General features: G+C 37.1%; 2 protein-coding genes across 2 annotated transcripts; both read left to right on the plus strand.

The window, feature by feature from the left end:
- The first annotated feature begins 753 nt into the window (after positions 1 to 753).
- On the plus strand, positions 754 to 72037 carry LOC121375399 (transcriptional regulator ATRX-like). The gene is made up of 32 exons (XM_041502829.1): positions 754 to 834; positions 10684 to 10742; positions 15544 to 15572; positions 16995 to 17152; positions 17908 to 17979; positions 23124 to 23242; positions 23727 to 23910; positions 24650 to 26173; positions 26938 to 27231; positions 28360 to 28472; positions 29896 to 30016; positions 30656 to 30914; positions 32814 to 33075; positions 34478 to 34624; positions 35535 to 35688; positions 35941 to 36050; positions 36495 to 36635; positions 37102 to 37279; positions 38890 to 39027; positions 41212 to 41387; positions 42278 to 42517; positions 49425 to 49639; positions 53734 to 53807; positions 57062 to 57236; positions 57749 to 58004; positions 59149 to 59267; positions 67379 to 67556; positions 67879 to 68064; positions 68856 to 69021; positions 69952 to 70049; positions 70682 to 70774; positions 71326 to 72037. The coding sequence occupies exons 2-32, from the start codon at positions 10737 to 10739 to the stop codon at positions 71716 to 71718; spliced, it is 6378 nt and encodes a 2125-aa protein (XP_041358763.1). The 5' UTR covers positions 754 to 834; positions 10684 to 10736; the 3' UTR covers positions 71719 to 72037.
- A 9282-nt stretch (positions 72038 to 81319) lies between these two features.
- On the plus strand, positions 81320 to 85083 carry LOC121374516 (bone morphogenetic protein 1-like). The gene is made up of 3 exons (XM_041501618.1): positions 81320 to 81534; positions 84449 to 84610; positions 84881 to 85083. The coding sequence occupies exons 1-3, from the start codon at positions 81390 to 81392 to the stop codon at positions 85081 to 85083; spliced, it is 510 nt and encodes a 169-aa protein (XP_041357552.1). The 5' UTR covers positions 81320 to 81389.
- The last annotated feature ends 40583 nt before the right edge of the window (positions 85084 to 125666 follow it).

The following is a 125666-nucleotide window of genomic DNA, read 5'->3' on the forward strand; positions in this document are numbered from 1 at the left end:
TAGAACGGTAGTCGGTTGGACATCTTTGAGAAGTAGTCTACCGCATCGGGTAAATACAAACAAAGTTGTCGGCAGTATAATTTAAGCGCGAAGAAGTGGTCAGAACGACTGGAAACTGTTAAACCATCTTTGAGTATTATATATATAAACTCCCCCGCTTCCTACCCAAGTGTCTAAAATCAAAATTGTTCAAGCAGGCGCGTGTTCAGGGGAGGGTTTTGGAGGGCCAAACCCTTCCCTGCTTAAGCAGAATTTCATATTTTTTTTTCAATACATTTTCCAGGGGAGCATGTCTCAACCCTCTATTAACTTTGCTTAGCAGTGGCGGATCCAAAAAATCCATTTGGGGGAAGCGGCATGCGTAAAGCTAGACCTTTTTATTAGTTGTTCCTCGGATTCTTCAACGTGAAAAATTAAATATATATATATATATAATTGTCGCAAAATTATCTGGGGCTGGAGTCCCCTTAGATCCGCCGTTGCATAGTCTTGGCCCTGCTAAGTAAAATTCCTGCACACGCGCCTGGAACGTCATTAGTAACAACACTTCATTCGGACCACTACCACTGCAATTAGTGGCGCCAAATGCAAAATGTCATTATGCCCAAATGTCAAAATATAAAAATAATTTTTTGGAAGTAAATTTTTATGTTATGTAAATCATATGCAAATTAGTTTATGTGCATACATTATGCAAATTATATGCATAATTTATGTTAATGAAGTAGTGACGTCAGTCACGTGATCATTGTTCCTTCTCGCCGCCATTTTCTAGAGAAGCATCAGAAGGTAACTCTCGGAAAATCATCTTTCTAGTCCAGATTCGATTTTAAGGTAACTGTCATTGCATATTTTAGGATATTACGATTTTAATGTCAATGGTTTCTCGTAAGCCGATACCGTTCGCATACAAATCACTGATCGTCAATATTCGGCATTTAATTAAGATTCTTTTTTCGCGGAAAATGTGAAGAAAAAAAAAATTGCCTTTTGACATAAATTACATTCATGAAAATCATTGTTATATTTGAATTACTAAATATACTTAAACTAAAAGAACGATCACGCACAATTTTACTATTGTTTATGTTTGTATATAGATAATCTGATTATCAAAATCTTTAAGAAGAATTACAAGAGCTGTCAGTGTTAGGGCTTTGCATATGCAGTTTTTTGTCACATTACATGATTACTGATTACACACTTCTGCCATGTAGCCTTATATTAATTTTGTGTTCATTTTAATTTCATACTATACTGTGCACTTTGTACCATAGTGATCGTAAACAAGGTTAATGATAGATATTTGATGATTTGTAGCACCTTTGTTTTGTCTGCACTTGTAGCCCCAGAACTCTGACCATAAAAGAGCAAGACCGATATTTGAAAAGTGATCAGCCTTTCATTACAGTCAGAGATTAATGTATATCAAAATGTCCAATCTGTACCTACCAAACAGTAGTCGAAGATTCCTGACTGTTCTGGTTAAATATGTAGAAGCTGACAGGTTTCTTCCTCTAGTCACTAGTGTGTGTATCAGGGGCGTCAGGAGTTCTACGGCCACTTTTTTGGCCAGGAACTTGTTTTTTTCTCTTCCTATGGTGCTCGCATAGTAATATTAGTATAGATAGATGTATATCAAAATGTGCAATCTGTACCTACAAACAGTAGTCAAAAGATTCCTGACTGAACTACCTTTCGATAATGTTCTGGTTAAATATGTAGAAGCTGACAGGTTTCTTCCTCTAGTCACTAGTGTGTGTATCAGGGGCGTCAGGAGTTCTACGGCCACTTTTTTGGCCAGGAATGTTTTTTTTTTCTCTTCCTATGGTGCTCGCATAGTAATATTAATATAGATAGATACCAATTGCTTCCGATGCTCTTGTGTATTCATGTATAATGTATGAAATATTTGTTATCGGGGAACTCGTAAATGATTAATGTAAAAGTATTTAATATCAAACAGCAGGTCACGAACTTAACAGCAGCAATTGCCATCTGTGATATATAAAGTGCCGTCGGCTGGGGGTGCCATCGATGACACTTTTGTGGCACAGGATACAAATTACTGCCATTGGTAAAGCTACTTACTGATGGCAAAATGTATAAACATGTATGGACATTGTCTGAATGTATGTCTGACGGGTGTTTGGGTCCTGGTTGGAGTTAATGGGTGTTTATTTAGTACCACTTGATGGAACTAGTCGTACCCTGTGTTGTATATTATATGTTCTCACTCAGGGGTGCAGAAGGTACTCGCCAATTGTGAGTAAAACTACCAGTCTGATGGGTGATCCGTCCTTTTTTGACCGACTGACTGTAAATTTCATTTATTAGTATTTTAATTTTTTTTCATTAAATCTGCGACTCCGCATCAGTCATAGCAGAATTCCAAACAGTTCAGAATGATGACAAAATAGTTCCAATGCCACAATAATACGTGTACTGCATTGCCAACTTCGGAGTTCCACCAAACTGCACAGACGTCACATTCCGGAAACAGGTTATAGCAAAAATGGATAACGGTCCTAAATGAAAACAGAACCAAAATCTATGACTATATGACTTGTACAGAACCAAATATAAAAAAAAAATTATGGCTAAAACAGTATTAAAAGTTGTAAAAGATGATACCTACAATAAGACAACAGCTACATTAATTAAGTATTACTTTGTAACACCGTTTTCCCTAATACATAGAAATGACGTTATAGCTATAAAAAAAAAAGTAAAAAAAAAAAAGTACCATTTTCGTCAATACACTTAGGTGCCATTGTAGACAAATCGGTTCCGTTTTAGGCAACAAAAATGGTTCCGTTAAGTCTTTACCAGAATATTTAAAAACTTGTTGATTTCGTTCGTTTGCCACATGATGTTGATCACTTGCCAAGTGTCTTTAATAATGTTTTGACATTATATATATACATTGTGTATATATTGTTAAAAATAACCGGTGTTGTGGTTAGGCCATCGGTCTACAGGCTGGTAGGTACTAGGTTCGGATCCCAGTCGAGGCATGGGATTTTTAATCCAGATACCGACTCCAAACCCTGAGTGAGTGCTCCACAAGGCTCAGTGGGTAGGTGTAAACCACTTGCACCGACCAGTGATCCATAACTGGTTCAACAAAGGCAATGGTTTGTGCTATCCTGCCTGTGGGAAGCACAAATAAAAGATCCCTTGCTGCCTGTCGTAAAAGAATAGCCTATGTGGCGACAGCGGGTTTCCTCTATAAAAAAAAACAGTGTCAGGATGACCATATCAGCGCTCAATTTTTACGGTCGTCCGGTCTGTGACGACCTAATATTCAGTCGGGCAACTTAATTCTATGATACTAGTTGCCCGTCGGACGACTGACTTGTTTAAACACCAAAAGGAGTTGTGTCGCATAATAATGTGCAGTTTCCTTGCCCACAATCGCTTTTAAACTGTCGTTATCTAAAGTACAGGGGATGATTTTCCACGATCATGAAAAACACGCATATAGTGTTTTTGTATGCCAACTTTCGTATGCCTAAACACTACCAGAACCGTTCCTTCTCGGAAGTTACGCTGTAAGCTTGTAACAAAAGCATGTTGACTGTTTACCTGTGTCACTTTACACAGTAAAATTTGATTTGAAATATAAAAATAAACATGAACTAATACAATTTAAGAATGTTGATTATATACCGTATATCGCTGTGTATTAGCCGACTTTTTGATACAAAAATTATCAAATCAAAGGCTGGGGTCGGCTTATCTAAGGAGTCAGCATTTTATTGGAAATGTAAAGTTAGAATAGTGACGTCGCGGCTCGACTCGATCTATTGTCATTATTGTGCTCTGCATTTCCGCTTTCATAATTCTAAACAATTATTGTTTTTTTTTTTGTTTGTTTGTTTTTTGTTGTTTGTTTGTTTTTTGTTGTTCTTTTAAAGGCCTTCATTTAAAAGTTATAAAACAATGTCGAAACTGTAAACGATCGACAGAACAGTGCTTAGTGTCGGTTCACTACTGCTGGCCTATATCCAGCTTGACCCGACCACGTTTGAATATGTAATTTGTGCACACGGCACGCTAGTTAGGATACAGAGAAACATACATGTGTAATCGAGTGGGTACTAGTAATTCTTACTTGTGCACTTTTTTTTTTTTGGTTCACGTTTTGTAATCATACTGGACCAAATAAAATGTTATGTATTTATTTATTTATATATTTTTGGCAACTAATGTAAGATTACAAACAATGCATTACCAAGTTCTTGTTAATATTTTCATGAAAATAGCGGGGTTTGTCAAATGTGTGTTTTGTTTATGAATCTTAACCATAATCCATTAAATGAAATGAGACAGAAAGCCACACAATCAACAATTATGTATTGTTTGAATTTAAGGGAGAATGGATCTCTTTATTATTATTAAATACAAACAATAATTAACAGTAATTAAGTTTGTAACTTTGTTTTAACTGCGGCTTATGTACGGACGAAGGTCGAAACGTTGTCTAGAACCAAGTGGTGTGGTTTATACACCAATGCCAGAAAATATGGTACATCACTTTTTTAGTCTTTATTAGTGGCAAGAAAACATTACTTAACTTCTTCTTCTTTTAAGTTTGTGTCAACAAAAAAGTTTACAGGTATTTAAAAAATAGCAATAGCCAACAAGCTCAGAGCTGGAACAATAAAACACAAATGGATATAGTTTATAATAATAAAACATGACACTAATTAACACACAAAAAGGAAAAAACAACACAGAATTTTCAAAAATCTGAAACGGAAAATCATCCCCTCTACTAAAGCATCAGTCGAAATCACGTGGGTTTGTTTGCCACTCGGAACTCCTCGGCTGATTCTGTGAGACATCAGGAAAAATCGTAATTAGCTGAAGTATTCCAAATAGTAAACATTCCAGTGCATTCGATTGGAATATAGAGTACATTCGATTAGAAAATAGCTGATGTGTCGCCAAATCACAACAATCTTAAGCAATTAGGCCCTATGTGTATAACTACAAACATTTAAAAACGTTATTAAAAAGTACAGTACATATTATATTTTACATTGACAACATATTAATTCCTAACCTGTTGGTTACTGTTTTATTGGAATATAAATATAACTCTAGTTTCAAAACACGGATGAAAACAGGGCAATCAAATTTTTGGATGGTCAACCTCAATGTGAACCCATACTTGCCCGCCGGGCAAGCAACCAAAATCCTTAAAATTGAGCACTGCATATGTTTGACGTCCAATAGCTGATGATAAGATAAAAAATCAATGTGCTCTAGTGGCGTCATTAAATAAAACAAACTTTACTTTTACTTTATATTGTTAAACAATAATATATTGTTGTATAGGCTGGCGGACTATTAGAAAATCTGGCGGGCTAGTCAATTGTACCGTATATCTTCGCCTGTAAGTCAATCTCGGCTATAAGTCGAGTCCCTAATTTCAAGCCCTGAAAACATATTTTTTTATTGACCCGTTTATAAGTCGACCCATGAAAAACTACTTATAAATATTGAAATATTTCTTATTTTCAGCACATGAGAACAAGAATATTTGAACAAAAGAAAATTATTTTACAAACTTCGGTTTTCACGTTTTGTACATCGCAATATAATCAGACTATTCCAATCAAACTATCATTATTACATAGCATCAAAACGAAATATTCCCTTAGTAGAGAGTGAAAGCTGTTTGACTGTTACTGTATAGTACTGTACAGATGGTTTTGTGCACAGACAACAACTTTATTTATAAACACTGACAACAGATCACTACGATAAAACTGAAAGTATCACGTTTTGCCGCCATATTAATACATGTAAGGAGGATAACTCTGGAAAGTACACTGGTTTTTGTACAAATGATGTGTGTCCCTATTGCTCTAGATAGTGAACTGCAGAGATCAGTCTATTTTAAGGGAAAGCTCAGTAATATTCATGAAGTTAATCACCGCCAAAACATTGTTTGAACAACCATTAATGCCAGTGACCAGATTTCAAAATAAACTCGGGCAACAGGTAGTTAGTATTGTTTACATTTTTACTATTAGTGATGACTGTTAATTTAACTAAGTGGACTGTTGTCTTGGCATGTGAGTGAGATCGTACGCCTTTTCGCATAACCAAAACCGTTCTAATGCCCAAAAAAAATAGGTTATAAAAAATAAATGTGTCAAATTAACATATTTGAGTATAAATACATGGCATACTTCAACAATAAAACTTGTAAAATAATCCACAAAACAGTAATATTTTTTGTTGAATTTTTTTTACCCTCTTATAAGTCGACCCCCCAAGTTATAAAATAATTTTTGGGTGAAAAAAATTCGACTTATAGGCAAAGATATACGGTAGTTGGTTCTGGTCCGGCGGGCTAGTGAACTATTTTCCATTTCTGCACCCCTGCATTTTACATTATTAACAATATTATAATATACTGCGTCTTCACTTCAGGCACAGTATATAGATATAGTGACAAAACATTATTAATAACACTTATTGCATTTTTTAAAATTGTCCTTAAGAATGTTTATTCTCATTTGGCGAACGGGCAAGTTCTTTCTGCTCACCCTGGATCAAAAATACCTGTAGCCAAAATATTAGCCAAATGGAATTTTTATTAGCCATATTGAAAATGCTTTAGCCAAAATTGTTTTACCTAGTACTGTATAGAGTATTTATTTATGAATATGAAAATGCATCTTTTTCAGCTAATTGTGTACAAACTGAAATAAATCTGAATAACAAAACCGTATTACCTGATGAAAATCAAAGACAGCAATGGGGGTAGGGGCAGTTAATATATTACTTTGATTTTTCAGCTGGGGGGGGGGGTTCACCAAGGCCTATGACATTAAATTAACAATCATACAGAAATATGTGAGTGGGAAAATGTTTATGGAGGGTGTTGTTTTTTCTGTCTTCCTTTTTTTTCCCCAAATAAAAAACTCATTATTTCTTGAAATAGCTATCTTTGTTAGGTTGAATTGCTTTTTTATTTTTTTAGTGACCCATCAATTCCCCACCCCTTACAATTTCATAATTTACACAATGTTGTTGCTGTTGATTTCAGCGTCATGTTAAATGTTTGTGATTTCTGCTTGTAAAATACCTAGGCTAAGAATGCTGACGTATTTCATTTATTAAAAAAATAATAACACACACACACACAAAAGAAAAAAGTTACTGTCTTTTTAAAATCCAGCTAACTTATTAAATTTCACCTCAGTCTTACAAATCTATATCTAACAAATATGATTATTGTAAACTAATTTTATTCAGTGTACGTTTAACTGCAATTTGTATAAATACCGCATGTTCATTTCCCGCGATCTGCATGCGTGTTCTCTACCATGGGTACGAAATTAACAAAGACAAAGAAATAACCGAAACTGCAGTTAGGTATTCATTGCTGCGACCAACTATTGTTTTTCTACAAATTTACATCCAAGATTTACTTACGTGTAATCGTATTGTTTAATGTCCGCAACAATGTCTCTTGACACGTGGGTGTCAGCTGACGTATTTGTTCCGAGAGCTTTCCTCAGTTCAGCCAACGAACGTTCTTCCTAACGTTCGCGAACTATTTGATTGGTGTCTGTCGTGTCCATTTGGTTTAACGTGAAGCGCACAAACCAGTCTAGCGAACGTTTTCTTTTCGCTCCGTCTGGCTGAACTCAATCCTTTGGATAGCCTTCATGTCTTTCGGCCCTGAACTGGCATGTGTATTCAAATTGACACGCATTGTCGGTCTGTTTTTATTACTTTGGTTCAAAGACTTTACAAAGTTGAAATAACACGTTACAGACTTTGATTTTATACACGTTGAATGCATGCCGTTAAAATTAGACCCACGCTGTATTCTGGATGACATCGTTTCTTGTTACTGGTCGCGAGATCACTATTAGGCCTATGCTAATTGAATATTTGGTATTATTATTATGTTTGAGTGTCGGATAGATTATGTAACAGTTTGTTGACATCAGAAGACAGAAAATGGCTTAGCCAAAATTTTAGCCACTTGCAAATTTTATTAGCCATTTTTTGTAAAAATTAGCCAATGTCTAATTAGGCTACCGATAGCGTGAGCCCTGCCTGCATACCAGTATCCATTTGTATATTTAATACACACAATAAGTTATATTTTAGTTTAGCAATGAATTAAAAAAAATTTAATTTTTTCGACAATATCTGTCTGAAAAACCACTTATTTGGTGCCAAATTTGTCATATGATCAGAATGGTCATTCTGTCTTTTGTGTCCACTAACTCGTGTCTGATATTTTATCCTCAATTGCTGATTTAATTTGTCGTAACTGATAATTTTACTTACTGTTATTTGTTTCTTCAGCAATTCTTTATTAATTATTAGAAATGTTAAAAAAAATGGGATGTGGGGGGTATCACCGTTTATAAAAACAATGGAAGTGGTAGTGTTCATTATTAAAATCATTTATCTTGGGTGCCAAATAATATATACACCACCTTTACAAAAGCGAAACGACTTTTTATCAGCTGGCAACATCAATGCGATCGATTCATTGGATGAAGATGGAAAGAACAGAAAAATGTTATCCCACAGTAGAGGATAACTTAAAAAAAAGCTTTATTATTTTTTAGATATCTTAAAATCTTTATTAAAATAATAATATTAAAACTTTGATCTGTTTTACAATGTTTAACAAAACGGACACTCCGTTTTAACTAACATTGCATAAAAGATAAGACAGCTTGTATATCACACCAACTTTTCAGTACCAGATACTAAGGGGCAAAATAAGGGATAGGGTTTTCCAGAAAGTTGGCCAACACACAACGATATATGGTAACCAAACGTTTCTCTCTCCTCTCTCCCCCCCCCCCCCCCCTTTTTTTTTTGCTTTTCAGTGTTTTTTATTTTTATTTTTTATATATATGGTGAGGTGTGGGGTTGCGCGACCTCCCTCTTTTAATTTTCACTCAACGAGAACACTGTATACAATTTAATATCATCCATGGGACAATTTTCCTATCATATTCACCAAAATCTTGGGCAACTTCGTCTCAGAAACACCAGGTTCCATTAAATGTTAGCTTACGCTAGTAGTCCATGATTCCATTTATAATAAATTCTTGTTTATTATGTTTATTGACATAAATTGAAGAAATATGACTACATTTACATACAGAAAAATAACCTTTTAGTCAAGTTTATTTGCTGCAAAAGTCGTTTAAAAAAGAAATAAATAAATATTGCTGTCGGGCACACTCAGAGTTGCCATCTGTGAGCCTTTTCACCAACGGCAATTTTTTAATTTTTTTACAGTAAGTTTGAGTCCTGCATAGGATTGTTGTTCGATTAGAGTGGTAAAGGATTGTTGTTGCATTAGAGTGAAAATTGTTTGGTAATATGGATTGCTTAGTTTACAGTTTTAGTTTTAGTATACAGTTTGCTCTGGTCATAATGAGAGCGTCGTAACTTTCCAAATGTCCATCTTGCTCTAGTACTCGAGCTGTATCTTTCAGTAACCATGAACCGGCTTATTAACACAGTCCTTGGTTTTTGCAAATTATGTATGTATATCAATAAATAAATAAATAAATATATTATTTCACCACAAAAGTTGGCATTTTATTTGACAACTCGGAAAATTGTCAATTCCGTTTAAGATTTGCGATTCTGTGGTCGCGAAAAATGGGTAACCCTTATGATAACTTAAGAATTGTAATAAGCGTTGGGTGCCAAATTAGCGTAGGCGGTTACATTTTTAAAAGATGTAATTAAACGTAGGGTGCTGAATAAGCGTAGACACTAAAAAAAAATTCACAAATTAAAACAGACTATAAATACATTAAATTAATTTTACTATATCTTCCCACAGAGAAAACCTTTTTTCATACTATGGAATGTGCTATAAGTTATTTATTTCTGAGCAGACTGTTTTCACAACTGCACACAAAAAATAGTATTGTTTTGTTATTTTCAAAACATTTACTTTTTTTTTTTACGTCAAACTAAACTGAAATTATTAACTCAAAAAAACATCTTCATAGAGGGATGGGACGGACTAAAAGTCGGTTTTGTTTATTTCTTAAAATTGCCGATATCGGATCCACTTGACTCGTAGAATTCAAGAGTTATTTATCGTCATTTCTATGAGTATTAGAACATACAGTTTAACAAAATAATTTGCACGAAAAGCTAAAGAACAAAACAAGAATACAAGTTGTAAATTAGTGGTAATCTGTCAGGCCGGTGGTTCGTCGGAAGATGTTCCAGGTTCAAACTAATAAGGCATTATTTGTTGTGTTGCACACATATTAGTCCCAGTCGTCATTACTACACTATTCATCATCAAAAGAAGAATCACATAATCAATGAGCTTGGCAGTCGCTGTCGGTCCCACTTTCGCTTGAAGTCATCTCGTGGTAGGTTTCTGTGAAGCGCGTTCCCTCACGGCTATTTACAAGCAAATGTTTTGACCGAGTATTTTACTCGGTCGTTTCCGGCAGTGTTCTACGGGAGTGATGTTTTAATACTTTTATGTGGCATTTTCGTAATTATTGATTTACATATCGGTGTAAAATATTATTGCGATGAATTAAGAAAGCATTTAATTGTGGAATTTGAAATTTTAGTGTATGGTCTGGCACAGCACTTTAAGTTACAAATGTATGAATCCTGTTAGCATTATTCTTTTATTTCCAGGTTATGTGCTGATAAACGTCATGTACCAAGCGTCTATTGGCTAAATCTACAAGATGGAGGTATGTTGTTTTACATTCTGTGGATATAGCTTAACGTAGGAAGCATTAGTGCATCATTTAATTTTTACAATGCACCGTGTTAATGCCAACTCATCTGAACAGTTAAAAATTAGGGTTTAACCCTACTGTGTTTCCCGATTTACTATCAATACTAAAAAAAGATATTAGTAGTTGTACTGTTGCAAATGAGTGGGGTGTTTTTTTTACCAAAATTAAAAAATGTGGCTTTAAAGGGAGAGTATACTCGAAGATGAGCCCTGTGTTGGTAATATTATTACCCGGACCACCAACACATACTGACACTTTAACAAATGAAAAACATATAATTTTAGAGTTCATAAAGAAAACCGTGACTATTCCTGCTAAATGGGGGTGGCCATTTTTCTTTTGTTTTGTTTTCGAGGCATCCTGTACTCTAGCTTGGGGCGAAGTGACGTTGGCTCCGACCAACTCCTGTATCCACAGTGTAAACAAAAGCAGTAATTATGATAAGGTGCTTTTCTTTGATCAACCTGACTTGTAAAACAACATAAATGACATGATAATATAATAAACTACTGTAAATCATGAAATTAATATGAGCAAGAAATTAATGCGAAAAATGTGATTAATGCATTGGCGCAATAATTACTTGACACATTTTATTTTTGTCTAAATAAAGGTAATCATGAATATAGTGCGAGTATTTTAAAAAAATAAAATAAAACATACAATTTTTAGGTAAATTGTTCATTTCGAATCTTACTGGAACTTCAACAGAGCATGCGCGTTAGCAATGGCATCTGTAAGCCTGGCTATTTTCTCCCACTTAGAATTATGTCCATTTTCACTAAGTTTGTCAAACACACTTGAGAATCCATCTGGCGTGCAGTGGTTTCATAAGAAGAGAAAGCCGTAAATCAACCTTACTCTCAAGGTTTGAACTACTAGACGTGACCTTTTTTCCCTTTGATGTGTTGATTGCCGTCAAGTACTGCTATTTCATGACACGGACAGTACTTTCTCCTATTTTTTGTTTTAGCTTCTTGCTGAATTTTGCTGCTACCCTTGTGTTGCCATGTCCTGCAACATATTTCCCAATCTTCACTCTCATTTCTGGTTCGTAGTGACAGTGCATTTTTGTAACGATGGTGTCAATTTCTTTAGAGACGGTGTTGACAATTTCTATGTTATCTTTGCTTCTTGTTTTGTTAATGCCTTTTGGGGATCTTGCTGAATTTCATTAGGCTTCGTAACATTTACAAACTTCCACATCGATATGCATTAAACCAGCACATGATTGTAGCCTACTGTTTTATCTTCTGCTCATCTCTGGTGGGTTAATTAGAAGCAATCACAACTCGAAAGCGTGAGCAATAGTCTTTACATACCGTTGTAGTTATAAGTACACTACTTAGCACTTCCTGGTCAGGCGACTGCATGAGTAGTTCCAGCTGGCATGGCTGCTATGAAAACACATGAATGGTGAACTAAAATAATAGGATTACTACAAACCAGAGGTTTTTTTTATTAAATTGAAGTTGGTATTTATGTTTTTGTTTGTTTGTTTTTAATACCTTTGCCCAACGCATTAATACAAGAATGCATTTATATGCACCCATGAACACGTTTATTGTGAGCAAGAACATACCACTCGACCACTACACGGTCTCATGGTAAATATTCTTTCGCACAATAAACTCGTGCAATAAATAGGAAGCAAAAAAACCGTATGTGAAGTTCTATATATTTATTTACTTTTTGTCACCTGTGTGGTTACGTTGAAATGTATGCATTAATTCTGAAGCATGTATTGTAATGAAAACAAGTACAACCCTTGCTAAATCAATTTATTAAAATATGACATACACGGCGAAGAAAATAGTACGTTTAATAAGGGACTTTAAAATAACGAAGTGGAAATTAGAACATGATGAAACACTGAGTTGCAGCATCGATTGGATCGATCGAGGATTCGCAGAACTTAGTTTTTTTTCGTTCAGACCCAGAAGCTCGAAGCTTCCGGAAAATCCCTGTTTCGTTCAGACTATTGTTTGGCGCCAACAAGTATTCCCCTGTGACAGTACCGATGGGGTAGTATGCAGAAATGTAAATGGCAGCTTTCAAGTTAGTCCCAGCATACCAAATATTAATAATAATTTAGTATTTATGATAAGAATTTGGAGAAAAGCTACGAAAATCGTCCATGTTAGATTCTCATTTGATTACTGTTGCTGGTTAACCTTTTTATTTGTATCTGAACCAATGGAGAAAATCGTTCGTGCAAACACTAAAACCACATTTTATGCCCTGAATATCGTGACACATTTATTTCATGATTTACAGTATTTAATTAAATATATTTCAGATTGCATTAACGAAACAAAATGGAGTTATAGTATTTTTCTCGGTTAAGTGAATCAAAGGGAAAATGTACACTATTAGGCCTATTGGTATGCTACGTTGGAGCAAAAACAACAATCCATGATACCCAAGTGATAATTTTCTTTTCTTTGGGACTACGTAATTGGTCAGACCGGCCTCGGTGGCGTCGTGGCAGGCCATCGGTCTACAGGCTGGTAGGTACTGGGTTCGGATCCCAGTCGAGGCATGGGATTTTTAATCGAGATACCGACTCCAAACCCTGAGTGAGTGCTCCGCAAGGCTCAATGGGTAGGTGTAAACCACTTGCACCGACCAGTGATCCATAACTGGTTCAACAAAGGCCATGGTTTGTGCTATCCTGCCTGTGGGAAGCGCAAATAAAAGATCCCTTGCTGCCTGTCGTAAAAAGAGTAGCCTATGTGGCGACAGCGGGTTTCCTCTAAAAACAGTGTCAGAATGACCATATGTTTGACGTCCAATAGCCGATGATAAGATAAAAAATCAATGTGCTCTAGCGGCGTCGTTAAATAAAACAAACTTTTACGTAATTGGTCAATTCTGTGATTTTAAATGGGAAAATCTACTTAATCAATAGTTTTACAGAACTTTGTACAGTAATAAACCCATGTCCATTACCATTTTAGGGGCGATAGGTTTATTACACAATACCGGTATGTATTTTTGTGTCAAGACTATGTATCATTTCAGTACAGTACATAGGTTAATGCATGAACAAAACATGGTACAACTATTTCGACTTGTTGTGTAGCCCGTCATATATATATTATAGCTGCCATATTTAACTGTTTTATTAATTAAATATAATTATATACCTATTGATATTGAGCAATAATGTGCATTATATGTCATTACATACCAGCCCAAAGCCCTTGTGTGAGCATTCCTTTAAAAACATCTTCTTTTTTTAAAGAATAAAATAAAGAAAATTATTTAACAGATGCAGTATAAATCGTCTAAGGATCTTTATCATGACATGTGTCTCTTTATTCATAATGTGAAACTGACAGAATAGCTAAATATCTAATCATCTTTTTTCCAAAAAATCCCATGGATATGTCTATCCGTATTAGGCCAAACAAAAAAAAAAGGTATTTTTCCGATTGCATCCCCCCAAAAATTAGGGTAGGTAGGTAGGTGTTTTTTTTTTTTAATTGAATACTATCATAATAATAATAATAATAATAATAATTATTATTATTATTATCATTATTGTTGTTGTCATTGTTGTTGTAGTAGTATTGGTATGCACTGTTTGTGTATTTCCTTAAATTAATGAGACATTTGTATAAATTTCATTGTTCTTTATTTAAATACTTTATGCAAACATTTGAGATGCATTAATAATAAGATCTGTTGATTTAAGTGAAGACGAGAATTAAGCTGAATTGATACGATTATATTTAATCGAAATAACCTGTACCAAGGCTATGTTCGTATATTCGGTTACTTCCGTGACCGACCAAGCTGTTCGGTGGTAGCTAATCAGGGGAAGGAACTAAAGCTTTTCCATAGTTTTTTGGAAGGGAATTACATGTGCAAAATGTATCGTATAATAGTACGTAAACAATGTGCAAGGAAGGAAATACTCTTTGTTTGGTGATGTTGTCCTCTTTTATTTTTACTTCTTTTTTTTTCTTTTCTTTTTTTTATATTATTTTTTTCTTTTCTTTTTTTTATATTATTTTTTTCTTTTCTTTTTTTCATTTTAAGAGAGAAAAAAATTTAGGGTCGGGGGGGTGGGGGTGTAAAACTAGGGACGGTCGGTCGACCGGAAATACACCTATTTTTTTGTTTGGCCGTAGTCCATAATATAGTACTTCTTCCTGGAAAAGACCGGCGTCGTGGCAGGCCATCGGTCTACAGGCTGGTAGGTACTGGGTTCGGATCCCAGTCGAGGCATGGGATTTTTAATCCAGATACCGACTCCAAACCCTGAGTGAATGCTCCGCAAGGCTCAGTGGGTAGGTGTAAACCACTTGCACCGACCAGTGATCCATAACTGGTTCAACGAAGGCCATGGTTTGTGCTATCCTGCCTGTGGGAAGCGCAAATAAAAGATCCCTTGCTGCCTGTCGTAAAAAGAGTAGCCTATGTGGCGACAGCGGGTTTCCTCTAAAAACAGTGTCAGAATGACCATATGTCCAATAGCCGATGATAAGATAAAAAATCAATGTGCTCTAGCGGCGTTGTTAAATAAAACAAACTTTACTTTTCTTCCTGGAAAAAAATTAATTGTTCAAAAGGTTGTGGGGAAAGTCGAAGAAAGTCATGGAATTTGCTTGGTAAATTTGTATATATGTGTCTGAAACCTCTGTGGTATAGATGCACGTTAATAGTTCTGAGTCCTGACTTGGAGTTACAGAACCTTTTGTGCTCACATGTATTGTGGTACATTGTGCATCTTAATTATTTACAGGGCAAGAGCAGAAGTGGTTCAGCAAGAAGGTACAATTTTAAAAACTGTTTTTATTATTATTAAAATGTTTTGTGACATTATCATGGGGCATAATATTTCACTTGAACTTTCATTCTGTTTGCATGTCAGTTATGAAACTTTAAATTTAAGTATACCAAGTATTCAAGATACTGTTTCAGAGCTCAAACTTAAGCATATGTCGTCCATAACTAAAATTGCTCACCTATGTCGATTTTGAGGCTGCCTACAGAAATTAATTTTTTTTTATTTGCAGCGAAATTGAAATGTTTTTTTGCTGTATGTATTCCTTTGAAATGTACAAAATTCAGGGGACAATATTTCAAAATGTTAAGTAATTGGAAGTCGGTTTATTTGAGTTTTACTTAGGTAACCGATTGTTCGGTTATTTGACTATAGTTCTAATAACCGATGAGTTAGACATACATGTACCTAATAGTAAACCACTTACTGGTATTAAAAAAATAAACTGATTTTCAATTTGACTTCTGATAGAGTACTTTTAATTTTATAAATTAATTGTTCACCTCCATAACCAATTGGCGGTTCACATGATTTTAAAATTGCTTAACTGACACACGAACAGAACAACGGTTCTAGTGAAATATTGTGCCCTGAAATTGCAAGGAGCAATACAACTCTTATGTAACTGCAATAAAACTGGCATAATGTTTCTTTTTTCCACTGCACAAAGTGCCATCGGTGACACCCTCAACATGTCAGTTTAACTCTCAATAACGGTAGTTGAAACGTCATTTGAATAAGTTGTGCAAAATTTAAAAACATTAGAGCTCAAACTTAACGATGGCGCCAGTGGCAATTGCAGTCGTTGAGATACAAATTGCCGTAGGTCGGGAGCATCACTGTTGGCACCAAACTGCCGTCGGTAAAGCTCCTCAATAATGGCAGAATGTTTACATCTGGTGTACATTAACTGCCAGTATATAACATTATTTGCTGCAAAAGTTTCCTTTTTTTTCATTTGCCATGGGCAGGCTTTAAATTGCCGTTGGTGGGCCGTTTCACCCACAGCAATTTTATTTTCAAATTGCCATGTATGACAAATTCTTAAGTTTGAGACTGACATAAAGAAAAGGACAATCGGTACCTAGTGTAAAATCATGTTTAAAATCTCCCCGTTATATTGTTTGCAGGCCATATTTGGTCTAGATACATTATTTGCTGGGGTGTTATATCACTTTTATTCTTTTAAATTATTATGTTGGGTTCAAGATGTATTTGACAGACTCGGTAAAATAGGTTGATATTAAATGTCTTTAACTTCAAAGTTTAAGAGCACAGTTGTGGCATATGTTTATACTTGACTGTTCTTTGGCAACTATTTGCAGTTTAATGACTTTAAAAATTATAATTTCTTTGGTATTTTGCACGTGCTAATAAATATTCTTTTCTTCTTTTTTTTTCTAATAAAGAAAACCAGTATCCACTTTAAAAGTACGTCTTTCTTTTGGCAAGAAGAGTAAAGCTGCCAGCAGCTCCGATTCCGAGGAATTCTCAGATTTGGAAAATTCACTGAAACCAGCATCACCTTGTAACTCTGACAGTGAATCCATTCCAGAATTGCCTGAAGGTACAATGTAGTGACCTGATTTACAAACGTAACAGCCATTTTATCTGCATCAAGGATACAATAACTAATCTACTACACGACTTTCGCTAGGGATATTCGAAAAACCACATATCAAGTAAAGCAACTGCATTTATTGTGTTCAATTGATGACAAATCTAAATGTAGTCGTGCATTTCTATGGTGATGTATGGAACATCCAAACATCATAGTCTCACATGTTGCACAAATTAAAGATGTGCATACATTGTTTATTTGGTATATCCCGGATGACAGTTGGATAGTATATGAGAGGAAACTATTCTTTCTTGGACAGGTGATTAATTTTAGTACTACTTAACCAATTCTATTAATTTTTCTCGTCTTAAAGTTTATTATGCAGGAATGAGAATCTTGACAGATTTTACCTCAGCTGAGGTTGATTTCATCATCTAAACTGGATGGGAAAATTATGCAATCTAAAATTGACCACCAGCACAAATTATGTTATGAAATCTAAGATTGTTCACCAGCACAAAGTAGGTTTGAGTGCTTCCTATGTCGATCACAACATCCAGATGGAATTAACTCATGGTACAGCATGAGAACTGAAACAAAACAAAAAAATATTCAACTATCGTTCTTATCTATGGATTATAATTTATAGCAATTAAGTTTTATAATAATTTTAATAAAATCGGAATTTTTATTTTTAATAACTTTTGTAATTTGTCTTTTGTTTTGATGATTAACATCTTTTGGTTTTTTTTTATTATCAGGTACGGTTATTGTGAACCCAGAACCCGTTCGTGAGAAGAGACCAAAGTTTCATGGTCCAGAATTTTCTAAAGGTAAACCTTTTGTAAACAGTAGAAAAGGATTTTATCTATTTTAGTTTAATCTACAACATTATAGGAAAAATATCAAAGTTGCATAATAGGGTCAAGGCATGTCAAATCGTCCCAAACTAAGGAAATTTATCCTTACTTCCTTTGATTTACCTAAAATTTGGTTGTTGTGTATTTCACTTATTAGCTTAATAAGACCAGGTATGGCACATTAAAATTGGGGTCACTGACCCATTGCAACCATTGGGCCAATTGTTATGCGATTAATGTTTTGAAAAAGAAAATTTATGACCTAACCTTTTTAGCTGCTATGTCACTTGTTAAACTTAAGGTTATAAGCACTTTTTCAAAGGTGATTCTGTTACAGACTTGAATTATTTAGAAAAATTATATACAGCAGTCCAACCCATTCATTTTGCATATCCTGGTTATTGGATTTAGAGTTCTTATGCACTTCCTATTTATTGGACAAGTTTATTTTGCACAAGAATATATTCCACAATGATATGTTCTTGTTGAAAATAAACGAGTGGAATAAATATGTGAAGTATTTAATACATACCTTTTATTTTTTATAAAAAAAAGTAAAAAATAATTATTTAACATCATAGCTAACTTTTTGTAATCTTATCAAAACATTAAGAATTATAGTCTGCGGCAATCTTATATAATGTTTCAAATACGATGTGACATAATATGTAAATCATGTATGACATAATTAACAAACAGATGCTACTCGAGAAAAAATTAAAAGTGAATTCCCCATTTAAAATGTTCGGTCCAGATCACATATGTGTGCGATACAAGATAAATATATTACAGTTTAAAAATGTCTTTATCACTATAGTAAGTTTGAATAGTTACAATGGTTTCTAGAAGAAGAAAAAAAATATTTGGTTGCCATGGAGCCAGTGGATTTGAAAATTTACTGGCCATGGTGAAATATTCATTTGCCCAATTTTAATTCTTGATAAAACAAAAAACTAGTTTAGAAAAACATACAAACAATTTTCATCTGTTTAGAATAAAGTTACTTATTAAAATTTTCAAATGATTGTTTTCACTAAAACCACGTAACTTATAAAAAATAATAATCCATGTAACGTATTACAACAATTAACAGTATTAAAAACGAATGAATATTTTATCGCTTATGAATGAGTATATATTTAAAGGTTGGGGCAGGATGTTCATATTTACAAAATAGTCTTTTTAACTACAACATATGACCCCAAAAATTCACTAGCTGTCGGGCATGGCAATAGTAATTATTTACTAGCCCAACATTGAATATCACTAGCCATGGGAGTGGGGCTACCATAATCTAGAAGCCCGGACTACTATTTGTATCAGAGTAATAAAGAAAATGGTGACAAAACAATAAACTTGTTTTTATGTTTATACTTTATAACTTGAATAAAGTTAAATCGATAGGTATATTGATGTCATGGATGGGTCAAAGATTACTGGTGGCCAACTGTTTGTTAGTAAAATATTGCATGTAATAGTAGATACCAGCAGTCAAAAATTTTTAAAGTGTATTTTTGTATTAAAACACTTTATTATGAAATATATTGATAAAACAAGCCTATTACAAATTTTTTTAAAAGATATCTTTATAACTTTTAAAGTTATTGCATTTTCCATATTTTGGACGCGAAAACTCATAATTATCTGAACAAGATAAGCTTTTTAGACCAAATTAATTCATGTAACCAAAGTTATAATATTCTCTTGATACTGTTTTACTGTATGCACACTAGTGATTAAAAAATTTCAAAAGAATGTTGCTCTTGTTACATTGAATTTATACTACAGACTGACAAAAAGTACATATACTACTCAAAAGAATTTAAGGGTCAGACGATATTTTACATATTTTCTACAATTATATTAGCTAGACCATAAAAGAATTTAAGTGGGTAAGCAACGATTATTTTTGACATTATTTTCATTTGTAAATAGGGCGAGCGAAGGGCATATTGCTTGGCTTCAGGATGGCAATACGCGAAGAAAGAGGATGGCAATACGCAAAGAAATGTTGCTCTGAGACTTGGTGTCAGTCAGAGTGTCGTTGGCCGACTGTGGCAACGGTACCAAGCAACGAATTCTGTTCGAAATCGTCCACGTTCGGGAAGACCCCGAAGCACTACAAATAGAGAGGACTGCTACATCACCAATATGGCTCTACGTCAACGCACAACCACTGCACGCCGATTACGTGACAATCTGCGGACTGCGACTGGAACTCGAGTGTCTGATCAAACCATACGCAATCGTCTGAGAGCCAATAATCTACGCTGCCGTCGCCAGGCTGTTCGACCACCACTCCTACCACGTCACAGAACGGCCAGACGTCACTGGTGCACACTTCATCTGCGGTGGCAACGTGTTCAGTGGGGTCGAGTGATGTTCACTGATGAGTCCAGGTTTAGTCTCCAGTTCAACGACGGTCGGGTTCGTGTCTACAGACGTCCTGGGGAGCGCTTCGCTGACGTTAACTTTAGACAACGTCACCGGTTCGGTGGTGGCAGCGTCATGGTGTGGGGCGGCATCTCTATCCACCACAGGACCCCCCTCTATGTGGTGGATGGCAATCTGAATGGAATCCGCTATCTGAATGAGATTATCCGGCCGTTGGTTCTCCCAGGCCTTCAGCAGATTGGCGGCGGGGCAGTTCTGCAGGATGACAATGCCAGATCCCACCGCGCCAGGGTGGTAACGGACTTTCTCAGACAACAAGGTATCGCCAGGATGGATTGGCCAGCATATTCGCCTGACTTGGCCCCAATAGAGAACGCCTGGGACGAATTAGGCAGGAGAGTTCAGGATAACCATGCCCCTCCGGCCAACCTTCATGATCTGGGTCAACTTCTTATGGCAGATTGGCAGGCCATTCCCCAAGAGTTCTTCAGACGTCTGATCAACAGCATGAGGCAACGATGTGTCGAGTGTATTCGCGCCAGGGGTGGATTCACACACTATTAAACGAATGTTCTAATGTGTAAAATCCATGTTTTACAGCATGTCATGTGACTTTCTTGTATACAGTGACGTTTATTTGTGGGTTTTTGTAAATATGGAACAATAAATTAAATTTTTGGTGTAGTTTACATCATCAATCTAATACACTCTGAAACTTATTTGGTTATAAATTTTTGACCCTTAAATTCTTTTGAGTAGTATATTTAACAGTATAAAATATTTATAATTTTTGAAATGTGATTCTGGGCCCTTTTTGGAAGGTCATTATTCATAAACTTGATTGCTGACACAGACATTTTTGTAATTTATATGTCAAAGAGGTAGCATAATTACTATCTATTTTTTTCCAAAATGTGTCTGAATATAAATTTAAAAATTACAACCTCTGAAATTATAAACAATCTTCAAACTGACGGACGTAAAAATTGTACGAAAAACGACATAATTTTGCCAACTTTAAAAGCCTATATTTTGAAAAGTATTCAAGCTATCCCAATAACATTTGGAATGGTGATAAAGCAAGTGTAGCTGAACCCATTTAAACAAGAATGAAGCTCAACTGTTAATAAGTATAAAGTATACACACTTTTAAAAACACCATTTTTAGCAGATTTTCTCCATCACATAAAAAGTTATGATCATTCCTATTCGAAATATTGTTCATGGGTGATGAAACAAGTCATGCATTACTTAGAAATAATTAAGCAGACAACAGACACAAACATTTGTAGCGTGTGAAGTAATCTCAGCTGTGTTAGTACAAGATTCAGAAGTGTTGTTAGATGACATATCCAGTTGTGGATGACTCACAAAACTATCCAACAGAAATGTTTCAAAAGCTAGCTTTCCATCACCTCTTCCTTTATAATGTTGTTTTTTCTTCATATGATCGCATGTTCTTTTATTGCTTTTTCTTCATATCATTGCATGTTCTTTAACCTTTAGACTACTGGATTAATTTTTAACAAAAACCACGTTGAGTGGGTACAAGTTTATAATTTTTACTCACATATATTCACTTAAATGTTTTATAAAAACATGAAATAAAGTTCATATATTAATTGGTAAGTATTATTTTCGTGTCTTTTTTTGTAATTTTTATTATTTTAGATCGGCTAATGGTGATTAAAATTAGGCAAAAAATCGAAAAAGTTGCGTTTACTTACGGGCATTTGTGGCCAGCTGTCCAGTATTTATGTCCATTATTCCCTATAACAGTGGTTTTCTGACCAGAATTTTTTTTTAAACCTGAACTAAGATTCATATTGCAATATTTGGTAATTTTCGTTGTTGGTAAAACGATCAAATTTATTATCAAATTAGCTGTCACAATCAGCTATCGATACTGAAAATGACCGCGACGTGCCGCCATTGTTGTCAAGCGAAAATACTTGCCGAAAACCACTTTTTGAACTCAAAATTTCAAGGTATTTTCAATTGAAAAAATCAAAACAAAAGCCACCATTTTGAAAAAAAAATCTTTTTTGTTTTATTATATTTCCGTTTCCGGTGAGTGTCGTGTGCAAAACAGTGGGAAATATGAATTGGGGAATGCACTGTATACAGTGTACAGTATGTCGACTGCAGTACTCAGAAGGTTAAACAGTCGTATTAAACACAGTTTATTTTTTTAAATTCACCAAGTTAAAGAGCAAAGGATATTTTTTTGTTGTAATTTATGGATGATTTTAAAAACGTATTTTGGGCCTGTAAAAACAGGTAATAATTGCCGATTTTGCAGCATTCCAGGTTTATCGGCTAGGGCTGCCGGTACCTAGTAATAGTAAATTGAAAGGAAGTGTTTTTGTACGATTCTAGCGTTGTAGATTTTTTTATTATTATTTGGCCCACTTGCCATCGGGATCTCTCAAAGTAACTTACTGGTCCGAATCCAAAAACCACTGGCCTTGGGTAGTTATGTAATAAAAATGTGAATTGCATGCCTTGAGAATACTATTGTAAACTTTAGTTCAGAGGTTTTCTCTTGGATTGCTTTTATGTTTAACAATATTTCATTGAAATCTGTCAGCATGTCCTAAAATTGACTGAATGAATTTCCCTAACTTTGTGTTGATTTCCCAAAGTCTGTTACCATTATTGCGGTAAAGTGTTAATACATTAATAATATTTATGAGCACACTTTTTCGCCATTTGGTTTATAGTTTCATCAACTTTGGGAAACTTGGACGTGTTTAACTGTACGGCGTGCAATAGACAAGTTAATCCCAATGTGAAAGGAGCAGCAAAACGACATCCAGACCTTGGGGTTCTTATTTGCAAGGTGGGTGGTCCATTATACCAGTTATACATCACACTGCAGACATTTATCATATACATATCTGCATATATTGCAGTCATCATAAAATCCAGGAGTGGATTTTTGTTAACAACGCTCCTTGGCCTAATTTTTGAAGCTATCTTAGCAGACTAAATCGTAAAACCATCATAAGCTATGACGTCAATATGGCGTGTGCTATAGTGACATCACATCCTACAATGGTTTTACAATTTCATAGCGCTAAGATGGTTTCAAAAATATGGGCCCAGTATATTGTTTAATAACTGATTATTAAGTATCTGACATTTTGGTAATTGCAACATTTAGCTCACAATGTAAATCACCAGAATACTGTTCAGTAATCTTGGGCCTAATAAAACAAATTTGTATGTTTCCAGGAAAAATTGTTTTATCTTACACAAAGATGTACGCTTTGTTTAGTATTTGTACTCCGATCCATACATTTCTCACTTCTTTTTTTCACTAGAAATGCTACAGTTACTATAAAAGTGGTGAGATAGCCCAGGACAGTGATGGCCTTGACGAACAGTGCCGCTGGTGTTCAGAGGGAGGCAAACTCATGGGGTGTGATTACTGCCACAATGCTTTTTGTAAACAGTGTATACTACGAAATTTTGGACGAGCAGAACTGTCCAAAGTCAATGGTGATGGTAAGTTAGTGATCTATGTAAATGTGGCATGAATGTCTATAAATATAGACTGCTAGGAATACTAGGAAAACATGTCAAGTTAAGCAAATGAGTTTATTGTTTTAGGTGACATCTAATTGTTGTCATGCCTTACTACAGTGATGTATGGAACATCCAAACTGCATACTTTTATTGATAGCATATTGTGCAAATTTACTTGGGTCATTTAACCAGGTCAGAAGATTGTGTTGTAAGAAGCAACGAAATTAAGCGAATATAAAATCCTGGTGTGGTAGTAAGAACAGCACATTGAGTTACATTTGTGTTCCGTAGTCATTGGCAACTAGTAATGTAGGGATTCAGTTGGAAAGTGGTATGCATACATACTGATCCAGAGTTTAAAACAAAAACAAAAATGGAGATACTTTGATTGTTTCTGCCAAACTATATTTTCTGAAAAGTACTGATTATGGTGTAAATTAATACACTCGAAATTGACAAATCAGGAAACCTCAAATCATAACTGCACATTGATGTCAAAAGCATAAAATGATTGTTTTTCATTTTTAGCAGAGATGTAACCTAGCTGAGGTGAAAAGATGCACGTAGGACTGAATAATATGTTGAATGTCCTTCATGTTAATCGTCAAGCGGCAAAACACATAATGTGCTATCTTAACTAATAGTTGATCATTTTATCTCTCCACAAATCCATCCATTTCTTTTAATTATCACTTTTTTTCTTCTTTTTTTTCTCCAGATGACACCAAATGGAAGTGTTATATATGCGATAGTTCACAATTATTGAAATTAACTGCATTTTGTGATGACATGATGGACAAAATCGAAAAGCAGCGACAGTTGGAAAAAACAGCAGCAAATACACCAAAGTCAGAAAAGAGCTCTAAAAAGAATATGTCTTTGACAAATAGTAACTCTAAAATTAATTCAAAACCATCGCCATCAAATCAGACGCATGTAGTACCCAGTATTAAGATCATTCCTTCTTGTGTCGAGGATGTTGTGTGCAAGCTGACGGGAATATCGAAAACCTTTATAACAATGTTAGAAGTTATGAAAACAGATTTAGAAATCCCTTACAGCATGATGAGTCCATTTGATGTCAACAAGGTGGATAGGAAACGACTTAGATATGCTGGAATGTTGCAGAAAGGACTGGAAACCTATACCAGCTCCATAGATAGGATTTTGTCGGAACAGATTGAGTCAAATGATGCCAACAATTCCCAGAATGATGACATTGAAATTATTGAAACATCAGCAAAAACAAAACAAGTGAAAATGAATGGCTGTTTAGAAACTGACAGCAATGATAAGAGTGTTAGAGGTGAAAATGAGTCTTTAAAACTTACATTAACCCAGAAAAGGGGGAAAGGAAAAGAAACTATTTTTACTTCGTCCTTCAAAGAAAAGCAGAAATCTCCAACAAAAAATATACCAGCCATTGTTATAGGTGACAACACAGATGAAAGTGGTGACGATGAAGCGGATGATTTGCCGGTGACCATTGTTAGAGACGTTGGTAGTGTTGCGTCATCTGTCCCGACTCGTGATAATTTGGAGGACAAGATTGATCTCAGTCAGCAGAATGAAGTCGCTCAGTTGGAACTTCTTCAGGAACTTGCTGATGAACTAAGCAACGAGCAGCAGAGAGATAAATTGGCTGAAAGAAAGGACCAAGACGAAATGGTTGGAAAAGGAGGTACACCACAGAAGAATGCTATAAAGAAAATTCAGAACACCACCAAAAGTAGTAAGGACAGTGATGATTTGTTTGACATTAGTGACGATGATGTTGTTGAGGTTGATAATTTGAGAGATGAGGAAGATGTGCAGATAGACAGTGACAATGATGCAGACAAAACTGTAGAAGTGAATAAAAAAGGACATGTGGACGTTGAGACTAGTGCTCTTGATAAAAAGAAGGCAAAAAACCCCGACAAAGTTGAATCTGATGGAAGTGTAAGTGGAGGAAGTGGTACTAAGAGTATAAAACGAAAGGAATCCAACAAAACCAAAAGTGCCAAAAAACAAAAGGACACAAGTAGCGTGAATGAGGAAAGTGATTCGGAATGTGACATGAAAAAATCTAAAAAAGGTCAGAAAGAAAATAATAAGAAATCTTTGACTAAAAAACAAAGTAAAAGCAGTTCGGTTAAGGTGGATCGGAATGAATCTGAAGAGGACGTTTCCAGTTCAGACCTTCTCATGAGCTGTGATGATGATTTTGATGATGGTTCCCGAAAAACTAGAAACAGGAAAAGTATATAATGTTACTTGTTTTATATTCTTTAAACATTTCTTACCTACTATATATTGAGTGAAGTTTTTAACAACAAAAATATTTACTGTATATTGCTAACTAACTTGTGAAAATTAATACATTTTTTAGCTTTAAAATTTTCAATATTTAATTATTTTTAATAGAAATGAAATGTTGACCCGAGTTATTGGCAGGCTGGCTAGTGAAAAAAGTCCTGTCATTTTTCTTATAATGCTGTGAAATTGTAAATATTGATATATACATGTGTGCATTTCATTTCGTTTCAAGTTATTTTCGTGCTTATATCCAATTAAGATTCAAGCACACTGTCCTGGGCACACACCTCAACTATCTGGGCTGTCTGTTCAAGACAGTAGGTTAGTGAAAGAGTCGTTCAAACTTGCTCTGGGTGGGAGCGGTAACAGGCTACGAAAACAGCCTCATGTCCGATAACATAACCACGACATCACCAAGGCTGGTAGTGTACATGTTTACATGGTATAATATTAAAGCCAGAACAAGTTATTATCTTTGCTTAAATTAATTTCTACTGGAATTACCTAAGTTAAATATTAATTTTAATGAGTACTGTTAAATATTAGTAATTTATAATCATTCTGAACTGAACAAATTTTTTATTTGGAAAAGAAAAACCAGTGTTTATATTTTATTTATTTAAATTTCTTATTTTAAAATTGAAAAATTTAATTAGTTGGTTTGCAGTAGTTATTTTGTTAATATATAATACATTTCTCTTTAATAAGATAAAAGACATAGCCAGAGAACCAAACGGACTGCTTCAGCTTCTGGTAGTGAAGATGAGTCAAAAAGTTTAAGTTTACGACGCCGTGGCAGAGGAAAAAAAGTAGAAGAAAAAAAGAAAACTACCAAGAAAAGGGGGAAATCACAGTCAAGTGATTATGATAGTGATGATGAATTGGACAAAGACATTGAACGTTTGTCACGTAAACCGAGACTGGGAAGAAAAGCTAAATCTGACCGTAATAAAAGCGAAACAACTGACAAGAAAGCTGGAAATTTGAAGGAAAAATCAAAAGGTTTGTCTGTTTTGATTATGTGATGTATGACTATTTTAGACAAGTATTTAAAAGATCCCAAGCAATGTAATGATTCATTTCGAAACTAAATTATTTAAAATAAAGCTGATCGTTCGTCAATAGATGAAATGTCTTATTACTCCACTTGGGAGAATTGCCATTATTAACCTTCTGGATACTGCAGGTGAGATATCTCACCTGACATCAAGCAAGTTGACATATTGTATACTGTATACAGCACATTCCCCAATTCATATTTCCTGCCATTTTGCACACGGCACTCACCGGAAATAATAATAGAACAACAGGAAATAGATAATTGAGAGTATGGCAGCTTTAGTGTTTAATTTTTCAAGGAAAATACCTGGGAATTTTTAGTTTAAAAAGTGTTTTTTGGCGAGTTTTTTCTCTTTACAACAATGGCAGAACATCGCAGTCAGGAATCGATAGCTAATAATATATTTTACCAACAGTGAAAATCACAGAATATTGGGATATGAATTGTAGTTGGTTTTCAAAAAAAACTTCTGGTCAGAAAAACAGTTATTGGGAATAATGGACATAAATACTGGACATCTGGCCACAAATGCCAGTAAAGGAGCACAACTTTTTTTCTTTTTTTAACTTAATTTTAATCAACATTAAATGATCTAAAATATAAAAAAATAAGAAAATCCCACAAAAATAATACGATTCATATATATACATTATTTGAGGTATTTATAAAAACAAAATTAAGTGAAAATATGTGAGTAAAACATAAATTTGTACCCCCTCATCATAGTTTTTGATGAACATTAATCCAGTAGTCAGAAAGTTAAATCATTATTTATTAATATAAACATAACAGCATCATGTGATGGCAGCTGACCTGGATCGGGCTCAGTGTTGACTGTTCAAAACATGCATTGTCAACTTAATTATTCGGGTTGGAAATGTATAGATGGCTGCTTATTTCTGTTTGAAAGTAGTTATCTTGGTCATGTAGCCTTAATAACCAAATATTTTACTGTCTTGTAGACGTATCTATATTGAGTAATCTGTACATTCATTATGTATGCATCCATTCTATATTATTTTTACAATCAATAATTTGTTGAGTTTTTTACATGGAAATTATTCCTGAAGGAAAGAAAAAAGCTTCAACATCAAGTTCTAATGATGATGACGATGACGATGATGACGATGAAGATGAAGATGAGAATTCAAGCAATGGTGGTGAAAAAAATGACAAGATAATGGTAAGTCCAGCTTTAGTGTTTAAGATATAATAGAGTAAACAACAAAATTGAAGAAAGAAAAAAAAACATGCTGTTTTGTGTGCTTATAATTTAAAAATTCTCACACAAAAGAAAAATTTAACTTCAAGAAATATTCCACTTGTATGCTGCCTATTGTTATTAATCCATCTAAAGTGATACATCATTTATGGATCACTGCACCACATATTGTGAATTCCATAAACATATGCATGTATGACTTAACAAATACTTTGTAATAAAGAGAGTCAATCTTATAAATGAACACTGATATAAAATGTAATTTTAAGTTAACATTTGACACCAAAAATAGTGTTACTCAAGCTTATGTACTTAAAGTAGTTACGGATAAGTTTAGACAAATTTCAAAAACACAATTTTCAACATCTTTGTACTTACAGTACATGCATAGATACTACCTAACATATTTTTGGTTCATTTGCAGCTCCATGATTGATTGATTGAATATTATGGATTTCTATCGCATGAGGTTGTCAAAAATTATTTCATGACTTGCAGCTGTGATCTCTATGATTTTCACTTTGTACTTTTAAACGGGTATCCATACAATTTGACCGGCCTCGGTGGCGTCGTGGCATGCCATCGGTCTACAGGCTGGTAGGTACTGGGTTCAGATCCCAGTCGAGGCATGGAATTTTTAATCCAGATACCGACTCCAAACCCTGAGTGAATGCTCCGCAAGGCTCAATGGGTAGGTGTAAACCACTTGCACCGACCAGTGATCCATAACAGGTTCAACAAAGGCCATGGTTTGTGCTATCCTGCCTGTGGGAAGCGCAAATAAAAGATCCCTTGCTGCCTGTTGTAAAAGAGTAGCCTATGTGGCGACAGCGGGTTTCCTCTAAAAAAATCTGTGTGGTCCTTAACCATATGTCTGATGCCATATAACCGTAAATAAAATGTGTTGAGTGCGTCGTTAAATAAAACACATCTTTCTTTCCATACAATTTGTCACATTTTATTCATTAAAAACACACTACCAAAATTTCATGTTTATGACTATTTAGTGTAGTTATTTCAGCATTTTGTATCCAGGCCAGTCTATTTGGAAATGGGCAATTGGACCACCCCACTCTCCACCCACAAAATATGAAACATGCCCTCTTTAATATACTGTAAAATGCCACTTTTCATGAAGGTGGAGAAGCCCTTCTTTGCAGTCCTCTTTATTAAATGTTTACTGCTATCACATTTTATCCCTGACATTTCATTAGAAAGATTCATACCTATGGAAACTAGGATTTCCCCAAAAACAAAGTATAGTTGGCAGATCATGACAAGGAGGATGCACAGTAACTTTTACTTGTAAATAGATCAGTTTTGATAGGTTACGGATATTCTAATACATAATAATACTAATAATAAATTAATGATATATTTTAAGGAACCCATGGATGAGAATGGTGAAGCAGATGATGATGAAAATGAACTTGCTAAGAAAGCGATTCTTGATGACGTGCAAGAGAATTCTGGTGAGAATGGTGATGTAAATTCAAGTGATACAGGTTAGTAATTCTGCTGAAACAATACAAACAACCTTAGTTTTAATTAACGATATGTTGAATGTTGAGACAAAGATAAATGTCATTTGTTACTGCGTGAAATAAAATTTAAATAAGAGAGATGAATTTGGAAACTTACACCAAAAACGTCTGGTACATTGAATGCAATTAATGCATCTGCGATCATTCATCATGAAAACTGGTAGATATTCACACACACACACACACACACACACACACATACATGCTAAATTCAAGTGATATGTATACAGATTAAATGGGAACTTAAAATATTTTTTCCTTTTAGGTCGCTATTTAATAAAGACACTAATCTAGTGGGGGAAATGGCACCTTGTTTTTTATACCCAACCATTTACTCATGTCACACGGTTGTCAGCAGTTGTTTAATCCTAGATTAGTGCCCAATACTGATATTGGATCATTTCATTTTATAAACTAGGTTTGCTTGAGCATAATACTTTACTCATTTATTTATAATTTGTTTTCTTTTAAGGATGTCATTCTTTTACCAACAAAATGTTTAAGTGTATATATGTTTTTAATAGATTAGTTTCAGTTAAAAAACATTTGAATTTATACATTTGCTGACTTTAAAAAAAAAAAAAAAATTCTTGGTTGTAGATGCCAGCACAAAAGCTAGTACAAAGAAAGCTGGCAACAAAAAGGAAGCCAAAAACAGCGATGCAAAGAAGGATGAGGAGTCTGATGACTCTGATGATGTTGTTCCAGCTAAAAAAAGAGCCATACAGACGAAGTTGTTGAATGCCAAACTATCAGAAAGTGACTCTGATATTGAGAAGAAAAAAGCTACACAAAAACTTGACAAAGCTAAAGTTGACAGTCTTTCATCAGACAGTGACTTCCAGTCATCCAAAAAGAGGTAAATAATTTTAACTAGTGGGAGTGACAATACATCAAACTAGCCTCGATAGCAACACATCATTAGTTAATTCAACTATCAATAACTATTGCAATTGTTTGTTCAACTATTGATATTATGCATAGAAAAATGTAGTCTACGACCAACACATGATTTCACTGCGTAGTGACATTATTACAAATAATTAACCGGCGTCGTGGCAGGCCATCGGTCTACAGGCTGGTAGGTACTGGGTTCGGATCCCAGTCGAGGCATGGGGTTTTTAATCCAGATACCGACTCCAAACCCTGAGTGAGTGCTCCGCAAGGCTCAATGGGTAGGTGTAAACCACTTGCACCGACCAGTGATCCATAACTGGTTCAACAAAGGCCATGGTTTGTGCTATCCTGCCTGTGGGAAGTGCAAATAAAAGATCCCTTGCTGCCTGTCGTAAAAGAGTAGCCTATGTGGCGACAGCGGGTTTCCTCTCAAAATCTGTGTGGTCCTTAACCATATGTCTGACGCCATATAACCGTAAATAAAATGTGTTGAGTGCGTCGTTAAATAAAACATTTCTTTCTTTCTTTATTACAAATAACTAAGTACAAACACAGGCATACATACAAACACAGACATACGTACATACGCACACCCACAAACTCACACTTGCTACATATTGCAGACTGAGGTAAATAGTTTTGTGAAATATCTATTGATATTACTGTTAACAAGCGATTTAAGAATTCACAATACTACTGCAATAGTAAAACTGACTGTAATAGTCAACCCCTATGTTAACACTCCTCTCATCTGATTTTAAATGATTTTTAGAAAGATGGTGAGGTGACTTGAGTAGTTAATAGATTTATTAACTAAAGTTATCTCTTGATAAGCAGTGTTTGGCTATAGCAGTGGAAGTTGTCTCCTTGCTTCAGTCATTTCCATTCATTAACCTTTAGACTACACATTGAGTGGGTACAAGTTTATAATTTTTACTGACATATATTCACTTAAATGTTTTATAAATACATGAAATAAAGTTCATATATGAATCGGTAAGTATTATTTTCATGGGTTTTTGTAATTTTTATGATTTTTTAGATCAGTTAATGGTGATTAAAATTAGGCAAACAAATCCTAAAAGTCGCATTTACTTTGGGCATTTGTGGCCAGCTGTCCAGTATTTATGTCCATTATTCCCGATAATGGTGGTTTTCTGACCCAAATAAAAAAAATAAAAAAACCTGAATTACAATTCATATTGCAATATTTGGTGATTTTCGTTGTTGGTAAAATTATCAAATTAACTGTCACAATCAGCTATCGATCCCTGAAAATTACCGCGACGTGCCACCATTATTGTCAAGTGAAAATACTTTCTGAAAACCACTTTTTGAACTAAAAATTTCAAGGTATTTTCAATTGAAAAAAATCAAAATAAAAGCCACCATTTTGAGAAGAAATCTTTTTTTCTTTTATTATATTTCCATTTCCGGTGAGTGCCGTGTGCCAAACAGTGGGAAATATGTATTGGGGAAAGCACTGTATGCCGTATACAGTATGTCGACTGACTTGACATCGGACAGGCGAGATATAGTCAGAAGGTTAAGAAGTGTTTTCCACTTGATGCTAGCTTCTTTTTCATACTCTGTTTAAACTTCTGTCTGCTGGATTATTTTTTGACAGCTGTCCATTCGTCAAACTGACTGCTATGTTTCCTGCCATTGCTGTCAAACAGAAATACCACAAAAAGTAAATTAGCTAATATTTTCAGTAGTTTGTATTATAACAGTATTGTATTATTAGTTGATGGACCAGTAGAAATTCAGGCAGACTAGTAAACTTGATCGGTACAGAACCTTGCAGACTAGAGAGAGATTTTCCATTTCTGCGTTATTTTTAATTTTAATAAATTTTTAGCAAAAAGAGAAAACATTCCAGCAGTAGTAGTTCGGAGGAAGACAGTGACAGTGACGAAGACAGTGAATCAAAGAGTGAAGAAGAGAACAGTGATGACTCCAGTTCCAAAAAAAAGAAGAAGAAGAAGCGCAAAGGTTCCAAGAAAGGAAAGCGTGGGGAAAAGGGCAAAGGAGGTAAAGGCAAGAAGAAACTGAAACGAATCAAAGTTCCGAAAGACTCGTCTGATGAAGATGGTGGATCAGACAGTGATCAGTCAGGATCAGTATGTTTTATATTTTCTTCAATTGTAAAAACATTTCTAATGCACAGAATCCAGATTTTGTATAATCTAAAATAATACATTTTGTTTTCACACAAGTCTTAAAAGTTTTTTTAATGCAATTCATTATAGATTTTGTACTAGAATAAAGAGAACTTTTGTTTTTGAAAATTATCCATGAAAGTGACTAAATTAGTTATAGCAATACTCAGAACAATTGTGTAAAGTGGTTTTTATCGTTTCTATACATGTACGTGCATATGTGTGTCGAAAATAAAGGCTTTAAGAGAGAAAAAATAGCTCGGGTAATAAAAGAATAACAAACTCCGCTAAAGCTTTTGACAACTGAAAATTTCTTCACTCGGGACATAAATTTGATAGTAACTTGTTTATTATCCTCTATATATGTATTGTTTAGCATATATCACCATCATATGTCATGACTGCAGATTGTCGGCCCCAATCGAGCCTGACTAGCAATTTTTTCTTTTTCTTTTCTTTCTGTGAAACGGCTGTTAATATAGCGTGTTTCCTTTGATAATCACGAGTCAGAATTAACAAATGTTTGACATCCAATAGCCGATGATTAATTAATCAGTGTGCTCTAGTGATGTTGTTAAACAAAAAACAAACATTTATACTTGCAGTTTGATCACATATTAAACATTTGGGATATATTTATGAATCACCAATTGTTAACTAGCTTTATGCTGTCTGTACATAAGTTTGTGGGCTGCAAACAATTTTTTTTTTTTTTTTAATTGTGAAGATCCTGGTCTTTCTAAATCAAATGATTGTCTTTTCATTTTTTGTTGATGATTATAATCAGGGCTTCTAGATTATGGTATCCCCACTCCCGTGGCTAGTGATATTCAATGTTGGGCTAGTAAATAACTACTATTACCATGCCCAAAAACTAGTGAATTTTTTGTTGTTAAATGCTGCATTTAAGTCTATTTTTTTTATATGAATATCCTGTTTTTTAATGTGAATATCCTGGCCCCATCTTTACCTCCCCAATCTTAGTGTTTTTAAGCTCTATCTCCCTCTTTAGGTGACATATCTGATTATTACTATTAGTAAAATTGTATGTACTTTAAAGTAAAGTAGGGCTAGTTGATTTTTAATCATGGCTAGTAAAAAAAAAAAAAAATTACTGATCCCATGGCTAGTTGTTTTTATAAAAATTCTAGAAGCCCTGTTACAATGTAATTTTGTAAAATCGAAGTGGATTTCACCCGTATACTTGTATTGCCCCCTAGCAAGATTCCTGCCTTCATTACAAGTATTTTCCCTTTATAATTTAATACCTAAAACCTAAAATAGCTGGTACTACATGGTGTGTTCTTAAGACATGTTCAGCTTTAGTTTTGCTCAGATCAAACTTTTTAATTATGTTTTGCAGGAAGATGGGGACGAAAAGTCGCCCAAAAAAGGTAACAGAAAAGAAATCAGGAAAATAAAGTCTGACAAAAAATTGCAAGATGAGACGAAAAAAGCAGTTAAAGCAGAAGAATCAAGACGAAAACGAGTGAAAGAAAAACAGGAAAAGGTATTTTGTTGTGTTCAGTGGGTATTTATACAGTAAATCCACATCAGCAGACCCTAATGTAGAATATAAAGCAGAAATGATTTCTCCATTCCCAGAAGTAAGGGGAGAAGTTTGATAATAATAGACGAAGTGAATCTTTATCTGTACATTTCGTAATGTGTTGCCATGTTCCGCATTCATTTGGGAAAATTCAGAATTGTACACGCTATTCTAATCATAATAGTTCTATATAGAATAGTATTTCTGGTAATAAATTTTAAACAAAACAATTGTTTGTTTTATTAAAAACGTGATATTATTAAGTAGTTGATAATGTGTTGTTATATTAAAATGAAAGTAATAATTAGTATATTCTGGCATTACTGAAATGAACGTGGCCAAGGAGTAACAATGCTTGACTGGTGACAGCAAATGGCACATTGTGTCGATGTACATTCTGGCGCCAAAGTTAAAACACAAACCAACATAGTTTATACAGCGACATGGTGCCAAGTGAGCTATGACACTAAAAAAAGTTGGGGTCTTGATGTCTGTTGTGTGATTTTGTTTTTGAAATTGGATTATGTCCAAAATATTATGGCGACTTGCGCCAAATTTTGGTGAATAAAACTTTAATTTTGCTAGCAAGATTAAGGCCTGATCCGAAATTGAAATTGATAATATTCTTTGAAAATGTAAGAATAAAGATGACAGAAAGTTAATATTAAGAAAATATTACTTAAAACTAAAAATATGTTTGGTTTAATGAAAAGATTTTTGAAGAATAGGAGTGTTAAAAAATTGTTAGTGATTCTTTTATTAATATATTTTATATAAAAAAAAAATAGATTCCTATTAGTTATTTGAAAATTATTTATTTTTGTTTGCTGTATGTAGTTTTTTCAGTGTTTGAACAAAATATATTTTGCAGTTCAACAATATAGTCCAGATAACTGATGACAATTCCCCTACTAAATGTCCCATGACGACACAGCTCATTCTTGAGAGAGATAAGGAAAGTGAAGAGCCAATCATTGAAGTCAACAAGAAATTGGTGCGCAAGTTGAAACCTCATCAAGTAGAGGGTATGTGATTGTTGAGCATTATTGTGTTTTTGTGTGCAAATATTACTATTTAGCATGAGAAATATTGGTTATTGGTTATACTCGTTCTGTTGGGGGTGAGGAGTGGGCATCTTTATTTGTTCTTTATTTAAAAATTCCCAACATTTTGATGCTAGTTATGCACAAAATATTTTTTTAATTCTATGATATTTTGGTAGATGTATAAAAAGTAAAATTATATGGTTGTTTTGTTATTTGCATTTTATTTTTCAGCTGTGCAGTTCATGTATGACTGTTGCTGTGAGTCTGTCAAGAGGCTGAAGAAACAGCCAGGATCAGGCTGCATTCTGGCACATTGTATGGGTCTTGGTAAAACTTTATCAGTAAGTTAGCTGCCAATTGATTCCTAAAAATTGCTTCTTCTTTTTGTGTTGTCTTGTTTAACTCTTGCATTTTATCCTGTATTTTCTATTGACCTTTTTGATACTTTATACAGATGTATGAAAATTTGCTTGCAATCCAACCCATACAAATGCCTACAGGAAATTTACAATGCTGTGGAGGTTTTAATTCTCCATGGCACGTTTTTGGCTTGGACTACATTCAGGGTTTTTTCATTGGCATGGGGTTTTTTTTGTTGCCATCGTCATTTTCTTAATTGCTGCTGTTGTATGTGAATGTCTTTTGTGACTTCGGGGGGTGGGGCATTAAGTGTACTCTACTAGCTGAGTCTAGATCTTGTATATTAATTTTATTTTTGTTTTTCATGTTAAAAAAGGTTACAAAATTATATGTGTTCAACATTTTGACGACATTTGTTATTGCAGGTTGTCAGCTTTGTTCACACAATGATAAAGCATTACGATCTTACGAACATTGGAACGTGTTTAGTAGTGTGTCCTCTCAACACGGTTCTCAACTGGGTTCACGAGTGGGATATGTGGCTGGATGAGAAAGACAAACTAGAGGTATGATTTCAGAACCCTTTGGCTTCATTCCTATATGTTGTGTGTGTTAATTTCAAGGTCTTTGGAAGACAACTGTTAACTTTATCAAAGTGTCGAAAAACGCACTCTGGGGCCATCACTGATCACATTCCTTTTTTGGGGTGTGGGATTCCTATTTTTTAAGGCCTGGATTCCACTACAGTTGGCATCTCTGCCTATAGTGCAGAATGGTATCTACTTGCAAAATTTTAAATTCTAATTTCTGTATTATTATTTTTTATCTCGTACATACAAAATCAACAATACAGACAGATCAACAAAAGAATAAGCAAATTTAGTTTAGTAGGACAAACTGATCAAGAAATCATAATGCAACATATAGGGACTGGGGTAGGGTGGTGGGATTTGTTCTATTTTAGGCTACTGCACTGGTTATTAGGTTATTGGATTATTAGGGGGTGTATATTTAGTGTGGTTTTGCTTTCAGATTTATGAAATGGCTGGTGTCAAAGGTAACAATGAGCGTATGCACTACCTTGAAGACTGGCACAAAAATGGAGGTATCATGATAGTGGGGTATGAAATGTACCGATCTTTGTCCACTGGTTGTCGAGTGAAGGGCAAGAAAATGAAGAAAGTATTTGCTGAAACACTTGTGGATCCTGGTAAATATATCTACCTTTTTATATGCCACTCTTTAATGAGTCGCATTATGGTTGTCAGTCTATATGTCCTGTTAACTTTTCTTGGATACTGGTGTCGACCTGTCACAATACACTAAAATACTTTGATAGTGGTCACAGAAAGTGTGTAATATTAATTGGTAAATTTAGGATAGTATTATAATCATAGACACATGTATTTTGTCTAGTGGGTAATGATATACTGTAGATCCTGAAATTAATGTGAGTAACTGTAGGCAGACTGAAATGCAGTTAATGTGAGTGACCTGCATATGAAATATTACTTTCCTAATAACACGTGTCTATGTACTTTATGGTTAAATGCAAGTTACAGGCATCTTCAAGGAGATCAACTCACTAACATGTCAGTGTACACATCAGTTAACCTGTTTGGTCCCTAGTGTTTTTCGTGAGATCACCTCAAAGCATATTTTTGTAGCAATCATTTATGTAATGTGTACAGTTACCTAAATCTGGCTAAACATTACAATCATTACAACTGAACCTTCCTAAGATATGCCGAGAAAGTGGCAGCGAACTTGGAACAGTAAAACAAAGAAATGGTTGACCTCATGATTAAGAGTGCTAAAACCCATTCAAGCGCGATGAATCGTGTCTGCTTTTGTCGTACTATTGGACAGTTAGTCTGTCTTGCCTATGATGAATTGTACTCCAGTTGTTTTATAAATGTATTTGAATTTTAATCTTTGTTTTAATAGCGTATTTTAAAAGCCCGTCTTGTCACTGTAAAATATTGTTGTATGGGCCTCGTATGCCGTTGTGTAACAACCTGAGCAGTTTTATGACATTGTGTGTGTGCGTGAGTGCAGTGGGTTTTTTCCCCCAATATGTAACATATCATCTGCAAAACTTAGCAATACATGTCCAAGGGAGGTAATTACATTACTTTAGGTACACCAGTTGGTTAAGATCTTTTTAGTAAGAGATACTTGGAAAAATCTAAAACTGGGCCTTGAAAAGTCTTGAATTTTGTCTCCAAAGGCTTGTTTATTAAATCAACTCTTAACTTACCTCAAAAATTAAATCGGAGTATGTTTAACTCCATTCTACCAGGACTAAAATGTGTTAGAACTGTCTAAAAACGCATTGTGATTAGGATTGAACAGACTATTGGTATAGGACAAAAATGTCAACCATATCATTAATTGGGCTGCTGTACTGTACACAATATGTTTTATTAAAATGCAATTAGTGTGCTAACTTTCATTCTTTTCTTCTCTTGTCAGTTGTATCTGATAACCGTTTGAGTTTGATGTTACATATGTCATTCAGCTTACCAGTGTCAGATGTTGGGTTTTCTTAAACAGTCATGTTTCTTTGTGAACACCGATTAATTTTTTGACATGAGTAAAGAGGTTTAGTTAAATCAGGTGGTTATTGTAAATTTTAACAACTAATTTGAGTTATATGGTCAGTCAGAATAGAAACATGTATTTTCCAGTGATGGTAGAATAATACTTTACTAGGGAACTGAATGTTACAAATAATACAAACAACTAGGTTGACATAAATATTTGTTACTTTGTTTGAAGTTGTTAAGTATTCATTTTTGTATTTAATTCTTTTGTCAGGACCAGATATGGTTGTATGTGATGAGGGACATATTTTAAAGAACGATCAATCATCGATATCAAAGGCTATGAATATGATGAAAACTAGACGAAGAATTGTGCTCACTGGCACACCACTGCAGAACAATCTTGTTGAATGTGAGTAAACTAAGAACCTTTTTTTAAAAATCATTGTTCTGCATCCCACATATTCTGGCTTAGTGTCTGTCTGTCTCCCATATATCAACATATCGTGATATGAGGTTCCTATATCACAGTAAGTATCATAATATATTATTTATACAACCATCAACCAATTCTCTCTCTCTCTCTCTCTCTCTCTCTCTCTCTCTCTCTCTCTCTCTCTCTCTCTCTCTCTCTCTCTCTCTCAGCATTTTTATTAACTTTCAGACTACTGAATTAATTTTTGACAAAAACGATGTTGAGTGGGTACAAGTTTATAATTTTTACTCACATATATTCACTTAAATAATTTATAAATGCATAAAATAAAGTTCATATTTGAATAGGTAAGTATTATTTTCGTGGGTTCTTATAATTTTTATGATATTTTAGATCGGTTAATCAGTGTTCTCACTGCTCCATTTAAGCGGGGCGGCCCGCCCCACTATTGCATTTTGCCGCCCTCCTTTCATGTTCTCCACCCTCCTTTATTTTTCTGCGCCCCTCCATAATTTATAGCACCTATCTCCGCCATTTCCAAATGCACGCTATTTTCCACACAAAAAAAACCAACAATCAGTCTGCACACTGGACATCAAAGGAAACATGCTGTGTAAAACTTGAACAGTAAAACAAAGAAATGGTTGACCTCATGATTAAGAGTGCTAAAACCCATTCAAGGGCGATGAATCGTGTCTGCTTTTGTCGTACTATTGGACAGTTAGTCTGTCTTGCCTATGATGAATTGTACTCCAATTGTTTTATAAATGTATTTGAATTTTAATCTTTGTTTTAATAGTGTATTTTAAAAGCCTGTCTTGTCACTATAAAATATTGTACAAAAGAGCAATTGACGAAACATTTACGACAGTTACCGTATCATAATTTAACAGTATTTTTAACAACCTATTTTGTCCCATACCTGTATCCATTTACATGTTTAATACACACAATAAAAGTTATATTTTATTTGAGCAATGAAAACATTTAAAAAATTTTTTTACGGATTCGGCAATCTCTGATTGAAAACCCCTCCACTTATTGGGCGCCAAATTTGTCACGTGATCAGAACGGTCATTCTGTCTTGTTTCCACTGACTATCGGCTGATATTTTGTCCTCAATTGCAGATATAATTGGTTGTAACTGATGATTTTTACTTTCTGTTATTTCTGTCATTCTGTTTATTAAACAGTTCTTTTTAAAATATTGTAAACTTTTTATTTTGGGGGGATAATCACTGCTTGTAAAAACGACGGAAGTGGTAGTGTTTATCATTAAAATCATTTATCTTGGGTGCCAAATAATATATCCAAAAACGAAACTACTTTTTATCAGCTGGCGATAATATTTTATCACAGCGATCGATTCATTTGATGAAGATGGAAATAAAAAATGTATCCGACATTAGGGGATAACTTTACAAACACCTTTATTGTTTTTTGTATATCTTGAAAGGGTTGAAGGGTGTGGTGCCGCTCGACTGCCTTCCTTTAATTTTTACTCATCGAGAACACTTAAAGAGTTAAAGTTCACTAAAATTAGGCAAAAAAAAAAGTTGTGTTTACGTACCAGCATTTGTGGCCAGCTGTCCAGTATTTATGTCTATTATTCCCGATAACAGTGGTTTTGTGACCTGAATTTTTTTTTTAATGCACTACGATTCATATCCCAATCTTTGGTGATTTTCGTTGTTGGTAAAACAATCAACTTAGCTGTCACAATCAGCTATCGATCTCTGAAAGTGAACGCGACATGCCGCCATTGTTAAAAATACTTGCCGAAAACAAGCTATTTTGAATCGAAAAAAAATCAGCTAAAGATACAGGAAGCTGAGTTGTCTTTTGTTCTTGTTATACAAATTTTTACGGTGAGTGTCGTGTACAAAACGGTGGGAAATATGAATTGGGGAATGTCGACTGGCTATTCTATACACCAGTTAACATGCTGACTGGTTAAAGTTGAACACTAATTCATTTAAACTAATTGAGCTTTACACACCACACCACACCACACCACACCACTCAACTACTTGTTTTGCTTTTGTATTAGCCAGCTGAATGTTGCATCTTTTCTCTTTGTTTCTTTCTTCTTCTTTTTTTTTTTGAAAGATCAATTTCTGATATTAAGATGATTATTGTATTTTATTGATAAAATTTCAGATCATTGTATGGTAAGCTTTGTGAAGCCGAACTTGCTTGGTACCAGAAAAGAGTTTCTTAACCGATTCGTCAACCCAATTGTGAACGGTCAGTGTTCCGACTCGACACCTCACGATGTCAAAATCATGAAGAGAAGAGCACACATCATCCACGAAATGTTAGCTGGTTGTGTACAGGTACATATCATGTGTATTGTTACCTAATTGGTATCAAAACAATACTGCAGTTCATATGCAGTTAGAATGTGCCTGTAAAACCTAAAAGCTGCCTAAAGGGACATGGTACGGTGATTAATACTAGGTGTGATGGAATATAGGGTGAAACTCCCTTTGACCCATTTGCTATCTTGTTTATGATAATGCTGCTGATTGGTAATTATATATGGCTGTAGGACTTTCAAGATCTTGCCACTGGACTGAATTATTTAGCTAGAGTGCTTGGGTTATGTGTGCCTTGTGTGGTATGTTAAAAGTAGATTTCGTTATGACAAAACAAAAAGTTCTTAAATATAGTTTATGAATATGCTAATAATGGTCCTCTACTGGTCCAACCGGAGGGAACTATAAGCTTCATCTCCATTCTTTCTTTCTGTCTGTCTGTTCGTCTGTCCCAAGTATGGTTTTCCAGTTAGTTGTTTTTTTTCACAATGCCTTGAGATATAGAGCTGAAATTTTCTGTAGAACTTTATCATGTTCTGTTAAGATGAAGTTTGACTTTTATGGCAATTTACAAATTTTTCTTGAGTTAGGAAATACAAAAATTTGTTTTCCGGCTTTTTTCTTGCTTGTTTTTTTTTGGCAGTGCTTGAAGATATTGAGATGTTATTTTGTATATAATTCTTATCATGTATTGTTACAAATCAAGTTTAACTTTCATGGCAATTAACCCATTTTTGACAGTTATGGCCCTTGGAATTTAGGAGATAAGAAAATATATTTGGCCCAGTAGAAGACATGAATTGCTTTAGCAGTACTATCAGAATACTTGTTTTAAAGTTTTTTTGACATGTTTGGGAATATTGTAATCTAGGAGGTTTTAATTATAGTATTTAAAATCTTAATTTCAGAGACGTGACTATTCTTCACTGACGAAATTCCTGCCACCAAAGATGGAGTATGTAATCCTGGTCCGACTGACACCCATGCAGATCACGCTGTACGAGAAGTACCTGGAAGTGACTGGACAGGCCCAGGAGGGACAGATCATAAGCCGAGGGGCACGTCTGTTCTCAGATTATCATAATCTCATGAAGATCTGGACTCATCCATGGGTGCTGAAGTTGGCAGAAATCAGAGATGAGGCAAAGGTAAAATATTTATACATTGTGGGGTTTTTTTTAAAAATTATTATTGTCTATAGTGTGAGTTAGAATTATTTTGACGAGAAAACGATCAAAGAACTTTTTATATAGTGTTTGTGTAGTAAACATTTAAAATGCTGTCTTTGTTTTAGCCAGGTTTGGTTGTGTGGTGGGTTTTTTTACATTTTCAATTCTTTTAAAATATATTAAAATCAGTAAATGTTGAGGGAATTAATTTTAAAATTATGGCAATTTATGTGGTCATTTTGTTATGTTTAGCTCATTCTATATCTGGTTGTTACTATCAAAATTAAGTTGAAGAATGAAAATGACTTACAGTTTATCAAATAGACTTGACATTAATTCACTAGAGTGACTGGTCTTGTCAAAATACCCTTGTAGGTTGCCTTGGCTAAAAATACAGACTTGAATTTGCTACTGGTTTTGTCATTCAGATTTACATTTAACATTTTAAAAAAGGAAACCAAACGATGCCTCTGTCATTTAAAATGTTTGTATTTAATGTGAGTTTGGCTTCTTGTATCATATACCAATAGTCTTATTCAACTTACTGTGCTAGCACAACAAATATGCTATTCAACCTGAGTCATACCTACACACTGCAGAATTATCTCCCTTGCCGGATATGCACAATGCTATCCTTGCACGGACTACCTGTAACTTCATTCTCAATTCTGCAGTCCACCTGTTAACACCTGTTTAAGCTTTGGCAAAAAGTTTTCTTTACTTGTAATTTTGTGTTTGTTTTTCGGTTGAACTTGACATACGGTTGGTAGTTGGGAATTCTGTGTTGAATTTACCATGTCCTACGCGAGTTAGTTGACAGCTAGCGCACGGAAAGTTTGTGTGCGAGATGGTTGTCAATTTCCTTTATGACGTAAAGACACACACGTGTTGTGTCCGGACTGTCGGTCTTGTTCTCAAGACCGTCAGTGTGAGATCTGCGCCACGTGGTCTCCCGACACTGGTGGAGTGCGTCGTTAAATAAAACATTTCTTTCTTTCTTTCCTGACCAGTGGGTTCGGTTCGGTTCGCAGACTCAGGTTTCGGGTACCAGCAAAATCTTGTCGTCTGCTTCGGCAGTAGTCAGCAAGTCGGACTTAGTGGGTAGGTCCCATAAGTCTGTAGACACTTCGAAAAGTACCGAGCACATGCACTCCGTTGTGCATAGGTCCACTGCTTCGTCCGCAGAGCAGGTGGCCCTGACTTTGCCTTCGATTGCTGACGGTCAGTTCGGCACCTCAGCATTCTCAAGGCCCGAGGAGAGTTTTGCCAGTTTGCTTCGAACTGAGCCAGTTGTTCCGATGCCAGGATCTGTCTCTGATGGCATCCCGACCGATGTTTATCGTTGGGTGGAGGACTCATCCCGTTTGGGTCCTCCGTTTGCATATGTTTACCCCAAGGGTCCGGTGACTTCGGTAGCAACGGACATCTCCTCACAGTTTGCACCGTCTTTGGTCCCTACCTCTTCGACTTTACTCGATAGAGGACGAGGTTCGTGCAGATACCCCTCGGCTGGGGGTACTCTGTGGCCGCAAACTCCAACCGTTCCGCACTTGGCGCAGGAATGACTGTTATGTTTTCAGGAAACGTTGTTTTGGAGTTTTGTGGATTTTTTGAACGCTTAGCCTCAGTTGGGATCATTGCTTTTGCAAACGGGACCGTTGGGTGCGGCTCCCATCTCTCTCTCTCTCTCTCTCTCTCTCTCTCTCTCTCTCTCTCTCTCTCTCTCTCTCTCTCTCTCTCTCTCTCTCTCTCTCTCTCTCTCTCTCTCTCTCTCTCTCTCTCTCTCTCTCTCTCTCTCTCTCTCTCTTTTTCTCTCTCTCTCTCTCTCTCTCCCTCCCCCTCGGTTTTCTGCCAAAACCAGCAGAGACTGCGTCTCGACAGCAGTTTGACGATGCGGTTAGGGATTGTCGTTCAGTTCCTATTGTTTCCGTCTTGGGAGACGCTGCCCCAGGGGCATCTCAATTAGGGAGAGGAGTCCATGTAGATCTTCGGGATCCAATGGACAGTGACCTGGCTTCAGAGGAAGCGTCGGTTGGACCGGATTCTGTCGCTGAGCCAGCTCTCTCTCACTTCGGTTCGGAGGTAGAGGAGGAGTGCGATTATCCAGCGGTTCTGGCTTTTGTCAGGGACCAGGTCTGACAGGTATGCGGGGAAGCTATACCTCAGAAGGGTGTCTCCTTCGGGAACCGTTCTTTGAATTTGGTCACTCCTCATGTGTCGGGTTTACCACTTGCACAGGAGGCGCACAGTTCACTTTGTGACGTTGATCACTGACAGTGATCGTATCCTGGGGGTGGGTGTTGATGAGTACCCAACGGCACTGCCTACGGGGAAAATCTTAACAAGAGTGCGCATTTTTCGTGCCGACTCCTATGAGACGTTTGGGGCGGATTTTCTTAAACATCCGGCGGTCGTTCCCGCTAGTGTCCGAGCCGCTTGTTCCCCATCGCTGCATGTGTCATTGCCAATCGCGGATCTGAAATCGTTCGAACAGCTGGCTAAGTCGATGTTCCAGGTTAATAATCATTTAGGTACGTTCCTATTTGGCTTGGATAAGGCTGTCGAGAGCCTTCCCGCGATGGCGAAAGGCTGTTTGGAGGTTGCGTCAAAAGCCTCTAAGCATATCGCTCAGTTATCTGGCTATTTGTTTGCGAACAGTCTTTTGTTACGGCGTGACCATTACCTGGCGGGTTTGAGTGCGTCAAACGTTGCGAAGACGTTTTTTCGTACACGTTCGGTACGGGAAAATTAACTTTTCGGTCCCGATTTTAATATTGTCCTAGACAAGGATTTGTCGCGACCAGTCCCGAACACTCAACCCTCAACCAATATTGTCGGTCCACGTTTTCAGGGTTCAAGCCGCCTCCGTGAAAAAGGCTGCTTTTTTACAGTCGGTTCAGATCCCATGGGATCCTGGCACTAGGAGGCAACCAGGTAACAACCCGTCTTCCACTAAACGAGGACGCAAACGTCATACTGCGTTCCGTTCTTAGTCCACCAAAGGCGTTGCGCCTACGGGTGGTAAGCGGTTGGGGTGAGGGTACGTGAACGATCGGCAGTTGCTTTCGAAATTGGTGCAAGCTGCCGGGTCTTGACCCCTGGGTTCTGTCGGTCGTCCGACACGGTTACAAAATACCCTTTTCTTCGAGCCCCCCTCTTACTTCCACTCCGAGAATGCCGCTGTTACCGTCCGCGCATCGGCGCGTTGTAGTGGAGAGTGATTGCCGAGTTTCTCGACAAAGGGGCCATCCAGAGAGTCAGTCTGGACACTTCTGGATTTTATTCTCATCTTTTCTTCGCCAAGAAGAAAAATGGGGAATGGAGACCAATCCTAAATTTGAAAATGGAAACGGTTCATTCGGTCCGGAACCTGCTTCAAACTGGGGAGTGGGCTGCGTCGATCGATCTGAAAGACTCATACCTCCATGTCACGGTGCACAAGGCGTTTTGGAAGTTTCTGCGCTTCCTGTTCGACGGGAAAGTGTGCGAGTTTCGTGTGCTCCAATTCAGTTTGGCGACGAGTCCCCATGCTTTTACACGTGTGGTAAAAGCGGTGGTAGGTCATGTTCATCCGTTAGGGGTTCAGATGCATACCTATTTGGACGATTGGTTGATCCCAGCTTCGTCGCAACAGGAGTGTCAGACCAATGTCGGGTTGGTTTTGGACACGATCCTCCAATTGGGTTTTATTCCTAATTGGGTGAAATCGGAGTTAACGCCGCCTCAGATTTTCACATATCTCGGAGTGGTTTCGATCTTGTGGTAGCGTCGGTTCGTCCCACCGATGTGCGTATCCACAATTTTCAAACGTCGGCACGACGTTTGATGGGGGAGCAAAGTACTGCGGTACGATCTCTCCACGTGGTGTTGGGCCACCTCGAATCTCTGGCCTCATTGATCGTGCGGTTCAGACGATTCAAACGACCACTCCAGTGGCATTTGTCCCCATGGTGGGACGGTCACAATTGGGACACGATAGTGCCTCTGGGCCCATGGTTCACTCATCCGATACAGGAGTGCCTGTTGGACAAGTGCATGGCCCTATCGGTTCCGTTGCACCCCCCTGCTCCGGATCTGATCCTTTTCACGGATGCGTCGCTGCACGGGTACGGGGCGCATCTGTTGGATCAACACATTTCAGGGGTATGGAATCTCTCTGAGATTAACTGTCTTCATTTCCAGTGTGTTCTTCGACACCGTCGAATTTTGTTGAGATGTGACAATACGTCGGTAGTGGCATATCTCAATCATTGGGGTGGAACCAAATCGGAGACTTTGCTTTGCAAAGCTCTTGCGATTTTGGAATTCTGCGACCAACTAGGGACAACTCTGTGGGCGAAACACATTCCTTCATTGGTGAATGTGTTAGCCGATGCCCTCAGTCGACATACCCCTGTTCAGACGGAGTGGATGTTGAACAAAGGGGTGGTCGCAGCGGTTCTTCGGGTGTGGGGCAGTCCACAGGTGGACATGTTTGCCACACGGTTGAACAACCAATTGCCGGTGTTCGTGTTCCCGGTACCGGACACATTAGCGTTGGAGTACGATGCGTTGAGTATGGATTGGACGGGACTGGATTTTTTATGCCTTCCCTCCTCTTGTCTTACTCGGCAAGGTGTTGACCAAAGTGGTTCAGGAACCTTGTCACGTGACGTTGATAGCTCCTCTGTGGGTGGCGCAGCCCTGGTTTCCACAGCTCCTGTCACTGTTAGTGGCAGTCCCGTTCCAGTTACCAGTGTTGTCCGATCTACTCAGCCAGCGACTGAGTCAGACGGTGTGGCATCCGAAGCCAGAGGTCTTCCGGTTTTACGCGTGGAGGTTATCAGGGCTTCCTTGTGACACAAAGGTTTTTCGACAAGAATTGCGCATCTCGTCTCTCCAGCAAAGCACAGATCTACCGAGTCGGTTTATCAGTGTCACTGGCGTATGTGGGTTCGTTGGGCGAACGCACGGGATTTTGATTCCTTATCGCCTACTGTCAACGATTTAGCGGAGTACTTTCTGGCGTTGGTCCAAAAAAGGAAACTTAAAGTCACGACAGTGAAAATTCACAGAGCTGCGATGTTTGGATGTCGTGACTTTTCTACGAACTTGTTGTTGCATGATTTACTTAAATCATTGCAATCCACGGTTGAACGACCTTCCATTATTCCGAAATGAAATGTCTTTCTTGTGTTACATGCTCTTAAGGTTGCGCCTTATGAGCCGTTGAGGTTTGCTAGTCTTCGTGCCTTGACGTGGAAAAGACTGTTTCTGGTTTCGCTGGCTGCTTGTCGGATCAGTGAGATACATGCTTTTTTGCATGACTTGGTTGATTACAATTCGGACGGGTCTGTCACTTTACGTACCGACCCTATCTTTGTTGCTAAAAACCAGTCTCCGGTGGAAGAGTTTCCATCTACTGTAATTCACAGTTTATCTCGTACACTGTTATCTGACAACTCTGATAGACTTCTTTGCCCGGTGAGAGCATTGAAGTATTATTTGGAGCGTACGAAAAACCGGCGGCAGGGTAAAAAGAGATTGTTTATTTCTTATACCATTAGGCCGGGTGATGTCACAAAAAATGCTTTGTCTCGATGGATAGCAGCTATCATCAAGTTAGCATATGAGATGGCGGGTGTTGCGGAATTTCTCTGTTAAACCACATGAAATCCGAGCCATTTCTGCTTCCCTGAATTTTCATGACTCTTTAGATATTATAACGGTCATGAATGCAGGGGTTTGGAAAGGACGGCACACTTTTGACCGTTTCTATTTGCGGAATATGGCGGTTGGTCCTGATGGTACGCGTAGGATCTAGACAGTCATTGCGGCTCAACACGTCGTGTCTGTGCGCAGGGCAACGGAAAGGGGTCGACCTCTTTTCCGTCCGACTGCCATCGATTCACGCTTCGGACATGTTTAACACTCCCTTTTCTGAGGGATGAGGTTTTTTTTTGTTTTTTTTTTACTCCTTGTTACCGTATGTCGTGGTTCATCCTATCCATGTCGTTACTTCAAAGGAGCTTTTTGGGTACGGGTAAGTCCTCTATTTTCTTACCTCCTCCCATTAATGTCATTGCACGTCCGTTATAGCATATTTGTTGTGCTAGCACAGTAAGTTGAATAAGACTATTAGAATTTTTTTTTCTAATTTTCATTATTCATACTTACCTAGTGCTAGCACAACAAACTATACCTCCCACCCACCCCTATGAGGCTTTCCCTCGGTGAGTTTGGGAGGACTTTGAACCGAGAATGAAGTTACAGGTAGCCCCTTGCAAGGATAGCATTGCGCATATCCGGCAAGGGAGAGAATTCTGCAGTGTGTAGGTATGACTCAGGTTGAATAGCATATTTGTTGTGCTAGCACTAGGTAAGTATGAATAATAATGAAAATTAGAAACAAATTTTCTAAATGTTTGATATCCAGTAAGCTATGATTAATAAATCAATGTGCTCTAGTTGTGTTGTTAAACAAAACAAACTTTTCTTCTTTTTTTCTTGTGTCATACTTTGGGGCATATTTCTTTTTTAAAAACCTTGCAGACTGGTTTATCTTAGACTTGTTTATACATAGTCTCTCACTATTGTTTTAAATTATTATTCAAGACTATTTATACATATTCTCTCACTATTTTTTTAATTATTATTAAAGACAGGTCATTTATACATATTCTCTCACTGTTTTTTAAATTATTATTAAAGACGACATTTATACATATTCTCTCACTGTTTTTTAAATTATTATTAAAGACAGGACATTTATACATATTCTCTCACTGTTTTTTAAATTATTATTAAAGACAGGACATTTATACATATTCTCTCACTGTGTTTTAAATTATTATTAAAGACAGTATATTTATACATATTCTCTCACTGCTATTATTATTTTTTATAGAGACAGTATAATGATGAGGATGACCTTGATGATGATGGATCCGATTTGGATTCATTTATTGATGATGAGGATGATGAGGAAGAAGAAGAGTTGTCTGCGCAGACTGATTCTGACAGTGGTGACAGTTTGTTAGAAAAGAAGAAAAACAAAAAGGGTGAAAATTCACACAGTGGAGGGGAAGGTACAAGTGGTGGTGCCAGGCGCAGCACTAGAAGGTTTGTGAATCTTCTTTTTCATGTTACTGCATTCACTGGTAGAGTGACGGAACGTAGCCCAGTGGTAAAGCGCAATCGGTCTAGGATCGATCTCCGTCAGTGAGCCCATTGGGCTATTTCTCGTTCTGGCCAATGGTATATCAAAGGCTGTAGTATGTGCTATCCTGTTTGTGGGATGGTGCATATATAAGATCCCTTGCTACTAATGGAAAAATGTAGCGGGTTTCCTCTAATAGTATGTCAAAATTACCATATGTTTGACATCCAGTAGCCGATGATTAATAAGTCAATGTGCTCTAGTGGTGTCGTTAAACATGTTCCACATGTGGTATGTTAGTTGGTTGTAGTTCTGTTTTTTCTCTTGGAAAGTGCGTTATATTTATCTCAGTTGACTCAAAGGGCCATATGAGCTTATGTAGGGTCCGTGCATCAATTTTTCATATTTTCAACTATCTCTAAGTTCTGCTTGTCAGACTTTTACCAAATATGGTCCATATGGTCTTCTCATAGCTCTGACCAAGTGTTCTTATTCTTAAAGAATTCTGACCCTGATTTATGCATATTTTTTGGACATTATTTTAGACATTATTGGTAATACAGAAAACGGTATAATGTTTTCACACTTTTGCTTATCCCCAGATTTAAAAAGTGAGTTATTTATGCATGTTTCATTACTCAGGAAATATCTCCTGTGTTATACTTTTCTTCATCATGGTTACAAGTGATTGGATTATAACAGCTGCAGCCAATTTAACAAAGTGTAATCCTATGTCATCCAGTCCCTTTGATTGTTTACATCACAGTTTTGGAGTTGTTCAAGTACATTTTTGGATGTAACTAGTCAGTGTTTCTGCTAGAAAGAAGTTTTTGGGTATGGCTCTATGGAATTGAATGCAACCACAGTCAACAGGGTGTATGGGGGCCTTCCCCGGAAAGAAAATTGGTTATGGGTTAAGATAATCATACAGTATGGCGCCATACCCATTTTACCCTCTGGCAGAAACTCTGCTAGTGGAATGGTGGACTTGACCAGCTGCTAGTTTAATTTTTTAAGGTGCTGTTATTTGAAGGTGTTGCAGTTGTTTAATCCTGTTTAGTTGAATTGATAATATAATGATTAAAGTGATTACTTATGTTTCATTTGTTTACTGCTTGGTGGTGGGTTTTTTTTTTTTTTATCATCCTTAGTTGAAGCAATCAAAGTGTTATCTTTGTGATTAATGTTACATTCATTTAGTGCTCGTGACTATCATGAATTCACAAGTTCCAAAATGTGAACATGAACTCACCAAGTGGCGAGCGTTCAGTCAATTTATAGACAACAATCTCACACACCCCAACTCATAACTGCACAAATGATTTGTGTTTGTTAAGCCATTATCCCCACAAGTTGGGGAGATAGAGACAAAATCTGTCCCATTTCACAAGTTGTGCTCACGGGTTATTTTGTCAAACGAACACTCCTCACAATTTGTAAATATACTACTCAAAAGAATTTAAGGGTCAAAAATGTATAACCAAATAAGTTTCAGAGTGTATTAGATTGATGATGTAAACTACACCAAATTTTTTATTTATTGTTCCATATTTACAAAAAACCCACAAATAAACGTCACTGTATACAATATTACAAGAAAGTCACATGACATGCTGTCAAAGTTGAAGGTTGTCAAACATGGATTTTACACATTAGAACATTCGTTTAATAGTGTGTGAATCCACCCCTGGCGCGAATACACTCGACACATCGTTGCCTCATGCTGTTGATCAGATGTCTGAAGAACTCTTGGGGAATGGCCTGCCACTCTGCCATAAGAAGTTGACCCAGATCATGAAGGTTGGCCGGAGGGGCATGGTTATCCCGAACTCTCCTGCCTAATTCATCCCAGGCGTGCTCTATTGGGGCCAAGTCAGGCGAATATGCTGGCCAATCCATCCTGGCGATACCTTGTTGTCTGAGAAAGTCCGTTACCACCCTAGCGCGGTGGGGTCTGGCATTGTCATCCTGCAGAACTGCCCCGCCACCAATCTGCTGAAGGCCTGGGAGAACCAACGGCCGGATAATCTCATTCAGATAGCGGATTCCATTCAGATTGCCATCCACCACATAGAGGGGGGTCCTGTGGTGGATAGAGATGCCGCCCCACACCATGACGCTGCCACCACCGAACCGGTGACATTGTCTAACGTTAACGTCAGCCAAGCGCTCCCCAGGACGTCTGTAGACACGAACCCGACCGTCGTTGAACTGGAGACTAAACCTGGACTCATCAGTGAACATCACTCGACCCCACTGAACACGTTGCCACCGCAGATGAAGCGTGCACCAGTGACGTCTGGCCGTTCTGTGATGTGGTAGGAGTGGTGGTCGAACAGCCTGGCGACGGCAGCGTAGATTATTGGCTCTCAGACGATTGCGTATGGTTTGATCAGACACTCGAGTTCCAGTCGCAGTCCGCAGATTGTCACGTAATCGGCGTGCAGTGGTTGTGCGTTGACGTAGAGCCATATTGGTGATGTAGCGGTCCTCTCTATTTGTAGTGCTTTGGGGTCTTCCCGAACGTGGACGATTTCGAACAGAATTCGTTGCTTGGTACCGTTGCCACAGTCGGCCAACGACACTCTGACTGACACCAAGTCTCAGAGCAACATTTCTTTGCGTATTGCCATCCTGAAGCCAAGCAATAGCCCTTCCTCGATCTTCGATAGTCAGTTGAAGTCGTACCATTGTCGAATTTGGAGTGTGCACCGTACACGAACGCAAGCTCCAATTATACAGAAATTCAGCATTGGGAACATGGAATACACGTGCAAAGCGTGCAAATGAAGCGCTTTGTGAAAAAGCAAGTTATGGGCACTTAGCAGACCTTTCGCTTTCGCCATAATTTACGTGCAAATGTAAGCATGTTTTCGCCATTAGAACTAGTCGACAGTGTCAATGACAGTGGATTTTAATTCATTTATGGGTTGCTTAGACCCACTTTCGTCAAAATGGAACAATACCATGCGTGACATTATGGTCTAGCTAATATAATTGACATTCAGAAAATAGTGCTGCAACGATAAACCGGTATACCGCGATAATTGATCAGCTCGATACGAACCGCGGTACAGTTTTGCGTATCGCGATTTTTATACGCTATTTTTTTTCCTTGTATTTTATTTGACTTGAAATAGGCAAATAAACAAACAAAAACCACATCATTTTATTAATTGGTGGTGACAGGAAGTGTAACTATCACGTTAAGCGTAGTCGGCTTACTTGTTGGCATACGAAGTGATAGGTCGGTTATACTTGGTTCTAACTTCTAAACAAAACGTGTTTAATGTCCATTGAAAATAACCAGTTAACGATAATTACAAATAAATGTTTTGTTACTTACACATTATCATTCATTGTTCATTTACGTTGGAATACGGCTACGGCTATCATCTTCAAAGAAATAAACCAACAAGTGAGAATCACACTTCGCTGTTTTTCACTGAACTCGGAATACTTCAGCCGATCGTTCAAAATACCTCGGCTAATAACCTCGGCTCTGGTTTGGTCGATCTGCCGAAACATAGCGACTCAATACGTACATTTCCGTGTTAAGCGAGCAGCAACGGAAAAGCCCGATAGTAAGGATTTCCGAATGTGACAATTTATAAATAGTTTGACACCGTCACACCGGTGTTCTAGTAGACAAGTAATGTGTTAAAAAATAAAAATATGGCCTAAAACATTTAGCCTGACAGCTGAAACTAATAAAAATCATTAAAAAGTTATGCCTTCTGTTTTCATTTAAAAAAAAGACCCAACCCATAAATATTAAATTTAAATAATATCAACTATATTGCAATACATATTGCAATACGGTTTCTTATATCGCAATACGGTTTTGACCGTATCGTTGCACCCCTATCAGAAAATAATGTCGAAAATATCGTCTGACCCTTAAATTCTTTTGAGTAGTATATGATATTCATGACTTCTAATGAACACAGTATTAGCTTTTGGAGGATTTTATGAGTGGCAGCTGGGTTGGTTGTTTTTACTTCAATAGAAGATCAGTTCAGGTGGGTTTTTTAAATGAATATGACATCTCTTTTAGTCGTAATCCTGTTCAAAGTGATGGGGAAGAAGTCGTAAAAGACTGGAAAACACGTTCTCGAGGAGGTGATGGAGGTAAGATTATTATTTTATGTAAATAGAGGTACTCCTAGGTAGCATTCCATAAATCAGCTGAGAATGTTCATTAAGCGTTATTTCATGGTATGCACTTGGGAGTTTTTGACTGGCCAATCAGACCACTCACAGCAACCCTTTGACTTGCCCGTACAACTTTTGAATGGCCTGCAACCGAATTTTGTTTATAAAAACAAAAGAAACTTGCTTAAATTGCACTTTAAAAACATGTTATCATATCATACAAACAATAATAACAGCACAAAAGAAGGAAACAGAACTTGTTTTAGTTTTATTACAAACTTGTAATTAAATTATAATTATTATAACACTGTTCTTCATTTAAAGAAATAATATTATTTGTCTTCACTATCCACACTGTTGAAAAACTTAAAATAATGTTCTTCTTTTGAAAACTAACAATGTTGTTCTTGTCTCCAAAAAGAATGTCATTCACTGTTGAAAATATATACAATGTTCTTAAACGTTGCTAAATTCTTCTTTCTTAACAAATATATAATAAATGTTTATAAAACTTTTCTTATATTACACCAATCAACTAGCCGGCAAGGCTTGCAACGTTTAATTTAAAAAAATTATCAATCTAAACTACGTCACGCCATTACATGATGTCACTTATAACAATGCTGTTTAGCACTACTAAACCCAATACATTTAATTGTTATAACAACCATTACAAATATAAATTCTAATAATTTAATTTTATAAAACAATATGACTTTGTTACTTTGATAACTTGATTTAATAAAAAGATTAAATCTTATTATATTGTCACGGGACCCACACAATCAAACATCTGGAATGTTTTACCAAGGCTCAGTCTTGGAATGAATAAGGTGCTTTTATGGCCGTATGACGAGGAATTTAAAAAATACTAAGCTGACAGCAATCTATACAAACAATAATCACACATTTAGGACAGCAGTCTTGTGTGCTTTAGAGTCACCTCTTGTTGCATACAAATGTTACAAAACATTTCCCCATCTTCGTGTCGTAGCCACGGAAGGCCCTCACACCATGACAACATGTATTTTCTTACTCTGCTCTCTGCTTTGTACACTTTTTTTTTTTTTTTTTTTTTTTTTTGTTATCTTTAAAAAAAAAAAATGGCTCAGACACACCCAACGAGTAAGGCCACATTTTCCTAAATGACGTTTGCGACCAGTAACAGGTTTACCATAACAGCCATTACATGTACACAGCATGTGTTCAGTGATTTTTAAGTACGTGCAAAAAGATTGAACAGACAATAACAACTCGTTTTGTTGACAGGTCACTCACAACAACATCGTGAGTGACCTGTCAAGAGTTCACAGTTAATTTGAAGTTCCCACAATACTCTCACATACATGGGCAATGATAGCTGTTGTTGACATCGTTCGCAGTGACAGTTGGGTGTTTGGTATAGTAGACTCGGTATATTCCCGTAAGAAACGAAAACGTTCCAACACAATGTAACTTTGGAAAACCTCGGGTTCATAAACAAAATCTTTCTGCGAAACAGCGTAACGGATTGTGACGAGTTGTTACGATTGTAACTAAATGGAAAGTAAAGACTCACATGGCCATTTTCTGATTGAACCTAAGAATACATTTACGTGGCCAAGGTTTTGCGAATACATTATCAAAACCGGCCGAGGCATTCAGAATGGTTTTAGACTGTTTAATAGACTGGGAAGTGGTCGCTATTAATTATGTCCTATATGGATTTGGTTGCACAGATACTAATAGGAAACCAGTTGAAAACCATAAATAAAAAATAACTTTCCAATCTCTTACAAACATTAGTTATTTACATTTTGATACATAATACAATATGTAGACATTTTCAGTTGCCAGGTTGGTGACATGTGATACGGTTTTGACTTGCCTGACACTATTTTGACTCTCATGGGCGACTATAAAGTGCACACCTTATTTATATGTTTTTTCGATTTAAAGTCAGTCTTGGTAGCTTCTAGGTGATCTGATCACTACAGCCATACCATTTTTGAAGTAAGCACAATTTAAAATGACTGCTCTGATGTGCTCTGTAAAAGTAGAATCTATATTTTTATCCAGTGAATACTGTTATCTTACAGTTTGTTTAAAAAGATATCCAACTCTCTTTTGCTTGTTAAATTATTTTTGAAACAACTAGTGACATCTAACAGCCATTTATGTAATATTCTCTACATCTTCGCATAGATGTGAAACCATTAATGCACATGTAAATTTTGTTACAGAAAATTTCACCATTTCAATCCCATTAAAACATGTTTTGGGGAAATAGGTAGATAATTACTATTGTGACATTTTTTAGCTTGATATATTCCCAATTTCGTTTTGAGATTTGTTTGCAGTTTTCAACTTGCCATATATACAGTGAAACCCCTATAAACCGGACACCCTCGAGACCAAGTAAAATGTCTGGTTTTAAGAGGTATCCGATTTAGAGAGGTTAAGTTCCTTACTGAATTTTTTTTAAAAGGACTGTGAAAAATGTCAGTTTTTAAGGGAATTCCGGTTTTGAGAGGTTACACTGTATATAAAAAAATGTTTTTATATATCTGACCGCTACATATAAAATCAGTTAACATTTGGACTATTGAATTTTTTTTTTTTTAAATACAAATGGAATGGTTAAAGATTTTGTTGAATTGTGCTCGCACATTTTGATTTTGATTTGAATTTTTTTACACATAAATTAAATGTCTGTTAAAAAGTAAAAAATTGTTGGGGTGATGATATATAGTTAGTCAGGCAAACATTTGCACATTTATTGTCAGATGTCCAGTGTTGTCATTTTTCTGACACCCTTTAGCACAACAGCTGAACAGGAATACATGTAAACAATGTCCTGATGGTAAAATTAAAGGTTGTCTCCTAGCACCACAAATATCCTATAACAATGAAGTAGTCGTCACCATGCTAAGGACATGGTCCCTTCTGATCTTAAGTAATTTGATTGAAAATACAAAAGAATATTGCACAATGTACAAAGCCAAACTGCCCCAAGTTCATAAAATAATTTTTCTTTTGTTCATATATTGTATGTAGGAGCCATTTATGATTCTCTAGAAATACTTTTAATATTTATAGATCGTTTTTTATGGGTCGACTTATAAATGAGTCAATTTAAAATTAAAAAAAATAAGGAAGAAAGTTTTCAGGGCTGGAAATTGAGACCCAAAACTTGTAGCCAAGATTGTCTTATGGGCGAAGTATTTAGATGTGATTGATCTGTTTTTTAGATGGTATTGATCTTGATGTATCGAAGGCGTTAGAGGACCAAGGTGCACCACCTGTGAGCAGTGAGTGGTGGGCGGAGTTTGTGAAGCTAGAGGATGCACACAAGGTTGAACTCAGTGGCAAGCTAACACTGCTTTTTGAGATTCTCAGGCTTTCTGAAGAGATTGGCGACAAAGTGTAAGTACAATTACAATGTGAATCACAGCTTTCTGTCTACGAAAGTGTACAGTTGCTCATTTAATTTGCTGCACATTCGCTGTGTTTTTGTTAGCATTTAAACATTTAGGAATTCAGGACATAATCACAATAACATATTTGCAGCAAGTATAATATCTGTCTAAATTTTGGTTCCATTTTTAATATCTGTGTGCTGGATCTAACTCATTCAGTAGAGCACTCACATAAGGTTCTTTTGGTCACCTAGTGTCTGGATTTTTCCCATTCCAACCAGTGACCCTGACATGTATATCAATGGCTGTGGTATGTGCTGTCCTATCTGGGAAAGTGCATATAAAAGATCCCTTGCTGCTAATAAAACAAAATGTAGCAGGTTTCCTCGGAAGACTGCTGGTTTATATTACCAAATGTTTGACATCCAATAGCTCAATGTCCTCTAGTGGTGTTATTAAACAAAGACGTTTTAACTGTATGTCTCATCTTACATAAAACTTTATCTTTTTCTCTTACAGTTTGGTTTTTAGTCAAAGCTTGTTGTCTCTAAACATTATTGAAGATTTCTTGGACGACGTTGACCAAAAGAATCAGGAAGAAGGAGAAGCAAAAAGACTTCAAGCAGAGTTGAAGAAGAAGGAAAAGCTGGAAAAAAAGAAAGAGGAAGCAGAAAACAAAATGGATACCAATGAAAATGAAGGAGAGAAAAAGGATGGTGATGAAAGCGACAAAAAAGATGACGAAAAGAAAGAATCAGATGATGAAGATGAGCTGGTAATGGGAGATGTTTGTCAGTTATCTCCCTTTGGCACTTAAACTGTAGTTGGCATTAGCAGTTAGGTCCTACTGCAGTCTTCGTTGCTGTTACAGTATCAGTACGATACTACCTGCAGTTAACAACTTCAAATGACTTCATATTCATTTGTCATAGATGAGAATATTCCGGATTTTTGTGCTGTCCTATTTTGTTTTGTTCTGGGTTTTGTAAAAAAAAATTGCTACGTTTCATCCCAGCAGTCTGGGTGTTATACCAATCCAGCAATCTGGATTTTATACTTGCCCGGATTTTATACCAACCACCATTTTGGCGATTCCAACATGGCCTTGGTTATGTTATCCATGTATGTTATCTTCATCACTATTGGTCAGTTTTGATCTCTGAGATCTGTTAGCAGTGTAAATGTGTGTATTTGTTTGGACAAAAGCGGTCGATGCTCCCTCGCGTAACGGATCAGCCAAACAAGTGACAGCTGCAAATTTGTTGGCATATTCCAATAAAGCAATCAGTCTGCATCATTTAAACATAATAATGAATAATACAAAGTCCTAGACGAAAAATACTTCTGAAAATTAACGAATGATTTTGTTTTTAATGTAACATTTAGCCTGAAGACTTGACATAAAATAAACAAAAAAGAATGTTAGAATATTTTTGCCGGTACACATTTGCACACGGTTGCAAAGATGTTTCTTGGTAATTAATGTGCGTGTGTCAACTTTTGGACAAATATAAACTCTATTATGAAATTTAAGATAAAAAAAAAATATTGCTAAACCACCAAAAAAAACCCTTAAAATTATCTAAACTGATAATTGGAAAATAGGATTCATGTTTTTTTTACTCCGATGCTAGGAAATCATCTTTCAGGACATTATATTTTCACAATTTTCCAGGGGAGCATGCCCCAGTATCTCATTAATTTAGGCTTGTTTTCCTTCTCATTTTAAATACTATGATTTGAATATTGTATGTTTTGAAACACATTTTTTTATCTGTAAATTCAAATTCTGATTAAAACTGATAATCTTTGATTACTTGTTCACAAAACAGAGGATCCAAGTTTTAGTTACAGTTTAGCCAATTTGTGGGATTCAAGTTAAAACCAATATTTGAAATATTCATTTTACTTTTCATTAGCCTGAGGCTTTCGGCAAGAGTTGGACAAAGGGTGCTGATTATTTCCGAATGGATGGTTCCACTAGTGTCCAGCTTAGAAATGCTTGGTCTAATCACTTCAATGATCCTGAAAATTACAGGTATTTATATATATATATTGGATTTAATTAGCAACAAGATGTAGAAATATTTTTAGAATTGATATAAAATAATGTATGTATTTTTTTAATGTAAGCTTCTAAAGCTTTTGTCTCTATAGTTAATAATCTGGATTTTAGTCTTAATCTTTGCGTCAAGATTTGAATCTGCCACTTTACCCATGCTTATAAAATCAGTTGTGAAATCTAAGTCTTAAAAACATCGAGTCATGTGAACATTGAAACACTTACTATTGCTGTGTATTAGCCGACTCCTTGGATAAGCCGACCTCTTAATTTGACCCAAATATTAAATACAAAATCATCGGCCTCATGTATAAGCCGAAGTCATCTTTTGTCCAGTTGTACCTTATTTCAGTAATACTGTCAACTTGAATGAAAGCTCTGCAAATAAATTTGGTGTGTGAAGAATAGGTTTTAATTTGTGCCTGTTTTATGTTTTGTAATAAATACCTTAGTGTTAAAATGGGGGGAAAGGAGTGCCATTCAAATACATGACTATAAATATTAATCATTTTTAAAACATTTTTTTCTTTTGTGGGGTAGCACTCTGTATTCATGCTGTATTACAGGGTACCCACAGGACAGGGAAAACTGTTTTAAAAAATTCCCTGCAGGGAAAATTCAGGGAATTTAAAAATTTTGTTTGATTACGGGAAAAGATAGGGAATTATAATTAGGTGTAATGGAATCTGGAAAAATATCAGGGAATTTGTTGAGTCCTATATTGTATATACAAGGATATGTATACAAAATCATGTTTAAATCTTATAAACCTGAGATATTGATTCCTTTGTCTATTAAATGATAGCTACTGATGATTTCTAGTGTATGTTTGAAAACCTATCTATCTATTTTTATTGAGAAATCATCTGGTCAATTTACTGTGGCAGCAAAAGGGTGATCATCTTCGATGCATCGGGAATCCTCTAGCATCCAGTCCATATTCCGAGTTTAAGATTGGGAAAAAAAAACCTTGTATATAACCGATTATTGGACAGGGTGTGATTTACGATTTTTGTATTCAATTCTTCAAGTTAAATATGTTTGAGTTATACAACCTTTTGTTTAGTTTTTTTGTTTTAAACCTTTTATTCTTTAATTTTTTAGCTACCATTTCATATACAAACAAAATAACAGCACAAAAGAAGGAAACAGAACTTGTTTTAGTTTTATTACAAACTTGTAATTAAATTATAATTATTATAACACAGTTCTTCATTAAAGAAATAATATTATTTGTCTTCACTATCCACACTGTTGAAAAACTTAAAATATGTTCTTTTTTGAAAACTAACAATGTTGTTCTTGTCTCCAAAAAGAATGTCATTCACTGTTGAAAATATATTACACTGTTCTTAAACGTTGCTAAAATTTCTTCTTTCCTAAAACATATATAAATCAATGTTTATAAATTTTTCTTAGATTTTACACCAATCAACTAGCCGGCAAGGGCTTGCACGTTTATTTAAAAAAAATTATCAATCTAAAAACTACGTCACGCCATTACATGACTGTCACTTATAACAAATGCTGTTTAAGGCACTACTAAACCCAATACATTTATATTGTTAGAAACAACCATTACAAATAAAATTCTAATAATTTATTTTAATAAAACAATAGACTTTGTTACTTTGATAAACTTGATTTATATAAAAGATTAAATCTTATTATATTGTCACGGGGGGGACCCACACAATCAAACATCTGGAATGTTTTACCAAGGCTCAGTCTTGGAAATGAATAAGGTGCTTTTTATGGCCGTATGACGAGGAATTTAAAAAATTCCTAAGGCTGACAGCCATCTATACAAAACAATAAATCACAACATTTAGGACCAGCAGTCTTGTGTGCTTTGAGAGTCACCTCTTGTTGCATACAAATGTTACAAAAAAACATTTCCCCATCTTCGTGTCGTAGGCCACGGAAGGCCTCACACCATGACAACATGTATTTTCTTACTCTCTGCTCTGCTGCTTTGTACACTTTTTTTTTTTTTTTTTTTTTTTTTTGTTTTATCTTAAAAAAAAAAAACATGGCTCAGACACACCCACCGGAGTAAGGCCACATTTTCCTAAAATGACGTTTGCGAACCAGTTAAAAACCGGTTTACCATAAACAGCCATTAAACCTGTTACCCACAGGGCATGTGTTCAGTGATTTTAAGTACGTGCAAAAAAGATTGCAAAACAGACAAATAACAACCTCGTTTTGTTGAACAGGTCACTCACAATAAAAAAAAAAACCCCCCAAACAGTCGTTGAGTGACCTGTCAAGGAGTTCACAGTTAATTTGAAGTTCCCACGAATACTCTCACATACATGGGCAATGATAGGCTGTTGTTGGACATCGTTCGCAGGTGACAGTTGGTGTGTTTGGTATAGTAGACTCGTATATTATTTCCAGTTAAGAAAAACGAAAAACGTTTCCAACAACAATGTAACTGTTGGGAAAACCTCGGGTTGGTTCATAAACAAAATCTTTCTGCGAAACCACGCGTAACGGATTGTGACGAGTTGTTACGATTGAAAACTAAATGGAAAGTAAAGGGGACTCACTGGGGGGGGGACCCCCCCAAATTTTTTTTTTTGTCTGTTTTTTGATGAAACCTAAGAATAACATTTTACGTGGCCAAGGTTTGCGAACATACATTATCAAACCGGCCGAGGCATTTCAGAATGGTTTAGGGGACTGTTTTAATAGACTGGGAACGTGGTCGCTTATTAATTATGTCCTATATGGATTTTGTTGCACAGATACTAATAGGAACCAGTTGAAAAACCATAAATAAAAAATAACTTTCAATCCTTCTTACAAACATTATGTTATTTTTACATTTGATACATAAATACAATATGTAGACATTTTCAGTTTGCCAGGTTGGTGACATGTGATACGGTTTTTTGACTTGGCCTGACACTATTTTGACTCTCATGGGCGACTATAAAAGTGCCACACCTTATTTATATGTTTTTTTTTCGATTTAAGTCTAGTCTTGGTAGCTTTTAAGGTGATCTGATCCACTAACAGCCATACCATTTTTTGAAGTAAGCACAATTTAAAATGACTGCTCTGATGTGCTCTGTAAAAGTAGGAATCTATATTTTTATCCAGTGAATACTGTTATCTTACAGTTTTGTTTAAAAAAGATATCCAACTCTCTTTTTTTTGCTTGTTAAATTATTTTTTGAAACAACTAGTGGGGACATCAAAACAGCCATTTATGTAATATTCTCTAACATCTTCGCATAGATGTGAAAAAACCATTAAATGGCACAGTAATTTTGTTACAGAAGCATTTCACCATTTCAATCCCATTAAAAACAATGTTTTGGGGAAATAGGTAAGATAATTACTTATTGTGACATTTTTTAGCTTGGATATATTCCCAATTTCGTTTGAGATAGATTTGTTTGCAGTTTTCAACTTGCCATATATACAGTGAAACACCCCTATAAAACCGGACAACCCCTCGAGACCAAGTAAAATGGTTTCTGGTTTTAAAGAGGTAATCCGATTTAGAGAGGTTAAGTTCCTTACTGATTTTTTTTAAAGGGGGGACTGTGGAAAAATGTCAGTTTTTAAGGGAATTCCCGGTTTTGAGAGGTTACCACTGTATATAAAAAAATGTTTTTTATATATCTGACCGCTACATATAAAAATCAGTTAACATTTGGACTATTGAATTTTGTTTTTTTTTAAATACAAATGGAAATGGTTAAAGATTTTGTTGAATTGTCGCTCGCACATTTGATTTGATTTGAATTTTTTACACATAAAATTAAATGTCTGTTAAAAAGTAAAAATTGTTGGGGTGATGATATATAGTTAGTCAGGCAAACATTTGCACATTTATTGTCAGATGTCCAGTGTTGTCATTTTTCTGACACCCTTTAGCACAACAGCTGAACAGGAATACATGTAAACAATGTCCTGATGGTAAAATTAAAGGTTGTCTCCTAGCACCACAAATATCCTATAACAATGAAGTAGTCGTCACCATGCTAAGGACATGGTCCCTTCTGATCTTAAGTAAATTTGATTGAAACAAAATACAAAAGAATATTGCACAATGTACAAAGCCAAACTGCCCCAAAGTTCATAAAATACATTTTTCTTTTGTTCATATATTGTATGTAGGAGCCATTTATGATTCTCTAGAAATACTTTTAATATTTATAGATCGTTTTTTATGGGTCGACTTATAAATGAGTCAATTTAAAATTAAAAAAAATAAGGAAGAAAGTTTTCAGGGCTGGAAATTGAGACCCAAAACTTGTAGCCAAGATTGTCTTATGGGCGAAAGTATTTAGATGTGATTGATCTGTTTTTTAGATGGTATTGATCTTGATGTATCGAAGGCGTTAGAGGACCAAGGTGCACACCTGTGAGCAGTGAGTGGTGGGCGGAGTTTGTGAAGCTAGAGGATGCACACAAGGTTGAACTCAGTGGCAAGCTAACACTGCTTTTTGAGATTCTCAGGCTTTCTGAAGAGATTGGCGACAAAGTGTAAGTACAATTACAATGTGAATCACAGCTTTCTGTCTACGAAAGTGTACAGTTGCTCATTTAATTTGCTGCACATTCGCTGTGTTTTGTTAGCATTTAAACATTTAGGAATTCGGACATAATCACAATAACATATTTGCAGCAAGTATAATATCTGTCTAATTTTGGTTCCATTTTTAATATCTGTGTGCTGGATCTAACTCATTCAGTAGAGCATCACATAAGGTTCTTTTGGTCACCTAGTGTCTGGATTTTTCCCATTCCAACCAGTGACCCTGACAGGTATATCAATGGCTGTGGTATGTGCTGTCCTATCTGGGAAAAGTGCATATAAAAGATCCCTTTGCTGCTAATAAAACAAAATGTAGCAGGTTTCCTCGGAAGACTGCTGGTTTATATTACCAAATGTTTTGACATCCAATAGCTCAATGTCCTCTAGTGGTGTTATTAAACAAAGACGTTTTAACTGTATGTCTCATCTTACATAAACTTTATCTTTTTCTCTTACAGTTTGGTTTTTAGTCAAAGCTTGTTGTCTCTAAACATTATTGAAGATTTCTTGGACGACGTTGACCAAAAGAATCAGGAAGAAGGAGAAGCAAAAAGACTTCAAGCAGAGTTGAAGAAGAAGGAAAAGCTGGCAAAAAAAAGAAAGAGGAAGCAGAAAACAAAATGGATACCAATGAAAATGAAGGAGAGAAAAAGGATGGTGATGAAAGCGACAACAAAAGATGACGAAAAAGAAAGAATCAGATGATGAAGATGAGCTGGTAATGGGAGATGTTTGTCAGTTATCTCCCTTTGGCACTTAAACTGTAGTTGGCATTAGCAGTTAGGTCCTACTGCAGTCTTCGTTGCTGTTACAGTATCAGTACGATACTACCTGCAGTTAACAACTTCAAATGACTTCATATTCATTTGTCATAGATGAGAATATTCCGGATTTTTGTGCTGTCCTATTTTTGTTTTGTTCTGGGTTTTGTAAAAAAAATTGCTACGTTTCATCCCAGCAGTCTGGGTGTTATACCAATCCAGCAATCTGGATTTTATACTTGCCCGGATTTTATACCAACCACCCTTTTGGCGATTCCAACATGGCCTTGGTTATGTTATCCATGTATGTTATCTTCATCACTATTGGTCAGTTTTGATCTCTGAGATCTGTTAGCAGTGTAAATGTGTGTATTTGTTTGGACAAAAGCGGTCGATGTCGATCCCTCGCGTAACGGATCAGCCAAACAAGTGACAGCTGCAAATTTGTTGGCATATTCCAATAAAAGCAATCAGTCTGCATCATTTAAACATAATAATGAATAATACAAAGTCCTAGACGAAAAATACTTCTGAAAATTAACGAATGATTTGTTTTAATGTAACATTTAGCCTGAAGACTTGACATAAAATAAACAAAAAGAATGTTAGAATATTTTTGCCGGTACACATTTTGCACACGGTTGCAAAGATGTTTCTTGGTAATTAATGTGCGTGTGTGTCAACTTTGGGACAAATATAAACTCTATTATGAAATTTAAGATAAAAAAAAAATATTGCTAAACCACCAAAAAAAACCCCTTAAAATTATCTAAACTGATAATTGGAAAATAGGATTCATGTTTTTTTTACTCCGATGCTAGGAAATCATCTTTCAGGACATATATTTTCACAATTTTCCAGGGGAGCATGCCCCAGTATCTCATTATTTTAGGCTTGTTTTCCTTCTCATTTTAAATACTATGATTTGAATATTGTATGTTTTGAAACACATTTTTTATCTGTAAATTCAAATTCTGATTAAAACTGATAATCTTTGATTACTTGTTCACAAAAACAGAGGATCCAAGTTTTAGTTACAGTTTAGCCAATTTGTGGGATTCAAGTTAAAACCAATATTTGAAATATTCATTTTACTTTTCATTAGCCTGAGGCTTTCGGCAAGAGTTGGACAAAGGGTGCTGATTATTTCCGAATGGATGGTTCCACTAGTGTCCAGCTTAGAAATGCTTGGTCTAATCACTTCAATGATCCTGAAAATTACAGGTATTTATATATATATATTGGATTTAATTAGCAACAAGATGTAGAAATATTTTTAGAATTGATATAAAATAATGTATGTATTTTTTTAATGTAAGCTTCTAAAGCTTTTGTCTCTATAGTTAATAATCTGGATTTTAGTCTTAATCTTTGCGTCAAGATTTGAATCTGCCACTTTACCCATGCTTATAAAAATCAGTTGTGAAATCTAAGTCTTAAAAAACATTGAGTCATGTGAACATTGAAACACTTACTATTGCTGTGTATTAGCCGACTCCTTGGATAAGCGACCTCTTAATTTGACCAAATATTAAATACAAAATCATCGGCCTCATGTATAAAGCCGAAGTCATCTTTTGTCCAGTTGTACCTTATTTCCAGTAATACTGTCAACTTGAATGAAAGCTCTGCAAATAAATTTGGTGTGTGAAGAATAGGTTTTAATTTGTGCCTGTTTTATGTTTTGTAATAAATACCTTAGTTTTAAAATGGGGGGGGGAAAGGACTGTTTTGCCATTCAAATACATGACTATAAATACGGGAGAAATAGGGGAATTATAAATAGGTGTAATCATTTTAAAACATTTTTTTTTCTTTTGTGAGGTAGCACTCTGTCCTTTCATGCTGTATTACAGGGTTACCCACAGGACAGGGAAAACTGTTTTAAAAAATTTAACCCCTGCAGGGAAAATTCAGGGAATTTGGACACACTGTAAAAAAAAATTTTGTTTGATTACGGGAAAAAGATAGGGAATTATAATTAGGAAACGTAATGGGTAATCTGGGAAAAAATATCAGGGAATTTGTTGAGTCCTATATTGTATATACAAGGATATGTATACAAAATCATGTTTAAATCTTATAAACCTGAGATATTGATTCCTTTGTCTATTAAATGATAGCTACTGATGATTTCTAGTGTATGTTTGAAAACCTATCTATCTATTTTTATTGAGAAATCATCTGGTCAATTTATCAAATTGTACCACCAAGAAAAATTTCATGTATTTGATCTACATATACCAGACTTAATCTATTAACAGTAACTGGATTAACACTGATCCAGTTGTGGTAAAATAAATGCAAATTAATGACGGCCAGCCATTTGAAATGTACACGCACACAAACTGCACGATGACAAAAAAACCGTGGGAATGTGTTTGGGACATGGCAATGACCTTATATTCACAAAGCATGAACCGGTAGGAAAACATAAAATCGAGTATAATACCCTGTATATATTCTTTTTTTTGAAGAGATATATATATATATATATATATATATAGTTAGTAACAATGTTGATCTTTGTATTTGGAGGTGAAGGCACGGCTATTAGGGGTGGCAGGAGGCCCTTGTATACAATAAAAAATCAGATAGGGAAACATCTTTTGCAACAGGCAAAATACAGGGTATTTTAATTTGAAAATTCTGTGGGTACCCTGTATTAATTTTCTGTTTAAGGTAACAAAATATGTTATGATTTAGAGTACATTGTTTTATTGTTACCCTTTTTAAAAAAAATTCTTTTTTTAATTATTATTCTTTAGAGCTCGTCTGTTTTTGATCTCGACACGTGCAGGCAGTTTGGGGATTAACTTAGTGGCAGCAAACAGGGTGATCATCTTCGATGCATCGTGGAATCCATCTCATGACATCCAGTCCATATTCCGAGTTTACAGATTCGGACAAACAAAACCTTGCTATATATACCGATTATTGGCACAGGTGTGTATTGTACTGATTTTTGCTATTCATAATTCTTCATAGTTTAAATATTGGTTGAGTTATACAACCTTTTTGTTTATGTTTTTTTGTTTTAACCTTTTATTCTTTAATTTATTTAAGCTACCTTATTTCAGTATACGAAGAAACGTCCCATACCCACCCATATATGGCTACTGTGTGTAATTGTTGTATCAAATTCAGTAGTAAAAAATCTGATGGGAGCCTATGGCATTCAACTTGTCCATCAGTTAAATTTCATAAAACCTGAATCGTGTGTAGTTTTTGTTTTAATGATTGTTAACATATTCTGTGTGTGTTTCAGGGAACGATGGAAGAAAAAATCTATGAAAGACAGGTAACGAAGCAGTCGTTGGCTCAGCGTGTGGTTGACGAACATCAGATTGATCGTCACTTCACTGCCGCAGATCTCCAGGAACTGTACAAATTCAGACCCGACAGACTGGACGATCCAGATAAACAAGACAGACCCTTGTTGGCTCTTCCACAGGTAATATTTATCTACATATTTTACACAAGATTTAGGGCCAAATTTACAAAGCCTGTTTTAGACTTACACACGTGTAACTACATACATTTATAATGCTTTAAAGACCTGTGTTTAAGAAAAACAGGGTTCGTAATTTCAGCCCTTAATGTCTAGCAGAATGAGTACCATAGGTATAGTTTGTACCCAGATATCTTTGTTTTGCAAATGAATTAATTATTGGAAGTCAACTGTCTCGGTGTATATGAAAATAGGTTTTTATGTTAATGGTATAAAACAGTGAACAAGTCTTTAATGGGGGAAAACAATTTATCAACAAAATGTCTATGTAGGTAGTGTTTAAGCTGGACAGCAGACTTCTTGGCGAGAACAAGACAGGGAGTCTGAGCATGGCTTTGGGATCTCAGAAGAAACTGGATGACAAATATTAGCAATTTGGCAAATTTGATCAGCAAATCTGTAGCCAATTTCAAGTAACAATAAGCTAAACAGAATTATTTTAAAAAATACAAACAAAATACAGTTTTCGAATTAGCTTCTTCTTTTTTGCGAAATGTTAATGAAATATATTTGCAAATTCAACTTTACATTGCATTTGTGAATTTGGCAAATGACGGCCTAAACCCTGCTATATATATCTTGGGTAACCAGGCTTAATTAATAGACATACGGATAGTTTAGGCATACATACGTTTGTACATGTTTCAGATCAAAATTATATTCAACTGAAGTGATGTCTTTTTGTCATCTCTGTTCATTAAATACAGTTGTATTTGTTGTGTATTTTCACATAGGATGTTCTGCTGGCTGAAGTGATCAAGTCTCAGAAGGACCTTGTGGTCACGTACCACACACACGACTCACTGCTGGAGAACAAGGTGGACCAGGAGTTGTCTGAAGAAGACAAGAAGGCAGCGTGGGAGGAATACGAAAACGAGAAGAAGGGAATTTCAAACAGAGGTATGATCATTAATAGAGAATGAGAAGTGTATGCATGATTTGTATGGTTATAAGTGTGAGTGTGGTATGTTCAGTGTTCGAGATTAACGGTATCTCAATATCCCGGGGATACCAGAATTTAATTTTGGATACCAGACTTCAATAACCCAGTATCCCACTGGGATACCATATAATGTTGTTGGGTTTTTTAATCCTGCATTTTTATTTTTCGCTGAAACAATGAAAGGCGTCATTTATTGGTGAAATTAAGTAACAGTGTCGTCCAAGTTTGTTACGATGTTATTTATTAATTTCATTTAAGTGGGATACTAAATTCTCAGGTGGGATTCCAGATTTTGAAATGTTAGTATCCAACTGGGATACTGCCCAAAATTTTTAATCTTGAACACTGATGTTGGGTGTCATAAAATGTGTAGAATCTTTTTTTTTAATGGACATAATCTAGCCTTAGTCAAGGTTATCTTTGGCCTGTGACAATGTGCTGTTTCCCTGTACCATGGGCCCCCAAAAGCCAATTGAAAAAAAATCTGTAAGCAAATGACAGAAATTTTAGTTGACACCAGAGCACGTTTTAAAATTACAGCCATTTAGTATACCAATCTCAGGTTGTTATCTGAAAGCCGAAAGCAGGGTGTCACAATGGTACAGCAGGTGAACAACAACTTAAAATCACCAACATAACAAAACCTTGTAAGGATAAACACTAAATGCAGGACATAATCTTCTTTTCTATAACCAACCACTCTTATACAACAATATTAAATAGCATTACAGTAATATGGTTAATTTTACACTTTTAATGATTTGATGGATCTTGATGCACATTTTCTTCATTCTTTTTTCATGGTCTTTTTTATATATATATATATATATATATATCATTTGTTAAAATCTTGTTTCTTATAGCGTGACATTTTTTTTGTTTTACAGTCCAGACTGGTTATCCTGGCAACATGGGAATGGGTATGGGCAGAGGCTTGCTCAGTCCCAACAATCTGATGCAGATCGCACAGATGGTTCGAGCACAGGTTAGTAATTCTGTAATGTCTGCATGCTTCAAGTTAGCTTTTAATCACCATTCCCTCTGGGTTAGAAAAAAAAAAAATGCCTCAAAGTTTAATATCTGTGTTATAGTAACATCATGATGTTTAAAACATGATGAAATCAAAAATGCCATACAAACTTGTAAAGTATCAAGACATTGTCTACTGATATTGATATGGGCTGATTATTAAAAAATGCAGGCACTGAATGATTTTTAAAAATAAGATAAATATACCAGTTAGAACTTTTGACTTTGAAATGTGGACAAGTAGTTAAAGATAACATTAAAGCTTGACATTGGCTATTATTACATTGATTCCAGTTTCTTGCTTGTAATTAAATCTTTTGACTTCAACAAATAGCACATATTTGTGTGTCATGGTGCTCACTAAATGTAAGAAATGCAGCTGAAGACCTACATAAAATCTTTAAATTCAGTTGTATTTTTTTTTTTTTTTTTCAATTCAAATTTTACAGTATTTAATATTTTTGTTGTATGTGTCAATTGGACTATTTCTACAAAAACTTATATTCCCACTATAAAATTAATAAAGAGTAATCTTTGTTTTAATTTTTTAAATCATCTGTGTATCACCTTACTATTGTTTGTCTTCAGTATCCCAATCTTCCACCTGAAATGTTCCAAGCTCAAGTACAGAGTGTCTTGCAGAGGCAGATAATGATGAATCAGGAAATACAGAATCGACAGGTAACGGAATGAAAAAATTATCATTGCAGATGGAGCATTACAAGAAAAATTGCCTGTGGACTGTTCAGGATAGTAGTAATTATTCTTAGTAAAATAAGAGACTGGTGTGAGTGCTAAATTAAATTCAGAGCATTAGATGCTGTATTCAACCACAGATTTATTTTTATTTACCAACTTTGCTGATAACAGGAATGGTTACAATAACACAATGGTCGAGTAACGGGCTGCTGCATCTGAAAACTATTGTGGTATTTTTGGCTTTACTTTGAATATGGCATGTAATAATGATTCTGTAGTTTCTACACAAGAAGTAAAGTTTATTGAATTGAATATTTTGAATTACGTGTAAATGTAGTTGTCAGCTGTGTATCATTTTTGGTAGTAAAAGGTTTGTCCTTTAACCATAAACTAAGTATCATGGTTGTCATTTGTTAAACACCTAATGCCTGTGGTTTAAAAAGTACTAAGGCATTGCTAAAACACTTGTATTTTAAGTTAATTAGAATAGTGCTTACAAAATTCTTTCTATAATTTTTTGTATATCTTTGTAGATTGAGCAGCAAAAGATGTTAGAAATGGAACGTCTTCGTCGAATTCGTGAACAGATTAACCAACAGCAGAACCAGATTAGCCAGCAGCAGAACAGACTGTTAGGTCAGCAGATGTTTAATGCCGGTAACATTCAGAACTGGAGGAACCCAATGTTATCACAGATGCAATCCATGAATCAGCAACAGGCATTAGGCCTGAAAAATTCAATGCCCCAGAAAAATCTTGCCATGCTTCAGGCCGAACTGGAAAGAGCTACCAACAGAGTTGGTAACAAAGGGGGCAGTAACGTGGGAGGACGGAATAAGCAGACGACAAATGGGACTGCAGGATCCTCTGATCCAACGAAAAAACCACCTGTAAATAATGTGATTGAAACTATCGACTTGTCTTAACTAGTGACCATTTTAGAGCATTGATTGTCAAAGGTTGTTTTAACACAGGAATTGGTTAGTTTGAAAGTTGTATGATGAAAGTGTGTGTAGGTCAAGCTAGTGTTACAACACCAGACAAATATTCTGGGAGTCGGTTTTATTTATTGAGTCCTTCTGGTCTTTGTAAGATGAGGATAGCATGGAAAGCTTGTCTGATAGGTTTGTTTTTTGTTTCAATATATTTATATTTCAATAAATATATTAATGGATAAAGACCAGGGAAAAAAGTGCCAGTGAATTTCCTTTTATGGTACCCAGCATTTGTAAGGGGGGGGGGGGGGGGGGGGGGGGGGTCAATTCTGTTTTAAGCAGTCAATAAGGCCATGTTAAAACACTGCCTGTAGACTACTGGCTGCTTAATACAGGTCACTTTGTAACATAGGAGATGCTTTGAAAGAATAGTAAAATATCTCTTAAATAATTAGGCAGTTGAGCAGGTTTGACTTGTGGAAAAACAAGAGTTTTTCCAGAAATTATAACGTGTGGGATCAGTTAACTTTTATGTTTTTTAATTATTCATATCTATTAATCTGTAGACTTTTAACAGTTCCAAAGATTTATGACAAGTTATCACACTACATTCAATTAGGAAGGAATAAATACTGTAGGGGAGAAAGAGCAAATGTTTACATTTCATAGAAAATTGTTACGGTTTTTTTGGTTGACATACAGATCACTGATCGTGGAGAATTGGAATGGTGCAGATACAGTAGTAGTAAGAATTGTCTATTTACCTGTGTTGAGATGTTTATTTGGTTTATTAGTCATCTACTAGTCCAACTGGAAGGGACTATAGGTCCTTCTAACTGTACCACATATAGTTCTCCTGGATTTTTATATATATATATGCTCATATACACAACTCCTTGAGATATTGAGCTGTGTATAGCTTTACAAATCAAGTTTAACTTTCATGACGATTTACCTTGAGCCTAGGAGATATGAAAATGCACTGTGGGCTAGTGGTTTTACGTTTTTCACTAGCCCGAACTTAAAAACCACTAGCCATGGGCATTGGTCTAGCGGATTTGTCGAACTCGGACTTAACTGCAACATTTGACAATTTTATTTTTCCACTAGCCGTCGGGCATGACAATTGTAATTATTTACTAGCCCAACATTGAATATCACTAGCCACGGGAGTGGGGCTACCATAATCTAGAAGCCCTGTTGAACCGTAATTGGATATAAGTACGAAAAAAAGTAAAAAAAAAAAAAAAAATGTGTTGGGGCCCGCTAGAGGGCATGTATTGCTTTAGCAATACTCTCAGAATGCTTGTTACATTACCATAAAACTATGGTTAGACATTTGTTAATATGTTGTACTGTTTTCAGTTAAAACATGAGTATGGTTGGTCATGTAGTAACAGATTTCACATTTTTTTGAAATGATCAATGTAAGTAAAACAATTTTCCTTTCACAACCTTTGTTAATCTCTCTAATTTAGCAATGTATAGGGTTTTTTTTTTGTGTGACTGTTTTGTAAAAGGGCTGTTTTAATTATTGACATGCAGGCATAATATATTGGTTATCTCTCAATCTGAAATGGTTTTACAATAAATATATTAACATATGCTGTCATTTTATAGAAAAATTAATATACCCTACAGATATATTCGAACAGACCTTGAGTCAAGTTCTGATGTAACTGGACAGTCTAATTTCATTGATTGTTTATATTGTCCGGATTCTTACTAGAAATGGCTAGGTTTTAAAGTTATAAAGACGCAAACACAATTTGGGTTTTAACTTAGTTCTGATGATCAATGATTTATATATAAATATACTCAATGGATTAAAATAAGATACATATAAAAAATAAGATATATCTATATATATATCCATTCCTCATTTTAAGATTATTTCCGCGAAAAATATTCGACATTACGTCCAAAATGGAAGTGCTTCAATCATTGTCATTATTTCAACCCTAATCACAGTTGAATGATACTACCGATAAACAATGCATACATAAAAAAATTCAAATTTTCTTCTTGGGGTTAGTAGAGAGGGATATCCAATTAAGGTTAGTAGAGGACTTCCTGAGGTGCTTGGTTTAAAGGATCGAACCCATTTGGTGGACCCATTCTCTAATTAAATCTTTTCCCATCCCTACCAATGCCTGTCTGTGGGGAAAATGCATATAAAAGATCCCCTGCTGCTGATTGAAAAATATAGCAGGTTTCCTGTAATACCAAATGTTCAGGATCTAAATAGCCAGTGATTTGTTAAAACAATTAAAATAATAATCATTCATTTAGGTGATGGATATTGACACTGTGTAAGGCCATATAACCGTAATTAAAATGTGTTGAGTGCGTCATTAAATAAAACATTTCCTGTGTTTCACCCTTCTTATCTTCAAGGAGGTAATGTAAAAATATGCATCATGTGGTTAGAATGAAAATGTTATTAAAACTTTATTAATTTTTATTCAATGAAGAATGTGCCTGAGTTTTGTAATCAATTCTTTTAGTGGGGCCTAATACAACACAATTGGGATAGATATAGAGGTTAAAAAGCTGCTTGGTTTTATCAGAATTCCAAATTTTAGTGTAACCCGAAAACATTTTCTTGCCTTTGTTATTTAATTTTTTTTAAATCACAATAAATCTTCTCTGTTTTTCAATACCCTGCAAAGTGTTCTCTTTTTGTTTTGTCTTAAGATTATTTTGATCTTGAAAACAGATATAGTTGTAACCTGCTGATATTTATTAATGAATGACAATCCCAAACAAATTCTTGGGTGTCTGCAAAATATATAAAACTAGCAGTGTGTGTATTAATTAGTGTACTTTTCATTTAAAGTGCTCATTTAATTAAGTATATGCTGAAAACTGATTTACAGAGTAGAAAAAGTGTTTGTTGTGGTTTTGTCTAAACCAGCACATTTTTGCCCAGTCCCAAGTGGATCAGGTTTAGTGAGACCAGTGTATTTAATGTTTATCCAGTTTGTTTTAGTGTATCGGGGGCACGACGTAGCCCAGTGGTAAAGCGGCTTCCTGATGGGCAGTCAGTCTAGGATCGACCCCAGTCGTCGGGGCCCATTGGGCTATTTCTTGTCCCAACCAGTGCACCACAACTGGTATATCAAAGGCTGTGGTATGTGCTATCCTGTCTGTGGGATGGTGTATATAAAAGATCCCTTGCTACTAATGGAAAAATTTAGTGGGTTTCCTCTCTTAAATTGTCACAATTATCAAATGCTATATCCAATAGCAGATGATTAATAAATCAATTTGCTCTAGTGGTGTCGTTAAACAAAACAAACTTTAACTTTACTGTATCAATCTTCAAAATCTATATGATTATAGTCCTTCCCACAGGGAATGCCTTCTTTTTTTTCATACTATGAAATTTACTACAAGTTGTTTATTTTTGAGCTGATTGTTTTCTAAATTGCACACAATTTTAATTTTCAAAGCATTTTTACTTCTTACATAAACAAACTCAAATAATTTACAAATTTTTCTGGGTTTTTTAAGTGGATGGGACACACTATAGACCTTAATTATTGATGTTGGATGAAAAACAAGGACTACAAATGTGTAGTAAAGTGTTTTATCCTATGTCTGCCCCTCGTACAAAAGAAATTGTATTACAACCACATGTTAGAGATTTTCATTTGTCAACAGACATACATGTGTACCATCAGTCTGTCTGAAAGACTACCTAGCCTTAACTTGAAGCCATTTGTAGATGTTTTTCTAAAGTACATGTCATTCTTCATTTAGCAGACTTTGCAATCCTCTTTTTCTACAATTAGAATGTATTACAATCTTGATTTTAAAAAAAATTGAGTTTGTTAGTGGGGTTATGAAAATTATCTCATTTATTGTGATCTAAATTAATACATCCATACGTTTATATCATAGTTGTGTGACACACTCAAATACATATACATCTATTTTTCATGTACAGATATCATTAACGGTAACCTAGTGTTCATTCAGTCGTTAATGTTCATTCGTAGCTTTTGCCTTGTATGACTGGGTTATGTATAGTTCTCTTGTATAGTTTTTGACTTGATTCATCATTATGAGAACTTAATCAACTTGAAGTGGTAGGAGTGCAACAACATTGTCTAGAATCACTGTTAAAACTGTAATACCCTGCCTACATTGTCAGCAAGGAAGATGGTGATAATAAGTTAATCTTAGATTAATATATTGCATATTGCTTTAACATTGCTTGGACAATTTCTAGTCTTATATATAATATTATATATACAGTATATATACTTGAGCAAATAGCATTGTTTAAAAATATCTCAAAAACGTTCTGTTGAATATACATGTATATTTTCCTAAAATATTTTTAAAAATTCCTAGCACTTCCAAAATAGAAATGAAACTATTTTTGTTTCCTGGGAGGGGTGTGTGTGTTGGCATTGTATTTTAAATTTTTAATCACTATACTAAATACATATTGTTAATAACATGTACAGAATGTTTGGTGTACATTATCATGAAACCCACATGGAAACGACATGAATGCATTTTGTCCGTTCATATACATGCCTATCATGTGCATATTTGTTTAAAATGGTTTTATTTATTTATATTTATGAATTTGAAGAAAATAATTGTACATGTTGGTCTACAGTCATTTGGCTTGTAAAGAGTATTCATTTAGTCATCATTATCATTGAAAACCTGTCACTGTCTGAAATTTTAAAAAACGAAATAAAAAATGATAAAATCTGAATTAAACATCTTGGTATGCAATTGTTTTTGTTTTTATATAAACATTGATTGAAGGTTTGAATTCATAAGCGTTTGAAAATGCTGGTAACTCGGGGATGGTGAGTATTATTAAATACAAGGTCGTGTGTAGAATTATGAACATTCTTTGAACTGCCAGAATTAAGTGAAACAAAAGTTTACACTCTAACCCATATTTAGATCACCTTTTAATGGGAAGGGGGTTTGGCAACGTATACTGTGGCCCCTTCAGCTTCATAGTTTGGGTGGATGCAGTGTCCACTGCCTGCTGTTGAAATGTACACAAGTACTTTAGCATACATACAGATAGGATAGTATACGCCCATTGTAATCGGTGAGATCTGGCGGGACCAAACGTCATGAATCTGCATGCCTGGATTAATACAGTGATTGACCAGACACCTTTGCCATGAATATAGAATTAATGATTTAGTGCAGTAGTAATGATTGATACACATTTATATGGATTAAAAATCCCATGTCTCGACTGGGATCCGAACCCAGTACCGACCAGCCTGTAGACCGATGGCCTAACCACGACGCTACCGACGCCGGTTGTCATAAAAAAGTAGCCTATGTGGCGACAGCGGGTTTCCTGTAAACAAAAAAAAAGGTGTCAGAATGACCATATGTTTGACGTCCAATAGCCGATGATAAGATATAAAAATCAATGTGCTCTAGTGGCGTCGTTAAATAAAACAAACTTTACTTTTACATACGCTTGCTCGCTCGCTCTCTCACTCGCTCACTCACTCTCTCACCATAATACATGTTTAAAAATAGGAACATGAATAACTAAAAAATAAGGTTTGCACTCGGGTTTTTTTTTCTTCTCTCCCTGAATTTGGAAGTGCAGAATAAAACGTGTTTTAATTGTTTTCTTCGAATGTTATTATGTTACAATATTCAATCAATGAATTAAGATTTTTGACTTGTTCAGGATATGTAGCTTATCGGTAGGGATTAACGAAATTAACATATAATCTTTCTCTGTTTTTGCTTTTTCACAAGTCTGAAAACAAACAAAAAACGGTTACCTGTTAATACATATTAGAATTGTACGACAAGAATGTCTAATTCTCCATTCAGTAATAATCCAGTACGGTGTTAAACTATATAAGTACTGCGGCAACCTTTGGTGCGGTTTATGTTGTTAGTGAAGTGAACATTGATCGAGTATTATCGATAGTTTCTGGTTGACCAAGCTATATGTGCATTAGAGCCATAGAGATTTGTAGAAACATTCTTGTAGGCCAACTTCTGGGGAAGAAGACAGGTTAAACAAGGTAGGTTCATCAACTGGTTAAAATTCTTTCAACGTAGAATAAAAGTAGAATTAAATTCATTCCCGTTCTGCTTTTTATAAAATATTTCAATATTTTGTCTTTTATGCCAATTAATATATTTAAAATAAATATGTATGTATTTTATAAACAAATGTTAAAACATTTGGATGTTTCATTTAATATATATACATATAATGCAAACATTAGCTCGTGTCGTATCTGCAAATATATTTAAAATGATGCGAAAAGAAAAAGTTAACCCTTTTCATTTACTTAAAAAAGAAAAAAACTATTGATTTATTTTAATATAATTCATTCTTTATTTTTATTTAGAAATGCTAGTACCAGAAGCCGTGCATTTGATGTTTGTATTTACCCTAGGAAACGTTTTAGGTATGTCCTTTCTAAAACGCTTTGGGATTTCAAGATTATTTTATATACTATAGCAGACGTAATATTTTCAGTAATTTAATGCTCTTTTTGTAGTTTTTATCTGAGTTTAACTTTCATAGAGATAAGCAGACGATTATGATAATAAAGACATATATTATTACTGATACTGAATGATAAAAATTATTAAATATTTATATAGACCTATATGTAAAGATTAAAAAAACAAAAAAACATTCTAATATTTATGTACTAACATTAAATAATTTATGACATGATTGGACTAGTCTATAAGTCGATGCTTTTAAAACAATTGTTCGTTGTTAGTTTTGATCAGTATAAAATAAACGATAAGAGTGAATATATGTTATAGATATAAATTATTGTAGCTATAAATGTAACGGATTTTGTTATAATTGTTCACAGGAAAAAACTGCCCAGGGTTATCCCTGCTCACAGCGACAGAAATACCACAGAACATCACATCACCCAACTTTCCCGTGGCGTATCCTAGGTAAACCGATATAATTCAAAGCCCTGCGCAGTGTCCACTCAGTCTTTAGATTGTATTGTTTTAGAATTCAGAAAACACGAACGATTTATTATTCTAAAACGGGCTAGGTTTGGCATGGTTAGGTTGGTTAATGTGATCTTCAGTGAGTTATTACAGTGTTCACTTATTACCTGGAGAATAGAATGTAACATGGTCTTTATAGGCTTCAAAGTTTAAAGTTTGTTTTTGTTTATCGACACCACTAGAGCACATTGAATTATCAATCATAGGCTATTGGATGTCAAACATTTGGTAATTTTGGACAGTCTTAGAGGAAATCTGCTATATTTTTCCATTAGTGGCAAAAGATCTTTTGTATGTACTTTTCTACAGACAGGACAGCACATCAACAACCTTTGTTATACCAGTCGTGGGTCACTGGTTGGGACGGGGAAAAACTTGGAACAATTCGTTCCTTTATCAAAAAAACAGAAGCAGATTTAGAATTCACGCAATGGTATACAGGCCGGGTGGGGGTGGGGCGGTGAGCGAAGTTTAGGGGAGGAGGACCCGGAGTTATGCTTCCCCGCCAAATATACTACTCAAAATTTTTTAAGGGTCAGACGATATTTTCGACATTATTTTCTGAATGTCAATTATATTAGCTAGACCATAATGTCACGCATGGTATTGTTCCATTTTGACGAAAGTGGGTCTAAGCAACCCATAAATGAATTAAAATCCACTGTCATTGACACTGTCGACTAGTTCTAATGGCGAAAACATGCTTACATTTGCACGTAAATTAGGGTGAAAGCGAAAGGTCTGCTAAGTGCCCATAACTTGCTTTTTCACAAAGCGCTTCATTTGCACGCTTTGCATGTATATTCCATGTTCCCAATGTTGAATTTCCGTATAATTGGAGCTTGCGTTCGTGTACGGTGCACACTCCAAATTCGACAATGGTACGACGTCAACTGACTATCGAAGATCGAGGAAGGGCTATTGCTTGGCTTCAGGATGGCAATACGCAAAGAAATGTTGCTCTGAGACTTGGTGTCAGTTAGAGTGTCGTTGGCCGACTGTGGCAAAGGTACCAAGCAACGAATTCTGTTCGAAATCGTCCACGTTCGGGAAGACCCCGAAGCACTACAAATAGAGAGGACCGCTACATCACCAATATGGCTCTACGTCAACGCACAACCACTGCACGCCGATTACGTGACAATCTGCGGACTGCGACTGGAACTCCGAGTGTCTGATCAAACCATACGCAATCGTCTGAGAGCCAATAATCTACGCTGCCGTCGCCAGGCTGTTCGACCACCACTCCTACCACGTCACAGAACGGCCAGATGTCACTGGTGCACACTTCATCTGCGGTGGCAACGTGTTCAATGGGGTCGAGTGATGTTCACTGATGAGTCCAGGTTTAGTCTCCAGTTCAACGACGGTCGGGTTCGTGTCTACAGACGTCCTGGGGAGCGCTTCGCTGACGTTAACGTTAGACAACGTCACCGGTTCGGTGGTGGCAGCGTCATTGTGTGGGGCGGCATCTCTATCCACCACAGGACCCCCCTCTATGTGGTGGATGGCAATCTGAATGGAATCCGCTATCTGAATGAGATTATCCAGCCGTTGGTTCTCCCAGGCCTTCAGCAGATTGGCGGCGGGGCAGTTCTGCAGGATGACAATGCCAGATCCCACCGCGCCAGGGTGGTAACGGACTTTCTCAGACAACAAGGTATTGCCAGGATGGATTGGCCAGCATATTCGCCTGACTTGGCCCCAATAGAGTACGCCTGGGACGAATTAGGCAGGAGAGTTCGGGATAACCACGCCCCTCCGGCCAACCTTCATGATCTGGGTCACCTTCTTATGGCAGAGTGGCAGGCCATTCCCCAAGAGTTCTTCAGACGTCTGATCAACAGCATGAGGCAACGATGTGTCGAGTGTATTCGCGCCAGGGGTGGATTCACACACTATTAAACGAATGTTCTAATGTGTAAAATCCATGTTTGACAACTTTCAACTTTGACAGAATGTCATGTGACTTTCTTGTATACAGTGACGTTTATTTGGTTTTTTTTTGTAAATATGGAACAATAAGTTAAATTTTTTGTGTAGTTTACATCATCAATCTAATACACTCTGAAACTTATTTGGTTATAAATTTTTGACCCTTAAATTCTTTTGAGTAGTATACATTAAAAAATCTAATTCGAACCCAGAATCCCCGCTGCACCCAAAACTGATTTGTATATTTATTTAGTTATTAGTTATTTAGTATGATTGTTGTTCTTGTTTGTTCGTTTTTGTTTCTTTGTTATTCTTATTTGGGTTTTTGAGGTTTCAAATGTTAATTTAATTCCTATTGGTGGGTTTTTTTTTTCAAGCAAAAATTATGGTTCTGATTACCAAAAATTATATGTGTATAGTATAAACACCGTGTGATTATGCTTCTTTTAAGAAATATTTGTATTGTTATGTTGTATTTACACCCACCAACCCCCCACCCCCCAATTTATTTAACAAAGCAAAACAAACGCAAAACACAAAAACAAACAAATAAAACACAACAGCAACAACAAAAGTCTCCAACTAACAAAGAAAACTCACACAACAAAACCCCACAAAAGTATACGTGCAAATAACTTCGGGTTTTACATATATGTTTTGTTTGTTTGTTTATTTGCTTATGTTTGTTCGTTTCTTTATTTGTCTGTCCTAAAACAAAAATGCACGCTTTGCTTTTCAGAACCTCTTCTTGCACATGGATTGTACAGTCTAACGTAGATGATGGGATAGTCCAGTTTAGAATAGTAAACTTTTCAGTGGACGCTTCTGCAAGTTGTTACGCCGATTACCTAGAAATTAGAGACGGTATATGCTTTATTACTTCTTTTATTTTTGTTTATTAATCGCATATAGTTAGCATTGTTCAAGTTCAAGTTCTTTATTGCGTTAAGTTTTCCAACTTATCAGCATTATAACAATGAAATACAATATTATGTACAATAGTGCGGAACAATGGTGGAGAATGACTTACAGAAATACATACACATATACCGATAAAACAATCCATCTATATATATATATATATATATATATATATAAACAATCGGCAATATGGGTTACACAAATATATATAATACTCTTCAAAAAAAGAAACGCAAAAGGGTACAAATGGGTTATAACTCCGATTTTATGTTTCCTACCGGTTCATGCTTTGTGAATATAAGGTCATTGCATGTCCCAAACACATTCCCACGGTTACATTCGATAAAACGCATCTACTGTACAATAAAGTTCCAAAATGTGAATATTCGCAAAAACGCAGCCACGTGCAAACCATGTCACCACTGCACGTGCGTTGTCTGCACGTGCAACATGAACACCGACAGTATAAAAGTGCAGGGTGTTCGCTTGCCTGGCCTCTGTATCTGGCCGACAGTTGACAATCCTGGACATGCCACGTCTCCGTGAACCGCAGAGAAACAATGCCATCGGCCGACTAGACGCAGGCGAATCCAGAACGGCCGTTGCCAGGGCATTCCATGTGTCCCCAAGTACCATCTCCAGACTGTGGGACCGTTACCAGCAACATGGATCAACACGTGACCTCCCTAGATCCGGTCGACCACGGGTCACTACCCCCGGGCAGGACCGCTACATCCGGGTACGCCACCTTCGGGAACGATTGACTACTGCCACCTTCACAGCCGCAGCAATCCCAGGTTTGCGCAGGATATCCGACCAGACCGTACGGAACCGCCTACGTGAGGTAGGAATTCGTGCCAGACGTCCAGTTCGAGGTGTCATCTTAACACCACAACACCGTCGACTCCGACTGCAGTGGTGCCAGATTCATCGACAATGGCCTCAACTGCGATGGAGACAGGTGTGGTTCAGTGACGAGTCCCGATTTCTGTTCCGACGTCATGATGGAAGATGTCGCGTGTATAGGCGTCGTGCTGAACGTTATGCGGCAAACTGCGTGCAGGAAGTGGACAGATTCGGCGGGGGTAGTGTCATGGTGTGGGCAGCCATCTCACACACTGGCAGAACTGACCTGGTCCACATGCAGGGCAACCTGAATGCACAGGGCTACATTGACCAGATCCTCCGGCCACACATCGTTCCAGTTATGGCCAACGCCAACGCAGTGTTCCAACATGACAACGCCAGGCCTCACACAGCACGTCTCACAACGGCTTTCCTACAGAACAACAACATTAATGTCCTTCCTTGGCCATCGATATCACCGGATTTGAACCCAATTGAGCATCTATGGGACGAGTTGGACCGACGCCTCCGACAGCGACAACCACAGCCCCAGACCCTGCCCGAGCTGGCAGCAGCCTTGCAGGCCGAGTGGGCCACCATCCCCCGGGACGTCATCCGTACTCTGGTTGCTTCAATGGGCAGGCGGTGCCAGGCAGTTGTCAACACACGCGGAGGCCACACCCGGTATTGACTCCAGATGACCTTGACCTTGGTGGTGTGTCCTATCACTTACTCACAATGGACTAGAGTGAATTGTGAACAATCCTGCAACATTTGGTAATTATCGGACTCGCCATTCATTAATTAAATCAATTCTCCAAATGTTACGACAATGTGGTTTTGCGTTTCTTCTTTTGAAGAGTATATATTAAGTTGTTTGTAGTAATAGCATATCCCTCATTTTGGTCGCATATAGTTAGCATTGTAAACATCTCACGGGCTCACGTTTCTCGGTTTCGACTGTATAATATGTATAGAGTTAGACCAGCTCAAATGTCTGGTTACGTCTTTGAACAGATTAATCATATTCGTACGAGATGGAACATCAGAGGGGTTTGCTGTCCCCACCCCTAAGTGCTGAAGCAAATCTTCGAATTCGGACAAAACCGAAGGAAGGAAGGAAACGTTTTATTTAACGACCCACTAAACACATTTTATTTATGGTTATATGGCGTCGGACATATAGTTAAGGACCACACAAATATTGAGGGAGGAAACCCACTGTCGCCACTACATGGGCTACGTTTTCGATTAGCAGCAAGGGATGTTTTATATGCACCATCTCATAGAAAGGATAGTACATACATGTACCACAGCCTTTGATGTACTGCAAAACCGAAGGAGATGTTAGAATAAAATGAAGTGGCTTGCAAACTTTCCCCATCATTCTACTCAGAATGTTAGTTGTTATCCAGATTCAGACCTTTTCGTTTCAGCCTCCCCCCCCCCCTCCCCACAACCCCTCGCCGATACACAAAGAAAGAAATGTTTTATTTAACGGCGCACTCAACACATTTTATTTACGGTTATATGGCGTCAGACATGGTTAAGTACCACACAGATTTTGAGAGGAACCCCGCTGTCGCCACTACATGGGCTACTCTTTCCGATTAGTAGCAAAGGATATTTTATTTGCGCTTCCCACAGACAGGATAGCACAAACCATAATCTTTGTTGAACCAGTTATGGATCACTGGTCGGTACAAGTGGTTTACACCTACCTACTAGAGTTTGGAGTCGGTATCTGGATAAGAAATCCCATGCCTCGACTGGGATCCGAACCACATACACAAATGCGATCTTGTACGCACATGAGAATAATGTCTAAATTTTGCGACAGTTATAATTTTATTATAAATAAATTTTCATTTTTTTTACAATCCCGCTCCAAACCTCCCCAAAAATTCCTTTAGCATTCCTCCTCAAGTCATTGGGCCCCCCTAAATGGATTTTCTGGATCCGCCACTGATTTGTATATGTCTATGTCTATATATATATTTTGTACTTACAGGTTCCTACAGACTGGACCCTAAAATTATTAGATGGTGTGGAAAAAAGCCAGCTAGTAAAATATACAAAACTACTCAGAACAGCGCTCATTTTTCATTCCAAGCGGTTTCATTCGGTAGCGATGCCAGTGGATTCTCTTTGCAGTTTTGGACAACAGTGAAACGTATGTTCATATGATATCCACGATTAGAAATAAATATTTCGATGATATTTATAAAATTAACAAAATATCGACTCCACGGCAAGGCCATAGTCCTTTATTTATCCATTTATTTTGGTGGTTCTGGATGTTTTTAGGGTGGGGTTTTTGTTTTTTTGTTGGGGGAAGGGGGGGGGGGGTGTTGTGTTTTTGTAACGGAGTTAATTTAAAAAAAATTATTACTGTATATACATATTTATAGCAGATTTATGCATCTATAAATTATAATTTCAGATCGTGTTCGAAGGGCAGAACCCGTGCTTACTGTAGCGCATTACATTCTGGCAGGAGTTGCGGCCCTTATTCTGCTCTCCTTCATCGTTACCTTGGCGATTATTGTGTGTATTCGAAGTTACAGAAATTTTGAGAGAATAATATTGTATTATGATATTCTATACGTGACAGACACAGACAAAAAGAAACACAATAAAGTCTAAGTTTTATATAAACAATGAAAGACAATTTTGTTTTGTTTTATTGTGAACCCAGTTATAAAATTTAATAGTTAAAAAGAAGAAAAAAGGTTTGATTGGGGGGTGGGGGTGGGGGGAGTGCATGGCACCTTTGACCTCCCTCGCTATGCTATGCCACTGGCTAGGGATCTGAAATGTGATATTCCAAACATTAAAGGTGCATTTTCACAGAACATAGTTCGCGTGTCCTCTAGCCCAGCCTTGTAAACCAACATATATATAGTTGACACACGAGCTACAAAGACTAGTGCGATACTTATAACATACTAATACATGTTCTAAGGTTTTCCCCTATATTTTACATATATATATATATATATATATATGTATATGATCGTCCAAATGTCCGTCTAGCTCTCAAACAGAGCACTCGGGCTACATGGATTTCAGTAGTAAAATATTCGCCTGATGCACAATCTGCTTATGATTGATTCAAGTCTGGTAGGGATGGGGGCAGGATGTGTGGGCTCATTGGAATATTTCTCATTTGAGCCAGTGCTCCACAACTGGTGTAACAGTAGCCATGATATGTACTATCCTGTCTGGGGTGGTGCATATAAAAGATCCTTTGTTACTAATAAGAATAGCCACACAGTGGCGATAGCAGGTTTCCTCTCATCTCTGTGGTCCTCAATCTTATATCTGACCCCATAAAGACAAAATTAGAACATTTATATTTAATTATTATTATTATTATTATTCATACTTACCTAGTGCTATGGTGTGGTAGCACAGTAAATTGAATAAGACTAATAGTACCTCGTTAAGTAAGATATTCTTTCTTTTTCCTACGTTTTCTGTGGTATGCTTCAAAACATCTTTGCACTATGCAATAAAGATTAATATTAAAAAACGAAAATGACACTGGACAAAATAATCTTGATAGTTCTACAAGGGAATAAGCAGCTTTTATGTAGCATAAAACTCTGGAATTCCATGAAAATCCAGAACATTTTCATCTGTAAATATAATATTAATATATCACAGAGGAGAGGTCCATTTCACAAAACATCGGAAGTTTACATCTGTAAATATAATATTAATATATCACAGATGAGGGGTCCATTTCACAAAACATCGGAAGTTTACATCTGTAAATATAATATTAATATATCACAGAGGAGAGGTCCATTTCACAAAACATCGGAAGTTTACATCTGTAAATATAATATTAATATATCACAGATGAGGGGTCCATTTCACAAAACATCGGAAGTTTACATCTGTAAATATAATATTAATATATCACAGAGGAGGGGTCCATTTCACAAAACATCGGAAGTTTACATCTGTAAATATAATATTAATATATCACAGATGAGGGGTCCATTTCACAAAACATCGGAAGTTTACATCTGTAAATATAATATTAATATATCACAGAGGAGGGGTCCATTTCACAAAACATCGGAAGTTTACATCTGTAAATATAATATTAATATATCACAGATGAGGGGTCCATTTCACAAAACATCGGAAGTTTACATCTGTAAATATAATATTAATATATCACAGAGGAGAGGTCCATTTCACAAAACATCTAATATATCACAGAGGAGAGGTCCATTTCACAAAACATAGGAAGTTTACATCTGTAAATATAATATTAATATATCACAGAGGAGGGGTCCATTTCACAAAACATCGGAAGTTTACATCTGTAAATATAATATTAATATATCACAGAGGAGAGGTCCATTTCACAAAACATAGGAAGTTTACATCTGTAAATATAATATTAATATATCACAGAGGAGGGGTCCATTTCACAAAACATAGGAAGTTTACATCTGTAAATATAATATTAATATATCACAGAGGAGGGGTCCATTTCACAAAACATAGGAAGTTTACATCTGTAAATATAATATTAATATATCACAGAGGAGGGGTCCATTTCACAAAACATCGGAAGTTTACATCTGCGACAAGCAGTTATACCGGTCATACGTTTACCATAACTTTACATGTATCTGGCATCTATTTCATACAGAATATCATATTGGAAGATTTTACGGACAAAAGAATTTGAAATATGTGTACTTCAAACAATATTTATTGTACTTTTAATAATAGAAAAAAGTGTGGTTTTGTCATAGATTTACATTTAGGTGCAAAATTAAGTTTACGATATTTTGTGAAATTGGGCCAAGGATTCCCCATTTAATACATTCTCTTAAATTTATACAAAGACTTTCTAAATCCCAACCCTTGTAAACTGATAGTCACGTATTTCTCCAATATATTTATCATTCAGATGTGTATTCAGGCGGAGGGGTTTGGGAGCTGAACCTTTGCTCAAGTATTTTTTTGTTCCCCAATACATTTTCCAGTGTAGAATCACTCGACAGTCTATCCCCGTGCTTTGTCATTCACTGCGTCTCTCACCATCGGGGACAGAATTTAGCTTAGTCGGTCGAGTGCTGACTTGAGGTGCTTGCATCGTAGGATCGAACACCTCGGTGGATCCATTCAACCGAGTGGGGATTTTTTTTCGTGTTCCAACCAATGCACCACAACTGGTCAAAGGTTGTGGTATGTGCATTCCAGTCTGTGGGAAAGTGCATATAAAAGATCCCTTGCTGTATTAGGAAAAATGTAGCAGCTTTCCTCTTATTACTACGTGTCAGAATTACCAAACGTCTGACATCCAATAGCAGATGATTAATTAATTAATTAATTAATTTCCTCTACTGGTGGTGTTAAAGAAAACAAACTTTTATTCTTCTCTCATCATCAGTGACTTTATGTTTCTTTGAGTAGTCAGAACAAGTTGGGAGCCCTTCTTTCACCAATCACAGATCGCTTATTAACTGTCAATTATTTTCATTTAAACCTTACTTTCATATTTTATGCAATTAAGATTCATGCACGCTGTCCTGGGCTATAAGTCAGCTGTATGGGCCGTTAGGTTAATAATTTTAGTGGCCTTACATATGTATCCACCGAGTCATTAAAACTTGCTCTGGATATAATTAATAATAATTAAATTGCCAAATGTTCTATTCCCAGTGTTGGTGAGACTTATAAGGAAGAATACTGTACAGTGATAATTTGGGGCTCCCCAACCCTGACATGACCTATTTCTGGGGATAATAAAGAATTTGACCCCCCCCCCCCCCCCCATCTCATAGGTCCTAATTTTCCACACACTGTCCCCAACCCTCCACTCACCCCATGCTGTCTTATTTCCGACAGCCATATTTCTTTTGGCCTATTTAAAAAAAAACCCAGCAGACCTTAATTTTCTTCTTATTTCAATACTAGTACCCCACTGTTAATCAACAATAATATCATTATTATAAACACTAAAGAGAAAATCAACATGAAAGCATTTGAATAATATTTATTTGGCATTAGGCCATGTACAAAATTCTTTATCAGTATTTATTAGTAATAATTACAAAATGTGAATTTACTTTGTAAAATCTGTCGACTTCTCACAGCAGATATGACTAAAATGTACCAATTCACAGAGGCAATTCAAGATAACATGATCATGAGAATAACATACAGTTAAACTTGATATAAAGAGAACCTTATACAACCACTATGTCACGGGGATCCTATAATACCCGTAACTGAATGAAACACGATTGTCCAAATATCTCTCCTAACTGCATATCTATTAGATCTCTCTGTAACAGGCAGTTATACCCGCTGGCTCGTCTAGGTATGATCAGAGATAAGATCTTATATAAAGTATATATTATTATAGCACGTTTAGTTCACTAGAAAACACAACAAAAACACAATACACTTTGGAATCTGTATTAACCTACACTGACAAATGTACTGCCGCAGTAGTTAATTAACAACAACAAATAATAACAACCCAGAACTGATCACTTAATTAGTTAATCTCTAGGTGTCTAGTTTACACAATATGCTAATCACTTCACCGTGACACAACACCCACACGCGTGATGATTGAGAAACGCTTCCAGGAGAACTTAATTAATAAAGGAATTACAACTCTATTCCTAACTGGTTAATTTTTAATTAACCCTAACTACTCATTCAATAACCTTGTAATACAGACTTAATACTGGTACCTATCACAATAAAGACAATAACCTACAGTTTACCTAGGTCCTCTAGGATGACTGGCTAAGCTTTATATATTTATTTAGACAGCGAGCCTACAGTTTACTGCGTCAGATGACCGGCAGCACCGTCTAAGTAATATTGGTATAATACAGTATTAAAATATTTAAAGTCACATCAATCACATCAAGGTTATACACAGAGCAGAAAATATATAATTACCAGGACGGACTAACGTTCCCCCTGGACGCCTTCCAATATGTTTCTCCCTGATATCTCTAAAATCCTAGCTATTTATTCAAAACTCTCAGAGACAGCGAATATCGCCTGGGGGCACAACGCGGTACCTCACCTATCATCTGATATTTCCACCTCTCCCAGAGTTGGTATATTTTCTTAGATGACCAGACATTCTGTCGCCAGTCGCCAAAATCACGGTCGCCGAAACCGCACTCGCAGAGGTATTACGTAACTACTGGCCACCTGGGCTTAAGTGCATATGGAACTGCACACGGCCCTCTAAAACAATTAATATCGCCACAGGCGAAAAGAAATTAAGAGCATGTACCGTCACACACCCCCACCTCAAAAAGGATATTTCCTCTACTCTAGGAATAGGGAAATATACTACATTAAAACAAAAAGTGCGTTAACCGACGCATCCGGGCATTTATAACACATGTAATAAGGGGACTACCAGTAATCACACTGAGTCTCCGAGTCCCTGGTATACAAATATAATATATATAAAAACAAAACAGAAATCAAGCATGTCAACACATTATCATAACGTTCAACTTCGGGACAGGGCATCAGCGATTACATTAGAAGTGCCCTTGATATGTTCGATGGTAACTGGGAATTCTTGCAGAAGAAGACTCCATCTCAAAACTCTCTGGTTGGTGGCTTTCATTCTGTGAATGAAAGTGAGCGGATTATGGTCAGTAAAGACCACCACTTGATGCACTGCCGATTTCACGTAGATCTGAAAATGCTTCAGAGCTTGTACCATGGCCAAGGCTTCCTTCTCTATAGTGGAATAGTTCACCTGGTGTTTGTCAAACTTTTTGGAGAAGAAACTTACAGGGTGGTCCAGTCCATTTTCGTCTTCCTGGAACAGCACAGCTCCAGCTCCCACGTCACTGGCATCCACAGCTAGTTTGAAAGGCATTCGGTAGTCTGGCGCTGCCATCACGGGAGACGAGGAGCGCATCTGCTTGAGACGGTTGAATGACTTCTCGCATTCATCTGACCACTGGAACTTCGTTTCCTTCTTTTTCAGTGTCGCACGTTTTCCAGGTTTTCTCCGATAGGCATGCTGTTGAATCGGTGTAGCGTTGGGTTCCACGCGCACATCCTGGCTTAAGGTATTAGTAACCGTTGGAAGGTCCTGACAAATGGAAACATTGTCTTGTTTCGACGTAGTCAACTTTGCTCGCTGGGGGCTCAATTCTGCTAGAATCTGGCCGTTGGCCAACTTGACCTCTGCAGTCTTGACGTCATCACAGAAAATTGAGTGACTCTCAATTTGGACAGGTAGCAATGGAACTATCGGCAGTCTGTCAAAATAACGTTTTAGCAAATTGAATACCTACTTTTCCTAACCCTATCAGGAGTGTTTATCACATACTCTGTCTCATTAACCCTTTTGTGCACAAAGGGCCCGAAATACCTGTTCTGCAATGAACCCCGTTTAATGGGAAGGTACAGCAGCACCTTATCCCCTGGTTTAAATTCCCGACTCCTAGCCTTCCTATCAAACACTGATTTTATTTTGCTCTGAGCATGGCTCAGTTGCTTCCTATCCTTTCTATCTCTAACTCTCTTATTCATTAATACTCCCTTGTCCACAGTTAACAAGGTAGTGCGAGCTGCCAACAAATTTGGATCAGCCCCCTACTCTAGAACTAACTCTTGTCTATTACAAGGTAAGGCCCCTCTATCAAACACAACTGGTTCATTTACCCTCTGCGGGAGGTCAACATGTTCCACCACATTTAGTTCGTCAGTTGACTTATCTACCCATTTACTGATAACCTCATCCACTCCAATTTCATGGCTCACACACGTATCAGACAAATCACAAATATCCTCTGGGTATCGTGTTACCCTACTGGCCATAGCCCTAGTCATTACACACGCAGGATATCTAATCTCATCAACCTCACTCTCTTCTATTGGTAAAGGGCTGTCTTTAATTAACAATTGGTCACATTTCGGCTGACAACACTGACTAGTCAAATCATTACCCAACAAAACTCCTATGTTTTCAACAGGCAAGTCCTTTACAACACCCATAATGACTGGTCCCGTCACAAACTTCGAACACAAGAAAACGTTATGTAACCGGACAACCAATTTTTCCAAGTAACCGAGGTTAAGGCCAAACTACGTCCTGTATCTGAATTCTCTATACCAGCTAAACTCTGACGTTATCAGCGACTGACTACAGCCGGTATCTCGATAGATCGATATTGCCTTAGGACTCAATTCTTGTTTAACATCACAAACCATACCAGTGGACACATACGGGTTTACTTTCTCTGCCATGGGACTAACCATTAACTCTCTCGCTAACGGAGCTGACCTCACTAAACCGACCACTTGCGTATTATCGCGTTTCCTTTTAAAACAGTCCCCAACAAGATGGTTATCCTTTTTACAGCAACTGCAATGTGGACGAAAAGTTCGTGCATTGGCTGATAATGCAGGCCTATCCTTACTTTGCCCACCAGGTGCAAACCTTGCCTGACTAGCTGACCAACTAGATGACCCTCCCCGATAGTTACTTTCCCGGGAAAAACCTGGCTGAAATTTCTTCTTATCACCCTGTTGTAAAGAGCTACCCTGTACTGCCTGAGCTTTGTGTATTAACACGTAATCATCTGCCGCTATGCCTGCCTCCTCTATCTTTTTGACATCACGATCCTCTAAATGAATACGTAAGCTAACTGGTAATCCATTTTTAATGTCCTGTAAGATCAACAACTCCCGTAACTCGGTATATGACTCTACCTGATGAGATACCACCCATGTATCAAACATCCCTGCCTTCTTAGCCACAAACTCACTATAAGACTGACACTGCGTTTTTCTCAACTCGCTATACCGTAAACGATAATCCTCAGGTCGTAATTCATACGCCTCAACACTGCCGCCTTAACTAGGTCGTACTGACTTGCTCGCTCATCACTCATTGAATTATAAGCTACACTAGCCTTCCCCTTAAACTTAGACATGCCTAACAATGTCCACTTAGACTGCGGCCAATTTAGCTGCTTAGCGGCCCGTTCAAAAAGTTGGAAGAACATATCTACCTCCTGGTCATAAAATACAGGCACTGATCTATAAGCCTCCGACATGTTAAAACCATTTCCTGCCTCACGTCTAACTTCTTCAGTATTCAACTTTAACTCATGTTCCACCCTTAATTTTGCTAACTGGAATTCTCTATCTCTATCTTCTCTATCCCTCTCTTCCCTTTCTCTCTCTATCTTCTCTATCTCTATCTTCTTTCTCTCTATCCTCTTCTTTCTCTCTATCCCTCTCTTCTCTTTCTCTCTCTCTCTCTCTCTCCCTCTCTTCCCTTTCTCTATCTTCTTTCTCTCTCTCTCTCTCTATCTTCTCTATCGTACTTAAGCTTTTTAAAAGCTAATTGTTGTTCTACACTTAACTCATTTATCTCTATCTCTGGAACAATCTCACTGTCTTCCATAACAGGACTATCACCAAAAACTTCCTGGATAATAATTGTCCTTATATCTCCTAAGGTTTTAGCTGATGTTAAATCAATTTCTCGCTCACTCGCTCAACTAACTCGGCCTTACGTGCTCGCTTAATCTTCACTACACTGAGCGTAGACCTATCCAGCAAATTCTTATCCATGTTTAGATATGACGCACTTATTATTAATTAATTTTCTAGTGAACAACGTTGCTACTTCTAGTTATTTGTAAAAATAATTTATAAAGCCCCCATTTACAAACAATACTTTTTTAAATATGCGTGTCCCGTTTCAGATCCGGGACGAGCGCCCCAATTTTCACTCCTATCACGGGGATCCTATAATACCCGTAACTGAATGAAACACGATTGTCCAAATATCTCTCCTAACTGTATATCTATTAGATCTCTCTGTAACAGGCAGTTATACCTGCTGGCTCGTCTAGGTCTGATCAGAGATAAGATCTTATATAAAGTATATATTATTATAGCACGTTTAGTTCACTAGAAAACACAACAAAAACACAATACACTTTGGAATCTGTATTAACCTACGCTGACAAATGTACTGCCGTAGTAGTTAATTAACAACAACAAATAATAACAACCCAGAACTGATCACTTAATTAGTTAATCTCTAGGTGTCTAGTTTACACAATATGCTAATCACTTCACCATGACACAACACCCACACGTGTGATGATTGAGAAACGCTTTCAGGAGAACTTAATTAATAAAGGAATTACAACTCTATTCCTAACTGGTTAATTTTTAATTAACCCTTACTACTCGTTCAATAACGTGTGATCATTGAGAAACGCTTCCAGGGGAACTTAATTAATAAAGGAATTACAACTCTATTCCTAACTGGTTAATTTTTAATTAACCCTAACTACTCATTCAATAACCTTGTAATACAGACTTAATACTGGTACCTATCACAATAAAGACAATAACCTACAGTTTACCTAGGTCCTCTAGGATGACTGGCTAAGCTTTATATATTTATTTAGACAGTGAGCCTACAGTTTACTGCGTCAGATGACCGGCAGCACCGTCTAAGTAATATTGGTATAATACAGTATTAAAATATTTAAAGTCACATCAATCACATCAAGGTTATACACAGAGCAGAAAATATATAATTACCAGTCCGGACGGACTAAAGTTCCCCCTGGACGCCTTCCAATATGTTTCTCCCTGATATCTTTAAAATCCTAGCTATTTATTCAAAACTCTCAGAGACAGCGAATATCGCCTGGGGGCACAACGCGGTACCTCACCTATCATCTGATATTTCCACCTCTTCCAGAGTCGGTATATTTTCTTAGATGACCAGACATTCTGTCGCCAGTCGCCAAAATCACGGTCGTCGAAACCGCACTCGCAGAGGTATTACGTAACTACTGGCCACCTGGGCTTAAGTGCATATGGAACTGCACACGGCCCTCTAAAACAATTAATATCGCCACAGGCGAAAAGAAATTAAGAGCATGTACCATCACACACTACTATACTCAACAAAATTAATTAAGGACCAGTAGAATTTTTTTTAAGTTTTTGCTAATACATGTATTATTTGTCATCACTTTTTAATCACAGATGACTTCTAAATGTCTGAGTAAATCTTGTCCAGTGACAACAATGAACAAAAATGCAATCTTTGTATGTTTTATAAAACCAAAATCAAAATCAAAACCTTTTTTGTACCGTAATGAAAAATGCAGAAAGTATTTACTGGCCTTAATTAATGTTGCTGAGTGTATGATTAGAAAGGGAACTTTCACATGGCCCTTCTGGTGTTAACAGGGACCCAGGGACTTAATTAATTAAACTCTCATACCTTTATGATCTCGCAATGCAATGCAAAAATATATGCAAGGAGTCCCAAGGACTGTGCAGTGTTGCTCAAGAAAGCTTTGTGAATTAGGTCTTTTTTCTTGTTACTTAGGTGGTCTTTATAGACAAGTTTAACTGTACATAATCCATTTGAAACATCTGATGATAATAACACTCACAATGAGAATGGGATATGTTCTTTGGTGAACTTGCATAGCGTTTAAGGCCATTCTGTACACATTGGCACACACTATCATTGTGCATTATTTACAATTAGTTCACGATCAAAGTCATTTCAACACATACACATGTAATAATAAAATAAAATAAATTGTTTCTTGCCATTTATATAATTTTATACTCTGAACATTTAAAGTTAACACAAAATTACACCCCTGCTTTAATATGTGATACATTTTAGCATTTAATGATTTTAATCACTACTGGCCACAAATTCTCATCGTTATGTGAGGAATACATTTTTACTGACAATATAAAAGATCCCTTGCTGCTAATCGAAAAAGAGTAGCCAATGAAATGGCGACAGCGGGTTTCCTCTCTCAATATCTGTGTGGTCCTTAACCATATGTCTGACGCCAAATAACCATATATAAAATGTGTTGAGCGTGTTGTTAAATAAAACATTTATATATCAGTCATGGTGCACTGGCTGGAATGAGAAATAGCCCAATGCGCCCACTGACAGGGACCAATCCCAAACCAACCGCGCATCAAGCGAGTGCTTTACTACGTCCTGCCCCAAGAGTCAAGGAGTCATTCATAGAAAGTTGTTGCATGACAAAACAGACAATGTGACTGTAATCTTGAGCAAATCTATGTGAGGAAGTCAAGAAGGATGGCCCACTATGTACCCAAGACAGGCACATATTTGAATTTAAAGATATATTATATGGTCCACTGATCTAATTTAATACCAACACAAACCAGACATCATAATTATCATTAAACGATTGCATAGTAAGATGAATACTGAATACAATATCACAGCCATTTAAAAAACACAAGTGCTACATAAAACATAGGCTCACTGGGCAACTGGAGCATTAAAGACTTGACCCAAACGCGTCCATAATTACTGTTCACAGAGTAAGATGAGATGCAAGTCAACATTCATAACAGCGGGCCACGTTTTCTGTCAAATTAGCAATTCAGAGTTGTGTTTTAATGAGGAAAATGCACAAATTACTGGAAAATATGCAGGTTTCTCTCCCACACCGGCTGCCTGAATCAATCAAAGTGTGGCCAACACCGATGTGGATATAAATTGAAGATGAGACCCACTTAATGAAGCCGAGATGATTCACTAGCACCGTGCTGAATTAATTATGAAGAGAAAAAACAATGACATTTTATCAGTATTTATTGCTGGGTGTTTTTTTACTCAACAATGTCATTCTTTCTTTCCATTTTTTAAAAAGCAATTTCGCAAATCCACTTTAAATTTAAAAAAAAAAATTATCATTATTCTTTTGTGTTATTGAAGCCTATAAGTTTAAAGCCTCAAAAGAAATCTACAAATTATACTGACCTTTACATACACATACAGTAGTAGTAATAGCAGTAACAGTTGCAGATAGAGGTAGTAATAATAGTAGTAGTATATATTACAGCTTACATGTATTTACTGTTGTACTTTAAATACATACCGGTATGTTTTTTTCTCATGATTTTTAAATAAGAATTTCAATTATTTGTAACTCCATCTGGCCTACAGAAAACATAATATGCCATAAATGTGTCTTGTATACTCTACAATTTTTTATTTTTATTTTATCTGAAAGCCAATTGTTTATATAATATGCCTCTTCATAGTAGCCACATGCACATATGAAAGATCTGGAGCATTCTGCTAAGTTTATTTTCCTCGTTCATCTACACACACATTTAAAAATCATTGACTGAAAATAAGTAACCATAAAATGCTGAAAAAACGCCCCAAAGTCCTGCTGGTCAGTGGTTTCTAAACAATCTGGTGCATTGTTGTAAATGCAAATTAAAAAAAAGATAAAAAAAGGAAAGCAATGTTTTGTAATAATAATAATAATAATAAAATTCTTTATTTTCAGAGGGTAAACACATTCAGTACAAGGTGACTGGTCTCCCATGAGGCCCTCTCTAATCTATATGTGATATTATACATACATACATACATTTAAAGAAACAACATCAACATACATGTAATATGTATAGCATGAGCAACAATAGCACATATTATGAATATTTACATAATATTTAAATCAATTTGTTAAGAAACTTGAGTCAGTGATAACTCAATACATCATAATTATTTTAACAAACACATCAAAATCAACAACAAAGGTATATCTTAAAATTGATTATTATTTGAATAGTGCTTAAAATAACTGGATTTGAATGAGGCGAGGGACTGAGAATATTTTATTTTTGAAAGTAGTGTGTTCCACAGTTTAGCCCCCCCCCCCTTGCAAGAAAAACTATGGCGATAAAATTCTGTTCTTGGTTTTAATTCATAAAGGTGACTATGTTGAGTTGACCTCAAATTCAAGGAGTGAATTTCTGAAGTTGTTTGAAACATTGTGTCTAGATATGATGAAGTTAGTTTGTTGAGGGCTTTGAAGACAAACTAGCAGGTTCTAAAGTCAATTCTAGCTTTGATTTTAAGCCATTTGAGAGAGCTGATTATTTCTGCAGTGGACTTTTCTTTGCTTTTTTCAGTAATAAATCTTGCAGCTTGATTTTGGATTTTTGAAGTTTTTCTATACAATGTTTTGAACAGGTTTCCCAAATTGTGGAGCAATAGTTTAAGTGAGGTAATATGTAAGAGCTGTAGAATATTAATCAGGTCTTTTGGTCAAGATATTTTCTGTTTTGTCAAAAAATTTATAATAAATAAGATTTTTTTAATAATGGCATTTATGTGGTTAGCCCATGTCAGTGTTGGGTCAATGTGTACACCAAGAAGTTTTTCAGAAGTGGAACATTGCACTGGTATGTGATCTACATATACAGTCAATGCTATTGTGGTTTCTGCAATCAAGGTCAGTTTTTAGAAGAACCAATAAGCATGATTTTAGTTTTATTTAGGTTAAGAGACATCTTATTATGGTTGCACCAAAGACTCACCTCATTAAAATCTAACCGGACATGTTTTCCTAACAGAAATATGTCATCAGCTACAGATGTGGAGCTTACATCATCAGCAAACAGATCCATGACACAATGTTTTGCATAGAGTGGCAGATCATTGATATATAATGCAAACAAAGTGGGGCCAAGTATTGATCCCTGTGGGATGCCATATGAGAGATTAAGAGGATCAGACAGGGCTTTGCCAAGAACAACAACAGTTTGTTTTCTACCTGAGAAATATGATTCAAACCATTTTAGAGATTTTGAATCAAAGTGATAGATGCTTAGTTTCTTTATGAGTATATCATGATCTATCATGTCAAATGCTTTTTTAAAATAAATGAATGTAGCTGAGACAAATTTACCATTTACCATCATGTGGCCTCAAATTACAGTTATCTTCCCATATGGTTGTCCAAAATCCGGAAATTTGACTGCGCAAGTAGTCTGCTGTTTGACTGTGATTATTTCATGGCAGACAGCTATGAAGTGGCAACTATTTGACTGAAGTGACAGGGGATATCATGAAGTTTGTAAACATGTGTAACTTGTTGACATTGAAGACTTGTTTGTGGTAATTCCGGCCCATGCAAAAGTAGTGCTTTTTGTGTAAAATGGGAGTACTCCGGCCTGGTTTAGAGGGTGTGTTTGTTTAAACCAATATACTGGGAGAAAGACCTGGACAACAGGGGTTGTCCTTTTCAGGGTATGTGTCCCCCAGGCAGGCAAAGGTACATACAAAAATCCACGGGCCTGCTGATATTAATAAAAATGTTATAGCCACTAAGGCTATATAGAAACAAATATTTTCATATGAACCCATGTGAGAACAAGTGACAGGCTGATGGGATGAGATAACAAGACATGGGTTTTTTTCCATTAGCAGCAATCCAGGGCTCAACCTGGATCGAAAATACCTGTAGCCAAAATATTAGCCAAATGGAATTTTTATTAGCCATATTGAAAATGCTTTAGCCAAAATTGTTTTACGCAGTACTGTAGAGTATTTATATATGAATATGAAAATGCATCTTTTTCAGCTAATTGTGTACAAACTGGAATAAATCTGAACAACAAAACCTCAATGGGGGTAGGGGCAGTTTATATATTACTTCGATTTTTCAGCGGGGGGGGGGGGGGGGGGGGGGGATTGGGTTATGCATTATCTTCAGAGTTGGAAGCCAGTACACCCACCCCCACTTCTAAGGCCTATAGCATTAAATTAACAAACATACAGAAGTATGGGGGTGGGTGGATGTTTATGGAGGGTGTTATTTTTCCTTTCTTCCTTTTTTCCCAAATAAAAAATTGAGAACTTTTTTTTAATACAGAGCTCATTATTTCTTTAAATAGCAATCTTCATGTTAGTTTGAATTGCTTTTTTTTTGTTGCTTTTTTAAACTTTTTTTTAAGTAATCCATCAATTCCCCACCGAAGACAATTTCATAATTTGTGCCATGTTGTTGCTGTTGATTCAGGGCCGTACCCTCCGGGGGGGGGCAGGGGGGGGCAGCTGCCCCCCCCCCCTGAGAATCTTGTCCTTTTTTTTTTTTTTTTTTATATATCTCCAGTAATAGCATAGAAATGTTTAATCTTTATAGTATGTTAAAAATTATTTATAAAATTTAGTGCCCCCCCATGGATTTTGGTCAAGGTACGGCCCTGTGATTTCAGCATCGTGTTAAATGCTTGTGATTTCTGCTTACAAAATACCTCGGCTAAGAATGCCGACTTCACGGTATACTCCATTTAAAAAATAAAAAATTTTAAAATTCAGCTAACTTATTAAATGTCACCTCACAGTCTTACAAATTTATACCTAAAATTATCTAACAAATATGATTATTGTAAACTAATTTTATTCAGTGTACTGCAATTTGTATAAATGCATGTTCTATTTTCCACGATCGCGATCTGAATGCGTTCTCTCGACCATGTGTACGAAATTAACAAAGACAAAGGAAATAAACAAAAACTGCAGTTAGGTATTCATTGATGCGAACAATTGTTGTTTTTCTACAAATTTACTTTTGTGTAATCGTATTGTTTAATGTCCACAACGATATCTCTCGACACGTGGGTGTCAGCTGACTGAAGCATGATGTATATTCGCACATAGCTGTCCTCAGTTCAGCCAACGAATGTTCTTCCTAATGTTCACGAACTATACTACTCAAAAGAATTTAAGGGTCAGACGATATTTTCGACATTATTTTCTGAATGTCAATTATATTAGCTAGACCATAATGTCACGCATGATATTGTTCCATTTTGACGAAAGTGGGTCTAAGCAACCCATAAATGAATTAAAATCCACTGTCATTGACACTGTCGACTAGTTCTAATGGCGAAAACATGCTTACATTTGCACGTAAATTAGGGCGAAAGCGAAAGGTCTGCTAAGTGTCCATAACTTGCCTTTTCACAAAGCGCTTTATTTGCACGCTTTGCATGTGTATTCCATGTTCCCAGTGCTGAATTTCCGTATAATTGGAGCTTGCGTTCGTGTACGGTGCACACTCCAAATTCGACAATGGTACGACGTCAACTGACTATCGAAGATCGAGGAAGGGCTATTGCTTGGCTTCAGGATGGCAATACGCAAAGAAATGTTGCTCTGAGACTTGGTGTCAGTCAGAGTGTCGTTGGCCGACTGTGGCAACGGTACCAAGCAACGAATTCTGTTCGAAATCGTCCACGTTCGGGAAGACCCCGAAGCACTACAAATAGAGAGGACCGCTACATCACCAATATGGCTCTACGTCAACGCACAACCACTGCACGCCGATTACGTGACAATCTGCGGACTGCGACAGGAACTCGAGTGTCTGATCAAACCATACGCAATCGTCTGAGAGCCAATAATCTACGCTGCCGTCGCCAGGCTGTTCGACCACCACTCCTACCACGTCACAGAACGGCCAGACGTCACTGGTGCACACTTCATCTGCGGTGGCAACGTGTTAAGTGGGGTCGAGTGATGTTCACTGATGAGTCCAGGTTTAGTCTCCAGTTCAACGACGCTCTGTGTGGGGCGGCATCTCTATCCACCACAGGACCCCCCTCTATGTGGTGGATGGCAATCTGAATGGAATCCGCTATCTGAATGAGATTATCCGGCCGTTGGTTCTCCCAGGCCTTCAGCAGATTGGCGGCGGGGCTGTTCTGCAGGATGACAATGCCAGACCCCACCGCGCCAGGGTGGTAACGGACTTTATCAGACAACAAGGTATCGCCAGGATGGATTGGCCAGCATATTCGCCTGCCTTGGCCCCAATAGAGCACGCCTGGGACGAATTAGGCAGGAGAGTTCGGGATAACCATGCCCCTCCGGCCAACCTTCATGATCTGGGTCAACTACTTATGGCAGAGTGGCAGGCCATTCCCCAAGAGTTCTTCAGACGTCTGATCAACAACATGAGGCAACGATGTGTCGAGTGTATTCGCGCCAGGGGTGGATTCACACACTATTAAACGAATGTTCTAATGTGTAAAATCCATGTTTGACAACCTTCAACTTTGACAGCATGTCATGTGACTTTCTTGTATACAGTGACGTTTATTTGTGGGTTTTTGTAAATATGGAACAATAAATTAAATTTTTGGTGTAGTTTACATCATCAATCTAATACACTCTGAAACTTATTTGGTTATAAATTTTTGACCCTTAAATTCTTTTGAGTAGTATATTTGGTGTTCGTCGTGTCCATTTGGTTTAACGTGAAGCGAACAAACCAGTCTAGCGAACGTTTTGTTTTCGCTCGGTCTGGCTGAACTCAGCCATGAGATAGTCTACATGTCTTTCGGCCCTGAACTGGCATGTGTATTCAAATTGACACGCATTGTCGGTCTGTTTTTATTACTTTTGTCCAAAGACTTTACAAAGTTAAAATAACAAGTTACAGATCTTTCAGACATTGCTGTCATACATGTTGAATGCATGCCGTTAAAATTAATAACCGTGAATGGCGTGATTATTAAGATAAGCAAACATCATTCGGCCTGGATGATTATTCTGGATGACATGTTTCTGTTACCAGTCGTGAGATCGCTATTACGCTAATTGAATATTTGGTATTATTATTATGTTTGAGGTGTATGATAGATTATGTAACCGTTTGTTCACATCAGAAGGCAGAAAATGGCTTAGCCAAAAATTTAGCCACTTGTAAATTTTATTAGCCATTTTTTGTAAAAATTAGCCAATGGCCAATTTGGCTACCGACAGTGCAAGCCCTGGCAATGGATATTTTATACTTATAAATAATACATTAAGCTGAATTTACGACGTCTGTTTTTCTTGTGTTTATTCATTGTAAATATATGTAGTTAGATGCATGCAGGTAAAAAAAAAAAGCTTCGTAAATTCAGAACATATTGTTTAATCAGTGCCTATTTCTATTAGGTATTAAATAAATAATATCTGTAACACACAATCTAGTATCAAAAGAAGATTAACATGTGCCTTCAGGATGCTACTACTGACAGCTACTATTTTCACTTAGTAACAAATAATCTTTTATATTATCTCGACATGATAGTAGGTACTATTGCATTAGATATATACATATCTTGAAATACTGATTAGACCAGTGGAAATCAGCAAAGTTACTAATCAACTAAAAGATGAAAAGTCAATTGCAACTCAACAGGGTGTGAAAATAATTTACATAATAATATGAAGTGCTAACCGGGTCTTGCATAACAAGAGAGTAACTTGAAATGACACTCATCAAAATCAAAAGGCTGTTAAGATATAATTACAACACATGCATCACGCTTAAACTGAAGCAAATCAGGCCCATGGGTCCAAAACAAACTGCAACTAACCATGTGGAATATTTAACTCTAACTGCCAATAAGGTAATACATTGGCGTAGGAAGCAGGAGTGGGAAGGTGATCAGAACGGTCATTCTGTCTTTTGTGTCCACTAACTCGTGTCTGATATTTTATCCTCAATTGCTGATTTAACTGGTCGTAACTGATAATGTTTACATACTGTCATTTGTTTATTCATCAATTCTTTACTAAATATTAGAAATGTTTAATATTGGGGGAGGGGAGATACCACCGCTTATAAAAACAACGGAAGTGGTAGTGTTCATTATTAAAATCATTTATATAATATATACATCGCCTTTACAAAAGCGAAACCTGATAGTGTTATCGTGTCACTAAGAAGTGTTATCTACTAGGAAATGCGCATGACGACTGTTTTTTCAATTTTCAGGTAGGGCCAAGATATTTTTCTCATTTTTCGAACATCCATTTACAGCAATAATTGTTGAACTGCATAAATAAATATAACACTCTATAGCACTCATTACCTCTTATTTTTCAATTCTCCATTATTCGCTCCCATTCGGAACTAGCTAGCGTTTTTAATTAAACATTTTGAAGCTAAAACGCAAGTAGCTTCCTGCAAAGAATGTTTACATTGGGAACAGCCTTCAACAGGTCTGACGTTAACCAGGGCCCGTATTTTCGAAGCCATCTTAGCTACGACATATCGTAGCTAGTTACGAGCAAAATACGAATGTCGGAATTTTAAGATACGACAGATTTTCGAAGGTATCGTAAAGTTATCTTAGTGTGTCATGATTTACGATATTTCAATTATTTGTCATAAACAAAAATGGGAACTCTCATTAAATGGAGATAGAAAAGATGGGGTATTTCTCGGTGACGTCATCAAGAAAATTCCCTCTAAACTTGATCTCGGTACAGCTGACTTGGCAGAATGGATATTATGCAAGCGTCCGAACCCCGGACAAAGAGGCCCCGTAAGGGAAACCTGGGTTCCACATAATTGCAAATTTTAATTTCGGATGTGGGGAAGACGTCCAACATTATTTTCTCTTCTTTTGGCTGGTTAACAGTGATTAGGTTACATAATACCCAGAACACACAGTACTATACACATAATTCAACTTTTAAAATGATTTGATTATGAATATTTTAGACCAGTGGTAAAGCCCTCGCTTTATGTGCGGTCTGTCTGGGATTGATCCCCGTCGGTGGGTCCATTGGGCTATATCTCGTCCCAGCCAGTGTGCCACGACTGGCCGTGGTATGTGTTATCCTGTCTATGGGTGGTGCATTATAACTGCATATAAAATATCCCTTGCTACTAATGGAAAAATGTAGCGGGTTTTCTCATTAAGACTATATGTCGAAATTACCAAATGTTTGACATCCAGTAGCCGATGATTAATAAATCAATGTGCTCTAGTGGTGTCTTTAAACAAAACAAACTTTAATTTTATACTTTAATAACAAAAAAAAATCACAAATCTAAGAAGGAAAATGGATACAGCCTAAGGGTCCGTTCAAATATTTGTATCAATATTAAGACACCCGCTAAACCATAGACCCCGAAATTTAAATATTTTTTTTATTTAAAGCTTGGAGACCTCCCTCATTTCCAAATAAGACATACTATGGGTGTAATATAATTTTAAGGTGCAGTTTATGTACTTATGAATAAACTGATTTTATTTGATTTGGTTTAGAAAGCGCTGATCAATGACGTGCGGGGGGGGGGGGGGGGGGCACGGGGTCATGCTACCCACCAATCAAACTTTTTTTTAAACTATTAAATTTTATAAAATCATACATACATACTTTCATAGTGTTGGTTACCCCCCCCCCCCCCCCCCCCCCCCCACACACACACGAGTCACCTGCATATACAAGACATGCATATCTGCGCCATTGGCGTAGCCAGGATTTGGGGGGGGGGGGGGGGGGCAGTATAAAATCGTGGCTACGCCAATGGCGCAGATATGTATGTATTTTAACTCTATTTATAATCATCGAGTGTTTACATCCATAGTTTGCCCCATCCTCCTACACATTTTTTTTTTTTTTTTTTTTTTTTTTTTTTTGTAAATAATTTCAGTTTAATTTTACTTAACAAGAAAAGTAAAAGTGGTTTGGAAATAAAAATTGTGGGTTTTTTTTTACTATTTTTGTGTGGAGTTTAGAAAACAATCGCTTAGAAATAAATAATTTGTAGTAAATTTTATAGTATGAAAAAGGCGTTCCCTGTGGGAAGAACTATAGCTATAACTAGCTACGTTAAATACTGTTGCCGTGACAGTAAAAAACACATTAAAAACAAACAAAATATTTTAGTAATAAAAAAGTGCGTTACGTAATGTTGTTCAGTACACTCATCCCATGTAACGCTACATAACGTTTGTACATACATCCACCCACCCCCTCAAGCGTTACGTAATATTTGAATGGCCCTAAGGTTATCACACAACATATTTTACTATCTTGACTTTATCATCTATGATTTAATGTGATTGGTGGTATGTTATATAGTCATGAAAGCATATTATTATTTGTGAGATATGTTCTCGAGAAATCTCTCGTAGTAGACTATTATAGAGAGACATAATTAAAATGAATGTTTTCAGTCTTACAATATGTTTATCAGACATTCCTATTATGGTATGTGCTTAATATGTTTGGAGTTTCAAATTACGATCTTTATTATGTTTGAATTTGTTTGCATTCGAATAAAACAATCTTCAAGTGAAGTACAGTATATTGATAAACTTGCCCCTTGATCTGGCACATCTTACCCCAGAAGGTGGGTTATTTGAGCCATTTTTTATAAAATGTTTGATACCCAACTATTAGGCAGGGACACGACTAACTTAAGATAACTTGACTAGAATGTGTGCACAACTGTATGCTGCAAACATTAGACCTAGCAAACAAACACGATATCAAAAAGTAGTATCCTGATATTCTATATTTACCAGCTGGCAATATCAATGCGATCGATTCATTCGATGAAAGAAAGAAATGTTTTATTTAACGACGCACTCAACACATTTTATTTACAATTATATGGCGTCAGACATATGGTTAAGGACCACACAGATTTTGAGAGGAAACCCGCTGTGGCCACTACATGGGCTACTCTTTCTGATTAGCAGCAAGGGATCTTTTATTTGTGCTTCCCACAGGCAGGATAGCACAAACCATGGCCTTTTTGAACCAGTTATGGATCACTGGTCGGTGCAAGTGGTTTACACCTACCCATTGAGCCTTGCGGGGCACTCACTCAGGGTTTGGAGTCGGTATTTGGATTAAAAATCCCATACCTCGACTGGGATCCGAACCCAGTACCTACTAGCCTGTAGACCGATGGCCTAACCACGACGCCACCGAGGCCGGTCTCATTCGATGAAGATGGAAATAAAAAGAACAGGAAAATGTTATCCCACAGTAGGCGATCACTTAAAAAATCTCTTTATTATTTTTCAGATATCTTAAAATCATTATTAAAATAATAATATTAAAACTTTGATCTGTTTTATACTATAGTAGGACCGCGGACACTTTCTAAATATGACAAGAATGATAACGATTTTTGCTGTAGTGATTGAATACATTTAAAAAAACTATTTTTAACAACAAGAATTTTTTTTAATTGCCGCTAACAAATCTAATTAAAATTAGCTCCACTGGTTAATTACTATTACCTGTGGATCTAACAGCACCCCGTTGGAGCTCATGTCCAGTTGACCTTTTGTTTGACCAATCAAAACCTTGCTTGCAAAATCATGCCAGTGATTTGAAAAGAATTTGAAAATATTCGAGATTATGCCGAGGGTTTTAACCCGATGTTCTCCGATATGCACAGGCAATTACACTTTGTAATAAGTTCCAATGACTGTGCCCAACTTCATGCAGATAACCCTGACATACGCCGTAACCACTTACGATGGGATGAAAGTAAAGCAGACGAATTTAAACAGGCACTTACTGACGATGATTTGTTAGCAAAAATTAATGGAGCTTTGGATAGCCTTAGTGATAGTGATAGTGATACAACTGAACAGGTAAATCATATTGTAACCGATCTAGGTAGTTTATTTATGAATTCGGCAACCAGTGTGTTTGGTTTATCAAAACATTGATATAATTCTAGTAATTCGAAGCCATGGTTTAACAAGGAGTGTAAAATAAAGAGAGATGCATTTCATGAAGTAAAAAACAGGTACTCAGCAAATAAGTCTAATGATATCAAAAGGTTATTGAAAAAAGATCCAAAGAATACAAGAAAGAGCTTAATTTAAATTATAAAAAACATCAAACAAAAAAAGGGGCCAAAGAACTTGATTCATTATCAAAATCCAACCCAAAAGCCTTTTGGAATACTTGGAATAAATTTTCAAATAATAAGCGTAAAAACCATGATATTCCAATAAATACATTATATGAATATTTTAAAACGTTAAATGCAGATACGCATGTTGATATAGATGATATAACGGACGATATAAACATAAACGAATTGTGTGAAAATCCCTTGTTTGACAACATTCTTAATGGTGTTATAACTGAAAATTAAATATCTGAAACAATCTTAAAGTTAAAAAATAACAAAGCTCCAGGTGCTGATGGAATACTTAACGAATATCTAAAAAAATCTTCTCCTCTGTCTATTTTAAGTTGTTTAATATTATATTAGACACGGGTATCATACCAGACAGCTGGACAGTGGGGATAATTAAACCAATATATAAAAATAAAGGTAACCCACAGGATCCCGACAACTATAGAGCTATAATTCTATCAGTTGTGTTGGTAAACTGTTTACTGCCATTATTAATAACAGACTGAACCTTTTTGCTACTGAAGTAAACTTAATAAACAGGAATCAGGCTGGATTTCGCAAAGGTCATTCAACGAGCGATAACATACATTGTATGCATGTTTACTGTCGATATATTATCTGTCGTTTGGTAAAAAGTTATACTGTACTTTTGTTGATTTTCGAAAGGCTTTTGACTCTGTCTGGCGTACGGGGCTATGGAGAAAATTACAAAAATGTCAGATTAAAGGTAAATGTTTCAAAATAATTTTTAATTTGTATAGAAACATTAAATTATGCGTTGAAATTAATAATAAGAAATCTGATTTTTTTCCTTGTCTAACAGGCGTGAGGCAGTGGGGAAATTTATCACCATTTTTATTTTCAATATTTCTAAATGATCTTGAAGATTTTTTTTTAAATGCTTCAAGGATCTCCTCTGGAAATAATTAAAGAAAATTGCCAAAACAAATTACATATATTTATTGAAATTTTCGTACTATTATATGCAGATGATACTGTAATTTTCTCCGAAACTCCTGAAGGTATGCAACATGCTTTAGATATATTTGATGACTCTTAGAATCTTAGCATTAATGTGAGTAAAACAAAAGTTGTGATTTTTAGCAAGAGGAAGTCGAGATCTAATGTTGAATTTATGCTGCAAGATGAACGATTGGAAATTGTTGATTATTACTGTTATTTAGGAATTTGTTTTAAATATAATGGGAATTTTTCTAATGCAAAGCAACATCTTGTAGACCGAGCTCAAAAAGCATTTTCTGCCATATACAAAAAAATACGGAACAATAGCATACCAGTTCATATACAATTAAAACTTTTTGATTCAATGGTTGAACCGATTTTATTATATGGATCAGAAATTTGGGGTTATGAAAATTTACAAATAATAGAAAAAATTCATCTCCAGTTTTGCAAACGGATTTTGAAGGTAAACAAAAGTACCCCAAATTTTATGGTATATGGAGAATTAGGAAGGTTACCTTTAGAAATACAAGTAAAGTTACGAATGGTGTAATTTTGGAGTAAACTGGTTAAAGACGAAAATAAACTTAGTAGTATTTTATATAAATTAATGTTCTCTTTAAACAGTGGTGAAGGAAATCAATTTAAATGGTTGAAATTCATAAAAAGTATTTTCGATAACTCGGGAATGGGGTACATCTATACCAATCAAAATAATGATTTCAAATCGTATAAACAAGAATTAAAACAATACCTCTGTGATCAATTTATACAACAGTGGTTCTCGGAAATTACAAACTCTTCTAGGGGTCAATTTTATACATTATTTAAAACAGAATTTTATTTCGAAACCTATTTGTCGAGATTATCATACCAAAATAGATGCTGGATAACTAAATTGCGTACCTCAAATTTAAGATTACCAATCGAAACTGGCAGATGGTTTAACGTTCCTAGAGAAAATAGAATATGCAAACTTTGTACTACCGATATTGGAGATGAATACCATTATTTATTTAATTGTAAAAATGATAATATTGAAAATATTAGAAGAAAATATATAAAACAATATTATAGAATTAATCCTAGCGTTTTTAAAATGAAAAGTATGCTATCATTATGTAATGCACCATTATTAAAAAACCTAGCTATATTTATTAAAACATTATCTTGTCTTGTGAACTGACGTTTCTCCGCATATTTTAGCTATTTTGTTTGCATATCTTGTGTTCTGTTAATTATAGATACTTCTATGTTGACGCCTGTTCTTGTCATGTATGTTAATTATGTATTTGAAAATGTCCTCTTGTTACACATTGTAATGTGTCTGAGTGTTGTTTAATAAATCTTGAAAAAAATTATATATATATATATATATATATATATATATATATTACGAAGTATGCCGGAAACTAATTTCAATATACAATTTTATATAAAATTCGTTTCAAGACGAAAAAAAACCCGTGATGGTATAGCCATAACATCTGTTTATACTAGTATACAATCCAGAGTTTATTACCTCACTTTCCCCCTGTTTTTTAATGTTGAAATAGATCAACAAGTTCGCATATTGCATAAATAGTCTCGCTCGATATTTTTAGAATTTGTATGCTCCCGAAGAACGCCATAAAAGGCGAAGTGTAATTGGTCGATATTACCTATATTAAACCCCGCCATGGAAATATTTTCAAAATTCTGCCCATTTTCAACCACGCATTCCCAGTCTGGAGTTCGACGCGGTAAGACGTGTTTGTTTCGCTTGTGCACACTGCACGTTCTTTCGCGGCTCGACTTGGGGATCCTTCACATTGTTGTTTTTGTCAACGAAGTGAAGTTTTCTACTGGGATGTATGCGGCCATTGGAACTGATTGAACGCTGGAACGCTTCTCGTTTCGACAGTCTGCACCACCAGGTTGGATTCTTTTTTTGGATTCTTTTTTAGCGAGATTCCTTGCCTCCACGTCATTTCTCCGTCTGACTATATTGACTTGTTTTTGTTCGTGACTCGTATGACGGCCATTCTGCAGAACGCCACGGTTGTTCGCGTTTAGTCTCTACATGTCCGAGCCTGTCCTAGCAGCACTGGAAGATTGACCGCCCCACTCTAAGAAGAAATAGGAAGCGGGGTCGGCCCCTACTACTCTTTTCTAGACTTTACTTTGTTTTACTATTATACCATCTCGTATCCTCCGGAGTCGGGCCCGTCCGCACGACTATACCAACCCATGACGACTGGACTATACCCTAGTCTGATTCTCTCTCTCGTTCAGACGGATCCGGTGTAGGAGGCTCAAATCACTCCCCAGGCTCAAATCACGCTAGAGTGGTTTGAGCCTAGGCTAAAATCACTCCCCTCAGGCTCAAATCACTCCCCCTTTGCAGGCTCAAAACACTCCCCCTAGTATATTAATGCAGAACGATTTATCATGTCATATCACAGGGTTTTACGTGCACATTCAGAACAAGCTGTTGTAGCGCACGCCTGTCGTGGGCACAAGACATGACAGGAAAGGTGGGGGGAGGGGAGAGGAGGGACCGCCTGCACTGGCAGGTGCAAGGGAGCACCAGCAGCAGCCCGATCAAATCGGTAACATGTGTAAGATGTAATATAGAGCATGTGATATATTATGAATATTATTTGTTATTGATATAATTCTATACTACAGTAACATTAATGGCAAGTGAATAAGTTAAAATTTCATGCATTATTAATCAGTGTCGTTGAAATATATATATAATATATATATAGTACCATATACTAGTATATATAGTAGCAGATTGACGATTGACAGACAAGTCCAATATTCTCTAATTTAAAGACTAAAATAAACAAAAAATAACAATAATAACTAAAACAAAATTTAAATATCAAAATTTTTTTTTTTTTTAAATGTTTGTTTATGAATGCAAATGTGGATACAAGCGCTTTGGTTTATGCTATAGTGTGGCATGAGCTACAATTATGTTTATTTATATCACAGAAAATTCCGTAAACGAGGGAATCAAATAACTATATATATGGCCTAATTGAATACGTATTGCTTACGTATGGTGAATGTTCATATATGTATATGTTTTATTATAACCATTTGTATGTACAGTTTTAACAGTGGCTCATAAGTCAATAATAATGCCTGTGTGTTTTCATTTATTGTGTAAACATGCGCTTTATTTCATATACGCTTGACACTTAAATAAACTCTTCTTCTTCTAGCATTATACTTAATAGTTGATCAGGTAGCCTGGTAGGACACCCTCAAACACTACCATATATTTGCTTGTGTGTGAGCTCATTGCAATCAACACATCCTAATCTTCTCACCGGAACTTACATTCATGCGATGTTCGAGGGCGGGACCATTTGGTCCTATTAAAGGATAATCCCGTTCTCTAAATTAATGGTCGTGCTATTAAACTGCATACTGTTTTAATCTATGTAAGGGGCAAACGGAAGTTCTCTGATTTGGAGTAGGTAGATCGAGGTGAGTAAACTTGCCAATATGTTATATATACCGTATAAGCGAAATGACCGGAACTTACATTCATGCGATGTTCGAGGGCGGGACCATTTGGTCCTATTAAAGGATAATCCCGTTCTCTAAATTAATGGTCGTGCTATTAAACTGCATACTGTTTTAATCTATGTAAGGGGCAAACGGAAGTTCTCTGATTTGGAGTAGGTAGATCGAGGTGAGTAAACTTGCCAATATGTTATATATACCGTATAAGCGAAATGTCCCTTTCCACTGCTTCCTCCCCCCCCCCCCCCCCCCCCCCCTCCGGAGTTGGTCACTGGCGAAGTCAGAGGCTAAATCCGTAGTGGGCGTGCCTGAACCTTCGTGGATAGGGGCACGTTAATAGAGTTTCCCGTTCCCGTTCCACTGCTTCAAACCATGGATTCCGTTCCACTGCTTCAAACCATGGATTTCGACGAAATATGGACGTTCTTACACACCAAACAGTACCCAGAGTGGTGCACTGGAGATCGGAGTAAAAAGGCGAACTTCTGACAGAAGGCCGGAAACTACAAGATTGTAAATTCGGAGCTATTCTACCTGCATAAGACAACGAGGAATGACTCCAAACAAGGTATGTGTTAGCCGCTGTATATTTATATTTCAACATAAGTGTGTGTGTGTGTGTGTGTGTATATATATATATATATATATATATATATATATATATATATATATATATAGTAGTTGTTTTCGAGTTGAAAGACGCTATTTTATAGAGTGCTCAACCGTGTGGGAGCCAGATATATTGTTAAAAAGTGTATGTTTATCTCTACATGACAGGCTTGTTTCGTGAGAGAGTGGAATTGCTCTCACTCATCAGGGCCCGGTTGTTCGAAGCCTGGGTTAACTTAATCACTGATTAACACTAACTATGAGTTAAATTCCTTAACCCAGGGTTGGCTAATCACTGGTTAAAAAACCGTTGCTGAAACACACTTTTAACTCTGGGTTAGTAAACTCAGGATTAGTTTTCACTAACCCAGGGTTAGTCTTCAATAACTCAGGGTTAAGTGCAGTTAATCAGTGTAAAGTAAATGTACTTCCTGTTGTCAACATTAAATTTTCCTGTCCGTACGGCTAGTGCTTCTGTAATTTTCAAAAATGAACAGCAATAAACAGGAAAGGTGAGCAATACGATTTGCTGATAATGTTAGATAACTGTAGATTATGATGCGTAAAATATTGAGACAATTAGTGAAAACAATAAGACAAAAACTAGCGGGAGAAGGCAGTTGCAAAAACATGCCACATTATGTTACTAGAGTTGATGACAGGACATTGCGGCATCATCGTTTTGGTTTCGCACACAATAAATAAATCACATATTACTGTAATATTTTATATGTCATGTTTACAGCTTGTATAGTTTTTAGCTTTCATCATTTAAGCTTTTCTATTCATTATGAAAAAATATAAATATACTAAGTGTCCTTGTCTGATCGAATGCCAGACAACTCGGACCCGTGGACAACTCGGCCCACGTCGAGACAGCTCGGCCCAGAGTTCTGAGACAACTCGGCCCACCGCAAGACAACTCGGCCCGGAGTCCAGAGACGACTCGGCACATGCACAATATTGTCTATTGTTGAAAAATATTGTTGAACAAGTGTTGTTTTTTAAATTAAAGTATTCTCACAGAAATAAAAGAGTGTGTTTTTTGTTAGTTTTGAATTAGTCTCACCTTAACATAAACGTCCCGAAACGAAGTGTCATGTCGGATTGATAAATTGCTGATCCATTTATCTTTGAAGATAGTTTCCGCTGTTCGAATAATTTGTTTTTGTTCTACAATCAGTGAAGATGATCCCAGAAAAAACATGCAAAAGTTATTTATCGTTGTAACAACACTCGCGGACATAGCCTCCTGACTTCCTGCTTTTAAGAAGTAATTCCAATTGGTGAGCATGATGCCATTTTCAAATAATGTATATAACCGTCCGAATTATTGGACTTATCACTTTTTAATACATTCTGTACTTTTTCCACTTTTCCAGCTGACTTCGGAACGATGAGGTTGTTCTGCGAGAAGGTGGTGATTCCCCCCCCCCCCCCCCCCCCCCGGGAGCTGTAATGCGTGAACTTGGCTCACTGGCCAAGTACCGCATTGAGCACAATGGGGACAACGCGACTGTAACACTGTGCTACGGTGTTACTAGATCACCCGCAGCTAATGGAAGAAGAAGGAGGCGGCGACCCAAGTCTTCATAGGGGGGACCTAACTTGGCGGCTCAACCGCCAGGGGCAGTCCCACCTGTCTCGAAGCAGCGGACGAGACCAGCAGGAGCGACCCAGGGTGACCCAAACCCGGTGGCTAAACCACCGGGGGCGGATCATTCTGCACGACAGCCCGCAGCGACACCACCGAAACACTCGCCAGGAGCGGACCAAAGCTGTCAGCTCAACTGACAGTGGGAACTGGGAAACTCTATTAACGTGCCCCTATCCACAGAGGTTCAGGCACGCCCACTACGGATTTAGCCTCTGACTTCGCCAGTGACTAACTCCGGAGCAGGGGGGGGGGGGTAAGTTTGAGGTGGGCGGAATTTGGAAAAAAGCCATTTAGTAAAGTCAACGCGAGCGCGGACCAAATAGCAGACACTTCGCAAACTTGAAGTAACACCGAGTGGGAGCCGTGCTCTGATTGGCTGAATTTCGATTCCTCGGTGAAGCCTGTATTTTACCTAAGTCTACAAAGAGTAACTGCATCCAAAAACATGTCTGGACTCTAACATTTGACCCAAAATAGTTAAGAATGCTCAGCCAAAAGGTTTTTAAGGTGATTTTGAGCGATTGATCGGGCGCCAAAGTAAAATGCGTTAGACTATTTATAAAAAAATAAACTTAAGAATTTTGAACTCAGTCGAAAACGTTTAAAGTCTAACTAGCCCAATAAAGGAGGTTGTTACCTGTCCTAGGAAAGGTTGTTAGCGGGGATGTCGTCAAGGAGAGGCGATGAACAGGGACGAATCCAGATGGTGGAGGGCGTGCCGGTGTGTGGACTTGGCGATGATCTCGGTGATCGGACGGTAGTCTTCCCCGGCAACGGTCTTAATGACGCGGTGGATGGTCGGGTTGTCCATTTCATCGAGAAGCATCCCTTGGTGGAAGAGTCCCCTCCGGCGGACAGTGAGACAGATCCCACGCCCATCATTCATCGTGATCCTGCGCACCGTGTACTCTCCTTCCGTTCGTGGCAGAGGTTCGTACGTATCCTGATTCGGTTCACAAAGCAGCTGGCGAACATCCCCAATGTTGGTCTTCACAAGCCTCGAGTAGCGAGTTGGTAACTTGCCTGCCTGCATTGACCAAGGCTGTCCAGAAGGCGGATCTTCTGCTAGGGGTGGAGTAGGTGACGGCGGTTGTGTCGGCGGACTTGGCTTGGCTGGTTGGTCGCCTGGAGACACAATCGCCTTCCGTTTTCCAACGGCCACAAGACGGGCCTGGGACTCTACGGCGGCACTCTTCCTGGGTGGAGGTGGCAACGCTGGAGTCCCGGGGGCTAAAGTCTTTGGAGTTGTGGGGGGCGATTCCATCAGGGCCTGGTTGAGGTCCGAGTCCGCCGCTGGCGAGTCAACATCTGGATCCGGCAGAGCTGGAACATCTGGCCTCGCTGGTGTTGACTGGTGCTGTGTGTGAACAACGGGAAAAGTCGCCGCCGGTAGTTGAGCTACCGGTTTTGACCTCCCCCGGTCCGCCCCTGGCGCGTCCGTCTTCCTCCTCCTTCTCCTCCTGGGTGGTTTCCTCACTGGGTCCCCGTACACCAAGGTCACGGTTGCCCGTGGCCCGGTGTACGTGACGCGGTATTCTAGCACTCCGTAGCTAGCAATGAGCCCCCCCCAGGTGGGGGGGGGGTAGCTCAAGAGAGCAGGCACATACGTCCTGCTTCATCCTTGCAAAAAGTACAGAATGACTGACAGTGGCGATCCCTCCTGTCGACCCACCGTTAGAAATGGACACGGGACACGTGATCATCACTGAGCCCCCTGCCAGTCCACCACCTCCGACTGTTGTTGTTGCTCCAGCGACTGGGCGACCAGAACTCAAGAGGAGAAAGGTTTCGTCGGCGTCCGAAACGGAACCATCACTCCTCTAACTGGTCGCTCGTCTGCAACCAATTACCAGCCAAGTACCGGGGGGCGGTCATCGGTGACTTTTCGGACACCACCTACTTGACGGGTCCCTGGTCAGACCAGCATTGGCGTTCACTCCCCACCGGACAGGGGAAATACCAAATCCAGTACGGCGACGGTGAACTCAGCGACTACCTATTTGTGACTGCTTACCAGGACGGCCTCTACAGGCAAGGCTACCTGACCCGAGAGATGCCCAACGCCACAATTCAACGCATCATAAAGATCGTACTCCGGGGTATTTACAAGGGAGCCATCAAAAGAAACATCGAGCTGCTTTCTGCCAATCTACCTAACTTCAAGCCTGGAGAGACCATCAACTCGCCATAAGTCCTGCGGCGCCAACCTTTGCTAGGACAGGTAACAATCTCCTTTTTTGGGCTAGTTGGACTTAAACAATTTCGATGGTTGTTCAAAATTCTTATGTTTATTTTTTTATAAATAGTCCGACGCATTTTACTTTGGCGCCCGTTCAATTGCTCACAATCACCTTAAAAAACCTTTCGACCGAGCAGTCTAAACTACTTTTGGCTTTAATTTTAGTGTCCAGACATGTTCTTCGGTGCAGTTGTTCTCGGTAGTCGTAATTTGTCAAGTTTTCACCAAGGAATCGAAACTTAGCCAATCACAGCTTGGCCCCACTTCGTACTACGATTTGGTCCGCGCTTTCGCTGGATTCAAACTGCAGACTTAGACTTTTGACAAGTTTCCCAAGGAATCGAAATTCAGCCAATCACAGCTCGGCCTCACTTGGTGTCTGCTATTTGGTCCGCGTTCTCGCTGGACTCTACTAACTGGCTATTTTCCAAATTCTGCCCACCTCAAACTTACCCCCCCCCCCCCCCCCCCCTTGCTCCGGAGTTAGTCACTGGCGAAGTCAGAGGCTAAATCCGAAGTGGGCGTGCCTGAACCTCTGTGGATAGGGGCACGTTAAACACAGTTTCCTTCCTTCCTTCCTTTCTAATATCACTTTCCAACAACATGCCGACATATCCGTGTTCCTTTTGTTCCAAACACAAACAAAATACAGTCATAATTCAATTTATTGAAAGTTGTATTATAATGTTTTAAAAGGTAACACCACTATAGACTATGTGGACCGCAACTGGAGAAAGGAATACAAATAAAAATAAGAAAATCATGTAAAAGGTGATATTTGCCGAATAGTGCTGGAAAAAAAAATCATATTGTCATTTGTATATTTTTTATATTGAATCCTAAGTGCGAAACGATAAACATATATACCAGCTGTCCTTGATGACGACTAATTGTTAATTATTTTATGTAACTTCAATCGATGGCGACTAATCGTTTATTCTTTCATCTACCAAAGGGTGTTAACAGTTAACACATGAAGCTGGTGACGTGTCGACGTCTAGGTTTTTATCAGCCTGTGGGAAACTCTACGCCCCTGTTGCCCACTGACTTTTATCACATCTTTCTATGTTCTTTTGGTGATTCTGTATTATAAAATATATGTAGGTGGTCGAATTAAAAATAAAAGAGAAAATGTACTTTCTCGTTCTGCTTCCCGGGTTTTTTAATACACCACTCCTGCATGTAGCACGTTGCGGCAGTCATTTTGATGTAACAGAAATTGGTCTGTACATGTCGTAATTTTACTGCTTTGGCATATAAATACTGTATTGATTGAGAAATACTAGGATAAACTGTTCAATTCTGCTACTTGAAAATCTGATTTCGACATATAGCCGCTTTCCGCAAGTATCAATGAACCCGTATCAATAACTCGGGGCCGAGTTGTCTGGGCCGAGTTGTCCATGGGTCCGAGTTGTCTGGTCCCCGTCTGATCAATGTGGAACAACCAATTGTTTTGACAGGGGGTAAAGATTACCTAGAAAGCTATGTCCCATCGTTCACACGTGTTTTAATTTCAATGACGTCAGTATTCGAATGACATCACTTTACATGTTCCTACAATAATAATAATAAACTAATCTAGATATTTCAATTTTTAAAAGGCTCAAAATTTTCAGTGTAACATTGCTTTTTGTATGTGTGTTTAATAGTTATGAAAACATATGGCTGTAATTAAAAAGCTGCAATAATTTAGGAATAGAGTTGTAATTCCCGTATTAATTAAGTTCTCCTGGAAGCGTTTCTCAATTATCACACGTGTGGGTGTTGTGTCACGGTGAAGTGATTACAATATTGTGTAAACTAGACACCTAGAGATTAACGAATTAAGTGATCAGTTCTGGGTTGTTATTATTTGTTGTTGTTAATTAACTACTGCGGCAGTACATTTGTCAGCGTAGGTTAATACAGATTCCAAAGTGTATTGTGTTTTTGTTGTGTTTTCTAGTGAACTAAACGTGCTATAATAATATATACTTTATATAAGATCTTATCTCTGATCATACCTAGACGAGCCAGCGGGTATAACTGCCTGTTACAGAGAGATCTAATAGATATACAGTTAGGAGAGATTTGGATAATCGTGTTTTATTCAGTTACGGGTATTATAGGATCCCCGTGACAGTAGTATATTTAATAAGAAACCACAGCACATAGTGCAGTGTGACTGTTCATAAATTAATTATTAATGTGAATACATTGTCTGTATATTATCTATGGCCTGTACGTATTTCATGTATATGACTTGAGTAAATGATACTGGAAATAAACAAAATTATAATATTATTTTTATCTGTAAATATAAACACGCAATGTGTGACATCTAAAAATCAATGTATATAGGACAAATCAATAAATAAATGTACTTTATTAACAAAATAAAAATTAGTGCGAATCAAAACATGGGGCGAAACGACTCGGTTAGAGGTACGAATCAACCCTATTCAAAACGACTCGGGTGAACTAGTAATAAGGGCGAAACGACCTGTTACCATATTATTTTGGTAACTGCAAACTTAAACATTTCATCAATGTGTTATATAAAAAAATATCAGAGTGAAAGGATTTATTAGAAATGACTCCCATTGTGTGATGCAGAAGCCCTTGCCGAAATGATAATAGCTGAGTCCCTGGTTTCAGTGAAAACTGGTCTGGTAGACGTGTTCAGAGTAACGTTCCCGCCGAGGCCAAGTGTTTGATTGGTATCACGGTTCATCGAAAAGGCACCGTGACACTAGCTGTACTTGAAAGATTTTTACCGACAGCCGCTGGCTGAACACACAACATGACAGGTATGGCAAAGAAAGGATTGCTTGGCTAGTGTCGCGATTCTCCGATCCATCTATAACTCGTTCCGCCTAAATTATTATAATCCAAAGGTTGTAATAACCAACTGCTCAAGCGCGGCAATTGTTGGTCCTTTTCGGTGGTTTTCTATTTGATATTTGATGTATCACCAGTTCGAGGGAAATATAGCTAATAACACAACACAGAAGGGACTGAGTAAATTTTTTTATGTTTAAATGAAAAATAAATCAAGGCTCCCTCTTGTTAAAAAAATTCGCCCTCTCAAAATTTGAGAGAGAAGTGACTTCGCTCTATTTGGACCTCGCGTGAGGCATGCATAATAGTGTTATCATCAAAGCAGCAACCTAATTTCTTGATCCTCTTGGTGAAACGAACAAACAACTTTCACAAAAATCATCTTTATTTAATATTGGACATATTAACGGGGGAGGGGGTGGGGGCGAACTCAGAAATAGTTGAGACAGCAAAACATAAATTTAAAAAAAATCGGAGAATGGGTCTACTGAGGTGATTCGATCCTATGACGCAACTACCTCAGGCTAGCGCTCAACCGACTAAGCTAGATCCCGCCTGGGAAAACTGGGAGCGAACTGGCTTAGACGAAACGTCTGGTACCTTTGACGAATGACTTGGATCATGTGTTTTAATTCTTCATATACCGGCCTCGGTGGCGTCGTGGCAGGCCATCGGTCTACAGGCTGGTAGGTACTGGGTTCGGATCCCAGTCGAGGCATGGAATTTTTAATCCAGATACCGACTCCAAACCCTGAGTGAGTGCTCCGCAAGACTCAGTGGGTAGGTGTAAACCACTTGCACCGACCAGTGATCCATAACTGGTTCAACAAAGGCCATGGTTTGTGCTATCCTGCCTGTGGGAAGCGCAAATAAAAGATCCCTTGCTGCCTGTCATAAAATAGTAGCCTATGTGGCGACAGCGGGTTTCCTCTAAAAAAATCTGTGTGGTCCTTAACCATATGTCTGACGCCATATAACCGTAAATTAAATGTGTTGAGTGCGTCGTTAAATAAAACAGTTCTTTCTTTCTTTCCAATTCTTCATACTGTTATTTAATGATAAGAGACGGTTAATACAGATCGATGCGTTTCCCGATATTGACCACTGAAGGATAGATTCACCCCATACACCATTAAGTGGAAAATTTTATCCAAAGCAAAATCATACTCTCCAGCGAGCAAAAGATGTAACCTCTGCCTGAAGGAAAAACTGTTCATAATGTATAAACCTGAAACCAGCACACTAAACTCCAAGAATGAACTCGTATCAGCATGTCGACACAGACGCAAATACCTTCTGTGCGCATACCACACATCACCTATAGACCTGCATAGTGACGTAACCTCGACGTCACAGAGTCCATTACGTCATCAGCTTTCCGTTGACGGTGTAATTAAATCTACATCTGATGAGTGATCATAAACTGGACGATATATTTTTACACATTATAAAACCAAACATAAACCTATAAACGATAAAATCTCTGTATGAAAACAATTACAAATTGTGTTAGCACCCCTAATTGTTTTTTTAGTATTATTACAATTATATTTTTAAGATTGGTGAGTAGTAACAAGGCCTTCCTGGGGCCATGACCTACTTTTCGTGACCTTGACCTTGGTGTACTTGGCAGGAGTGAGTCATAGTGGTGTGGTCTACTAGGGTGAACGCTCGCCCGTGTCCCTGACCGACTTAGGATGGTACTGATGTCCTTGGACTGGCCCTGACCGACTTAGGTTGGTACTGATGTCCTTGGACTGGCCCTGACCGATTTGTTTAGCATTGACCGACTTAGAAGGCAGTGACTGGTATACCTGGGCAGGTGTGCGACCTTGGTGTAAGTCATAGCCTTGACGTACTTGGTGTGTGACTCATCGCCTAGCCTTGTCAGGGATGGTGTAAGATCATTAATTGCTACTAATGGGAAAGTGCAGCGGGTTTCCTCTCTTAAACTGTCAGAAGTATGTTTCACATCCAATAGCCGATGATTAATAAATCGAGATGCTCTAGTGGTGTCGTTAACCTACCACTTCTAAGGACTGCCCGACGCGAGGTAGTGTATTTAATTTTAGCGCGGTGAATGTTGACATCCGGCAAGTGATGGTATCTTGTGTTGTCAGTCTCTAAATAAAATACTCTACGGAACTTCTAGAAGTTAAGTTCTCAAAGTCTGGCAGAAAGACGAAATGATTGAAATAGGTGTAAAAAGGAATTCTCGTTCTACACTATCTGATAGCGCATTCACAAGATTATTATGAACGGATCTATTTCGTCGGTTCATCCCGCGAGCACACACACACCCACTTAAATGACAGGTTTTGCCAATGTCTCGGTAGCTCAGTCGTTAGCGTCGTCGACTTGAGCGTGAAAGGTACCTCGTTCGTATCTCATGTGGTAGAAAAAAAAATTCTATTATTATTTTTTAAGTTAGTTTATTTATTTATTTATTTGTTTTTTTTTTTATTTATTTATTTATTTATTTGTTTATTTATTTATTTTGTTCAAGCAGAACCCAATACAAGCATCCTCTGATAACTCTGTGTGGACGGGACGTAGCTCAGTGTTCCCTTGATGTGCGGTAGGTCTGGGATCGATCCCCGTCGGTGGGCCCATTGGGCTATATCCAGCCAGTGCTCCACAACTGGACAACGACCGTGGTATGTGCTATCCTGCCTGTGGGATAGTGTAGGATCCCTTGCTGCTAATCAGAAGAGTAGCCCATGTAGTGGCGACAGCGGGTTTTCTCTCAAAATCTGTGTGGTCCTTAACCATATGTCCGTATAACCGTAAATAAAATGTGTGAGTTGTGTCGTTAAATAAAACATTTCTTTCTTTCCTCAATCAATATCTGTGTGGTCGTAACCATATGTCCGTATAACCGTAAATAAAATGTGTTGAGTAAATAAAACATTCCTTCCTCGTAAAATAAAGATTAATTGAATACAAACATTTATTTTTAGTATTTTGTTTTAGTCATAGGGAAAGAAAGACATATTTGTCTCGAAGAAAGGAATGTTTGTTAAGAAGAAAGGCATATGCGTTAAGGAGAAGAAAGGAATATTTGTTAAGGAGAAGAAAGGGATGTTTGTTAAGGGAAGAAAGGAATGTGTGTGTGTGTGTGTGTGTGTGTGTGTGTGTGTGTGTGTGTGTGTGCGTGTGAAACATCCCCAGCCCATTGCTTTGAAGAAAGAACGACCTTGGCACACTTGGCAGGTGTCTGGCCTTGGTGTGAGTCATGGACCGCCCTTGGCATACTTGGCAGGTGTCTGGCCTTGGTATGAGTCATGCCCTGACCTACTTAGACTAGTTCCGTTGTGCCCTTGGACTGTCCCCCAGACTATTGTCCTTGCCCTACTTACGACTGGTCTTGACCTATGTAGGCTCGTATTTAGATATAAAAAGGGGTGTTTTGTTAGTAGCGTCATTCGCTTGCCGAAAGTTCTGTGAACGAGATCTATTTTTGCTTTGGAGTTTGAAGATATTCTGGTACGAAGAAAATGACATCGGGATATTCGAGCAGTGTTAGTAGCAGCAGCAGTAGCGACGAGGACGACGTCTTGGTCTGCAAATGTTCAGAAAGACATACGATCAAAAGAGTGACTACCAAAACAAGATGAGGAGAAGAAGAGTATTCATTATACGGATCAAACGGATGCTACACGTGACATTGGGGTTGGAACTGAAGATGGCGAACTCGTGGATGAACCCACAGATCAGACGGATGCTGCCTGTGAAACAGATGCTGCCTGTGAAACAGATGCTGCCTGTGAGGAAGATTGCTATTCGATACGTTACGTGTTCTGTGTTCGGTGGCCCATACAATTACGTCAAAAACCAAAAGAACTTGCCAAGGCCGGTTTCTACTACACGGGAGACCACGATGCCATCACCTGCTACTGTTGCGGACTTCGCGTCTACCGATGGAAGAAGACAGACGACCCAGTGATGGAACATTACAGACTCTCTCCAAGATGTCCTTATGTGAACAACCTGTTCAGACATTAAATGTTTTAGACACTTGTGTGCTATGTTTTCATGTTGTATGTTGTGAATAAAACCGTGAATAACAGGTTTTGCTTTCTTATTTATGTCCTGGGTCCACGAGTGTGTCTCTGGACGTGTCCCTATGGTAGTAACACTGGTAAAGGGTAATATTTTGGTAACGATTATTTTTGGGAGCTCGCACGATGAGATTTGTGCTTGGGAGGAGGGACACTGGTCATACGTATCACACACATTCAAACATTCCTGTACCATATCTGTATGCGTCATAAGGTATATAAGTAAAATAGTTTTGGAAAACTCGTCATTTGAGGTAGAACTTTCAGAGGAGCAACATGTCAGACCAGTACAAGTTATATGTACCCGACGTGAATAAGTGGACCCGTTTCTATAAACTGCAGGCAGAAGGTAAACTTCAACCTCATTTTCCAGTGCAACGTGGTGGGAAAAGTCAGATCATGTACAGTGTGGATCGATGTCTAGAACTCTACGATCCCACGTGGAAAAAAGAAAAAGAGGAACAGAACAAGTCCCCGACACCCAAAGTCGTCATGGTCTCCTCAACACAACAAGTGGTAGAACAAGCCAAAGCCGATCTGAAACGGAAACATCAACAACAACAACAAAGTGGTACGGGTTGGAAAGCCCCGAAACTGCAGAAGCATTTCTAAATAAGCTATAAAAGGAACTATGTGGGTCAGATATGGTCATTTCATTTAGAGTCGTCATGCAGAGCACATGTTCAGAATGTGGTTTCACATTCTCAAGGGGAGACGCCATGTTAAGACATTTTCAACAAAAACATGCTAAAGGTCTACCACCACCACCACCACCACCACCACAGCAGCAGCAGCCACCACCACCACCACAGCAGCAGCAGCCACCACCACCACCACAGCAGCAGCCACCACCACCACCACCACCACCAGCAGCAGCACCCCACCACCACCACCACCACCACCACAGCAGCAGCAGCAGCATCCCCTAAGATTGCTACATCCCTTCACCATGATCGTGTCGGGACCCACGTCGTGTGGAAAGACATTTTTGGTATACAAATTGTTGAGAGATGGTAAAATCCAGCCGCCTCCCCAGCGCATCATCTGGCTCTACAAACGATGGCACCCTCTCTATGATATGATCAAAAAGGTTGCTCGAGTGAAATTTGTTCAAGGTATACCTGAGAATTTGGAAAAGGATCGTTATTTGGATCCCAGAGTCAGAAATCTCATCGTGTTGGACGACCTGATGTGTATGGCTAATAAAGACCCAAGGATCACCGACCTGTTCACAGAAGGAAGTCATCACAGAACCTTATCCGTCATCGCTATCAACCAGAACCTGTATCACAGCAAGGACCCGACACAGAGAAGAAACTGCCATTATCTAGCGCTGTTCAACAACCCCATCGACAAGCAGCAAGTTCTGACTTTGGCACGGCAGATGTATCCGGAAAACACTAGTCATTTCATGCATCAGTTTGAGGAAGCTACCCACAGGCCCTACGGACATCTCTTGGTGGACTTGAAACCGACCACACCCGAACATTGGCGTCTTCGGCCTAATGGTTTAGAGACGGGGCCGTCCGAATGGTATAAAAGCACGAGCGTAACGGCGAATGTCTCAGAAGACGTGCAACCACTGTCGAAGAAAGAGCTCTACCTGCAAATTATGCAAAGGGGCGCATTCAAGAGAAAACTACCAAGCATACCCTCCTACGAAAGTGACGACGAAGAAGAAGATGATGAGGTAGAACCCTATCTGAAAAAAGTCAAGAGGATGCAGTCTTGCGATACGTGTGGTCTGGTCTTTAAAGACGGAAGCGACTTGCAACGACACGTGAAAACGTGCGAAAAGGGAAATGGAGAGCCGTCGCCCGACCTGGAAAACGAAGGCATTCGTCTCATGGTGGAACGTGAATTCGACATCAATCGTGACTATCTCCAAAGCAAGAGGAAACGCTACGAAGAAAAAAACATGTCCCAAGATGCCATTGAAAGAAACATGAAGACATTGCAATGGAAGTTATTTAAAGATACGTACTCTCGCTTTCTGACATATATGCATTACTTTGACAAAGGTCCCAACACCAGGAACATTTTACAGTTTGTGAATCCAGACAAAGATTCGTTCTAAATTAAATCAGTATCGTTCATGGATCGGCGAATATTTGGATGAACAAGACGACGACGATACCGACGATGAGGAGGACGACAGTGATGAAGAGAAATGAACACTCATATTATTCGCATGTCGCCCTTAAGGCCTCTCGATGTAACCCAATGTGTGTCCATTTCATGTGTAGTTGTCTCTAGAGAGACCAGTGATTGTAATTTAGAAATAAAAAAAATGAAAAACCAAACCATTGCGTTTGTTTTTTGTGTTTTTTACTCTATGACTAGATTTGTGATTGGATATTTCTACCGCTACTTTATAGTAGCAAGAGCTGTGTGTACAAGACAGAACATACCACGACCTTTCATATACCAGACATAATACACTGGTTGGCTATAGCTTAATGGGCCACCGACGGGGATCGATCCTAGATCGACCACTGTATTTACCCATTTGGTAATTAAAACGTCCTGTAAAAAGGCTTGTACTCTAGGGAAATACTTGTGTTTAAAATGCAGTTAAAAGATCATAGGTTAGGTTGGAGGGTTGAGTTGCAGTCACGCGTTCTTTCTTCAAAGCAGTGGGTTAGGGATGTTTCACACACACACACACACACACACACACACACACACACACACACACATTCCTTTCTTCCCTTAACAAACATCCCTTTCTTCTCCTTAACAAATATTCCTTTCTTCTCCTTAACGCATATGCCTTTCTTCTTAACAAA

This window comes from Gigantopelta aegis, chromosome 6 (genome assembly GCF_016097555.1).
Source record: "Gigantopelta aegis isolate Gae_Host chromosome 6, Gae_host_genome, whole genome shotgun sequence".
Classification (NCBI taxonomy): Eukaryota; Metazoa; Mollusca; class Gastropoda; order Neomphalida; family Peltospiridae; genus Gigantopelta; species Gigantopelta aegis.

Coding starts and splice junctions, on each gene's coding strand:
- LOC121374516 (XM_041501618.1), top strand. CDS start 81,390: ATGCACGCTTTGCTTTTCAGAACCTCTTCTTGCACATGGATTGTACAG. Junction 81,535..84,448: donor TTACCTAGAAATTAGAGACG/GTATATGCTTTA, acceptor TTGTACTTACAG/GTTCCTACAGACTGGACCCT. Junction 84,611..84,880: donor GTTTTGGACAACAGTGAAAC/GTATGTTCATAT, acceptor TTATAATTTCAG/ATCGTGTTCGAAGGGCAGAA.
- LOC121375399 (XM_041502829.1), top strand. Junction 17,980..23,123: donor TGGTCCAGAATTTTCTAAAG/GTAAACCTTTTG, acceptor TTTGGTTTATAG/TTTCATCAACTTTGGGAAAC. Junction 23,243..23,726: donor TTGGGGTTCTTATTTGCAAG/GTGGGTGGTCCA, acceptor TTTTTTCACTAG/AAATGCTACAGTTACTATAA.